The 124,509-nt window shown below is 51.3% G+C and overlaps 1 protein-coding gene across 3 annotated transcripts; it reads right to left on the reverse strand.

Moving 5' to 3' along the window:
• Positions 1-11,050: 11,050 nt before the first annotated feature.
• PHF2 (PHD finger protein 2) lies at positions 11,051-114,640 on the reverse strand. 3 transcript variants are annotated; one of them, XM_034967768.4, is made up of 22 exons: positions 114,352-114,640; positions 59,991-60,076; positions 53,511-53,625; positions 44,254-44,414; positions 40,823-40,964; positions 36,669-36,855; positions 35,459-35,621; positions 34,016-34,103; positions 33,442-33,548; positions 31,810-31,901; positions 30,446-30,535; positions 29,486-29,854; positions 27,046-27,165; positions 26,435-26,553; positions 24,204-24,382; positions 24,008-24,078; positions 22,858-23,018; positions 16,786-17,063; positions 15,625-15,720; positions 14,856-14,965; positions 13,667-14,051; positions 11,051-13,042 (listed from the first exon to the last, which is right to left on the reverse strand). In XM_034967768.4, exons 1-22 carry the CDS (start codon positions 114,447-114,449, stop codon positions 12,954-12,956), a joined length of 3,306 nt encoding a protein of 1,101 aa, XP_034823659.1. In that variant the 5' UTR covers positions 114,450-114,640; the 3' UTR covers positions 11,051-12,953. The 3 variants fall into 3 exon arrangements, with proteins under 3 accessions (XP_034823659.1, XP_034823657.1, XP_063450391.1); XM_034967766.3 differs by having other exon boundaries at positions 22,858-23,021; positions 114,352-114,512; XM_063594321.1 differs by lacking the exon at positions 114,352-114,640 and adding an exon at positions 113,655-113,863 and having other exon boundaries at positions 22,858-23,021.
• Between the last annotated feature and the right edge of the window lie 9,869 nt (positions 114,641-124,509).

Consider the following 124,509-nt stretch of genomic DNA (forward strand, 5'->3'; position numbering starts at 1 on the left):
TTTTTAATAATATAGCTCTGTATAGTATACTTAGTGATTGTTCTAGATATTACCATGTACATACATTATTTATTTGCAATCTAGTGGTGCAGATGTTTTACCAATCTGAGTAATTTCTAGAAATCTTACTTCCACTTAGACTTCATTTATAGTCTCAACTTTCAAAATATAATGTTCCTAATTATTTCCTCTACATATATTGAACACCATATCTGAGGATACTATTACCTTTTTTCAACCACAAAATATGATTAAAGAAACTCTTTTGAAGAATTTACTTCTATTTTTAACTATTTCATTTACTTCTATTTTTGTCTTTTTAATTTTTATCTATTTTGTTGTTGTTCTTTCCTTTCTAAAGGTCCCAGTATTCTTGTTATTATTTTCTTCTTTGCTATTTTTTTAAGAGTGGATGTATTAGCAAAAAGTTATCTTAGTGTTTGATCATCTGAGAGTGTCTTTATTTCCTCTTCATTCATGAAAGATAGTTTCACTAAGTACAGGATTTGGGGTTGACAGCTCTTTTCTTTCACTTGAAAACTGTTGCACCACTTCCTTCTGAACTCCATGGTTTCAGATGAAGAATCTGCTGTTATTTGAATTGGTGCTCCTTTGTAGGTGATGTGCCATTTCTCAGACTTTTTTCAAAAAGACATTGTCTTTGTAACTTTCATAAGTTTAAATGTAATGTGTCTTGGTTGGTGTGGATTTCTTTAGGTTTATCCTATTTGAAATTCATTTAGCTTCTTCTATCTGTAGGTTTATAGCTTTCCCATGGCTTACCTTTTAATTTTTTTATTAGAAACTTACAAAAAAATGTATTTTGAAGTCCAGCTTGTCAATTTTTTTATTTTATGTTTTGTTCTTTTTGTGTTCAGTCTAAGAAGCCTTTGCCTATACAAGTTTATTAAGATTTCTCCTATGTTTTCTTCTAGAAAATGTATTGCTTTAACATTTAAGTTTAGGCCTTGAATCCCTTTGGCCTTAATTTTTGTGTATTGTATGAGTTAAGAGTAAAAGTTCACTTTTTTGCCCTTAGGCAGATATCTAGTTTTCCAGCATCATTTGTTGAACAGACATTCCTTTTCCATATTGAGATGCCCTCATACCTTTGTTAAAACTCAATTAACCATATGCATGTGAATTAATTTCTGAATATTCCATTCATTTGCATTTTTCTTTATCTACTACACTGTTTTATTTACCCAGCTAATAAGAAGTCTTTATAACTTTATATTCACTCTTGACATCAACCAGTGTAGTCCTCCAAGTTTGTTCTTTTGGAAAATTATTTGTTTTGGATGTTCTAGGTCCTTCATATTTCTATGTCAATATCTTTCAATTTCTATCAAAAATATTGCCAAGATTGAAATGCAATAAGTGAATAGATTGGTTTGGGGGTAATAAAATCTTAAAAATAGTGACTCTTCCAATTTGTAAACACACTTTGTCTGTCCGTTTAAAGCCTTCTTCAGTTTCTCTCGACAGTTTTGGTAGTTTTTAGGGTATAGGCTTTGCAAATATTTTTGTTAAATTCATCCCAAAATATTTCATCTTTATTATGCTATTATAAAAAGTATTGCTTTATAATTCCATATTCCATTTGTTCATTGCTAGCCTATAGAAATACAATTGACTTTTTAGTATTGAACTTGTATTCTATAACCTTGATAAACTGGCTTTTGCCAATCTTTCCAGTCTTATTACTTTTTCTCTTTGCCTCCTCCTTTGGCCATTACACACAAAACTGATTCATGCTCCAGGTCTTTGCTCAAAACAGTTCCAGTAGCTCCTTACTAGATTCCTGAGGAATTTCTACAAATATAATAATGCCATCTGTGAGTGCCATCTAAAATGTATTTTATAATTTATTTTTCTTGCCTTATTACATTGGCTAAGTACAAAGCTGAATAGAAGTGCTAAGAGTGGATATTCTTACTTCAATTCTGTTCTTGGGGGAAAGTGTTCAGTCTCCTTACCACAAAGTATGCATCGATGCCCTTTATCAGGCTGAGGACATTCCCTTCTAATTCTACATTTCTGGAAACTTTTGTCTTGAATGGGTATTCAGTTTTATTGAGTGATTTTTAGTCATATGGTTTCCTTCTTTATTCTCTTAGTGTGGTTACACTGATTGATTTGAGATAAACATCACTTCAACATGATGTATTATCCTTTGTATATATTGTTGGATTTAGTTTTCCAGTATTTTGTGGAGAATCTGTGACTGCATACATAAGAAATATAAGTGTATAGTTTTCTTTGTAATTTATTTTTAATGTCTATAATTTTGATACCAGGGTAATGCTGGCCTTGTAAAATGAGAGGTTTTGCCTCGTCCTCTATTTTCTGAAAGAGTTTATATACCATATCTTTATAAAATGTTGGAAGACATTTAATTATGAATTCAATTTTAATATGGCAAGAGCTAATCAGATTTTCTATTTTTGCATCAGTTTTGGTTACTTGTGCTTTTCAAGGAATTTTTCCATCTAATTCATCAAACTTATTTGTATAAGCTTGATCCTAATACTCACTTGTTATTCTTTTAATGCCTGCGGGATCTGTAGTAATGGCCACTCTTCTGTTTGTGATAATAGTAATTTGTGCCTTCTACATTTTTTTCTTAATCTTTCTAGCTAGAGGTTTATCAATGTTGTGGATCTTTTCAAAGAACCCATTTTTTGTTTCATTGATTTTCTCTTTTGCTTTTCTATTTTCTGTTTCTTTGATTTTTCACATGATTAATTTAAAATTAAATAAAATTTAAAATTTTGTTCCACAGATCCACTCAATTTTGAAAAAAGAAAAAAATTAAATTCATAACTTAGTCACACTAGTCACATTTCAAGTGCTTGATGGCACGATATGAACATTTCTGTCATTGCAGAGTGTTCTACTGGATGGTCCCGCTCTGGGGAATGGGAGGTCTGTTCCTCAGTTGGTTTCATTTCTCTTAGCTGGGCATTTTCTCCAAGCTTCCCAGGATTTATAGGAGGACAGGTGGCTCTCAAATCTATGCTGTCCTCTTCACGACTCTGGCCTTGGCCCCAGCTCAAGACTTGTTAACCACCTCCCTTCTTCTTGGTCCCTCAACCCTTACCATCTGTTCCCACTTCTGCTTCTCGAAGGAGCTTCTAACTCAGTAATCCACCCTGAAGCATCCTGCTCAAATCTCAATGCTCTCATTACCTGGACTTCCACAGGGCTTCCTAGTGGGGGAGGATCTGTCTCTCCCACAAGCCTGAAGTATGATTGCTTTTGGATGGGCCATGAGAACACCCATGTCACTTGGTGTCACTTGGCCTCAATTGCCTACTATACTGCCAGGGGATGGGGGCCATAGACAATAGCTGACAGCCTCAGAGCTGTGTTCCTACTTCTCTTTGGTTTGGTCTATGGCCTTGGACCCAGAGCTAAGACTGAGGCCAGAGGGGAAATCTTTTCTCCAGGCCCCATCCCTAAGGCTGGCCCAGGAAGGCAGCTTCCAATTCGCAGTCTAGCTGAGTTTGGGCTGAGCACCCAGGATAGACATAGGCACCCTCAGAGGAGTATGGGATGGAGGGCCAGAGGCCACTTGTCTGGCACGGGCTGTGGTTGGGCAATCCCAAGCCTTGCCCTCTGCCATCTAGACTTCCAGGAGCCCCTGGCCTGCCTGGTTAGGCCAGCCAAGCCCACTGTGGTAGAGGTGGCCAGACCCAGCCCCCTGCTACCTGACCATGCCCCTGACTGCCTGCCTGTGCACCCTCAGGCCATGAATCTCTGGGGTCTCGGAGGAGGCAACAGCGATAACCACAGACCCCAGAAGGGCCACTTGGATACATTGTGTGTCCTAATCCACATCTGCAGGGCCAAGCTCAATGCAGCTCCTTCCTCCATCCCCACCTGCCCCAGGACCCTGTGCAGCCTGGGGCCCAGCCCCTGCCCCATACACGTCGCACTTCTCCAGCAGCCTGGCCAGTCGCCAGACCTGCCCCCTGTCCTTCCCTGCTCTCACTCTGGACCCTACTGTGCACTCATGGGTACCTCTGCCTGGAGCCCCTTCCTCTGACACTCTCTTTCCCCACCTGGAATCACAGTCTCTTCTTGTCAGACTCCATTCTGGCACTTCCTCTTCTAAAATTCCCTGTGTGCCCCTCCTTACCTTGGTCTCCAATCCTTTTCTCCTCCAGGGTCCCTGGCCATTCCTTTCACCTTGCTACCCACTGACCACTGAGGCCCTTACCTGCCCAGGAGCTGGGGCTCCCCAAGGGGAAGACCACAGCTGGCTCACCACTGTGGCCCCAGCGCCAGCTAACATGAGGTCAAATGGAGACCATCCTCAGGGGTGAAATGGGCCTGGGGAGGCCTGATGACTGCGCAAAGGATGTCCTGCTGGGGCTGTGAGAGTTGTAGTACAAAACAATGGAGGACACAGAGTGTCAGGATCCTGTAACAGTGAAGAGCCACAGATGGTGGTTGAGCAGGAAAGTGATCAGAGGAAATACTGTTTCAAAGCTGAATTTGGAGCAATAAAGAAGGGAATCAGGAGACCTAGACAGGGCAGGGCTGGTGTAGGGGGTCCTGGGAGATTGCACACCCCCCCCCCCCACCCCATGACCCACCCCAGAGTGAAGTGGAGAGCTAAGCCCAGAGAATGTCTGCATTGAGCTGGGGGAAAAGGGAGGGTTTGACCAGGAGATCGCACCCCTCCTCCCTGAACAGGGAAAGTGGATGCAGCCTGAGGTCATCAATAGCCTTCAGGTTTGCTTCATGGGTTTGCAGCTCATCAATCCAAGGAGGACAATAAGGATCTGGTAGATTGGGAACATATTCCGGCATTGCACCTGGAAACCCTGGACAAGCAGAGTCCAGACATTGATTAAACTTTTACACCGGGAAAATCCCATCCGCAGGGAAAGTAATTTCTGTGTATTTATGTGCCACAAATACCTGGATACCAACGGGGAATATATCAGGGCGATCCCAGTGCTCTGCAGCAAATTACAATACATCCCAGTGGAGCAGAGCTGCGTGGTTTAAAAAGTAAATAATAAGGAAACAGGACTGTCTTTTTCCCCAGATTTAAAGGTGAAATAAATGGCTTTTTTGAGCAATGATAATAATCCCAGTAAAACATCTGACACTGAGCTAAGGTGGCTTACCTCTGTAATCCTGATGGCACTGGAAGGTAAGATGATTGTCCCCACTGGGGGCCCTGCCAGCCCAGGGAGCAGAGCAGAGATGCCGATGGCCCCCTGGAGGCACAGACATGTAGTTTTCCTAAACTCTAACAGAAAGGAGCCCAAGACGGAAGGAAGGAAATACAAATGTACTCCTGGGCATGTCGCAGACCAAAGCTTCCTCTACCAAATATGTGGGTCACTGCACATTTATGTAAGATTTCCCTTTGACAAGTGGACAAAACCTCACATTGGTGTACACACATGGTACTCCTGATTCTAGACAACACATGGACAAAATCCTTCCTCTTCTGGATAAAAAGATATAGGTAACAACATGGAGGTGGCCTCACACACTTATTAAATCAGCCACAATGAGCAGAAATCACCCAGCACCACAGTGGGCTGCTCCCAGGCAGGGTGTGCTGACAAGAGGGCTCTGTGGAGCTGCCGGCCCCTTTGGCAGCCCACCCTTCCCAACCAGGCAGCCTGAGAGACTTGTCCCCAAGAGCACACCAGGCAGGTGGAATCGTGGCACACCAGGCCCTCGATTCTCATTCTCACAAGACCCTCAGGAAACCAGGGGTATTGCTGTATTTTACAGGCAGGAAGTCAAGGCCCCAGGTCATACAGTGGGCAAAGGCAGCACCAGGACCTCCACCACCCACATCAGCACCAGAAGTGGGGTGCACGCTCTCTTTCTGCTCCTGCCTGCAAAGCCGGCGCGTCCATTGTTTGGTAAATGCAGTTTGCAGGGGACAAGGAGGATTCTGATTTTGGAATAGCACTGGCTGGACAGTGGGGCCCAGGGCCCAGCCTGGCCGGCGGGAGGACGATTAATGACAAGGATCCTACTTGGAGGCCGGGCGAGAGCCCAGCCAGCACCGGGTGTTTACAGCTCGCTCGTCTGTTTGGGGCCTGCAAATCCGTGTCAGATGTTAATGGAACAGCATCATTTTTCTACCGAGGTGGCATCGCTGGGGTTGTTTGGATGAGGCAACGGTGGGACTCGGCCTGGAAGAGGGTTCAAGGGCAATGGGTGGCTCAATGGGGCAGCTGGGGCTTGCCAGGGGGCATCCGTCAGGCATCCACAGCCCAGCTGGGCCCCTGAGGGCACCCCACTTTGCACCCCAGTCACCACAGCCAGTCCCTCTGGCCACAGGGCTCTGCAGACAAAAACTTTAAGTTGCGGCCAAAAAAAAAAAAATTTACTGCAAAATGTGAGAAAGAACCGAAAACTGGAAATCAGTAAGTGTTTAAGCATCAGTACAGGCCTAAGGTCCAGGACGTGGTTTCCCCTGCACCTCCTACTGTGCTTCAGTGCCAGGTCCACCCACGGAAGCTCTCGGGCCAGGCCTGGTCGCCCAAGGCAGCGCTGCAGGCCATCACCACTCTCGATAAGGCCTAGAGGGCAGAAGTCAAGGCCTGGGTGAGGACACCTCTCCCCTGCCTCAGCTCCAGTGGGAACCTCCCCTGCCCCTCTGGGTGGAGGCAGCCTTGCCGTCAGCAAGGCAGAGGGAAAAAAAGAGGCCCAGAGAAGGAAAGTGACCTGCCCAAGGTCACACAGTGAGCAAGACCCTCTGAGCAGGGCTTGCAGAAGGGTAGAAGAGTGCTCCACAAGGGGCTGTTGGGAAGTGGGGGGGCACACAGGGAAGCGTGGGCCCTGGAGCAACTCTATGTGGGTCAGCGCCATCACCCCCACTCTGGAGATGAGGAGGCTGAGGCTGTCCTCCAAGGCCACACAGCCAGGCTGGGCAAGGACCTCCCAAGGGCTTGAGGGGATGAAGCCTCCCTCTAACCCTGGCCCTGCTGGCTCTCAGTGCCCTCTCCTCACCTAACTGCCTCCTGGCTCTTCCCCAGCAAGCTGGCTCCTGCCTGAGGGCCTTGGCACAGGCTGTCCCCTCTGCTCACACTCTTCTCTCAGGCTTTCAAGGCTCTGCTCAAAGGCCCCCCAGGCCAGACTGTCTAAGCCTGCCCAGCCCATGACCCAGCCCTGTTCCCTCCATGGGCCGGGGCTTAGGGAGCATGCTAAGTGGTCAGCCAGCCAGAGGAAAGCTTGTAGTGCCCTGCATAGCACACAGTAGGTGCTCAGGAACTGTGACCGCACTGGCCACAGGGTCACTGGACAAGACCAGCGGTATTGGACCCGGATATCTGAGACCTTCCGTCTGAGTACTTATGTCACCGTCACCACTGGGAATTATTATTAAGGAGACTGTTTTCGCGAAGACTGGAACACAGCTTGGATTTTAAAATCAGAAACATCTCTCTCTCTCTTTTTAACCCTGTACCGTAAGCCCTCTCAACTCTCCCTTCCACACTACCCTCCAGCCTCTTGATACTGTGAACAAGGAGGGCAGAGACCCTTGGCAGCCATATGTCTTTGACAAGACCTGCCTCAGTGTCACCATCCACAAATCAGGCTCCTTGCCCAGGGCTGTGCAGAGTCTGGGATGGGCACAGAGCTCAGGCTAGGCTGGGGCAGGCAGGGGAAAGAGACCTGCCCATCTAGGGGAAAGGGGTGGGCCACTTTGCAGCCCGTAAAGAGAGAGCCGCTGTGGAGACAGCGCTGGTGCCCCTTAGATGAGCTCCGAGCTACACCCTGCTCTTCCACTGGCTCAGGCCCTCGCTGCAGCCATACACCTCAGGGCCTTTGCTCCTGCACCTCCCCTTGCCCCACACCCACAGCCCTCCTTCCGCAGGCCTTGCAAGCTGCCTCCTGGCTGCTGGCTGCAGAATGTCTCTCTGCAGGTCTCACTTATAAGCCCAAAGGCCCTGGAGCTGACCTGCTTGGACGTAAATTCCTGCTCTAGCAGCTGAGAGACTCTGTGCCTCAGTTTCTTCATCAGTAAAATAGAGACGCTCAGGGGATCTCCCTTGGGGGGCGACTGTGAAGCATGAACAAGGTAACAGAGCACATGTGCATCAACGACTAAGCTGAGCTGATTTTTACTGTCGCCTTCCTTCCCAGCACTCACAGCATGCTTGTTTTGTTGTTGTTGTTGTTGTTGTTGTTGTTGTTGTTGTTTTGGCCCATAGTTACCATCACGCCTGCCATTAGCCCTTAAGTCCCAGCACCCGCCCCAGCCCCAGGCACTAAATAACCTCACACAATTGTCCTCCTTGTTCCCGGCCCTGCCCTGCCTCCCGGTGGTTATTCTGGGTATGGCCCCAAAGGTTCGCAAATTGAACCCTGTTTTGCCAACTGCAGGTTCAGGGACCGGCTCTGGGTCCAGCCGGGGCCAAAGGATGTGGGCACATATATAGGCAGGACCCTGCAGAATAGACTGACCTGGCCGAGTTTCTGAGCTCCCCACCAGGCGTGGAGATGATGGGCACATGGCAGGGGCAGGGGAAGAGTCCCTTGCCTCTGGCCAACCAGCAGCAGGCTGTAGTCCTGGAGAGCTCACTCCACCTGCTCCCGAACTGCGGGGCTCCCCAAGGGCCTGACGCATCCCTCCACTGTGAGGGTGGCCCCAGGGCCCTGCTCTGAGCCGCTGCAGACTCTCCTTTCTGTTCAGCCCACAGGGCCCATGTCTGACAACCCCAGGGTCTTGCTGCCTGCCTCTACCTCTGCTCATGTTGCTAGAAACATCACTTTCTATGGTCAGCTCCAGGGGCCCCTGGAGACCTGCCCTTCCCACCTGGAGGCATGTCTCCCCCACACGCTGTCCTGTGGTCCTGTGATCCTGTGGTCCAGGCAGCAGGTGTGGGTCCCGCTCTACCGTGAGCAGCGGGTGCCTCTTCTGAACCTCGGTGGACTCCTGGGCAGAACTGGCTGATGATAACACCTGCCCCAGGTTGTCAGTCATGGTGAAGTCTGGGGCAGGTTCTCCACACAGTCTCGGACACACAGTAGCCACTCAGTAAACAACTGTGGAATCCAGCGAGCTTTGGAGGGCGGGACCGGGGGCAGTTTGCTTGTGTGTGTTCACTGCACTGCGCACTGACCTTGCTCAGGCCAAGCTGGGCAGGCTGCAGGGACAGACAGGCCTGAATCTCAGAGGCGTGACCCACAAAGTCCGCTGCTGGTCGGCAGCTCCCTCCCAGACCTCACCCTCCCAACTTCACTGTCATAGGGCAGTCAGCACCGACACCAAGGTTAGGGGAAGAGCCACAGCTAGGGGCATGCTTGGGGCCACATGGGCCCCTGGCCTCCCGGCTGCAGGCACACACCCAGAGATGCATGTCCAGGTCTGTGTGCCACACACCTGGGCAGGATCCTTGCATGACACTTGGCTCACAGGCTGCCTGGCACTCAGTGGGGGCTGGGCTCGAGACACCGGGCCGGCCCGAGTGCAGCATAGGGCGGAGCCTGGGCTCCAGGAGATGCTGGGCAGCCGCAGAAGCCCCTTCCAGGGCCCAGGGTGCTCAGCTCCTGTGAGTCCTAACAGCAGTGCTTGGTGGGGGTGGACCCAACTAGCACCCAGACAGCTCCACCAAGATTCAGATGCTGGGCCCAGGGGGCCGGCCAGACTGAGGGTGGTTGGAGCTCCAGAGCCCGGGCCTGAAGGGCACTGCACACTTTATCTCAGTGGCTGCGGGGCTGAAGGTGCAGGGACTCCTGGGGGAACCACAGGACAGTCCCTAGCTGGACCTGGCAAGGACAGGCCAGCTTCCCAGGCAGCCTGGGGGTGTGCAGAGGATACCCAGCTCTTGTGGAGTCCAGCGGAGTGGCTCAGGCTGTGGGAGTGCCCACAGCCCAGGGGCATCCAAAATGCCTGGCAGCCTGGGCAGCCCCAGCATGGGTCCCAGGCATCACCTGGGGGCAGCACTGGGACCCCGCCCTATCCTGGGGAGCCCCCAGGTCCTGGAGGGGTTCCTCCTGGGGGCTCGACCACCATGCCTGGTGGGAGCATCCCCCGGAGCACCCAGCAGGGACTGGAGGAAACAAAGCTCAGAGCGAGAAAGGACTTGCCCAAGGGCAGCCTTGGGTTAGTTTCCTGTGCCACATGACAAACTGCATGGAGTGAATGACCACAGGCCTGCGGGTTGACAAAACCCCTAGAATCTTGCAGTGGTGGGTCAGACACCCAGCACGGCAGAGCCCTCTGCTCAGGGTCTACTGGAGATCCTGCTTCCTCAGGGTGTTGGCAGCCACGGCCGACCCTGCTCAGCAACCTGCAAGCTGAGCAACCTTGGGTGACCCAGGCCAAACTTGTCTCCAGCTTATCCCACTCCCAGCTCCCATCCCAGGGCAAGACCCCATGTGTGGGGGCCTGGGCCAGTCCAGCCGTCATCACACCCCTTGATTCTCAGCATCTGCCTGCCCAAATGGCCCGAGGTTATTCGTGTTTCTTCAATAAACGCCAAATGGCCTGTTTATCCGTGGTCCTCAACATTGTCACCAGCACCCCCACGCATGCACCCCCACCAACAGACTGACCCAGGCCTCACCTGTGTCCCAGCAGCCCTGCCTGCCACACATCACGAGCAGCGACCCCACCCCTGCGCTCAGCACCCTCCCTGGGCTTGCACCATTTGAGTGCCTCTGTCAGGTAAGGGCTGTTCCTGGTAGTTAGCTGTAATCACATCAGACTTAGGCTAGAACCGTGCAAGGGACTGAATGCTTCTGGGTGTGCATCCGTGCTGGGGTGCACGTGTGTGCCTACTGGACTCAGCCAAACACCATACCCTTGAGTCCAAAAGAAGGTTCTAGAGGCTTCCCGAGGACATCCTCAGGGCTGGGACTGACAAACGCTGCTGCCACCCCTGCAGCCCCCGAGGGTCTCTTCTGTCCACTCCTGCCAGCCAGCTTGGGGTGCTGTGTGTGATTTGGCTGAGCAACCCGAAGCTTTCCATGAGGAACGCAGGTGGCTGGAGCCTCCCCACCACCCTCACTGCCAGGGTGAACAACTACAGTCGAGGCAGAAATGACACAGACATGGTTCTGTACAAAACCTGAAATATTTTTACTTTTTTAAAACTTTGATCTAAGTTGCCTTAGACCTCATGGACTCGATACAAGAGTAATATGAATTGGGAAATAAAACACTTTAATAGCCACGATAAACTTTGTTAGAAATGTACATGTTGCCAAAATAATAATAATAAAATTAAAAAAAAGAGAGAGAGAGAACAGCTTGATGTCCAGGTTAGATTATATAAATGTTCAACAAGGGCAGGGTAAAGGAAACTTTAAAAACACCAGTTCTGAATAAGCCTGGGGCCCCGCGAGACTCCCCGTCTCCCACCCAGCCTCGGGCCCTAGGGACTGCGTCCCTCCAAACAGGACAAGTGGGAGTGGATAAGGCCTCCACCAAGCTGCCTCTCCCCGTGGACAAAACATCCAGGTAATGGGTATATAAACAAAGCTCATAAGAAATGTACAAATATAAAAAGCTACAAACATTAATAAATTACAGCATCACAAAACACGGAAACACTTCACAAGGTGCTAGTAAAATAACTGTATCCCCCAATCCCCTCATCATACAAGGAAAACAAAGAGCTGGTATTAAAGTTGAAGATTCATCTTCAAAATGTGTCTGAAATAGATCTTTTGTGTACTATTTGCTTCTGTAAAGACAGAGTGTAAGGCTGCACAGACATCACTTGTTTTTCAGGCAATACCTTAGTTCTTAAAAGAAAAAAAAATAATAATAAAAGGAAAGGAGAAGGAAAAAGCATCAGAACCCAACTGTCCATCTGACTCAGCAAAAAACTCGTATAAATGTTAATGAAGAACTCTATAGAAAGAAATTCCTAAAGATACTTTTACTCTTATAAAAAAGAAGTTATTTAAAAAGCTATTTACACGCTACATTCTATGAAAAATATGCTTCAGGAAATACATCTAAAATTAAAATACAGGATTGCCTGAGAAACAAATCCAGCCCCTCCGTGTCGATGGTGGACACACCATCCAGGTACGACCCATGCAGGCGACACCACACGCTGACACGGGAGAACAGAGAAGTGCCGACCGTAAGTCCTCGGGCCGCCTGGCCGCTGTCCCTGCCCCTGCCCTGCCAGTCCCAGGGCAGGGGTGCCTTGGCTGAGAAGTGCTTCTCCAGAGTGTGGCCAGCAGGGCAAGACGGTCCCTGCCACATGGCTTAGCCTGGGCCTCCCAGACCCCAAGATGTGGCTGAGCCCTTGCCCTTTCCTGGGGACCCCACAATGGCTCCCCTGCCCGCTAACACACCAACCCAGCTGCCAGTCTTAGCTGCCCCCAAGAAATGCTCCTGGGCATTCAGGCTGAACACCCACCATCCTGCTGCCACCTGCCAACCAGAAAGCTCGGGGCAGACCCTTCCTCACCCGCCGAGCACTGTCTGGACTTGGCTGAGAATCACTCAGGAAGAGAAGGGGGGACATAAACATCCCACTTGCTCCTCCTCTTTCTGTGTTCTTTGCCTTTTTTTTTAAGCCCCTGGAGGCTGCCAGCCTGTGGCCAGCTCTGACTCTGGGGCTGGTGAGCATTGGCTCACTCTGCCTTCCTTGAAGGACTCATGCTCTCAGCAGAGCTGCAGAGGCCCTGCAATCACACCCACGCTCAGGGGGCCTGAAGGCTGTCCTTAAAGTGGAATAAGCGGTCCTCAAACTTGCAGGGCCGCTTTTCTGGGACAGGTCACTCTTAGCAACTTGAGAAAAGACGTCCATTTTCAAATTGAGGGGCCACGCTGGGCTCGCTCTGCCGGCTGAAGGGACAGACGCTTGTTGGGGAGATGGCAGCCGGGAAGAGGCAAGGCCCTCCCTGGTGAGGCAGCTCGGCACCCTCCTGGGAGGCAGATGTTTTCGCGGGGCTCCGGGGGTCCTGAGCGGAGCAGAAGGATCCTGGCTTTCCAAATCTTAAAGGAGTAGTTTCCCGTTCCGATGAATTTTCAAAATTTTCCCAAGCCTCTGCTTGGCGGTCGCCATGCCCTTTTTCGTACGTTTTCCTAGGGGAGTCGGGGAGGGGACACAAAAAGGGAAGGTAAGCTAGATGGCAAGGGGCGTGGCATGCCGGTGGGGGGGAGGGTCCCGCTGACACTAAGGGGCAGCCTGCAGTCCCCCATCTGTAAAATGGGCCTATGAAGCCCCAGCTCCGAGCTCAGCACCCTTCAGGAGTCCGGGATCACTGGCAAAGCCTCCGCCTCAGAGGCCGTGTCCTCAAGGGGCCCTGGCAGGTAGGATGGACATGGGCTTGGGGATGGCATTATGAGGAGGACATGAGGATGCCTGGGCACCACCCCCAGTAACAAGGCCAGGAGCCACTGCCAGCACCCCGTGCTGCATCACTCAGTCTCCACAGCTGGCCGGCCCCACGGCTGGGGTGCAGGGGTGCAGGCAGATCAGGGGCTGAGCACGCCCACTGAGCAGAAGGATGAAAGCACACGTCCTGTACTGTGGGATACGCTCACACAAAGATGCAACCAACTTGGACCACAGCACCCTGCCACCCAAGGCCCAGGAGCCCTCCCAATGTGCTGCCCTCTACCATGGGCCGAGTCTGCATGTCTGGGGCTGCCCATGGGGGCAGGCAGGGCAGGCGGGCTGCAGGCTCCCTCCAGCAGGCACAGTACCTTTGGCAGCGGTGTTGTTGTTTGGAGACGATGCGGAGGGCCGCCTCTGTGTGAGAAAGACCCCAGGGGCCATGGGCTGGGAGGCGCGGCCAGCCTGGGCCCCGGTGAAGGCGCCAGCGGCTGTGTACTCATGGTCCGCCAGGCTGCTGCTATGCGACTCAGGCGGGGGCTCTGGCGAGCTGCCCTCCTGCGAGGCCTGGCTGCTGGCCGTGCTGGTGGAGGCCGGGGTGGTGGAGGCCGGTGTGGTGGAGGCAGGGGTGGTAGAGGCTGGCGTGGTGGAGGTGGAGGTGGTGCCAGCAGAGATGGAGGTGGAGGTGGAAGGGGAGGTGGTGTTAGGAGTCAGCTTCCTCTTGGCACTCTTTTTTTTCTTGCTTTTCTGCTCCTCCTTTGAACAAAACATGCAGGGCAGCCTCAGACGCACAGCCCACTTGGACCAACAGAGCAGGGAGCTCCCGGCATGGCCTTGCCAGGGGCCCTTGAGCACAGCAGGGCTGGGCAGCAGGGGCCTGAGGCCTGACTCTGGGCCGCCGGGGGCACAGGATGCACAGGGACAGGGCGCCAGCACCCACAGCAGCTGCCTGGCCTCCCTGTCAGTGTGAGTTAACCTAGCAGTTGAGCCTGTAGGATGGCACTCCTACCCCATCACCCCACTCAGTGGCCATATACATCTCCCAGTTCTGGAAGAATATTCACTTTGATCCTAATAACTTCCTTGTGTGCCCAGATGAGGTTGGGCCTGGTTGGGAGGGTATGTGAGGCTCTAGGACCCTCCATTTCTGAGCTGGGAGGAGCTAAAGGTGGGAGATGAGATTTTTAGGAGCATGTAGAGACAGAACACCTCATTTCCCAACTGAGGACAACTCAAAAACACCCGTGTGATGGGGGGAGGGGAAGGGGAGCTCCCTCCAAGCTGCTGTTGTACCAGAGAGTAGCCCAGCCTTGGCACGAATAGGGCTGTCCAGTGTCAGGGCCCCAGTCGTCAATTCCTAGCTCCCCCGGACCCCACACGGGGAATTTAGGGCCTGGAGGAATAGGGCACTCTCTAATCAAATGTCCCCAAGCCTGTGACCACCCCTGGCTCAGTGGGTCTGTGTATGGGGTGGAGAAACAGGTGCCTTGGGGAACCTGAGCCCACCAGGTGGGGGAAGCAGGGACCTGGCTGCCGTGTGTCCTTCTCGCTCCTCCTCACCTGCTGGGACAACTTAGCTGCAGCAGCCGCCAGCCCGGTCTCGATGGAAGCCACCCGTGTACCCTCACGCACAGGCCTGTCCTGTCTTGGCACCGATGGGCCGACCCTTGCTGTGGAAAAGAAGGGCCAGCCCCCTCAAGCTGTGGGCCACAGCCTGTCCACCCCTCCTGGTTTGGGGCTACCCTGCCCCCACCCCAGCCTGTCCCCCTGGCCAGGCAGGCCTAAGCACAGGGATTCCTGGCTGTGAAGCTGCCTCACAATAGGGCAGGGTCAGCTGCCCCACCCAAGGGGGAAGATGCCACAGTGGGGTCTGCATGGGGCAGAGCCCAGGAGGCCCAGCAACATCAGAGAGTCTGGGCAGGCGGGTGAGGGTAATGTGGAAGGTGGACAAGGCCTCACCCCACTGGCTGCCCCAGCAGGTGTCCCTCAGCCACCATCAAGTGGGTGCCTCCGGTACAAAGGTGACCCTCACAGAGCTGCCCATTGAGGAAGAAACCAGAGAGGAGCCGGCCAGAGGAGTGAGGGCTTTTGAGTTGGGGCTGTGTAGAAGCACATCTGGGCTCCCAGGCCCCCAGAAGCAAAGCAGAAGTGAAGCCCACGGCACTCCTGCAAGCAGCTGACCAACCCCAGCGGGACGGGCTGCCCAGCCCTCAGGATAGGACAGGTGCAGAGCTGAGCCCACATTCTCAGGGGCTGGAGGGACCACAGACAAAGTCACAGCTTCCACACTGGGTGTCAGGTGGACCCCCTACCCCTGTCCCAGCACTACCTGTTGGGCTGTAGGGAGCGTCGTCTGAGCCTTTCCTTTTCTTCGACCGGGACTTAAAGATGGGGTTGTCTTCATCTGACTCCAGTGAGGGGTAAACTAGAGGGAGGCAGAGGGAAGGCGTGGCCCGCTGAGTGCAGGGCAGGTCCACGGAGGAGGGCGGGGGGGGTACAGGTGGCTGCAGACCTTCCTCGCCAGCAACCCCAGGGCCTACACTAAGGCCTGCCACGCTGTGTCACTGTCAGCTGTGATGGAAGCTGCCCATGGTGAGGACACCCCAGGCATGGGCACAGGCCCCAGAGATTATCCAGAGGGGCAGAGACTCTCCAGACAAGAAGGCACCTGCATCTACCTGCCCAGCCTCATCTGTGCAGCCTAGCCCCAGTGCCTGCAAGCCCCTGGCCTCTAAGGGCTGCCCTCCGTACATCTGTTCACGGAGCTTGAGATCCCCAGAGGCCCCACCTGGAGGAAGCTACAGCAGAGAGTGGGGGACCAGGGAAGGATGGGACCCCACAATCAAACTAGGGCATCTCAGTTCCTGCAAGAGAAACACTTTGAGGCTCCAGGAAAGGTTCTGTTTGGTGAAAACTCCTCACAACTCCTTCTGTTGCTATGAAAAGGGAAAACGTCTAACGTCCATGGAGGGTGGGCTCTGACAGCCCCGACCCTGCCTGGCGGGTCTAGGTGGAGGGGACATTGTACGGCATGACCTGTGGCTGGTGGGGAGCTGCCCCAACACGGTGAGGCGGTGACCCTGTGACCCTCAAAAGCCAAGTGCCACCCTACACTCACTGCAGGTTGTGGTCCTTCAACCTCCGGGGCCTGTCGAGGAATGCCCAGGACCCAAGGTTCAGGAGGAAGCAAGATGGCGCCCGGTGCCACACACCTCCAGAGCCCAGAAAACAGGAGTTCACTTTGCTGTCATTCTGTTTGTCAAACTAGAGTAGGCCCCACCACGAAGCCCAAGCCTGTCCACCAGATGTGGGCCCCGGCCAGTCTCGCTCACAGGAGGGTCTCCCGGGACAGCAGTCAGAGGCCGAGGGTTTTGCTGAGCTGAGGCCTGCTGTAACTTGGAGAGCTGCATGTTTATGCTACTGTCTCCATTCTCAGCCAGGCCTTCTAGGGCTGAGCATGGGCCCTGCCCCACGCAGGAGTGACACTCACCGTAGTCTGAGTCCTTGAAGCAGGCATCCAGGTGGTCCTGCTCTTCCTCGTAGTCGTCCAGGTCGACACTGTTCTTGGCAGCCCTCTTCAGCAGTCGTTTGCCTGCACTCTTGCCACTGCCACCCCCATTCTTCCGGGCACCATGGGCAGCCAGCGAGCTCCCCTTGGCCTGGCCAGCGCCCCACGTGGTCTGCAGGCAGGAGTCGGAGGCCTGCAGGTTGGCCATGGACAGCATTCCCTGAATGGCTTCCTGTGTGCTGGGGGAGGCCGGGGGCTGGCTAGGGGCACAGAGAGACAGGCACTCAGCCCAGTGCTCTTGGCCTGCAGCCCAGGCACTTAAACAACAGCCTATGGCCTGCACGAACTCCTGCACAAACTCCTGGCCCAGGTGGCAGGCAGAAGGCGTGGAGCAGAGAGGGTGGCAGTGAGCTGATGACTTCTCCCTTGGAAGAGGCCAGCCACTCCCCTCATCCAGCTCTGCTCATCCACCCATACGCCACAGGGAGGGCTGGAGGCCTAGAGACAGAGATGGGCATGGAGAGGAGACGGAAGACAGCAGATGGGAAGGAGGGTCCAGACCCTCATATGGTCACGCACTGGTCTCTCACACCTTAAAGCCAGCAAGCCGACTCAGTGACATTCCTCCTGCACCCCAGCCACTCTGTGTACCCCCTTGGTCCACCCTGTGCCTCTCTCCCAACTACAAAACTAGCCCTGGGCATTCCTTACCCCACTTTGTAGGGAACCTTTCCATGTGTCACCCTGAGATGGGGCAGCGTAGCCCACTCCCTCCCATGGCACACGCTTTCCCCAGTGACCTGCAACTTCTCTCCACACCCACACCTGTACCCACACCTGCATCTGCACCTACACCCATACATGCATCTACACCTGCACCTACTCCTATACCCATACGTGCATCTACACCTGTACCTACCCTCACACCTGCACCTGCATCTACACCTGTACCTCCAACCACACCTGCATCTACACCTGTACCTACCTCCACCCCTGCACTTGCATCTACACCTGTTCCTACACCTACACCCATACATGCATCTACACCTGTACCTACTCCTATACCCATACCTGCATCTACACCTGTACCTACTCCTATACCCATACCTGCATCTACACCTGTACCTACTCTTATACCCATACCTGCATCTACACCTGTACCTACTCCTATACCCATACCTGCATCTACACCTGTACCTCCAACCACACCTGCATCTACACCTGTACCTACCTCCACCCCCGCACCTGCATCTACACCTGTGCCTACACCCATACCCACACCTCCATCTACACTGGTGCCTACACCTACACCCGTACCTGCATCTACACCTATACCTACCCCCACACCTGCACCCACACCCGCATCTGCACCTGTACCTACACCCATACCTGCATGTACACCTGTGCCTACTCCCACACTCACACCTGTGCCTACTCCCACACCCACACCTGCATCTACACCTGTACCTACTCCCACACCCACACCTGCACCTGCACCTGTGCCTACTGCCACACCCACACCTGCACCTACACCTGTGCCTACTCCCACACTCACACCTGCATCTACACCTGACCCTACTCCCACACCCACATCTGCATCTACACCTGTACCTACATCCACACCCACACCTGCATCTACACCTGACCCTACTCCCACACCCACATCTGCATCTACACCTGTACCTACATCCACACCCACACCTGCATCTACACCTGACCCTACTCCCACACCCACATCTGCATCTACACCTGTACCTACATCCACACCCACATCTGCATCTGCACCTGTGCCTACTCCCACACCCGCACCTGCACCTACACCTGTGCCTACTCCCACACCCACACCCACACCTGCATCTACACCTGTGCCTACTGCCACACGCACACCTGCATCTACACCTGTGCCTACTCCCACACTCACATCTGCATCTACACCTGTGCCTACTCCCACACCCACATCTGCATCTACACCTGTGCCTGCTCCCACACACCTGCAACTACACCTGTGCCTACTCCCACACCCACAGCTGCATCTACACCTGTGCCTACTCCCACACCCACACCTGCATCTGCACCTGTGCCTACTCCCACACCCACAGCTGCATCTACACCTGTACCTACTCCCACACCTACATCCACACCTGCATCTGCACCTACACCTACCCCCACACATGTACCCCCACCTGCGTCTACACCTGCACCTACCCCCACCCTGCACCCCCACCTGCATCTACACCTGCACCTACCCCCACACCTGCACCCACCTGAACATAGACCTGCAGCTGCATCTGCACCTGAACAGACACAGCTGCACCTCAGCTCAGTCCAAGTTCACCCACTTCTGGCAGGCTCCACACAGACTCCCAGGCTTTCTCTTTGCCCTGTCCGCACCCCCGCTGCCCTCAGCTTCAGGTGGCCCCTCCCATAGCGCCCAGCCTGTCTCGCATCCGCATCCTCCTCCTCTGCCCCATGCCTATGCACACACCTCCTCCTGTCTACACTGGCTCCCCTCCTTCCAGAAGAATCTTCTGAGACACCCAGTGTGTGATCAGCCTGTCTAGGCTCACAGAGTGGTGAAATGGGGTGACCACTGTCATCCCACAGAACCAGGGGCTTGGTGCTGCTGGACAGCAAGGACCCCCAAGGCCAAGTCCTGGGCTCCTTGGGGACCTCCCTGCCAGGCCCTCCCATGGGTTGCAGCCCTGGCCTCTTCACAGGGCCCTGCCCCACCGCCCACAACCCCCTGCAGCCAGGACCCTCACCTGTCTGTGCACCAGAACTACCTGGGAAGCTTTATAAATGTCAAGGCCCAGGCCCCACCCAGAAACTCTGAGTCAGGGGCCTGCCCTGGGCTCCAGATGCTGTATGTAGCCAGGACAGGTGCCCCAGGCTTCCCCACCACTCACGTTGTCCAGCCCAGCAGGTACACCCTGCAACGTCCCTTTCTAGTCCTCACCCCTGCCCACTTCCCTGTGGCCCAAACCTGGCCCCAGGACAAGGCAGCCCACCCCACCTTACAGGGGAGGCCCAGCCACACCTGTCACTGCATCTAGCCACTCCTGGGCCCATACTTGGGGCACACAGGGTGCCTGCCGTCCTCTCCCTCTGCTCCCTGGACCTGCCCCTTCAGGACTCTTGCATCAGCATCACTGTCTCTCGAGCTGCCCATCCCCTCTCCACCACTTCCCAGAAGCACTGGAGGCACTTTCAGTAAAACCATTCAGATGAGAGGGGCTGGGAAGCCTGTGGCTGTGAGCACATCCAGGCACTGTAATGGGGGCTTGTATACCCAGAACCCCTTGCCAGAGACAGCACACATGTGAGACAAGAAGGAAGAGGCCAATACAGTGGCAGGCGGGCCACCCAGCTCTGCATGCCTGTGCCCACCTCTGTTACCAGACACAGAGACTGAGGCACCCAGGGCAATGGCCCCACCAGGACCAGTCCTGGTTCAGAAGCAAGAGGGCTCCCAAGACTGAGGCTCTGCTACAGCAGGACAGGGAGAGGAAGCTGCCACAGGGAGCCCAGACACAGAGGGAGTCCTAGGGCTGGTGAGGCAACTTGGACAAAAGTTACCCATGCTGGACAGTGCTGAGGCCCGAACCCACTGCTCTCTGAGGGTCCGGCAGACTCAGGAAGATGCCCAGTGCCGGGGCAGGCGCCCTCACTGCAGCCCTCACCAATGCCACCTCCCAGGCCCTGTCTGAGATACACTGGACTGCGTTGCATTTTGGGTTTCACAGGGACTGAACAGGATTGAGGTGTGAAAGCCACAACAATGGGAAATCAAGCACGGTCAGCCTCAAGCACTCCTCAGAAGGCACTGCCGGGAGCTGCCCCCACAGTGCCAGGACCACACTGCCCCTGCCACACAAGCTGCAGCACTGAAGGCCTGCCTAAGTGAGCGCAGTCACTCCTGCCCTCACTGACATCTCCGCAGAAACAGGCTCTCCCAGCCCCAGCTCAGGAGCCAGCCAGAGCACGCAGCTTGCCCTGCATCCTCTGGCAGGCCCTGCCCCGACCCCTCAACTGGCCTGCAAGGCCCAGACAGACTGGAGGGCGGGGGCCTGCACCTAGCCACGGGGGGGTGGGGGGTGGCCAGGGACACCCACTACGAGGGTCCATGCCATGCCGTCTGGGCAACCCAAGAGGGTGAGGACTGCATGCCCAGGTCCCGCAGGGTTGCTGGTGAATCAATGAGCAACGTCTAACTAGTCGGCATGGAAAATAATACTTTTAATCCACCAATTATCATACTCAAATCCTTTCCTTTTCCCCCAGCAATAAACACTGAGCAAACTATCCACAATAAATTAACATATTTTCCTCCATTTTCTTCAGCAGTTTTTTCCAAGCAGCCGATACTTAAAACAGAGCAAATAGACCATCAAAAACTGACCTACGCTCCAAATGGGAGACTTTGGGAGAGGAACTGCCTGCAGCGGGCTGAGGGGGGCCAGCGGCCTCAGTGGCCCCTAGCAGGCACATGTGCACGTGCACACTGCTCCGAGGCACGGGCTAGTTGTGCGGGGCGGGGAAGCTCTGGGTCTTTTGTTATCAGTGTGTCCACAGATGGGCTGCCCCACTCCTGGGCTCAGATTCACAGCAGGGAGCCCAGGACACAGCGCCCCCTCACAGACCTGAGCACAAAACCCTCCCCACCTCTGTCCCCATCTCCACTCCCCCTGCAAGTCCCAGGTGCCCACAATAAAGCACCCGGTGGCCCCCAGGCTTTTGGCCCTGTCTGCCCTCATCTTGGGTGGCCTCAGACACCCCCCACCCCCAGGAACCCCAGGCCTCTCCATGGACCTCGGGAGGGGCCTAGGGTGTTTAGGGGCCTCTCCTGCCCCTGAGGCCAGTCACTGAGGTGTCAGCTAGTGCATACTTCTTCCCAGAAGACAGGCATCCCCCAAAGAGCTGTGTGAAGCACCACAGCCTCCGACAGGGAGGAGGAGCTCACAGCCAGGTTTCATCCCCAGCCACAAGCACATCTCTGCAGCAAGGGGCTTAACATGGACAGGAACCACCTAGTGCCAAGCAGGAAATCTGTCCCCTAAGGCACTATGGAAGCCTCCTGTCATGCTTCACTCCCATTAAAATAAAAGCACCTTACAGCTGGCTTTCTGATCAATATTACATGAACATAATATTGCATGTAAAATAGTAATATATGAAAGAAAGTATGGCCAATTGATTTAGCAAAAGCTCTTTTCAATCAAGCCCTTAATCTACCTTGCCCAAGCCCCCCATCTGTCTAAAAGCAGGCCTCCACCTGCCCACTGAACAAGCTTGGGGCTGTGTGGAGCAGCTAGCAGCATGGCCCTGGGTTGCCCATGGATTCTGGAAACCACAGAGTCTCTGAGGCACATCTTGGGAACTGAGCAGGACCCAAGCACAGGCTCCATCTTCCTCAATCCAAGTCACTGCTGGACAAGGGACCAGCCGCACACACCCAGATATCACTGCCCAGCATCAGTCAACCCCCCAGGACCCCCAAGCTCAGGTTCTGCAATCAGGCAGATGGAAATTCTGGGCCTGCCTCTGCTGCTTCCTAGCAGTGTGGCCACGTGCAAGTATAAGCCCTCAGAGCCTCGGTTTCCCCATCTGTGCAATGGGAATCTGCAGCTGTCAAGAAGACCAGGAGGGCTGTGCTCCCCATGGCAGCTGCAGCCCCCGACATGGGCCCAGGGGCACCATGGAGGGGGCTACACCTCTGCCCCCTGAGTTACCCGTCTGTAGTACATGTGGAAATTCCCAAAAGATTTCCACGTGAAAAAAAAAACAGTCTTGGCACATAAAATTGAAAACCTGTGGTTCTGAATTTACCCGAAAAATTAAAAGAAAAAGAAGCCCTTGATTGAAAGCAAAGCCCCAGTGGGACGAACCAGTCCGGCATCTGTACCCTGAGGTGTGCCCTTCTGCCCAGGCCCAGGGGCGGCTCAGCACTGGCTCCAGCTGTGCGTCTGCCTCGCAGGCTCCCACCATCATGGCTGAGGGCCAGCCCTGGGCCTGCCTGGTCCCCGCTCTTGGGTGCTGCCGGGTGGTGGGGCCCACCTGCTGGGGTTATACTCCAGCGCGCCGACCTCCTCACTGGCCTGCAGCAGGTCCAAGATGCCAGCTGCCGAGCTCCCACTCTCCTTCTTGACTCTGGCATTGCGGCCGGGCTTGGTGTCTGTGTCGATGTGCAGCGAACCCTCGTCCGAGGAGTCATCACTCTGCTGCGCGAGGGACAGGGCTTCGGTCAGGGGAGGGTCTGGCCATCAAAGTGGCCTGGGAGTTGGGAGGAGGATACTTTTTCCCTTCAGGGACTAAACTAGGTTTTTTAACATTTTTATTTATTTTATTTTTATTTTTATTTATTTATTAAGTTTTGAGATGGAGTCTCGCTCTGTCGCCCAGGCTGGAGTGCAGTGGTGCAATCTTGGCTCACTGCAAGCTCCGCCTCCTGGGTTCACACCATTCTCCTGCCTCAGCCTCCCAAGTAGCTGGGACTACAGGCTCACTCGCTCGGCTAATTTTTTGTATTTTTAGTAGAGATGGGGTTTCACCATGTTAGCCAGGATGGTCTCAATCTCCTGACCTTGTGATCCACCCACCTCAGCCACCCAAAGTGCTGGGATTACAGGTGTGAGCTCTGCGCCCAGCCAGTTTTTTAACATTTTTAAAGAGCCGCTGCCCTTCTAATGAACATTGCTGGGGTCAGACAGAGACACGGACACACAGGGCAGACGTGGGTGCCAAAGCTCTCTCAGAACCACAAAGGACCAAACTGTCTTCGCACTGTGCACCATGTTCACAGAGGAACTCTGGTTCAAAGGAACCCTTACACAAGACAGCCCCAGTGTGTAACACATGTAAAGAGACACCGCCATGGTTGGAAGGAGAGGCGGGGGCAGGGCCTGCAGCCCCAGAGGGACCTCAGGCTGGAGGAAAGCAGTTAATACACTAGATCCCAATAACCTCCCCCGGCATGAGGCTCAGTGGGGACACACCCCTCGCACGCCCAGGCAGAGATGACCACTGTGTCTTAGAGTTGGATGTGACCTTAGAACACTCATGAAAGGGTGGGGTGAGGGTAAGGGGCCCCTTCGCCATCTCATGCAGAAACACCCCCAGAGACCGCCCTGGAGTCACTCAAACCATGGCCTTGGGGACTGCCCAGAGATGCCCCCCGAGACTGAGGGGGGCCTGTAAGGCAGCTCACCTTGTACGCTGCCGAGTCCAGCTTTGGCTTCATGACAGGCGTGGGCAGCACAGCCTTCTTATCCAACAAGACTGAAAGCACAGCAGATGGCAGTCCAGCGGGAGGCCTTGCGGGGAGCCAGCCACCCTGGGAAGACCTCTCCGGGGTGGGATGGGCCTCTCCCACACCCCTCCCCCAACACCCCCTCCCAACTCACAGGACAAGTCCCTTTTCGGGGCGTTTTTCTTCCTCCTGATGGGAAACTCGTCGATCTTGAGCTCACCGTCGTCCGACACGTACTCATACTCATCCCGCACGGGCTTGGGCTTGTCCTCCTTGAAGTTCTGCAAGGCCCCGAACACACCAGGGCTCGTCGGGGGCCTGAGAGCCTTGGAGCTAGGGCAGAAGCGAGTGGGTCAGCAGCATCCACATAGCCCCACGGCCAGCGGACAGGTAGGACCTCCCGAGGGGTCCTCTGCCAGGGCCGCGGCAGGATGGCCTCCAGGAGGCAGGTGACGTTGCCACTATTTGAATTTCCATCCGAAGAAGCCTCAGGCCCAGTTGAGATGGGAGGAGGGTAGAGGGCCCAAGCCTCTGCAGACAGGAGGCCAGGCTGGGCCTTCAGTCCCCACTGTGGGAAGCTATCTGCCCACAGGAGGGGACACTCTCCAACCCCATGGCCTCCTACACAATGCTGTGCCTCCCCACACACCACATTCAGGCAGAGAGAGCCCTTCCCCAGGCAGTTTAGATGCTCAAGACAGTGACCCCCAACTGTCCCAGGGCCACTGGACAAGCTTCAGCCCTGCCTCGGGCCTGCCTAGGAATCCTGGCACATGCTGAATTGGTCTTTAACCGGAAAAGGATCCAAGTTTCCTGGTTTTTTTCTCCATAGCTATGTTGGAAAAATAAACTCAGGGCCAGGGCTACAGGATAGATGTAACAGTCTAAGAAACAGTGTGTAATTTGTCTCCCTGCCTGGGTGATGGAGGACTACTTCAGAGCTTGGCCTGCAAGCAGCTCCAGCCTTTGCCTTCCCAGGGGTTTGAGGACAGGTTTCTCTCTATATAGTAGCAGGGACAACAGGCTGAGGCAGAAAAGTCTGGAACTTCAAACAGACACAGCTCCAATTCTGAGCAAATGGAAGTGCAGACACCTGGATACAGTGCCTAGGTGAGGCGGCTTCCAATGCTCTAAGTGAAGGGGTGGTGAGCCCGCTGCCTTACGGGCTGGGCCACAGAACACACATGTCCACAGGCTAGAGTCACACCGCTCTTTCTCATCTCTATCGTCAACTCCCTAGCACCGTCACAGAGTGAATGCCGTTTAATAGCTTCCCAGGAACCTAGAAGCAGAGCTTCAGATAAAGCAAGTGACACGCCCAGGGCCATGAAGCTGGGCAGCCACAGGACCCCGCAGACCTGCCCCTTGGCTGAACGGCCTCGCGTGTTGCCCTGAGCTCCCTGACACTCACAAGACTCTGCCTGGGCACTGCTCCCTTTCTCCACCACCCAGAAAGAGGCCTTCTCCTCTCATCTCTTCAATGAGGAAACTACAACCCGGCCAAGTTAATCAGTGGCTGCTGCAGAAAAGTGGCCGCCCCTCCTGCTGGTACCTGTCTGACTCCGGCCAGGCCTGGGGCCTCAGCAGGTGACATGTCCCACGCACCGGGAGCACACACAGGCCCAAGTGTTGCCGCTGGAACCATGAGGCTCTCGAGGTTGCCACCGGGCTCACAGCCCTCCGCACCCCTTGCCTCACCCCGAGGCTCATCCAGCATGCCCACACCACCCAAACACACCCCCTAATCTCTGCTCAGTGCCATCTCCAGGAGGCCCTCCTGACTCCCAGGTGGGTCACGTTCTCAGCACCCAGGGTCCCATGTTGGGTTCACACCAGGCCCTCCCCACTGGCCACCGGGCTCTGAGAGCCAGGACCCTGTCCCCCATGCATGTCCTCAGCACCAGCTCACAAGAGCCACACATCTAACACTCATGGAGTCCCACGGCCTCCCTCCCTGCCTGGGGGGCCATCCCTCACTGCAGGCTGGCTGTATCTTCCAGCCCAGCCCCACCCAGGCATGTCTGCTTCCTCACACCCACACTACAGGTGGAGCGTGGTGGGAGGCAGGGATGTGGCTCTGCTGGTGTCTAGGCCTGATGAAGACGTGCCAGGAACAGGGCTGCAATCAGTGAGGTCAGCAGCTCAGAGGGAGAGGAGTCCCCAGAGGTGTGTCAGCCAAAGGCTGTGTGTGTATGGGGTATGTGTTGTGCAGTGTGTGTGGTTGTGTGTGATGCAGTGTGTGGGGTGTGTGTGAGATGCAGAGTGCATGCACAGTGTGTGTGTAATGTGTGTGTGGTATAAGGCAGTGGGTGTGATGCAGTATGTATGGTGTGTGTGATGTCGGTTACGCGCGAGGTCACCCCTCCCATCCAGGCACTCACATACCCGAGGAGTTTCTTGTTGGAGAAAGAAAAAGAGAACTTATTGTCTTTGTTTCCAGCTAGAGGCGACTTCTCTAGCTTCTGCTCCTCTTCCATCTTCAGTAAGGAGTCAGGTTTGCTGTTCTGAAAAGCAAGACCAGGGCCGTCCCTGAGCCCCACACAGAAGTGGGGGGTCAGGACCCCAACTAGTGTCAGTGAGAAGAGGCAGCTACTGGGAACATGACTAAGGAAAGTCACCCATAGCTCTGGTGGCCACCCGGGCCACTGCGGGGTGCTCAGGGGCCTGCACCCCATGGACTCAGTGCCTCGATGTTGCCTGACCCCCATGGAGTGGGAATGAAAACCAGTGTGTGGACCGTGAAGGGAAACACTGTCAACATACAGGGTGTACATTCAACCTCTTGCATCCCAACCAACTCAGAGGAAGATGTAGTCCATGGGTGGTCACACACACCTCAGACCCACATAAGCACACCCCACAGCACTACCTACTCAGGACAAGCAGACACATGTCTGCACATTCCTTCACACACACAGGGCCTCACAGATTCACCTCTGCTCACACTCACCAAGCTGACACACACACATGTGTGCATGCATATGTGCACTTCTCACCTTGTACTTCCACTTGGCCTCTGACTTGCTCTTGGTTTGCTCTCGAATTTCCAGCCTCTCCACATCATTCTGCATGTGAACCACATCTTTGTTGGGCACACTCAGGACACTCTTTGTGGCCTAGAAAAAAGGGCTGCTGTGACCCAGAGGCAGACATAGAGGGCTGGTGGGACTCCCTTGAGCCACAGATTCCCTGTCTTCTTCTGGCCCATGTGCTTGCAGCTCAAGCCTCCATCCATCTACCCATCCACGCATCCATTCACCCACCCATCGATGTACCCATTCACCCACCCATCCATCCATCCATTTATTCATTCATTCGTTTATCCATCCATCCGTTCATTCATCTGCCAACCCATTCATCCATTCATTCATCCCGTTCATTCATCCACCAATCCATCCATCCACTCACCCATTTGTTCATTCATCCATCCATGCACCATGCATTTGTACATCCATCCATCCATCCATCCATCCGCCCACCCATCCATCCATTCGTTCATCCCATTCATCCACCCACCCATTCATCCATCCACGCATCCATTTATTTATCCATCTACCCATCCATTTATCCATCCATCCATTTTTTCATCTATCCTTCCATCCATCCATCCACTCATCCATTTATCCATCTCCCCATCCACTCATCCATTCATCCATCCATCCATTTGTTCATTCATTAATTCATCCACCCATCCACTCACTCAATCATCCACCCATTCATCCATCTACCCATCCATTCATTTATCCATCGATCAGTCCATTCACCCACCTATCCACCCATCCATTTGTTCATCTATCCATCCATGTATCTGCTCACCCATTCATTCATCCATCTATTCATTCCTGTCTATCCATCCATCCATCTATTCATTCCTCTATCCATCCATCCATCCATCCATTCATTCATCCATTTATTCATCCACCCACCCATTTGTTCATCCATCCATTCATCCACCCAACCAACCATCCATCCACTCATCCATCCACTCACCATTTGTTGATTCATTCATCATCCACCCATCCATCCATTCATTTATCCACCCATCCATTTGTTTGTTCATCCACCTTTCCATCCATTCATCTATCCATCCATTTATTCATCCATCCATCCATTTTTTCATTCATCTATCCATCTACCCATCCATTCCATCCATCCATCCATTTGCTCATCCATCCATCCATTTATTCATCAATCCATCCATCCACCCACCCAACCATCCAACCATTCTTTCATCTATCCACCCATGCATCCATTCATCTATCCATCTACCCATCCATCTTATGCACTCATCCATCCATCTACCCACTCATCCATCCATCCCTTCATTATTCCATCCATCCATCCATTCATCCATTCATTCATCTACCCATTCATTCATTATTCCATTCATCTACCCACCCATCCATTTATTCGTCCTTCCATCCATCCTTCCATCAATTCGTTCATGTAGCCATCTAGTCATTCATCTATTCATCCATTCGTTAATCCATTCAACCATCCATCTATCCAGCCATTCACTGATTCATTCATTCATCCATCCGTCTGTTCATCCATTCATCCATCCATTCATCCACCTATTCATTCATTCACCCATTCATCCAGCCATTTAGCCATCCATTCATTTGCTCATGCATTCATTCATGCTTGCCCTGAGAAAGAGAACACAAAAGTGTCCCACTACACCCCTGTGATGCCGGCCCTGAAGTTTCCTGGCCCCCAGGAAGCAGGTAACGACCTCCTCCTGGCAGAAACTCACACTCAATGGTGCTTCAGGGGTTCATGGTCCCTGAAGCCCAGACCTAAGATCCTCTAGTCAGAGTGGGTCTTTAGGGCTGGGCCCATCTCTTCACTGTCCACAGGGGCTCAGACTATCAGGGCAACCCTGCTCTTGTCCTCACCCCTGAACCCCCTCCCCTCCAATGGCATTCTCCCTGTTGTTTCTGCACAGACACCTCATCTACCTTCAGGTTTCAACCTCAATGTCTTGGCCCCAGGGAGGACCCAGGGCTTCTTTGTCCCCTGGCAACTGCTCATCTGGCTAGGAAACCTAAACTAGACATCCCCTCCTGGAAAACCACCATGCCTCCTCCACCAGGTGGCCCTCTTGGGTGCCACCTCTGCCACAGCACACACACATTGTGTTGCCTTCCTCAGTGAGGGCCCCTCTTCAGGCCCACTGCTCTGTGGCTTGTTGGGCAAAGCCTGTCCACTCTGGGGGGTCTGGGCCTGGATGCTGCAGGACTGGGTCAGGACCAGGCAAGGAAGTGCATCTTCTGGGCATACAAGCCCACAGCAAGAGCCCAGACCCCCACATCTTCTCAGGGGCCCCTGGGGAACAAGGACAATGGGCCCTAGCTGTCTCCATGGGACTGGCCCACAAGAGATGCTGCAGCACCTCTGGTGATAAGGTGGGGAGTCAGGGTGAGGGGGTCCCACCTTGCCCTTCTTGGGCGGCTCCATCTTGGTCAGTGCCTCCTTGGTGTGGGCTTCGAGCAGGTCCAGGTTGGGGATGGTGGGTGAGGCTGACTCCCGGGACTTCTTCCCTTTCTTCTTGCCTCCATCTTTGAGCTTCAGCGTTTTGGGGGGCCTTGGGGGCTTAGGGGGCTTCGGGGGCTTGGGGATTTTGGACGGCTTGGGCATCTTCACAGTTTTGGGAGTCTTTTTTTTGGACACTTTCTCCAGGAGGGATTGAGGCGGGGTGGCCTCAATGGGAGATGGGGGCTCTTCCTTCTCCCGGTCCCCGTCACACACCTCATCTGACGAGGCGACAGTATTCACTTCCGGTCGGACGGCTTTGGAGGCATTCTGGGATACAGAAAGGAGAGGGTCACATGCTGCTTCTGCCAAACTGTGGCCCAGGACGGTCTACACACCAGGATGCTGGAGACACTCACTGCCAGGCTGGCGGGGAACTATCAGCCCAGAAAGGCTCAGCTACCCCACACCATCATGTGACACACTCACACCCAACCCATGCTATTGTGTGACACACTCACACCTGCGACATGCCATGAGTCACTTGCTCTCCCCAAGGCTCTTCTGTCCTACCCCAGCACAGCGGCTGAGGGCTCATCCAGGAACACATAAGCTGGGACTGCAGGGGCTGAGTCAGGGGCTCCTCCCACAGAGTGCCCTCCCCATGGGAGTTTCAGAGAGGCTGGTGCCATTTCTCAGTCCCTACACACTCACACCAGGACACAGACCCAGCCAGAGACCTAGGACCCTGAGCCCTCACAAAGGCAAGCTTGCCCAGGAAAGGGCAAGGAGGACCATCTGGGGCACTGGCCTTCCCAGACCTGGCAGCTCTGTGTTAGGCTGGCCCCTGGACCCAGAGAAAGACAGGTGGGCCCTCCCCAATCCCCAGGGGTCCAGCCCAGCACCTGGACACGGCCCCACCTCACTGAGCCGGATCTCTTTGGCCAGGTCTTTGATTAGCTGTGAAGGTTTGAAGTGCTCCGGGAGCTCATCCTCATGCTCTGCCAAAGCCTGCAGGACAACCGGACCCAGGGTCAGCACCAGACACCTCCCGTGGCCCTGACTTACCCCTGCATTCTTGCAGGCTGTCGCCTGACTGCCAAGCCACTCAGATGAGCATGAGGCGAGGGGCTTCCAAGCCAAACTCTGCCCTGGCAAGAGGTCTCTGCTGTGAGCCCCGATCAATAGGTGGACAAACCAAGTACCGGAGAGGACAAGCTTGCCTGAGGCCACCACCAGCAGGCTATGGAATGGACATGGGTCCCATCCCTTCTTCCTGGTCAGAGGCCACTCCACCCAGCCATATGGCTAAGGTGAGGTGGCAGGGGCGCCCTGGACTGCCCTGGGCCTTGAGGCCTGACGGAGGTGGTGGCTGCAGGATGGCCCTGGGAGTGCACTGGCTGCCTCTCCTGCCTGGCCCACCCATGAGAAAGGCAGGCTACACATGGTATTCCCTGCAGCCTGTATTCCCTGAAGGCTTCCTGTAAATCTCCACTGGCCTTCTCTGGCCTGGGAGAGGGTCCTCCTCCCTCAAGAGTGGGCATAGTACCTCTGCACAATGAGCCCAGTAGGAAACACTGTCCCAGAGGGTGCTCGAGGCTGGGCCAGACCTTCCCCTCCCTTCTGTAGCCAAAACCAAGGGAAGATGCTAAGCAACACAGTAAGTGGCTTCTGTGGGGGCGCGCACAGGATGGTCATCGGGAAGAGTCACAGGGAGGGGCTGCCCGGGTCACAGAGCAAGGTGGCTGGGGTGCTGCACCTGCAATCAGGCAGCTTAGCTTCTGAGCTGATGCCAGGGCCAGCCAGGAGGAGCCGACAGGGTGTCCCCAGCACTCCCTGTCCTGGGGCCAGCCACTCCCCCAGTCCTTCCCTGCCCCCACCAGGTTCCAGGCCTTTCTGTGCTCACACAGTGTCATCCCACCATAGGCCATCTGTCCCCCACCCACAGACCCACCTTCCTCCCAGGACACACCAGCACCTGCTCACCCTCCTCCCACCAACTTGTGACTAAGCTGTGAGCCCCTGATGGAGGGGGCTCTGCATCTATATCTGTTCTCCCCCAGCCCTCAGGTGGCCCAATCAGTGGACAGCAGGGGACGGACCCATGGGGTGTCTGGGGCAAAGGCACACCCCGGGCCAAGCCAGGCAGGGGAGCACCACCGTCCTTCCCAGGCTGGATCTCACTGAAGCAGGACAAGTCCTGGACATTGCTGCTGGGACTCCGGGGAGGTCCTCCCGCCTGTCACTGCTCTCCTGCCCTAGGGCATTTGTGACATGATTCCTACCTGCTTCTTCGTCCACGATCGGAAAGCACCATTGAGAATTTTAGCTCCTTGGACTAGATGTGGGGGCAGCTGCTTCCCAGATTTGTGAGAGCCTGGGAAGGAGACACTGGGTGAGGTGGGTGGGTGCCCGCTGCCCACAGGTGCCTTCATGCCCAACCACATAGCCAGACTGGGGGATGCCAGGTCCAGCCTTCCAGAGGTCTCCCTCCGCCCATGGCCACCAGCTCAACTGCCAACAGTTCCTCTTGGAACCTGGGGGCGCCCATCCTCCTGGTGGCCTGCCCTGCTTGAGGAAAGATTGGCCCTCCCACCATCCTCCCACTGTCTCACCCTCCAGGCCCCTAACACAGGCTGCCTGGCTCTCCTCACTCTGCCCAATACCCCAGCCCTACCTGAGCAAGGGGACACAGTCATGCCAGGACCCAGGCCACAGGCTGTCCATGGGCCCAACCAGGCATCCCCAAGCATCTCTTCCCACCTCATGGCGCCCCTTAGCACAGTGTAGGGACCAACTACATTTCAGCTGGGAGGTGTGCTCCTGCTGTGGGCCTCCCCTCCCTCTTCCCATTGAAGAGGGCTCCAGGGCTCTGACGCACCAGGACCATGGCAGCTCCCTGGGTCCTCTCAGTCCTGGGGGCCAACTGAACTGTCGTCCACTCAGAGAGGGAGGGCCAGGCAGAGAGGATATGGCCACAGTGGCCTAGCTGGCCAGTAGTCAGGCTGGCCCTGTGGTGTGGCTTCCCAGGTGCTGCCCTGATCCCTGCCTCCCTGGCACCAGTCCCCTGAGGGCAGGGTTAGACTCCCATCTTGGGCACTTCCTTCTGCCAGAGTCAAGCTCAGGGCTCCAAATTTGGGGAACAGTGGGAAAATCTTACCGAAACCTGGCCAGCCATGACTAAGGACCATTTTACCTTCTCAAACTAGGGTCAGAGTACAAAGGGTCTGCATAAAAGAGCTCTTGGCCGCTATTAGAACCAAAAAAGAGCAACTAAGAGCAACCACACTGAGAAAGGAAATCACGCATAAATGCAAACTCTCCTGCAGGCTCCCTCACGCTGCTGGGCAGTCTGGAGGCCTGGACAGGGTGGTGGCTGGCAGGAGCCACCTGCTCTCATCTCTGAGGGTGTGGCCAGGCAGGACCTGGGACAGAAAAGGGCGGCCCGGGGATGCCAAAGTGCATCCACAGAGGGCCACCGAGCCACAAGCCTGCCTCACGGTCCAGTTGCCAGGCCCCTGAGGGAGCCTAAGGGGACCCAGAGCCCACTCGCACCCACTCCTCAGCTGGTGACAGAGCCAGGGCTCCACCTTCCCAATGGAGGCAAGTGTGGAGGGTGGAGCAGGTGTGATTGATACCTGCACTGAGGCCATGCACACTCACCCCTCTCAACCCACAGCCCAGTGTTCGTTCTAAAACAAGGGACAGTCCAATCGGAAAGAGAGGCCCAGCCTGTTCAATCTAGTCCTGCATTATACAGATGGGGAAACTGAGCCCCAGGGGTCTGAGTCCCAAGAGAACTTGCTCAGGCCACAGGAAGGCGGCACTCACACCCAGACAGTCAGCCCTGACCAGGTCTGGCTGCCCCCACAGCCAAGAGCCCCAGGCTTGGACGCCCACCCCGGAGTGACCAGTACCTTTGAATGCCTCCAGCAGGTGCTTCCCCATGTACCAGCACGCAGTTTCAAAGTTGGGAAACTGAGTCAGGCTGCCCAGTTTCAACCTCCTTTCCACTTCATATGCTCTAGAAGCCACCAAAGAGCAGTTCTCAGTGCACTGACCATCAAGCAGGCGACGCTGGGCATCAATCCAGGCCCCAGACACACCAGCTCAGGCCTCCCCACTGGGCCCTGCATAGCTAAGGAGGACCAGGGGAAAACTGCCCTGGTGGCTGCAGACCTCGGGGCCCATGGGAGTTCTGTCAGTGCCCAAGAAGAGAAGGCAGCAGCCTTTTAAGCAACCCCAACCCCACCAAGGGCAACTACAACCGTCCAGCAGCCAGGTCCCTTGAGGAGCCGGCCTGCATGAACCCAGGGCCCACCTCCTCCTTCCCTCCACATCACAAAGAGGCCCACCGAGGCTGACGGTCATGTCCAGGCCACCCACAGGCGGGCTGTGCCAGGACTCAGCCCAAGGCATCCAGCACCGACCCAGCTAGAGGGAGGACGCTGCTCTGCGGAGCCCGAGGGCAGACAGCGCGGCAGGCACTACCTCATCTGCATCTCCACGCTCAGGCTGTGGAGGAAATGTCCCGCGAAGGCCAGGCAGTCCACAGGGGTGAGTGTGGCGTAGATCCAGCCTGGGAGAGAGACAGGAGTGGCTGGTGCCCCACCTTGCTCCCATGAACGGGCTTCTCATGGCTGTAGATCAGGGAGCGGCGGAGACCAGCACAGGCCTTTCCCGGCCCAGCCCAGGCTCCAGCTCCTGCCCGCCTACACCTTGGTGCCCTGTCCGCCTCTGCGGCTTCACCAGCAGCCTGGGGCCTCCCTGGGAGAAGCTCTCTGGCTCTGGCCCAACCCCAGCCTCCATGGAAGGGGGTCGGGGGAGAGGCTGTGTCTGAGACAGCACAGACTAGTCAGTCCAGCCCTGCACAGACAGGGAAACCAAGGCCCAGAGCTGAGGGGACTCACTCAGACCACTTGAGGGGGCAGTACTCAGACAGAGAGAGGAAGCCCCAGTCTGTGTCCAGCTACCTGGCCTCCCAACCACACTCAGGAGCAGGAGACAAGGCTGGGGCAGCTGCATCGCAGCTGGGACTGGTCCCCAGGTTATCCTCGGAGACAGAGCCTGGGCCAGACCCTGGGAAATCCACAACTCTTTCCTAAATAGCTGCGACTATGAGGAAGCCAACGGAGGGAGGAGGGACCCAGAGATTACAGAAGATTCTGAGCCTTATAAATCATTAAAATATGAGGGCCTCAGTTTGATACTTATTTAAAATGAAAAAAAAAAACCAACCCTATAAAACGATTTAAAAATCTGAACACCAATTGGCTATTTGATGATACCAGGGAAATGCTGTTAATTGTTCATTTTTCAAGGTGTGACAACAATATTACAGCTATGTTACTTAGAAGGAAAGGAAGCCCTTCAGAAATAGTGGAATATTTAATGAAACAGAGGAATGTCTGGGATTTGTTCTAACGTCATCTAGGGGCACACAGTGGCTCATGACGGGCCTTCTCCTTCAGCACAGACTCAAAATGTCCCCTACTATTGTCTTAATTAGCAGCTAGCGCCCTCCTCCCTCGCTGGCTCTGATGTCGTGGCTGCTGTCTCCACACAAGGCTCTCTGAGCTGGGTCTCCAGCCATGGGCTCGGTCATAGTGAGCCCAGCCAGGATGAGAAGGCGGGTGACTGGCTGCGCAGCTCCAAGGTGGCCTCGGTGGTGAGGAGTGCCCATGCTGACAAGACAACACAAGCCCCATTGCTGGCCCCTCTGCAGGGACTGGGCTGGGGTGGCGGTAAGCTCCGGACAAGGGAGCTGCCCAGTTTCAACCTCCTTTCCACTTCATATGCTCAGGACAAGGGAGCAGGCATGCCAGGGATGCCGAAGAGACCCCATGGTGGGGACACGGTCCAAGGGACAGGGCAGTAAGCTTGATGAGGGCCGGCAAGCCCTAGTACATGGTCCCCAAAGCTGCCCGCACTCACCTGAGGGGATGAAGAGGGTCTGGCCCTGCTTGACGATGCACTTGTAGCATTTGTCGACCTGGTCAGCAAAGAACATCTCGCTGTGGTTAGAGGCAGACCGCCAGCGCTCATACAGGGAGATGTTGGCCGAGGCCGGCCTGATGAGATAGAAGGTCTTCTCCCCCTGCCAAGAGAGCCTGTTGGCAGAGCCGCCCATACTGGGATGCGGGGGTCGGGGGTGCAAGTGACAGGTCCTAACGTGAAAAGTACCCTGCCCAGGTCCATGACTCCTGCCTGCAACACTGAGGGCACAGGTGCTTTGCAACTCAGAAATGTGCATGTTAGGAAGGTTCTGGGTATCTGGGCCCTCCGCACAGTTAAGAGCTAAAGCCCATAATCCCACATTACATTGTTTCGAGGCACTACAAATGGTGTGGGTGCCCAGGCTGCAAATAAAGCTGCAAATGACTGTCAAAAGCATTCCAGGTAGCTCCACTCTTGAGAGCCACTTGGATCTCAGGCTGGGTCAAATGATGCCACTGTGTCCCAGGCAGTCTTATGGCAGGCCCCAGGAGGGGTTCTGCACCAGGAGCAGTGAGACCCCTGTCTTACTGCAATGGGGCCAAGGCAGGTTCTGAGGATGCCCCAGTGACTTGCTCAAGGCCTCCCAGAGGTGGGATCAGCATGTGCACCTGCCCGCCCCCAGATCCAGGTCCAGCTGGTCTGAAGAAGCTCAGTTAGCAGCTGGGGGAGCCCACAGCTTAGGGTTTCCTTTGTTTCTGTTGCTATTTACGCCTCATTTTTCTTCTGGCTTCCCTCTCTCAGCCTCGATGATGAGGCTCCTAGCCTTCCCTGCCCACTCAGATGCCCCTATCCTGCCCACTGGCTCCTGTGCGGGGCCCTGGCTATGGCTGGCCCCTCTTCCAGGATGTTTTTGCAACATTCCCCTTTTTCCTCTAAGTGCATGGTCACCCGGTGGCCTCACCCAATTGTTAACGAGCCTGAATCCCATCAGAACAAGGAGACACTCATGCAGTTCTCTGGTCCCACATGCACCCCTGCCACTCCACCCAGAGATGTCTCCAGAGGCCTCCTGTCCCAGGGATGGACAGTCCAGGGGCCCTCTGGGGAGTCGCATCCTGGCCAGTCAGGGCTTGTGGGGACTGCAGACAATCCTGCAGATGGGTCATGGCCATGGCAAGGCAGAGGTGCCCCGAGGGGCGTGGCTCACCTTGAGCACGTGGTACCAGGCAGAGGCGCCCCCAGAGTCGATGTGGAAGTCGGTGTAACTGTCCTTCACGCAGATTAGGCAGTACTTGGTCACTTTGGGCTTGGCCAGCAATGCATCATCTGGCCAGTAGTTTTCTACCCATGACAGTTTCTTCACAATGTCAGGTGGCTCCACGAAGCTGGACATTCTAGGGGTGGGAGAGGAAGGTGGTGAGGGAACCTGGGACTCCCTTTTTTATTTCCCCTGCAGTGGGAAACATGTTCTGTGAGGCATGTCCCACGCTCTCTCACCACCTGCGGGCCACGGGTCACAGCTCCCATTTCACAGAGGAGCAAACAGGATCACAGAGGGCGGAATGAGCCCAGGCGCTGGCTGTGGCCCTGGCAGGAGACTGGGTCTGACGCTGGCCTCCACCCCCAGAAGATAATGAGAAGGCCCCAAAACCATCTACCCCTGAGAGGGAACCTCCTTTCCTGGGAACTGGAAAGCGAGTCTTTCCAGACTGGCCATGTGCCATGTGCTGTGGCACACTGGGCTGAAGCATAGATATCATTTCTCACACTCAGCCCGGCACCTCTGGCGTCACCTGGATAACAGCCACTGCTCTCCAGAGCTGACAACAGGGTGCCCACGACCCCTGGCCACGTCAAGTCACTGTCAAATCCAGCCAATTCATATCCAGGGAAGATAGGGAGATGCAGAGGCAGCCTTCGATTCAATGACATGTCACTGTCCTGGATAAAACGTGTTAAATTTCATCAAAAATGTCAAACTAGGCTGGGCACGGTGGCTCACATCTGTAATCTCAGCACTTTGGGAGGCCGAGGTGGGCGGACCACGAACTCAGGTGTTCGAGACCAGCCTGGCCAACATGGTGAAACACTGTCTCTACTAAAAATATAAAAACTAGCTGGGCATGGTGGCATGCCTGTAATCCCAGCTACTTGGGAGACTGAGGCAGGAGAATCACTTGAACCCAGGAGGCAGAGGTTACAGTGAGCCAAAATCACCCCCACTGCCCTCCAGCCTGGGCAACAGAGTGAGACTCCATCTCCAAAAAAAAAAAAAAAAAAAGTCAAGCTCAACAGCACCTGTGCAGTGACATTTCAGCTGCCACTAAGAACCAGATCTGGGGGTTCTTGCTGCCTCCAGGAAGACAGGGTCTGTCATGTCTCTGTCATCCCATCTGCAAGTGCTGTTGTCTCTACTCGAAGGCCACACCAACCTAGACAAGTTGTCTCCGGACAAGACTGTCACAAATCACAAGCAGAGTCCTGCCGCCCTAATCCCACCAGCCTCAGTCACAGACCTCACCTTTAAATCTCCAGCACGTTCCAAACTAGCACCCTTCTCCATCCTCCAGGAGTCCTCATTGCCCCCATTCATACCCACTGCCAACCTCTGAAACCTCAGCAGTCTGGGCACATCACGGCCCACAGGAGAGGGTTCCCTGCCACAAGGGCCCTCATGACCCATCTCCAGCCATGTCCTTCAAACACCACACACCACAGGGGGCCAGGCTGTCCCTGCCTCCCACCACAGCCTCAAACGTCCTTCTTTCCCTTGCTTGGCCTGTTTAGGTGCAAGCCACACCTTTCTCTGAGTTGGCGGGAGGAGGTCCTCAAAGCCCCCATGGACACGCAAGGCCACCATGAGCAAGAGTCCAGATGTGACATGTATCTGAATTACCAGCAGTGGGAACATCACCCTAGACCTGCCACAGAGCAGGCATCTCTCCGGTCTGGGGGAACATTGGTCACTGTGGGCACCCCCGAGGCAGCAGGCCCCAAGAGCTACCCCAGACAGCCCATGGTGTCAGGCCTAACCTTACCTGCTTGGCCAACATCCTTGGGGACAGACTTAATGATGAAGCAGAGCCCACTCCATGGACCCGACCCAAGCCCATGTGAAGGCTCTGGTAGGTAAGTGCCCAACAAAAGTTGCAAACAACCCCCTAATGATCCATGGACTGGGCCAGTGGAAACAGGAGGCAAAGGGGTGGCCCTGAAAGGCCCAACAGAAAACCACAGGCCAAAGTACCATCTCTCCCTAGCTCCATAACCTAGACATCTCTCTGTGAGAACCCCTCAACCCAGGCAGGGCAGTAAATTAAGTTGATGGAGACATGACTCAGTTATGTTGTTTGGTACCAAAGCAATACATACCACTTTCTCTGGTACCATAACCCACTCCATTTCCCTTTTTGTCTTTGCTGTTAGGAAGCTCAACCAAAATGAATGCCCATTACCTTTTTTTTTTTTTTTTAATTTTTAAAATAAAGACAGGATCCTGCTTTGTTGCCCAGGCTGGTTGCAAACTCTTGGCCTCAAGTGATCCTCCTACCTCAGCCTCCCAAAGTCTTGGGATTACAGGCATGAGCCACCATGCACAACCATATTACCTTTTTGTGGCTCTTGGCATAGTTTTGTATTCTCTTTCTTGGTTTTAGATAATTCTTTTGTTTCTCCCTACCTGCCCCTTTGCACGTGTTATGTGCTTTCAGGAAGTAGGCATGACGGAAACGATGAAGACTAAAGCCATCCTTAGCCACCCGTGCCTTACGGTGAGTGAGTGTTCTGGATCTTTCCCAGGGGCCAGCTGGAGGGCAGAGGTGATGTGATGGAGAGGGGGTGAGGGGTGGATCCAGGGCAGGCACTGACCACACCCAAGCTGACAGCCTGCGGGGAGAACAAGGTCAGAGCCACAAAGTGCAGGGCCAGCATCTCTGCCACCAGGAAGCCAGGCTGGTGTAGGTCAGCCCTGACAGAGGATGCCCCACCCAGTGACCGCAGGGCTGACGACAACTAGTGCCAGGAACTCAGGGGGACCGGGCCAACCAAGGTGTATCTGTGTGGGGCCTGCCCTGCCTGGAAAGCAGGGAGGCAGGTCACAGCAGCCGCCCCTGCAGGATCTCATGTGTGTGAGTGTAGGCGTCTACATGGGTGTGTGCAGGTGTTAGTAACTGTGCCAGGGATGCGGGTGTTAGGAGTATGAGTGTGCCAGTGAGTTAGTATCTCAGTGTGTCAGGGATGTGTGTGTGTCATAAGCGTGTCATGAGTCTATTGTTGTGTTTGAGTGTGTCAGTGTCTGTGTATGAGTGTGCCAAGTGTGTCCATGAATACCCGTGGGTGTATCGCATGTCTATGTCATGTGAGTGTGTCGGTGTGTTGTGAACGTGTCACAGGTGTGTTGGCGAGTGTGTCCATGTGTGAGTGTACCCTGTGTTGGTGAGTGCTAAGTGTGTATCCATGTGTCTGCTAGTGTGTCGTGTCTATGAATGTGTCATGAGTACGTCCATGGGCGAGTGTCGGTGTGTTGTGAATGTGTCGTGTGTTGGCGAGTGTGTCCGTGAGTGTGAGTGTACCACGTGTTGGTGAGTACTGAGTGTGTGTCATGTGTGTCCATGTGTCCACTAGTGTGTCATGTCTATGAATGTGTCATGAGTATGTCTATGAGTGTTGGTGTGTTGTGTCACGAGTGTGTTGACAAGTGTGTCCATGAGTGTGACTGCACCACACGTTGGTGTCTGTGAGTAGGTATGTGTGTGTCATGACTGCAGGTGTGTGACATATCTATGGGTGAGCATGTCATGGGTATGTCCATGAGCGAATGTGAGGGTCAGAGTGTCATGAATGTCTCATGCATTGGAGTGTCCATGAGTCAGTGTGAGTGTCATGAGTGTGTCCACGAGTGGGTGTCACGAGTGTTGGTGTGTCCATGAGTGTGAATGTTGTGTGTCCAGAAGTGGGTGTGTCATAGATGTGTCTGAGTGTGTCATGAGTGTGTGCATTCTGGAAAAAACTACACATTGTTACCAATGGTTCTCTCTGAGGAGTGGGATGGGCAGGGCCAAGACCAGAGGAGGCTTTGCCTTTTTGCTCCTTATTTTTGTTTGAATTGTTCTCAATACGTCACCTTCATACTTTAAAAGAGAAACAGTCAGCTGTGGGCCAGTCTTATTAAAAAAAAAAAAAAAAAAAAAAAGGAAAAAAGGAAAAAATTTAAAAGAGAGAAACAGGAAAAATCAGTGTGTGCCATGTGCAGTATTCCAGACTCTGATACCTTCGACCTGTGCTTCTCAGGCGACTACCAAGGACGGCACAGCGCCCCTGCCCCAACCCCAGCCCCCACACCCCCAGGGTGGTAGCGCTCACCGGGTGTCAGAGAACTCGAGGTTGGTGACGTTGAGGACCCGCTTGCGGTTGGTGCTGTAGTAATAGTCCACAAACTCCTTCAGCTTCATCTTGCAGTCCTTCTGCTTGGTGACATCTGTCACATCCACACTCCGCTCCGGCCCTGGGGAGGTGGTGGGAGGAGCTTGAGCACCCTGGGAAGGTGGCACAGCCTCCCTGAGGCCAGGACGTGTGGAGTGGACACACACTCTTAGCTGCCCTCACACACAGCAGGAGCTGCCAGGGGCTGGATGCGGAGGCTCTAGGTGCCAACGTCGAGCTTCACCTGCCTGCTTTTCCCCTGGCTCAACTCTGACCACTCCTCTGACCTGGTGATGCTGTGAGGCGGCCAGGTCACAGGCCTCAGCGACGGTGGCCAGATTAGCAAATAAAAACACAGGATGCCTGGCCTGCCTGAATTTCAGATGAACAGCAAATACATTTTAGTGTTATGTTCCAAGTAATTCATGAGACATACCTACATTTTAAAAATTAAGCTATCAAAACCCCTGCATTTCTAGGGCACCAATTCATTACTCTGAGAATTGGCAGACTGATAAAGGGAAAAGCCTTTTCTGTAGTTGACAAAGAAAAGTTCAGGATAACCAGATGAGCTGAGGAGGAAAATTTCTTTATAAAAGACTCATGACTGATAGAGGGAGGAGGACAGAATTGCCAGTCGCCCTTTGCAATAGTTCTCCATGGCTGCTCTGACCACAAACTGCAAGGCCATGGGGTTTAGTGTGGACAGATGAGGTGGGTGCCGGGGCCACTGGCCTTGTCTGCATCACTGCAAGAGTGTGGCCAGGCACAACAGGCCTTCCCACAGGTGAAAGCACTCCCACCCAGAGGGAGTCCTACCAAAAACTTGAAGGCAAGTCAAGCAAGCCTCTAACCACGAGTTTATAGGAAACACCCGGGACAGAGAGACCTGCTCAGCAACACCACTGGGACGCTGGCAACCAAATCCTGGATGTGGGACATTCTGCAGGACCAACATGGCCTTCTCTCCAACAAACCAACAGGATAGAACGAAATGGGGCTGTCAGAAGAAAAGAGACTTCAGGGATATAAAAACCAAATGCAATGTGGGGGTCTCATTTGGATTCCACAGCCAAATGTAAAAAGGCACTTTTGAGGCAACTGGGAAGAATTAAACTGGGTCTTACGCGCTACCAAGGAATTACTGTTAATATTATCGAGTGCGATGATGGAATTGTGATTATATATTTTTTAAATTGTCTGCTAGAGCTATGTGCTAGAATTTTTATGGGTAAAATGATGTATATAAAAAGAATTTTTTTTTTTTTTTTGAGATGAAATCTCATTCTTTCGCCCAGGCTGGAGTGCAGTGGCACGATCTTGGCTCACTGCAACCTCCACCTCCTGGATTCAGGCGATTCTTCTGCCTCAGCCTCCCGAGGAGCTGGGACTACAGGTGCCACCACCACACCTGGCTAATTTCTGTATTTTTAGTAGAGACGGGGTTTTGCCATGTTGGCCAGGCTGGTCTCGAACTCCTGGCCTCAAGAAATCCACCCACCTCAGCCTCCTAAAGTGCTGGGATTACAGGCGTGAGCTACCATGCCTGATCAGAATTCCTTTTAAAATACTACAAAGAGAACAAAAAAGTGGGGAAACGGAAAACTGGCTGAAAGCCGGTGGCTTTTGTTTCTGGTGCTGAGTGCATGAGGGCTTACTGTTTCTCTAATTTTGTGTGTATTTAAAAAGTTCCATCATAAAAAAAAAATTAAGAGGAAAAAGAAAGACATAGAAGCAATACAAACGACGAACCATCTCCTCCCTGCTTCTGCAGGGACAGCTGTAGAGGGAACACGGCCAGGGGAAAAACCAGGCCCCACCCGCATGATTAGGTGAGCCCAGGGCCTTGGTGGCAGGGCAGGACCCAGCTCTCAGAGCTGTGGAAGGGAGGAAATTAGCTCCTACATGGGAAGAGCTTAGAAAAATGCCTGGCACTAGGCAGGCCCTCACTATATATTAGCTGTTATCCTGTGTGCACCATGCCAGGGTCTGGGAAGGTGAGAAAGAGCACTGGCCTGGCAAGCATGAACATTACAGTTGGGGTACACAAGGCTGCCTGACCAGCATTGTGCAGCAAGACAGAAACAGCCCACCTGATGGCCACGGCCCCCTCTCAGGCAAACCTGCGGTAAATCCAAGCACAGGCGAGACCAGGGGCTGGATCCCGGCTCAGGGCAGGATCAGCCACAGAGCTAGTGCCACAGCTCCAACTATGTCCAGCCTGCCCTCCTCCTCAGTAAGAACCCCACAGAATCAGCCCCTTTGCATGGACACCCAACACCCTCACCCCAGGTCCCGGGACGAGCACTTTCTAGCCCCTCTTCCGAGATGTCTGACAGCTACCAGGGTGCTCGCTCTTCCTCTTCACGACGAGTTTGGGAGCCCAGTCTCGGTAGCCCCAGGGTGGCCATGTGGCTCCCGAGAAAAGCTGTGGCCCCAGCCCCCTGCTGAAATTGAACTTGATGGCCTCCTGGTGGGTGCCCCTATGTGCCCAGAGGCTTGCACAGGTGACCTCATTTCACCTCCAGCACACACCCCACGAGGGGTGCACAGAGGAAGAGAGTGAGCCTCAGAGTGGTGGGGCCAGTCATCTAGGAAGCCCCAGCACTGAGAGGCCAGTGTGCCTGCCTGCCCACCTTCTGTCCTGGGGGTTTGCCCGTTCAGGGTTTTTCCTCCTCGTGCCGGCCACCCAGGCATCCCCCATGAGCACCTTGAAGCCCTGCAACCATGTGGGCCTCCATGCTTGGCCATGTGGCCACTGGCCTGTCAGCGTCACTGCTAGGTGTGCTGGCCTCTCCCTGCCACTGCCTCTTGAACGGCACCCCCACAGGTGCTTCCTCTACCCACAAGTGCCCACCTAACCCCAGTAGCTCTGGAGCTGCAAGGGGACATGAAATGGGTGCTGCTGATGGCAATGGCACTGGCTAGAACCCAGACGGAATCCAGACAAGGAGATTCTGGTGCCGTGGGGGCAGGTCATGGTACAGATGAGGAAGGCCAGGCCCCTAATCAGGCAGCCAGGATGGGAACATGGGCCCGCACCACCAGGGCCTCCCAGGCATGGCAGTGTCATGTAGCACCCACAGTAATGCAATTCATAGCTGCCAGAATCAAAGGGTCTCCCAGACCAGCCCCTACTTTGCAGTCAGAGTATCTGGGAGGGCAAGGGACCTGCCAGGTCATATGTCATCTCAGTGGGACGCAGGGTCTGAACTAAGAGCACCAGGAACAGAGTACGGTGAGCCTTGAGGCTCCACTGCTCACGGCACACATGGACACAGCCAGGGCGTGGGGAAACAGCATGCACAGTGGTGAGTGTCCCAGCACTCCCAGCTCCAGCCCCAGAGCACTGTGAAGGGGATGGCGCTTACCCACGTAGTTCTCGACGTCACTGACATAGAACGTGGGGGCCGGGACAGCCAGACCCAGCCCGTCTTTCTTAGGGACGAGGATGGGCTCGGTGAAGCCGTGCTCCTCCATGTAGCCCAGCGTGAGCTGACTTCCTGGCACACGGGCCACCACGTCTTCAGCACTGCAGGGAAGCACAGGTCAGAGGCCACATTGGGCCCGAGGCCTCCTGCACCGGGACAGGTGTGGACAGGGCCTTGGCGCTGGAGAGGCGAGCCTGGGTCTGGCCACCCACCTCCCACAGCCACAGGAGGAGGCCTGGCCGTGGTGCCACAAATGGGACCATAGAGCAGCCAGGGCAGATGCCGCGCTGACTCCAGAACCCCACTGTTTGGGGGAGCAGGGACATGGGGTCTCACGTGTCACATGGAAATGTCAAGAGGAGACAAGGGCCTGTCCTTCCCAACAAGACAGAGAGGCAGGAGGCGCCTGGGCCTGAGCAAGGTCGCTCCCAACCACTGGCACCCGGGCTGACCCATAGGTGAGGACGGGGGTAGCTCCTCCGCTGCACCTCCCATGCACCCCTTCTCGGCTAGGTGCCTCCCCACGGCAGGGCCACCGAATCACAGCTCAGGAACAAGAGCCACTAAGACGGCTCTGATATTGGGAAGGCCTTGGACAAAGCCATGTGGAGAGGACAGGGGTGAAAACCAGGTCTCCTTCTGTCTCTCTCTCGCCCTGCCTAGCCTGTCCCCACATTCCTGCCCAGAGGAAGCAGCAGAGGGGCAGGGCCAGGAGGAGGCCCCTGGCTGGCAAGATGAACGGCATGTGCGGTGTCAACCAAAGGACCCGGACAAGAGCATCCTGTCCTGGCCTGCTCCCTACTAGACATGGCCACCACCACAGGGCCAGAGGCAGATGAGAGGGGCCCACAGGCAAAGGGGAAAAATGACTTTGGCAGAGCACTGACACACCCTAGGAATCCTCCCAGGGACATGAGGCCCAGGGGAAGTGTGGTCTGCCCAAGGCCATACAGTTGGACCCAGAGCCCTCAGCCCCAGCCCACGCCCCAGGCTGCCTCCTGCTCCTTGAGAGGCCCCTGGGCAGCTGTGGTCCACAGGGCCCGCTAGAACAGCCTCTGTTTGGTGATCCTGGGGACATGCTTCTATGGGATGGGCACAGTTGTGAGCAGCGCTGGGGAGGAGGACAGCAGGGAACAGGGGAAAGAGCACCCTGCAAGACAGGGCCAAGGGGAGGAGTGCACCACCCAAGGCCTCTGACGCGGACAGACAGTGGCAGGTGTGGGAATGACAGGAGCCGCAGCTGGAGGGCTCCCGCTGCACACCAGATGCACTGGGAGCCGCCAGAATTCTTTGCACAACAGCAGCACTGGGAGCTGCTGGAATTTTTTTTTTTTTGAGACGGAGTTTCTCTCTTATTGCCCAGCCTGGAGTGCAATGGCGTGATCTTGGCTCACCGCAACCTCTGCCTCCCAGGTTTTAAGCAATTCTCCTGCCTCAGCCTCCTGAGTAGCTGGGATTACAGGCATGTGCCACCACGCCTGGCTAATTTTGTACTTTTAGTAGAGACGGGGTTTCACCATATTGGTCAGGCTGGTCTCGAACTCCCGACCTCAGGTGATCCACCCACCTCGGCCTTCCAAAGTGCTGGGATTACAGGCGTGAGCCACCGCGCCCAGCCAAGCCTCCGGAATTCTAAGCAGGGCAGTGGTGTAGTCTGCGGGTTGGCCATTGCTGTGCAGACAGTGGCCTGCAGCAGGGCAGAGTGGGGGCACAGAGAGCATCAGGAGGCTCAGGGCACCATGCCTGGACTAGGGGGCAGGGAAAGGGCCAAGGGGGTTCAGGAGATCAGTAAGTCTGGTGATAGCTGAGAAAGTGGGAGGGAACAGGAAGAGGCAAATATGGACGGCCAGGAGACTGTTGTGAGTGGTGGGGGCAGAGGCGGGGCCATTTACAGAGGGCCCACGGTGGAGGGGCAGGAGCTGGGGACAGGTACAGATCTGATCTGGGGACACATGTGGTCTAAGATACCTGTCAGATTCTCCAGGGATGTGCCAGTTGGATAGACAGGCCACAAGCTCAGAAGAGCTAAAGAGGTTGTGGAGCTGAGTCCCCAGAAAAGCCTCAAGGAGAGCAGTTAACAGGACAGGAAGCAGGCAGGTAGGAGGAAATCCATCCCCAACAAAGGACAAGACTTCAAGGATCTAGAGGGCTGCAATGCCTAATTTTGCCAAGAGGGCAGTTAAGATTAGAACTGAAGAATGTCCACGGGCTTTGACCACATGGGAATAGCGTTAAGGATAAACCAGGGGGGACTAGACGGTGAGGAAGAAGAAAGAATGTGTACAGGCAACCATGTGGGAAGCTCGAGGCATACAGACCATGCAAAGGAAGCTCTGAAAGCAACAGGGAAGGCCTCCCATCCACCTGGGCCACAGGCAGAAAATTGTCCTTGATGAATCCCAACGCCAATGTCCTAGCAGTGAGAGTTCCAAACTTGCACTAAACCCATCGGTTGGGAACCCCAAACTGGATCTGGAACTAATCTTGTGAAAACCATAAGACCTTAGCAAAAGGCAAACACAAACCGTCTTGTAGGTGGACAGCAGCCAAGGACATACTAGTCCCAATGGAATGGGACCCCTCTGAAGCACCATGCCCCACAGAAGGAGGTGAACCACCAAGAGGGTCAGTCAATAGACACACCAGTCAAAAGAGATCACCAGAACTGAGGATAATAGAACAACCGAAAAGAGATTTGAAAATAAATATACTCAACACATTCAGAAGGAAATCAAGAGGATGCGGCAAGGCACAGGGATGTATTAAAAAAGAAAAAAGACCAGGCAACACTGAAAAGGAAATTTATAGAAATTTTAGAAATAAAAAATACAATGATCAAAATTTTTTAAACTCAATGGATGCACTAAACAGTAGATGGCTGAAAAAATAGTAAATTTGAAGAAAAATTTTTAAATGATACAGAGAATACAGAAGAAATGCTACTAAAAGAGAAAACAGTATTTTTCAGAATTGACATGTGACTCTCCAAATTAAAGAGGCTTACTGGGTTCTAAGCAGAATAAACAAAAACAAATGTACATCTAGAGGCAATATCGTACACTCATGTACTGAGTACATCAAACAATATAAAGAAACAGCAACTAGACTAACAACAGATATCTCATTAGCAAGAGATGTCAAAAGACAATAAAATACCTTTCAAAGAATTAAAGAAAAACAGCTTTCACTCTAGAACTTTAGATCCATTTTAGAATATTAGAATCATGTAAGAATAAAGACAGTCATTGTCAGACAAGACAGTATATATTTTCATAAGCCTTTGCTGAAATAACTAAAAGATATAATTCTATAAGAAGGAAATCAAACTTAGAAGAAAGGTGTGGGATTCAAGAAACAATGGAAAACTAATCTACAGATTCCACATAATCCCTATCAAAATCCCAGCTGACTTCTTTGCAGAAATTGACAAACTAAACTTGGAATGCTGAATAAAAATGCAAAGCACTCAGATGACCAAAACAGTCTTTTAAAAAAACAATGCTGGAAGACCCTTCCCAACCTCAAAATTCAATACGAAGCTCCTACAGTCAAGATGGTGGTACTGTCATAAGAAAAGATATACAGAGGAATGGAATACACTTAAGTGCCCAGAAATATATCCTTACACCCACAATCAACTGCTTTTCAATGAGAGTGCCAAAACAGTTCAATGGGGAGAGGCCAGTCTTTTCAATAAATGTTGCTAGGAAAAGTTGATATCCATATGCAAAAGAATAAAGTTCTTCCTACCTCAGATAGTATACAAAAATTCAATCAAAATGAGTCAAAGACCTAAATATAAAAGCTTAAACTATGAAACTCACAGAAGAAAACAAAGGCATAAATCTTCAAGATCTTGGATTAGGCAATGATTTATCAGCAGTGATACCAAAAGCACAAGCAATAAAAGGAAAAAAGAGGTAAGTTAGACTTCACTAAAATTAAAAACTTTGGTGCTTCAAATGACGCTGTCAAGAAACTACAAAGACAACACAGAATGGCAGAAAGTGTCTGGTAAGGACAAGTATCTAGAATATGTAAAGAATTCTTACAACTCAAAAATAAAACAACAGATAACTCAATGAATTTAAGGTGGCTAAAATAATGTGGAATTGTTCTTCTGGTTTCAGCTCCAACATGTGAAGAGTTTGGATGTTGTCACTCCCCTCTTCCCCACAAGAAAAAGGCTGAACAAACAGAAAATCAACAACTTTTCTTATATTCATCAGAGAATTGAGCTCATAGGGCAAACAACCAACCACCCAAAATCTGAGGAGACAGAAAATCATAGCTGAGATCGCCTTACCTGAAGCGGAAGCTGCTGGAGGCAGTGACCTGTAGGAACACTTAAGTGATAACTTTTGTCAAACTGCCAAAAGTTAAGTGTAGATCAGTTTAGGAGTTAAAAACTCCTTAATCCGGCAGAAGGATGGAAATAGAATCTATTTTTAAATACATCCAGAGTGTTGTTCTCCATAACAAAAGTCTGCTCCCCTGTATCAGACTCTACTGGACATGGGGAAAGCATTTGGCGACCTCCAGCCCCCACTAACCTTCCTGTCTCAGATAAGGAGAGAAAAATTAAAAAGGCTGAGAAATGCTCCTAATGATCACAGCCCAGAGACTCTACAAAATTGAGATTTAATCCTGAAATTATAGAACACTTCCCCTCCCCAAAACCTACCACCATACATCAGTATAATAATAGCTGACTATAACTGAGAGAGCTGCAGACACAGACTCTGTTTAATATGAAATTCTTAGGAAAACCCAAAGAAACCAGGAGAAAAACAAACAAACAAACTAGAAGAAGCTGACATCTCTGGCACCTAGAGCTATAGCAAATTTAACACAGCCCAGGTCCTACTCAGATTAACATAAAACCTCACACTAAATCCTAATTACCTCAATTCCTATTACACAATACATCGTGTCCAGCTTTCACAAGAAATTTTAAGCCTGCTAAATGGCAAGAAAAACTGTAGTCTGAAGAGACAAAGCAAGCATCCGAAGAAGACTCAGACATAGCACAGATTTCTGAATTATCAGACAGGAAATTTAAAATAACTAGGATTAGTATGTTAGCTACACTAATGGGAAAAGCTGACAACATGTAAGAACATATGGGTAATGTAAACAGAGAAATGGAAATTAAGACAGAGCCAAAAGAAAGGCTACAAATTAAAAAACAATAATAAAAGTAGCAAAAATGAAGGATGCCTTTGATGGGCTCATCAGTAGACTAGACATGGCCAAGAAAAGAACCAGTAAGCTTGAAGTTATATCAATAAAAATTTCCAACCTGAAATCCAAGCAGAACAAAGAAGCATGTGGGTGGGGGTCAAGGGGAGGCACAGAATATCCAAGAAATGTAGAAGAACTACTACAAACAGCCTAATGTGCATATTGAGAATATAAAAAGGAAGAGAAAATGCAGTAGAATAAATATTTATTTGAATTAATAATGGCTGAGAATTTTCTAAAATTAATGGCAGACATGAAACCAAAGATCCAAAAAGCTTAGACCACATAAAGGAGGATAAATGCCAAAAATTCTGCACCTAGGCATATCATATTTGAACTGCAAAAAAAAACCAAAGACCAAGCAACTATCTTGAAAGAAGTCAGATAAGCGAGGTCAACTTCCAGCATGACAATGAAATGCTGAAAATTATTTAAAAAACAATTATTCAGAGCCTCTGGAAATGGTCCCAAGACCAAACAGCAAATGAAGAAACATCTATTTAAGAAAATCTCCAAAAACTCAGTAAGAACAGTCTGTGATATTTGGACCAAGACTGCTCCCTCCATTCACATTCAGAGCTCAGAGGTGGACACTCCACTCCCAAGTGCTGCAGCCAAAAACACAGGCTTCGTCCCCACCGGCTCCCAGCTAGACAGCTTTCTTCTTGGGAGAGCAGGACTTCCACTTCTCATTCTGCCCCAGCTGCCTGTTGCTGAGTTTACGTCTGCAGCAAGTAATGCCAAGAGGTGGGGGCTGCCTTCTTGCATCCAGCTCTGACTAGTGAAACTGAAGCTCTCCCTTGGGTGTGGCATGCTGATAGTGCTGAGGGGGGCCCTGACCACCCTCACCTTGCCACTTCTATTCAAGGTGATATTGGAGGTTCTTGGGAGAGCAATTAGGTAAGAAAAATAAATACAGGTCACCTAGATGGGAAAGGAAGAAGTCATACTATCTCAATTTGCAAATGACATGGTCATATGTATATATAAAGTACTAAGGAACCCTCTAAAAAAAAACTATTAGAACTAATAAACTAGTTCAGCAGGGTTGCAAGATACAAGATCAACATATAAAAATCAATTGTATTTCTACACACTATCAATGAACAATCTGAAAATTAAGAAAACGATTCTATTGACAAGAGCACCAAAAAGAATAAAATACTTCAGAATATATTTAACAGAGGAAATGTAAAACTTATACTCTGAAAACTATAAATAATTCTTGAAAGAAACTTAAAAGATCAAAATAAATGGAAAAGTAACCATGTTCACAGCTTAGAAGTTTTAACATTGTTAAGATGGAAATACCTGCAGAGTGATCTACAGATTGAAAGCAATTACTTTCAAAATCCCAGCTGACTTCCTTGTAAAAATTGACAAGCTGACCTTAAAATTCATATGACATACAAGAAACCTAGAATGATCAAAACAAACTTGAAAAAGAAAAACAAACTTGGCCAGGCACGGTGGCTCACGCTTGTAATCCCAGCACTTTGGGAGGCCGAGGTGGGCATATCACAAGGTCAGGAGTTTGAGACCATCCTGGCCAACATGGTGAAACCCTGTCTCTACTAAAACTACAAAAAATTAGCCAGACGTGGTAGTGCACGCCTGTAGTCCCAGCTACTTAGGAGGCTGAGGCAGAAGAATCACTTGAACCCGGGAGGTGGAGGTTGCAGTAAGCCAAGATCATGCTACTGTACTCCAGCCTGGGTGACAGAGTGAGACTCTGTCTCAAAAAAAAGAAAAGAACAAACTTGGAAGACTTATACTTCCTGATTTCAAAACTTACTATAAATTACTATAGTAATTAAGACTGTGTGGTACTGGCATAAGCAGAGATATAGATTAGTGGAATAGAATTGAATATCAGAAACAAACACATCTATGGCCAATTGAGTTTGATAAGGGTGCCAAGACTGTTTACTAGCAAAAGAATAGTTTTTTCAACCAATGGTACTGGGACAAATGAAGAGCTGCATGCAAAAAAAATGAAGTTCAATCCTTACCTCACACCATATACAAAAATAAGCTCAAAATGTATCAAAGAACAAACTGTATGTGCTAAAACTACAAAACTTTTAGAAGAAAATATATCAATAAATCTTCATGACTTTGGATTTGGCAATGGATTCTCAGATATGCAACAAAAGCACAACAACAAAAAATAGATTAATTGGACTTTATCAAAATTAAAAACTTTTCTACTTCAAATGGCACTATCAAGAAAGTAAAAAGACAACCCACAGAATAGGAGAGAGTATTTTGAAATCATATATCAGGTAATGGGGCTTGTATCTAGAATGTATTATATATGAAACTTTTAAACTCAATAATTTAAAAAAAGCAAAAAAATTAAAAATGGGCAAAGGACCTGAATAGTCATTTCTCCAAGGAAGATATACAAGGATCAACAAGCTCATGAAAAGATGCTCAACATCACTAATCACTAGAGAAATGAAAATCAAAAAATAAGATACCAGTTCATACCCACTTGCATGGCTAGAATCAAGTTAAGTCAGATAATAACAAGTTCTAGTGAGGATGTGAAGAAATGGAGACCCTCATACCCTGCTGGTGGGAAGGTAAAACGGGGAACCTGCTTTGGAAAACAGTCTGACAGTTCTTCAAACAGTTAAACAGAGAGTTACCATATGACCCAGCAATTCCACTCCTAAAACAATAAAAGCATATGTCCACATAAAAACTTGTATAAAAATGTTTATGGCACAATTATTCATAGTAGACAAAAAGTGGAAACAACGCAAATGATCATCACCTGATGAATGGATAGACAGAGTACCTATGTGGAATATCTATATGATGAAATATCATTCAGCCTCAAAAAAGGAGTGAGGTGCTAACACATGCCACAGCACAGACGACCCTTGAACGCACTCTGCTAAATGAAAGAGGCCAGTCTTGTTGTAGAGCTCCATTTATATGAAGCAAATCTACAGAAACAAGAAAGCGGATTAGTAGTTGCTAAAGACAGCTGGGAGGGGGGATGAGAAGACAGGGATGATGTATAAAGGTTATGGGATTTATTCTGGGGGTGATGAAAATGTCCCAAAATCAAGTGATGTGCACATATCTGTGAATACAGTAAAATCCACCGAACTGCACACTTTAAATGGGTGAACTGTATTATTTGTATTTTATCTCAATAAAGGTCAGAAAAGAAAAAATAAAGAAGCCAGGAAAAAAACACCTTACCCAGAGAGGGGTCAGAACAAGAGTTCCATTGGATTTTGCATTAGAAATCACACATGCAAGAAGGGAGTTGGAATTTAAAATGTCAAAAGAAAAAAAACCCGCCAACTTAGGATTCTGTGTCCAGCGGAATTATCCTTCAAAAGTGAGGGAGAAATAAAGGCTGTGTGACAAACAGAAACTGACTCCAGCTCATGAACGGCTGCAGGGCAGCTCAGAGGTGCCTCCCCTAAACAGCTCCTTTCTCACCAGGAGCCGCTCCCGGCTGTGTCCTTCCTGTGGCCAGAATTCTGTCCTCTGCCCTCATGCAGAAAAAGAGTGTGGGCACTGGGGGTCTCTGAGAAGGAGACATGAGGACAATGCCTGCCTGGGCCATGGGAGCATGCTTGTGGGCAGAGGAAGGTCTGGGAGCCAAGGGCTCAGGAGAGTGCCTGGCATGTGCTGGGCATACTCAGGTTGGGAGAGAGGTCCCTTCCACCCAGCGGGAGAAAGGTCACCAATACTTGTCCCCCACCCCCAGGGAAGTGCTGACCAAGGGAAGGAGAGGTCGGCCCATTTGCAGGGAGCTTTGGGTTGCTGGTGCAGGCTATGCTGCCTCCAGGAGACAGGCTTCCTGCTTCCTGCTTTCCAGCAAGGATAGCAAAGGAAGCCCCCAGCAATGGATAGCGGGACAAGGGACGGAGAGAGTGTGCATCCCCTGGCTGCAGGTGGTGGAGCATACAGGAAGGCCAGCCCACCTGGGAAAGGTCCGGCTCCGCAGCTCCTTGATGAAGAGCTGGCTGCCATTCTGCACAGGCTTGACGTCAGGCGCTTGCCCCGGGCCGTGTTTGTGCCAGGTCCGCTTCTTCTTTACTGTGGAGGAGACCGGAAGCAAGGTCGGTCACACAGCGCAGCCCCAGCAGGGCTCCACAACTTCCCCTAAGAACCTTGGCCCACCCAGCCTACTAACAACTCCCAGCATTGCTGGGCTCATGCTCACCTCTCAAGACGGATGACACCCCCACCCTGCCATGCACATAGGGAGGAGTCAACCCCCCACCTCGACCTCGTGTCCTCTCCCATCCCACACCTCACCATGGATGGCACCAGTGTCCTCCATTCCCTGACCCAGAAGCTGGGGTCTCCCAGGACCCCTCCTCATTCAGGCCCTGAGTCTGCAGAGACCACCAGAGAGGCACCTCCTGAAAAGGTCCTCAGCCACGGTTTGGCCTCACCATCCCATGGCTTCCACAGCTGGACTCTGTCACCTCCCTACTGGGACCTCCATCGCCCCAACTGCCACAGCCACAGACAGGGAGGGGCAGGTCAGGTCCCACCATCTTGTTCCGTCTGCTCCCCACCTCCCCAGGTGGTGCACATCCCCACTCCTCTGTGCTGGCCACACTCCAGCCCTCCCCTGACCACCGCCAACCCTGGGCCTGTCTACCCCACCTACTTCCTCACACTGCCCAGGTCACACCTTCTCCTGGGGCACGAGGTACACACACCTTGGACTTTTTACATGTGCATGTGAGCACATGTGCACACATTCCTAGTGGACTATGCGCCCATGCAACAATGCAGGCACACACATATGTACATATACATGCACACACCCCTACTGGACCACAAGCCCTATGCGCACACACACACCTCTACTGGACTTCAAGTCCCTAAGGGGAGGGAAGCAATTTCCTCTCCACCCCGCTAAGTCCCTAGCTCCCAGCCTTGTATTCAACCAGGCAGAGAAGAGCAGCTGGGGTAAGGGAGGCCACTGGGGCATGGAGATGCCCTCCTCGGGGGCTGCTTGGCTGAGTCTGACACAGGCTGACCCTTGAGCAGTGAAGGGACTGAATTCAAGAGCAGAGCCAGGCAGGGCCCGTATTGTGCCCTTCCTTCACAGACAAAGGCAAGGTGGGGGGCGCAGGGGATGGGGGCCTTAGAAGGCCATGTGTCATCCTCCTGAGTCTCGGTGGTTGTGGGGACAAAGGGAGCTAATGACCACCCAGTGACAATGCCTGTCTCTGAGCAGGATCTGCTACCAACACGAAGGAGAAGGGCTGGGTGGGGCTGGGACCTTTTATTTGCAAAGAATCTTCGCATTGTGTTCAATCTCCCTGCCCACAATTCAAGTGGACATTATGGAAACTTGGCAAAATCCGACAGAGTCAAGGCCAGAAGCCAGGACTTCTGAGGGAACCATCGGGCACAGATGAGCAACAAACAGGGTTCAAATCTGTTTTGGCCAATCCTCTTCCAGCTGTGTGACCTTGGGCAAATTACTTGACAGCTCTATGCCTCGTCTTTACTAGAGAAAGGCTCACACGGGCCTTGTGAGGTGGCTGTGGGATGTAGGTTGGCACATGCACAGTGTCTGCTCCAGACTCTGCTGGGCCTTTTCTCAGGGCAAAGCCACCTGGTGCGGTAGGTGCTTGTTCACGGGCAGAACACACTCACAGGCTGGCTTGGTGCTCCTAACAGACCCTGGGCTCATCCCTGTGTGTCCCCTATGCCCAGTACTGGGCCCAGCACACAGTGGGCACAGAGGGAGTGTCTGCAAGCAGATGAAGTCTCCCATCCTTGTCACACTGGCTGCTCAGCTTCAGAGCAACTTGGAAGGAGAGGTGGATGCATCTGCCTTCATAACTATCAACAGAGAAGGCTCAGTTCAGCCCATGCTCCTGCCCTCTTGGTGCCAGCCTGAGCCAGGCAATGCCAGGGCCACAGATAGCTCCAACCTGCCCTCCTGTTGCAGTTTGCAAGCACTCACTGAGTATCTTGGCTCCGTGCAAGGCTGGGGGTGCTGGAGCAGGTGTTACCCAAGCTATAGATGCTTGGGAGCCCCTGCTTCTTAAGAGCTGAGATGGGAAGGGGGCCAAGGCCGGCCCTAGAGGTGTGTGTGCTGAGATGTTCAGCCCAGAGGGTAAAGGAGTTGGAAAAAAGACACCCCCAATGACAGCCCAGACCCTCCTGACCCCCCAACAATCTTAAGCCTCAGTGACTGTGAATACCATCACCCTCCTGCTGGGCCTGCTACTACCTGGGGAGGTGTGGATATCAAGGGAGCAAGGGGCTCCAGAGTTCACAAAGTGCCTTCCCTGCCTTGGAAGGCCTTGTGGAAATGGAGGCAGTTATATCTACTCCATGGGGGAGCCAAGTGGGACCTAGGGAGGAAACTTCCAGAGCTGAGCTTTCTGCACCAAGCAGAGCTCCCTGCCTGCCCTTAGGTCACCACCTGTGAGGAACACCGAGTGTGGGCAGGGCTCCAAGGAGAGGCTGCAATGAAGGTCCAGGACAGCGGCGGCTCAGGCAGGAGCGTGAGGCAGCCCCGTGGTTATGCAGCAGCAGTGACATTGCAGCTGGGAGAGGCCTCAGGGCTGGCTGAGGAGATCAAAGAAAAGGAGGCAGCCCACAGAGACAGGGTGCCACGGAGGGGAGCCAGCAGGGGCCCAGCATGGCTGGCAGGGTGGGGGCGTCCTCCCCGTCACCTGTCTGCATGGTCATTATTTCACCAATTGCACTCCTGTCCAAGGACGCTCACTGAGGCCAGGGGACCCCGGCTACACCTGCGTACCTCCTCTCTCGTGGGGCGGGGCCCTTACTTCACAGATGAAGCAACTGAGGCCAGAGACGTGGGGCCATGCCAAGGTCACCAGCAAAGGTACACAGAGGGGCAAGGAGGTCTACTGCCCCTCCTGCTGCACCAGCATGGGGCGCCCTGTCCCAGAGCCACATGCGGGGCATGATGACAGCGCCCCTGTGACAACACACCCACTGAGACAACTGCTGAGCAGAGTCACCCCAACCCCACAGGGCAGGGCGGGATGAGGAAAGTCAGTTCAATAAGAAAACTGACTGTGTATAAGTCAGGAGCTGCAATTCAGGGCCGCTTCTAACCACTATGTGGCTTCCTCATCAGATGGGGATGCCTTCCCGAGTTCCTGGCCAGGTACCTTGGGACACCCTGTACCAAATCTGTGTCAGTCAGGTAAACCTGTGGGCCTATGGCCCCTGCCCACAGGCCATGGCCAAAATCAGCTCAAGGGACATATTGGAACGGGGAAGGACCCTGCAATCCCCACCACTGTGGCTTTCAAAAAGAGGGGACAAACTGTGAGGACCAGGCCTCAGGCGCAGCTCGCTCTGGGAACCCTGAGCAGCCCCCATCCCCACCCGCAGGCTAGGGTGGCAGGAGCAGGACAGGTGGAGGCAGGTTCAAGGCCTCCAGAGGTTCCCAGCACTGGCTTAGAGCTTCTCCAGGGACACAGAGTGGCCCTCTTATCCCCAGTGTGCCTTGGTGTGCAAGGCGTGCCTGGAGTAAATGCAAAGACCAACTGGGGCATCATAGACAGCCTCTGGGCACAGTGTACACTCACTTCAAATCTGAGCATGCACACTGGTGGAAGGTGCTAGAACTGTGTACCTTTGTCCCTGATGGAGCACACATCCTTCAGTAACAACTGAAAATCTGCTTCACAGAATTTATATAGCACATTCAGCACATAGATGTGTGCATGCACACACATACATACAGCTGTGGACTGAATATCCGTCCCACCAAAATTTATCTGTTGAAATCCTGACCCCTAAGGTGATGAATTTATGAGGTGGGGCCTTTGGGAGGTTATGAGGTCATAAGGGTAAAGCCCTCCTGAATGGGATTAGTGTCCTTATAAAAGAGACCCCAGAAAGCTGCCTCCTTCCTTCCACCATATGAGGACATGGCAAGAGGGCACTGTCTATGAACCAGAAGCAGGCCCTCACCACACACTGAATCAGCCAGCACCTTGATCTTGGACTTCCAGCCTCCAGAACTGTAAGAAATACATTTTCTATTACTTAAGCCCTCCAGTCTGTGGTATTTTGTTACGGCAGCCTGAACAGAGTATGACATACACACAAGCACATGCACACACACATACACATGCACAATATGTAAGCATACATGTACATGCACACGCACATGTGTACAGCCAGGCAGGGGCTGGGGGTCCCACCATCTGCAACCTCAGCACTGTCTGCTAGTCTAGAATGTCTCTCCCTGGGCAGCTGGCCGTAGGAGACAGGAAGGGGAGCCTGCACTGAGGTTTTAGCTGCAATCAAGGGCAGGTTGGGACACCAGGCCTCTGCCCAAACTCCCTGCAGGGACAGGGGCAGGGTCTGGGTGAGGCAGGCACACAGGGCTCCCATGGCAGGTGGGCTGTTTCTGGGGATGTCTGGGGACATTAGAGAAATCAAAACTGTGTGCTCACCAATATGTGAAACCTGCCCGGCCCCAGCACCACACCGTTGCTCTACCCCAGCCCCAACTCATGCAAGAGCCCCCAAGCAAGGACCCCTTGAAATGTATGCTGACTATCAGAAGAGGCCCCTGGCCCAAGGGTTTCTGACACTTTCTTTTCTACCAGTCTGAAAGCCTCTTCTCAAGTGATGCACACGTGTACCTCCCACACAAAAGCAACGCCACCCCAGCATCCTCCCAAGCCCCCCAACTCAGGTAGGACCTGAGAGGGTCCTACCCCCCAGGAAAGCACCTCCTGGGGTATCCTGGCTCCAACCCTACTCTGCTCTGACACCTGCCCCCTAGGCCCCATGGGGCAGCCCCAGGTCCCCACTGGAAGCTCAGCCCTGTTTGTGTCATTCCTGTCGTAAAGACAGCTTGGCCCTGAGCTTTCTGGGTGGGCTCATTGAGATGCCAGAAGCATGAGGATGCCCCGCTGGGCTGATCCTTCCTACCCTTTATCTGTTTTTGAGCAATAACCAGATGATAGGTTAATGAGCTTGCCATAGGCAGATGCATTCTGAGCATAAATGCAGCCAACTACTGGGGACCAGGAGTAAGAAGGCAATTTAGGAATCCCAGAACCTCCCCACAGGCAAACTATCAGCCTGAAAGTTCAGGAAGAGCTGCTAGCTGCTAGCTTCTCCTCATCACCCGCTTGCATATTTGTTGAGGCTGTGCTGGGGATAGGGTCGAGACCTGAAACACATGCAGCCCCCACCGCTGTCCAGCAATAGACAGGAGAAAAGCCTTCAGGCCTTGGGAGAGGCCAAGAAAGAGCAGCCAGGTCCTCAGAGTAGTGAGACCCAGCATCACCAGCTGCCAGGCCAGGCCTCCAAGGCTCCCTCGACCCAGCCTCAGCTCACAGAACAGGGGTGCTGGAGCCCCTTCCACCTATTGCCTGCATCCTCCCTCTGCCCCTACTGATTCCATAGGACTCATCCCACAGGGGTCCGGGGGTCTGGTGCTTCAGCTTGCAACTTGGCACTGGGAGGGGTCTCCCTTTGAAGGGGAGTGACTCAGACTGGCTGTGACCTGGAGCCAGATGCATTTCCTGCCCCACCTTGTCCAGGGCTCAGGTCAGCAAAGATGTGATCAGCTGACCCAGCCAGGGCCCATGTCCAGCCTGCAGATTCTGTGAGCACCCAAGACCCTCTAGTGAAGTGGAAACCAGAGGCCACATTAACACACGCACACCCATATCCATACCATCTGTCCTGTCTACAGGCCACACCCCTCCCGAGTCCTTGCAGACCACCACACAGCTCCCCCTCTGCAACCAGGGCTGAGGCTTGGAGCTCAAGGCTCATATAACCTCCAGCTCACCTGGCTGAACCTGCACAGTGTGAGCCAAGCCTGTACCCCAGGACCCAGCACGCCTGAAAGGGCCAAGAAGAAAACGAAGCCTCAGCCCTTAGGACACACAAACAGCAGGTTGTGTGGGAAAGGCAAGGGCCCTCCAAGATTCTCTGCAGAGGAGGAGGTGGGTGGCATGAGGCGGGGCTGAAAAAGGAGGGGAGGACAGAGCCCACCAACAATGCACGTGCCCAGAAAACAGACAGGCTGGGCCCCCCATGTAGCAGTGGCTGGCTGGGCCGGGCTAGGCTGGGGGCCCCTAGAAAACCCCCGCATCACCATTTATCCAGGTCCCCAAGTCCGTGTCCCCCTAACTCAGGCTGGCCTGGCCTCTCGCTAGGCCTCAGAAGGCCCTTTGAGTCTTTGCACAGCTGCCTCTGCCAGCGGGAGCAGATCAGGAGGGGCTACAGTGGGCCTAGTGAGGCTACGGGGGACAGTAAGCTAGGCTGGCAGGGTCCCCAGGCCTAGACACTACTCAGGGCGTTTTGCCCCCAGCAACCCAGGGCCCAGGCCCAGCAGAGACCTCACCCTCCACGCAGCCCAGGCAGGGTGGATGCTGCTCTCTTCCGCAAGAGATGGCCGCTTGGGCTGCGGTACTTACAGGTGGACTTCCCATGGGTTTTCTCACAGTTTGGGCAGTGGTATATGTCGATGTCGGGCGCCTCCTCCTCTTCCACCCCAACACAGCTGAAACGAGACGAAATAGACCATTACCTAGGCATTCAGCACCCCCTCAAGCACTTTCCATCTGCGAGGCTCTAGGGAGAATCCCTGCTCATTGTCTGGGAACCTGGGCCAGATGGAGCACAGCTGCGCAGGGACAGTATTCTACTAGGAAAGCAGGGTGGAGGGAAAGAGCTGCAGAGATGTCCTCCTGGAAAGGCCTCTGCAGCCTGGACCTAGATACAGCGTCTGGATACGCCCCACCATGAGGACCCAATGAATAGGCCATCTACCAAGCCTGCCTGGGTGAGGGTCACCAATGCCCCGTCACCCAGGGGGCAGGGAAGGAAGAGGGGTTCTCAGAGCCAGGCTGTCCCCATCACTTCACCAGGGGTAACCTGAGGGGGCAGAAAACACCTGAGGCAGCTCAGAGCCCCTCCTGTGGGCCATACCATAGCCACCCATCCAGCTCATCCTCATGGGGGCCAAGAAGAGGCCTACCAGCCTGGCCTTAGGACATGTCCAGGACTCCAGACATCATGACCACTGTTTCCTCATTCCCTCCCTGGAGTTCCTCCAGACCCCTTGCAAACCTGCTTGGAGATTTAGAACAAGAGAGAGCCACCTCCTATGCAGATGGTCGGGCTATAGGCCTTAAGCCATTTGAGGAATGAACACAAAGAGTATCAAAGGACACAACCTAAGACATCAATAAACTTCTACAGAAGCTAACCCAGCAAAATGGAAATGCTTTGTTTTATTCTGATACTTTTTTTAGTTAAAAGTGACATGAGGCCAGGCACGGTGGCTCATGTCTGTAATCCCAGCACTTTGAGAGGCCGAGGTGGGCGGATCACTTGAGGTCAGGAGTTTGAGATCAGCCTGGCCAACATGGTGAAACCCTGTCTGTAATAAAAATACAAAAAAAATTAGCCGGAGCACAGTGGCACACACCTGTAATCCCAGCTATTCGGGAGGCTGAGGTGGGAGTATTGTTTGAGCCTGGAAGGCAGAGGTTGCAGTGAGCCGAGATTGCACCACTGCACTCCAGCCTGGGCAACAGAATGAGACTCCATCTCAAACAAAAAAAAAGTGACGTGAGAATGGGCATCTGTAACATGTAAAGAAGCCCCCAAGACTAAATAAGAACACAGTGGATAATGGGCAGGACACAGGTCCAGACAACTCCCACAAGAAGAATGCAGCAAACAAATTGGAAAATACTTCAACATCTTCCTCTAGTGAGCAAATGCATGTAAATAAAACTGACCAGTAAATTTAAAAATGGACATTCCCCCCAAGTAGCCCCAGAATGTCGCCATAGCAGGGGGTCAGGGCAGCAAGCTACCTGGAATGGAAGCTATAGATGTGCATGAAGCAGACTGTTTTTACTCAGGGCAAACAAAAAAATGAACATAAAGACACTGTTGACCTTAAGGAAATAAAAAAGGATTATAACAGAATACTATGAAAAATTATAGGTCAATAAATTACATAACCTGGATGAAATGGAGAAATGCTCAGAAGCACACAAACTGCCAAAACTGACTCAAAAAGAAACAGAACATTTGAACAGACCTGTAACAAGTAAAAAGATTAAATCAGTAATCAAAAAACCTCCCCCAAAAAGAAAATCCCAGAAACCACCACTAGTGAATTCTATCAAACATTTAAAGAAGAATAACACCAATCCTTCTTAAACTTTTTCAGAAAATAGAAGAGTGGGGAACATTTCCTAAGCATTACCCTGAGCCCAAAGCCAGACAGAGACACTATAAGAAAACTACAGACCAGTATCTCTAATGAATATTGATGTAAAAATCCTCAACAAAACACCAGTAAATAAAGTCTAGGAGCATATTAAGGGGACGGTGCACCATGACCAAGTGGGATTTATCACAGGAATGCAAGGACGGTTCAGTACATGAAAATAAATCAGTGCTTCAACACCTAAAGCATCAAGTCTGACTGCAAGAAGAAAAAGATGCAACCCTGGGGCTCTGTCCTGGAGGATGGGACAGCAGAAGCTGTGCTTCTCTTTCCTTCACCCTGGAGGACAGATCTCACCAAGTGGGTAAAATACAAGAAGGAGCAGGGCTCACCTGGCTCTTTCTCCTGAGCTGGCACAGCCCTCTGCCTCATTCCTATGTTCCCATCTCTCCCAATCCTTCCCCAATTCCCCATCCTCCCCAAGACACATTACACCATATTAACACAATGATGAAAAATCCTACGTGACCATCTCAATTGATACAGAAAAAGCACTCAACAAAATCCTTTCATGATAAAAATACTCTACAAACTAGGAATAGAGGGGAACTTCTTCAACATGATGAAAGCCATGGATGAAAAATCCACAGCAAACATTGTATACAATGGTGAAAGACTGAAAGCTTTTCCCATAAGATGAGGAGCAAAATAGGATGCCTATTGTTGCCACTTCTGTTTAACACAGTACTGGAAGTTCTAGCCAGAGCAATTAGGCAAAAAAAAAAAAAAAAAAAAAAAAAAAAAAAATCCTGAAATAAAAGGAGTCTGAATTAGAAAGGAAGATATAAAATTACCTTTATTTGCATATGACATAATCCTACATATAGAAAACTCTAAAGGAATCCATACACAGAAAAACTTTCTATACCTAACAAATAAATTCAGAAGTTGTAGGTGCAAAAACAACACACAAAAACCAGTTGGATTTCTACACACTAGCAATGAATAATCTGAAAATAAAATCAAGAAAGCAATTACCATTATAATACCATCAAAAATAACAAAATATTAATATGTAGGAATAAATTTAACCTAGGAGATGCAAGACTTGTATACTGCTGAAAGAGGTCTTAAAGGATACAAAGAAATGGAAATATATTCCATGTGGATGAACTGCAAGACTTAATAGTGTTAAGACAGCAATACTACCTAAAGGAATCTACAGATTCAATGCAATCCCTATCAAAATCCCAACAACTTTGTTTACAGAAATGGAAAAGCTAAGAAAACGTACACTTCCTGATTTAAAACTTACTACAAAGCTATGATAAAACAGTGTGGCACTGGCATAAGGATAGACATATAGATCAATGGAATAGAACTAAAACCTCAGAAATAAACCCATACTTCAACAGCCAACTGATTTTTGACAAGGGTTCCTAGACCATGCAATGGAGAAGGAATAATCTCTTCAACAAATGGTGCTAAGGCAAGTGGACATCCACATGCAAAGGAATGAAGTTGGATGTCTACCTCACACCACATACAAAAATTAACTAGAAATGGATTGGCAACCTAAATATGAGCTAAAATTATAAACCTTTTAGAAGAAAACATAGGAGTAAATCTTCATGACATAGGAGTAAATCTTCTGAATTTGACAATAGATTCCTAGATATGACACCAAAAGCATGAACAACAAAAGAAAAAATTGCTAATTTGGATTCCATCAAAATTAAAAACTTTTTTGCCTTAAAGGACACTATCAACAGAGTAAGAAGGCAAGTGAGAAAGTACTTGCAAACCATAAATAAGACAAGGGTATGGCATCCACAACATATAAAGAACTATTACAGTTCAACAATAAAAAGACAAACAATCCGATTAATAAACAGGTAAAGGACTTTGAACAGACATTTCTTCAAAGAAATATGCAAATGGACAACAAGCACATGAAAAGAAGCTCAACATTCTCAGTCATTAAGGAAATTAAAATCAAAACTACAGTAAGATATCACTTCACACCCACTAGGATGGCTACAATTTTTTTTGTTGTTTTTGAGATGGAGTCTTGCTCCCATCGCCCAGGTTGGAATGCAGTGGCATGATCTCAGCTCACTGCAACCTCTGCCTCCCAGATTCAAGCAGTTCCCCTGTCTCAGCCTCCCGAGTAGCTGGGACTACAGGTGCCTGCCATCACGCCTGGCTAATTTTTGTATTTTCAGTAGAGATGGGGTTTCACCTTGTTGGTCAGGCTGGTCTCAAACTCCTTACCTCAGATGATCCACCCACCTTGGCCTCCCAAAGTGCTGGGATTATAGGCATGAGCCACCGCGCCCGGCCAATTTTTTTTTTAAAGTAAGTGTTGGAGAGGATGTGGAGAAATCATAACCCTCTTACATCAATGGTAGAAACGCAAGCACTGTGGAGAAAAATTTGATGTTTCCTCAGAAAATTAAACATAGAATTACAATGTGACCCAGCAATTCCACTGACAGATACATACCCAAAAGAATTAAGAATAGGTACTGTGTATTGTGGCTCATGCCTGTAATCCCAGCACTTTGGGAGGCCAAGGTGGGCAGACCACTTGAAGTCAGGAGTTTGAGACCAGCCTGACCAACATGGCAAAACCCTGGCTCCACCAAAAATACAAAAATTAGCTGGGCATGGTGACACACACCTGTGGCCCTAGCTACTCAGGAGGCTGAGGCATGAGAATCACTTGAACCCAGGAAGCAGAGGTTGCAGTGAGCCGAGACTGTACCACTGCACTCAAGCCTGGCCAATAAAGCAAGACTCTGTCTCCAAAAAAAAAAAAAAAAAAAAAAAAAAAGGTACTCAAACAAATCCTTGTACATAAATGTTCCTAACAGTATTATTCACAATAACCAAAAAGTGGAAATTGCCCAAATGTCCACTGACAGATGAATGGATAAACAAAATGTAGTCTGTATATACAATGGAATATTATTCAGCCTTAAAAAGGAATGAGGTCCTGATACATCCTACAATGTGGATGAATCTTGAAGGCATTATACTAAATGAAAGAAGCATGACACATGAGGACTAATGCTGTATGATTCCACTCACATGAAATGATAATATGTTTACAATAGGTATATCCATGGAGACAGAAAGCTGACTAGTGGTGCCAGAGGGTGGGAGGAGAGAGGAATGAGGAGTTACTGTTTAGTGGGTGTGGAGTTTCCTTTGGAAATTAAAATATTTTGAAGCTAGATAGAGGCAATGGTTGCATAGCATTGTGAATTTACTAAGTACCACTGAATTGTTCATTTTAAAACAATTAATATTATGCTATGTGAATTTTAACTCAATAAAAGAGAAAAAAAGAACCTGGCCCTGTGACAGCGACAACATCATCATCTCCATCACCACCATCACCATCACTAACATTGCCACACCATCATTATCATCATCACCTCAACCACTATCATCACCACCACCATCATCATCATCATCATCATCATCACCATCACCATCACCGCCACACCATCATTATCATCATCACCTCAACCACCATCATCATTATCATTACCATCACTATCACCAACACACCATCATCATCATCATCTCTACCACCATCGCCACCACCACCATCATCATCATCATCACCACCAACACCATCACCAACATTGCCACACCATCATTATCATCATCATCTCAACCACTATCATCATCACAACGACCGTCGTCATCACCAACATCGCCACACCATCATTATCATCATTATCATTTCAACCACTATCATCATCACCACCATCACCGTTGTCATCACCATCACCACCATCACCATCACCATCACCGCCACACCATCATCATCATCATCTCAACCACTATAATCACCACCACCACCATTACCAACATTGCCACACCATCATTATCATCATCACCTCCACCCTCATCACCATCATTTTCATCACCATCACCAACAATGCTACACCATCATTATCATCTCAATCACCATCATCATCCTCACCAAGATTATCATCACCATCACCTTCACCATCACCATCACCATCACCACCATCACAAACTCCATCATCACTAACTCTGGCTGAGCACTCACTCTGAGACAGGCAGCATGCTAAGAACTCTAAGAGCATTATTTTCCAACAACCCTGCAATAATGGGAATTCTTATTATTAGCCTTATTTACCACAATAGGGAAATTGAGGTAGGTATGAGAGGTTAAGTGCCTGCCCAGACACAGAATAGTCTCCCTATTCATTCACTAAGGATAGTACTGCCCTTGCCCTTGGGGCATTTACAGATGCAAAGGAAGCCAGGCAAAGAGATGGGTGGGCCTGGCCCGGAGTGAACACTCGTTAGACAGTGAGCTGTTACTGCTAGTGCCCAGTGTATCAGACTAACCCTGCAAGGCCACCAGGGTCTTGGGCCCTAGACGAGTGTTCTGTTCCACAGCCACCACAGTCCTGAGTTCTGGGAACAGAGCATGAAGCCCAGAAAAAGATCTTGGCAAATTGTTTTTGAAAATATAAAGTTCACTCTATCTTAGAATACAAGCTAAAGTCAAGTCCACACACTCCAAAGAGTCAAGTGTAAAAGAAAAGCCATCAAAAGCACAACATGAGGGAATATTTTTCTGCTCTCAGGGTGCAAAGTGAGAGCATCTTTATAATGAAACAAAGAAAAATTGGAAAGGAAACTCAGAAAGAACATTGATGAATGAAAATTATGCTCCAAAATACCAAAACAAACTTTAAAATGCACAGTGTTAATATTCTTCCTTCATGAAGTTTATAAGGGTGTCTGCCCAATAGAAGCAAAGGCCCAAAGCCAGGAACAGGACCAGGGCATAGCACTATGGCATGTGAAGAAGAGCTCAGCACAGAGGAGGGCAGGACAGGGCTAGAAAACGTCACGTGCACTCACTACAGTGCCACATATACCTCAGGTTCTCATCAGTGACACCAAGTATCAGCCACATGCAAAGACTTGTGGGACCAGATGAGCTGGGAGCTGAAGACAGTCCCTTCAGCACCATCATTACTCACTTCAAGCATACATGTTATAATACATTGCCCTGGAGCTGGTTGAGCTCTTGCAGCCCAGAAATTAGACCCAGAATCCACATTGCACATCAGACCCTACATCCATGTGAGACCCCAAATCCACATCCACAGCCACAACCACACTCCATGTCCATGCCCACATACACAGTCACACCCATGCCCCATGTCCACACCCTCACCTGGCCCCTGGCTGCTCCAGGCTGTGCCCTCACTGCAGCATCTGGAGCAGATGAAGGCACAGGACAGGCTACACCAACCTGACCTGATTCTGCCACCATCCCAGCAGGGCCCTTGCACACACATGGCCCATCACACACACCTGCCTGTCAGGCCTTTATGGGTTGGTGCTGACCCTCAGGCAGAAGGTCAGAGGTCAGACCACCAAACTCAGAGTAGAACAGACAGACAGACTCGGGGCTCAGTTAGCAGGGCCAGCACTCCCTGGAACATGCCTGTTCTGGGGACAAGACTTGGGGTGAGGGGCTAGAGACACCAGGATCCTCACAGGGCCTTTGGACAGGAGCCCCCTGAAGGATTCACTCTCCAGGCTGGAGGTCAGAAGTCCAAATGGGTCTCACCGGGCTAAAATCAAGGCGTGGGCAAGGGCAGCTCCCTCTGGAAGCTCTAGGGAGAATTTGTTCCCACCTCCTCCAGTTCCTAGAGGCCATCTGCACTCCCTGGCTCCTGGCCCCTTCCATGTTCAAAGCCAGTGATGGCCAGCCGAGCTCTCACAGACGTTGCCCTGACTCAACCCTCCTCCCCTCCTAAGGACCACTGTGATGACGCTGCAGCTGCTGGGTCATCCAGGACAGTCTCCCCATCCACAGCTGGCTGAACAGCCCCAACTCCATCCACAGCTTCCCTTCCTCCCCTCTTGCAATGCTACTTAAAGTTGCAGGATTAGGACATGGGTGACAGCGGGGGCTGTTATTCTGCCGACCGAGCTAAGAAACACACCTCAGGGTGACCTCAGGCTCGGTGTATGGACAGGCTGGCTGGGCCTTGACCAGACCCCAAGCCCAAACTGAAGCCCACATGAGGCCCCAGCAGTGCCTGTGAATGTAAGGAAGTCCTAGTCTCCTCAAACTCCATCCCTCTGGCCACCCAGGCCTCACCCCTCCCTGTGATATAGCAGGGACAAGGTGACAACAGCCATGGTGAGCCAGTGACTCAGCACAGGAAGGACAAGCCATGGCTAGGAGCTGCACCCACAGCTTGGACCACCTTGGTGCATGGAAAGGACCCCAAATGCCCCAGGTGGTTGGGCACGTCCCCAATGAACAACATCCTTTTAATAGTCCAGGGGTCGGTGCACCACAAGAGCTGAAGGGCTCTCCAGACCTCGGCTCTAAGGGTGCAGAGGGAACTGCCCTGTCCAAAGGCCACATGGGAGTTAGAGCTGCAGTCAGTCAACAAGGATGGAAATCAACATGTCCTTAAAATACACCTCCCCACCAAGAATCAGGCTCCTCAGCTCTGGATGTTGGCACGGGGTCCTGGATCCTGAGGGCAGACAGCACAAGCCTACTTTACAGGGGGGAAGGCCGAGGCTCAGGGGTCACAAGAACGTGCACGGCCAGCACAAGGACTCAGAGGCACAAAGGTCAGGTGGGGATCCGGTCCTCACACCTGGCCCCGCCCTCCATAACGTGCCCACCTGTGTGGCTCCAGGCTCTGGGCCAGTGTCCACTTTAGGACGCTCTGCCCTGGCACAGCCAATCCACTTGCACAAGGAGGGGCCCCTTGTGGGCTTCCTCCTTCCAGCACCACCCACCCCTGGGCCATCTGCTGGGAGGATGAACTGGGTGGCACAGGTGAAAGGCCTCACCTTGGCCAGGACAGCTGCCTTGGTCAGTCATTTACTGCTTTGTGCAGGAGACCCCAAGAGACTGAGAGAAAAGAGAGGTGGTCATGGTGGGAGGGTCCTTCTGCTGCCCAAAAGAAGCTCAGAGAACCAAAGGTCTCAGCACCCCCTCACCACCTAGGTGCCTGGGCCAGAGGCAGGGGCTGCATCCAGGGCCCGCCCACCAGGGTTGTGGGGGGTGACCACTGGGCTGCCCCTCCTCCCCCAAGGCTGAAGGAAGTAGACCCTCCACAGGGATCCAGGCCAGATCCCCTGCTAGCACCGACCCTACATCTGCATCGCTGCTCCAACCCCTACCGCCTATGCCACCAACCCCGACAGTGGCCACTTGGCAGGTGAAACTAAGTCTCAGGGCATTCAGCCTGGCTCTGCCACTAGCTGAGGCTATATGCCAAGGAGACAGCACCTAACAAGGATCCAGGGCTTCGATTGTGCAAGCTTCAGCACAGTGAGCTCCATCAGGGGCCATCCTGTCCTCACAGAAGAGACTGCCGACACTGGGCATTTATTTTATTGTACCAGAATTAGGGCTTTCTAAATGCCCCCTAAGAAATTATTCAGAAAATTGGCAAAACGAAAAATAAGAGGAGAATAATAACTACAGAAAAATGGAAAATATTTTCCTCACACTAAAGCCAGAAGCATAAGATACTGAGAATCTGAAGAAGACTAGGTAACACCAAAACAGTTACAGCATCCCAAGGCCATGTCAGCAGATGGCTTCATTATTTCAGAGACAAAAACAAGCACACGCTTCTCATTAACAAAAAACCAACCTCAACCCTCACTAATGCAGAGTGGGCAATTCCCAGATATCCACGTGCTTGTGGCCTGTGTCCACTCTGCCCTCTGCAGGAAGCCCATCGTGGGCCACCTGAGAGGCAAGCAGCCACATCTTGCTGACTTCAAAGGTTGTCGCCCATGGGGACAGTGCTGGCTCACAGGAGCTGAGCTCACAAAGGATCCCCCAGCCAGGCCCACTCGTCCACCTATGTCCTGCAGACAGGCCCTTGTGCCTCACCTGCTGCCCCTGCCCCAGCGTGGGGATGCATCCCAGGACACAGACAGAGGCTCCATGAGGACCCAGATGTGGGGAAGTGGGTGAGGACGGTCCTCACAGAACCAGGGCCCCAGACTCAGACCTTTCAGAAGACAGAAGGTGGGCCTCTCCCTCCTGGGAACAGGAGCTGGAGCCCTCTGCAGGCCGCTGGCCACCCAGCCTTGTACACTCCCAGGCTGGGCCCTGCAGGTCTGTCCCGGGAGCCCACCCACATCTGCAGAAAGAGCAGATCACAGGCTGCTTGTGGTCAGGTGAGCCAGGACTGCAGAATCCGAGGGAGAGCAGGGCATTTGGCTGAGCTGAAGCCCAGGGACGCCTTCTAAGGCTGTGCTAAGCAGGGCTTCTGCTTCTCCAAAAACTCACGGCAGACCAGACCAGGAGAAAACCCAGGAGCTGAGAGAGGCGGTGCCTGGCCACACACAGACCTCAGAGGCCACCAGGGGCACAAATGTCACCCCAGGACCTTAGTATTAAACAGAACATCAACAAAAAGGCAAAGTTGGCCAGCCCCTTTCCCTTTTTAACCCTGGCTAAGAGCAGCACCTCCTGAGTTTCTTCCTGCGACAACAGAAGCTTGTTGGCCGAAGTGCAAACTTCAGGGGCCGCAACAGGCCCACCAGGGCTGGGTAGCAGGCATAGAGCACGGGCCACGGGGTGCCACCAGCAGGTATGGAGCACGGGCCACCAGGAACCACCAGCAGGCGTGGAGCACAGGCCACCGGGGGCTACCAGCAGGCGTGGAGCACAGGCCACTGGGGGCCATCTGAGCACCAGCCTGGTGAAGGCCCGCATCCACCACCCCACGAATCGCCTTCTTGGCCTCCACACTCCACCCTGAGGACACTTGGAATGCTCAGCCTCGTACAGGCAAGGTCAGCGGAGCAAAGTGCCAGCCCAGGACGCCAGCCCAGGACGCCGAATCAGGCCCTCTGAGCAAGTCCTCCTCGGCCAGTGAGGATCAAGTCGCCTGGTCCCTAAGAGATGGGCTCCAACGAGAGCAGTGTTTCCACCCACTCACAGGCCCAAGGGTCTGTGTCTCAGCTTGTGACCTCCCAGGAGCCAGGAGATGGCTGGGCAGGGGTCTCGTAAAGGCACACTGAGGGAAAGGGTAGGGCAAGGACCAAGGACAGACCCAGGCCTCAGAGCTACAAAAGAGAAGCGGAGAACATCCGCCTGAGCCAGTGAGGCCTGGGGGTGATCCACCTCTGCACAGGCAAGCGAGGTCTGCAGACCCCCAGTGTACCACATGGTGGGCAAGGACAGGCAGCTGCCTGTGAGCAGCTGGAAGAGGACTCAGACCCACAGGGAAGTGAACAAGCACTAGAGTGAGGCCTGGGACCTGGCTTAGCACACATACAAACTCACACACCACACATGCAGACACACATACACAAACACACCACACACATGCAGACACACCACACACACACAACACACACACACAACACACATGCGGACACATGCCACACACAAACACACAATACACACACAGACACAACACACATGCAGAGATACATACACACACTACACACAGACACAAACATGCACACACACCACACATGCAGACACACATACACATCACACAGACACACATACATACCCCAAACACGCAAACACACCACACATATGCAGACACAAATACACACGCAGACACATACACCCCACAGACACACACACATCACACACAGACACAAACACGCCACACATGCACACAGAAATATAAAACATACATACAGACACACACCACACACATGCAGACACAGACACATCCACCACACATGCAAACACACAACACACACACACCACACACACGCAGACACACAAACACCACACACGCAGCCACACACATTACACACACAGGCACACAGGTACACATACACACACCACACCTCCAGGCACACACACATACCACACATCCAGACACACACACAAAACACACATGCAAACACAAAACAGACACATGCACACACACATCACACATACCACATATGCAAACACACACGGAAACACACACAAACATATGCAAACACAGAGACACACGAACACCACACACAGGCACACACACACACCACACACATCACACATGCAGACACCACTCATACACAGAAATACACAGATACAAACACAAACACATGCAGACACACAAACACAGGCATACACACACACATACACACAGGTGTGCAAGCGCAGAGTGCTGTGTGACCAGGATGCTATTAATATTACAATTTTTAAAAATAAAGTAGATCTTTACATACTGACATGGTAAGATACCAAAAATATATTGTTAAGTGAAGAACATCATGTTTTAGAAGAATGCGTATGGTACAATTCCTTTTGGTGGAAAACCCAAAACAAAATATGTGTGCGTATGTGCATGTGTTTCTATGTCCATATCTATGCACATGCATGTGTGTGCACCCATGTGTATATGTGTGCACTGTGTGTGTGTGCTTGTATGCCCGTTTGTGTGTGCACGTGTATGCAGGCAGACGTACATTGCCATGTGTATGCGTGCGTATGTGTGTCCATGTCTGTGTGCATCTGTCTATGCATCTGCCCACGAGTGTGTCATGTGTGCGTGGTTCAGTCCACCACACTCACCTTGCCCCTGGGGGGCCCCAGTGGTGAGAATGGGGTGGAGGGCTGTGTGTTCAAGTGGCACAGGTGCAACAGCTGCATTAGCTCACTTGCCAACCAGATGAGGCCATGCTGGCTATTGGATTCATGTGAGCCAACTGTGACCCCAGCTTCCCCAAACTGAGTCAACTCCAAAGAAGTTTAAAGCTAATTTAGTGCCCAAAGCCCAATAACTAGAAAGATAATAGAAATTTCAAACACAGAGGTGAGTGGGTGTGGCAGTGATGAGACACTGCAGTGACTGACTGTCAACTTGATTGGATTGAAGGATGCAAAGTATTGATCCTGGATGTGTCTGTGAGGATGTTGCCAAAGGAGATTAACATTTGAGTCAGTGGGCTGGGAAAGGCAGACCCACCCTTAATCTGTGTGGGCACCATCTAATCAGCTGCCAGTGTGTGGCTGGAATATAAAGCAGGGAGACAAACCTTTAAGACTAGACTTGGCCTAGCCTCCCAGCCTACATCTTTCTCCCGTGCTGGATCCTTCCTGCCCTCGAACACTGGACTCCACATTCTTCAGTTTTAGGACTCGGATGGCTTTCCTTGCTCCTCAGCTTGCAGATGGCCTATTGTGGGACCTTGTGATCGTGTGAGTTAACACTTAATAAACATATACATATCTATTAGTTCTGTCCCTCTAGAGAACCCTAACTAATAAAGACACCACAGGAAACGGCCAAGAAAAAGAAAGCTGAAAGGCTTCGGGGGCGGGGAGTGTAGAATTCAGATGCTTCCAGAGGCCCCACAATTGCCTCTTGGGATCTCTAAAGAAGCCTGTCTACTCTCTAAGAAAGTAGCCTGCTCCCCGCAAAACCTGAGTTCTCTCCCAGGTGCTTCTCTGGCTGCCTAAGATCCTCAGGCAAGGGCAGCCCCAGAGGGGAAGCGACTCTTCTGAGCTCTTCCCATAGGAATCCTTGTTCTGCAGACAGGACACAGTGGCTTTCTCACGGGTGACATGGAATTCTGACCCCAAGCATGCCAGTGCTTGCTAGCCCTGCTCATGGAGCTGCGGCCCTGCTGCAGGCTACAGGGTGCAGCCTCCCATGAGGACTTGAGTGGGCTAGGGGTTGCCTTCAGGGGAGCTGGAGGGTCCAGCACAGAAGCCCGGCCAGGAATGACCGACACCTGGCCCTGGCCCCTGGCTCAGACACCCTCCGACCATGCCACCCTCCAGACCATGCCAAGCCTGGAATGATCTCCCGAACAGCACAACCGGATTGCATTCCTGGTTTCTTCTGTTGTAGTTAAGAACATTCATTTAATGTAAACCATAATTTTTGAACCTAATTTTGACATTTAAAAAAAAATTGGCTGGGTGCAGTGGCTCATACCTGTAATCCCAGTACTTTGGGAGGCCGAGGTGGGTGGATCACCTGAGGTCAGGAGTTCAAGACTAGCCTGGCCAACATGGAGAAACCCCGTCTCTACTAAAAACGCAAAATCAGCCAGGTGTAGTGGCACACGCCTATAATCCCAACTACTTGGGATGCTGCAGCAGGAGAAATCACTTGAACCCAGGAGGCGGAGGTTGCGGTGAGCCGAGATTGAGCCATTGCACTCCAGCTCCAGCATGGGCAACAGAGCGAAACTCTGTTTCAGAAAAAAAAAAAAAAATTATAGGAGAAACATCAAATAAAAAAAAGAAGTGGCCTCTTTCACTCCCAGAGGTGAGGCAGACAGGCAGAGCCTTCACCTTACTTTGCCGCCCTCTGCAGCATCTGGCACAGGGTTCAAGGCACACTGTCAGAGCTCAGTTGGTGTCAGGCACACATTCAAGCTAGAAATGTCCCTCTGGCAAGGCTTATCTTTTGATAATACAAATCCACAATGCAGGTGGGGCTGCAGGGCAGGCACTCTTACCCTTCTAATCAGGGGACTAACTTGGGAAGGAGTTTCCTGAACCCCAGCTGTATGTATCAAAAGCTTTAAAAAGATTTGCACCCTTCAGGCCAGAATTCCACATCGACAAATCTATTTTAAGGCAAAATGTACATATGCACACAAAGATTCATGTTAATGTGGTTTCTCCCACGGTTATTTAAAATAGCAAAAATTAGGAACAACACACATCTCCAGCCAGTAAGGGTCAGGTAACCAGGGCATGATGTGCTCCTGTGATGGGAGTATTACACAGCCATTAAACAATGGGTTGTACAAGTGTTTTAGTTTAGAAGTTTAGAGTCTAGGCAGACACTAAAAACTACAGCCCTTTTCCCTGGTGCTAGGCAATGGCCATGTCTTTCTTCCCTTATACTTTCCTGTGGTTTCCTAAATCACAGAAAATGAGCATGTATTCCTTTTATAACAAGCAACAAAAGTCCTGCTTTATTTTTAAAACCAGAACGGCCCCCGACAGCTCCCTTCCCAGCTCATCTCTTCCTGGCTTTCCTGTGTCCTGGTCCCCTGCAGAGAAGGCCTCCTGAACCATCCACCCTGGAAGGAGGCTGAGGACCCCTGTCTCCAAACCAGTGGGCAGATGGATTACTGCTGTTTGGAGTCCCCCAGGTGTCTCACAAGGAACCTGTGGGGAGGAGGGAAGAGGTCAAGTGTCAAGGAGCTAACAGGATGACAAGGGCAGGGCTCCCAGCACAGCACATGAGGCATCACCTGCAGCCTGTGACACCCAGTGCACGCAGAAACCCTGGGCAATGATTGCCACCAACAATTGTGGGACCACAAGAGGTACTCAACGTCAGTGAGTCTCAGACTCCTTCTCTGCAGAGTGGATCATCATATCTAGTAGAAGGTCAATGACAGAAATACTGGAGGGATTGTATGTACCATGCCTACCACAGTGCCTGGCACATAGCTGGTGGCTGTAAAGATAGTTTACTGCTTGCCATAGTTATTATCACCATCATCATCGTCATCATCATCACTGTCACCATCATTACTATCACCATCATCACCATCACCATCATTGCTATCATCACCATCACCATCATCACTATCACTATCACACATCATCACCATCACCATCATTACTATCATCACCATCACCAATCATCACCATCATCACCATCATCACCATCACCATTACTATCACCATCACCATCACTATCACCATCATCATCACCATCGCCATCACCATCTTTATTACCATCACCATCACTACCATCACCACCATCACTGTCACCATCATCGCCATCATCATCACTATCACCATCATCACCATCACCATCACTATCACCATCATCACCATCACCATCATTACTATCATCACCATCATCATCATCACCATTACCATCATCACTATCATCACTACCACCATCATCATCACCATTGCCATCATCACCATCGCCATTACTATCACCATCACCACCATCACCATCATTACCATCACCATCACTACCATCACCATTACTGTCACCATCATCACCATCATCATTACTATCACCATCACCACCATCGTCATTACCACCACCATCACTATCATTACCATCATCATCCTCGCCACCACCATCATCACTTTTTTTTTGCTGGGCTGATGGACCATGACCCTAGCTTTCATTTCTGGCAGGGAGTAGCTGAGAAAGTGCAACACTCCATGGACAGAAAAAACAGAATCTCCATGGAAAGAATGTTGACATTTCATTTCTCTTCCCAAGTGTGCTATGTCCACTCCTCCAGGACTGCGAGCTGAAGAGACCCCAGCTCAGCCCCTTCCTGTCTTTAAACAAAGGATGGAGGGGCTGGGCAGCCTCTGTCCAGCTGGGCAGTGCCCCCACTTCACCCAAAGTTTCTTCCTCCCAAGCCATGATGCCTTCATTTGCACTTCTCTGTGCTTCTCTTCAGCAGGAGGGGCAGCCAGAGGGAACAGAAGCTAGCTGGGAACAGAAGCCACAGGGGAAACAGAAGTCACTGGGGTATAGAAGCCAAGAGGGAAATGAAGCTGGGCCAGTAGGCAGGAGGGGAGCCTCACCACCCTCTATGTCTGCCCCGGGGACACTGCTCCAGGAATCTGGAAAATGCCCTGCTGCTGGGTGAGGAAGTGAGGTCCACCCTGTGCTGCTTAAAGAGCCTGTGCTGCTTTAACTTCTCAATTTGTCACAATCCACAAAACAAGTGGGTGACCACCCTGTAAGCCAAAGTCACTCACTCTAGAGGGAGGTGGCCATGGTCTGAGGTAGAGGGCAAGTCCTGACACCTTGTGCCTCTCCTGTTGGCAGCCTCAGGGCAGGTAACTCAGTGCCTTCCTTCATCCAGAGAGGGGACAATGCACCACCTACTCCACAGGCACTTGAGAGGATTAAACAGCAAGAAAGGGATGTGTAGAGGCAGCAGCACCAGGTCCACCCGGCAGCCAGGAGGAGAGGGGCCAGCCCAGGAGCTGACAACCCATAGAGACTTCTGGTCTGACAATGTGGGCCAGGTGTGGTGGCTCATGCCTGTAATCTCAGTGCTCTGGGATGCTGAGGTGGTATCCTTGATACTTGAGCCTAGGAGTTTGAAACCAGTCTTGGCAACACAATAAGACCCTCTCTACAAAAAATATAAAAATTAGCCAGCCATGGTAGCACATGCCTGTAAATCCCAGCTACAGGCTGCTGAAGCAGGAGGATCAAGGTGTTCCTTGCTTGAGCCCAGGAGTTTGAGGCTGCAGTGAGTTATGATTGCTCTACTGCACTCCAGTCTGGGATACAGGGTGAGACTCTGTCTCAAAAAAAAAAAAAAGAAAAAGAAAAAGAAAAAGAAAATCAGAACCCCAATCCCCATCGGGACCTACTGAGTCAGAACCTGTTCCTAAAGACAAGCCAGGCCTGGGCACCACTGCAGCAGAGCCTGTTTTAGGGCCCTTGGCCAACCCTAAGTGTCCCATCACTAATTACCCAGGGTTCCCCATGACCCATCAGGGCTATAACTTCTGTTACAGGGACCACAGAATCCCATCTAGAGGAGCAGCCCAAATGTGTGGCTAAAGTCCCAGAGCTGCCTTCCTGCAGGCATCTTTGTATGCGGCCACAGAGTCTATGCTGAGGTGCTGCCTTGGACCCGCTTCTCAGGGAATTCACTTCTCAACTACATTTCTAGAATATATTTGCTCAAAGAAAACCCCAAACACGACCGATGGGAATCACATACAGAGCAGAGCCACCTGAACTGTGGAGGTAAGTCACTTACCCTGGACAAGCCCTGGTTACTCAGCTCTCAGACAAAGTGCTTTGCCAGGCACATCTCAATAGCCCCAGACAGCTAAAGCTCTGTGACCAGGAAGCCTAGGGGCCTGGCACCAGCTGTGCTCGCTTATAGAGGAAGTGGGGAAGCCCTGAAGTTCCCATCAGCACCATCGCTCCACGTGAAGGGTGCAATTAGAGAGAAGTCCCCCATCTGTGAGCAAACAAGAGCATGTCAGGGCTGGCTATGGCATGGGCCTCAGAGGAGAACCGGCCCTTCTCACAACCCCACAGAGACACTGGTGGGTGGGGGACACCCCTCCCGGGGCCCTGCAAGAGTCTGCTGCAGCCAACCTTGTGGATACAAAAATCAAAACAATTCAGGACAATACCATAGATTCCTATTATTCTGAAAAACATCAAGACTCAAAATAAATGCTTGCTTGCAAATGAGTCCTATGTACCCAAAGGAAACCTCCATCTACTTCTGAAATGCATGTGAAGGATGTAGTATACAATACAAAAATTCATTTTCCAAATCACAAAATGAAAACGTATCTGCCTGACTAGTGATTTTGTGACTTTAAGTAAACAGTTTATATAAAAGGCCACACAAACTGCTTTTTACCATATGAGAAGCTGTGCAATGTCACTTGTAGTAAGAAATGGAACTTGCAACTGCAATAAGATTTCTCACCTATCAGGCTAGCAAAGGTCAAAGGTGGGTGACCTTTAGGGTGTGCCTCACATGTTCCTGCTGCCACAGACCAACAAGCATTCTCCCATATTCTTGGCAAAAACACACATTAGTAAGAACTTCTTGGGTAGGAGCTGTTGGTATTTTAGACACAGACACCTGTTACACGTCCTCTCCCCATAGATACGTGGATCATGTGTATTCACTGCAGCAGCAAGATTAGAGCCAAGCTAAGTGTCCATTCTTGGGAGACTGAGAGGAATATTCTGAAGTGCCAAGAAGTACAAATCCTGTATTTGCTGATCTGGAACAATTTCCAGGATGTATATTGTTCAGCAAAGAGCACAAGTTGCAGAAGAGTATAGAGACACACCTTTTTTGTGTGTGGAAGATTGAAGGAAATCCATAAATATGCCCCTCTGTAATCAGAATGTTCAGGAAAGACACACAGGCCCTTGATTGCAGTGGCCATGTCTGGAGAGGCCACACTTTGGTGGCTGTGCTCAGCAGGGAGAGAGGGCAAGCTTCTCACTGGAGACAAATTTTTTATTATTGAATATTTTCCTATGTATATATATTGCTACCCATCAAGGACTTTAAAGAATATTTTTAATCCTGGTGAGGCACAGTGGCTCATGCCTATAATCCCAGCACTTCAGGAAGCCGAGGCTGGAAGATGGCTTGAGTCCAGGAGTTCAGGACCAGCATGGGCAATATTGCAAGACCCCATCTCTACAAAAAATAAAAATAAAAAAGAGCCAGGCATAGTAGCATACACCTGTAGTCCTAGCTACTCTGGAGGCTGAGGTGGGAGGGTTGCTTGAGCCCAGGAGTTCGAAGCTACAGTGAGCTATGACCACAACACTGCACTCCATCCTGGGTGACAGAGCAAGACCCTGTATTAAAAAATAAAAGGAATATTTTTAATCCAAACAAACTGCTTTGATTCAAATCAGAGCTATTTTAATTTAAAATTTTATAACTGACTTTAAAAACAATACTCTTTTTTTTTTTTTTTTTGAGACAGAGTTTTGCTCTTGTTGCCCAGGCTGGAGTGCAATGGCATGATCTCGGCTCACTGCAATGTCCACCTCCTGGGTTCAAGCGATTCTTCTGCCTCAGGCTCCTGAGTAGCTGGGATTACAGGCACACACCACCACGCCTGTCTAGTTTTGTATTTTTAGTAGAGATGGGGTTTCACCATGTCGGTCAGGCTGGTTGTGAACTCCTGACCTCAGGTGATCCACCCACCTCAGCCTCCCAAAGTGCTGGGATTACAGGCGTTGAGCCACCGCACCCAGCCAAGAATACTCTTCTGACTCTCAAAAATAAATCTGTATAGAATGCAAGTCAAAAAAAGGGATGACACGTACAGAACTTCCAGAGAAAGTTGCTAGAAGCAGGCAAGAACTTGAGGCTATCACATTATCCGAAAGAAGACTGAACAGAAGCCCATCCTGCCCAATCTTCTGATCTGTGAAACAAGGACATGAAAGCCAGGAGTGGAGACTGAGTTTGCCACAGCACTTTCAGTCCTTCAACAATCACTGCCTGGCACTGCTGCAGGAGGCCCAATGCACAGGGAGAAGTCTTCTCTAAGACCATCCTAGGGAAATGTACAGACCAAAACAAAAGAGGCCCCAGAAGTCACATTTCTCCAAATAGGAAGCAGGGGGGCAAGCATATACAGATACTCCAGGTGACCTCCTCTGGATGGTAGTGTATAAGGGAACAGTCTTTTTGTTTTCCAATTTTTTTTACTACAAAACATTATAAAGTACAATAAAAGCAAAATAAAACAAAACAAAACAAAAAACAACCTACACAGTCTGAAAAGAGAAAGCAAACATGAGAACTAGACCCAGAGATGGCACTGATGTTGCAATGATCCGATCACAAATTTATTATTAATATGCTAAAGTCTGTAATAAAGCCTGCAAGGATAGGTGATGTAAGCTGAGAGATTGAGACACTAAGAAAGAATCAAAAGGAAATGCTAGAAATAAAAAACACTGTAATAGAACTGAAGAATGCCTCTGAAGGGCTCATCAATAGACTGGACCCAGCCAAGGAAAGAATCAGAGAGCCTGAAGATATGCCAATAGAAACTTCCCAAACTGAGGCATAAAGACAAAAAGGAACAAAAATGACAAAACAATATTCAAGAACTATGGGTTAATTACAAAAGGTGTAACAACATGTAATAGGAATACCAGAAGGAGAAGAAAAAGAGAAAGGAATAGAGGATATATCTGAAATAATAACAGCTGAGGATTTTCCAAAATTAATAACAGCAAGCAAACCACAGATCCAGGAAGCTCAAAAGATACCAAGCAGGATATAAGCCTCCCCCCAAAAAAAATCTACACCTAGGCATATCACATTGAAACTGCAAAAAGAAAATCAAACACAAAAAGAATATCTTGAAAAAAGTCAGGGAGGTCAGGCGCGGTGGCTCACACCTGTAATTCTAGCACTTTGGGAGGCCAAGGCAGGCAGATCACAAGGTCAAGAGTTCAAGACCAACCTCGCCAACATGGTGAAACCCCATCTCTACTAAAAATGCAAAAATTAGTTGGCTGTGGTGGCACATGCCTGTAATCCCAGCTACTTGGGAGGCTGAGGCAGGAGAATTGCCTCAACCCAGGAGGTTGCAGTGAGCTAAGATTGTACCCCTGCACTCTAGACTGGGTGACAGAGCAAGACTCCATCTCGAAAAAAAATAAGAAAATAAAAAAGAAAAATGTCAGGGAATGGGCTAAAAACACCTTACCTACAGAGAAGCAAGGACAGAATTGCGCTTGGACTTCTCCTCAGAAGTCATGCAAGCAAGAAGAGTGGGGAGTAAAACATTCAAAGTGTTGAAAGAAAAAAAAAAAAAACCAACCTAGAATTCTGTATCCAGCAAAATTATCCTTCAAAAGTGAAGGAGAAATAAAGTCTATCAGACAAACAACAGTTCAGAAAATTTGTCACCAGTAAATCTGCCTTGCAAGAAATGTTAAAAGAACTTCAGAGAGAAGGAAAATGATATAGATCAGAAATTAGAATCTGTAGAAAGAAAGGGAGAGTATTAGGGAAGTAACAAGTGAGGATAAAATAAAAACTTTTTTCTTATTCTTGATCTAGCAGACAAGTTTGTTCACCAATAATAATAGCAACAATGTACTTCATGACTACTTCATGACTACAGTTTATGAGTAAGTGAATAACAATAATATTTCAAGGTATGGGAGGGAACAATTAGGAATACTATTTCTTGCTCTACCCATAGAGTGCTAAGTATTTGAAAGAGGACTTGGATTAGTCATAACGTATATCGCACATTTTAAAACAACCACTAAAAAAAAGTTTTTTAAAAAAGCGTTATTGATATGCTGAGAGGAGAAAAAAATGGGATCACATCGAATGCTCAATTAAAGCCAGAGAAGGCATAAAAAAGATTAGACAAAAAGAAAAAAACAAAACAAATAACAGGAGCAATAAACAGGAAACAGTAACAAATACGGTATATATTAATCCAACTACACAAATAACCACTTTAAATATCAATGGTCCTAAATATAACAACTAAAAAGCAGACACTGTTAGAGTGGATTAAAAAACAAATAAATAAAATTTAAAAAAACAAGGACCAACTATGTTGTCTAACAGAAACCAACTTAAAATATAAAGACACAGATTAAAAGTAAAAGGATGAAACAACACTATGCCCACAAATTCAATAGCCTAGACAAAACAGACCAATTCCTCAAAAGATATACTCTGTCAAAACTCACACAAGAAGAAACAGAAATCTGACTAGGTCTATAACTATTAAAGAAATTGAATAATTAATAACCTTCCAAAACATAAAGCACCAGGCTCAGACAGAACCCACTGGTGAATTCCACCAACATTAAAGGAATAAATTATATCAACTTTCTACAGTCTCTTTCAGATGATAGAAGCAGAGGGAATAATACTAAAACCAAACACATCACAAGAAAAAAAAAAAACTACCAATCAATATTTCTCATGCAAAAATTCTCCCAAAAACCAACGATGTACAAAAATAATAATTATTATTATTATTATGAGACAGTGTCTCAATCTATTGCCCAGGCTAGAGTACAGTGGTGCAATCACAGCCCACTGCAGACTCAAACTCCTAGGCTCAAGCAATCCCCTCACCTTAGCCTCCCGAGTAGCTAGGATTACAGGATTACTTGAAGCTTTCCCACTGAGATCAGGAAAAAGGCAAGGATGTCCCTCTCACCAGTTTTCCAACACTGTCCTGGAAGTTCTAGCTAATACAATAAGGTAAGACAAGACCAAAAAAGAACTCCTGGATTAATAATCCATCTTTCCTCCTTCCTTTCCTTTCCTTTCTTTCCTTCCTCCTTTCCTTTTCTTTCTCTCTCTCATCTCCCTCCGTCTCTCTCTCATCTCTTTCCCTCTCTCTCTCTCTCTCATCTCTTTCCCTCTCTCTCTCTCTCTCATCTCTTTCCCTCTCTCTCTCTCATCTCTTTCCCTCTCTCTCTCTCCATTACATGCTGCTATGGTCTGATTAATAAGCAATTATATAGCAAGGATGCAGGAATACAAGATTGATATACAAGTCAATTGCTTTCTTATTTACCAGAAATGAACACTTGGAATTTGAAATTAAAAACATGGTATCATTTACATTCAAAATAAAATAATTAGATATAAATATAACAAAATATGTAGATCAAAGAATTAAATAAATGGAGAGATATTCCATGTTCATGGATAGGCAGAGTAAGTATTGACAAGATGCCAGTTCTTCCCAATTTGATCTACACATTTAGCACAATCCTAATCAATATCCCAGGCCAGGCACAGTGGCTCACACCTGTAATCCCAACATTTTGAGAGGCCGAGGTGGGCAGATCACTTGAGTCCAGGAGTTTGAGACCAGCCTGGGCAACATGGTGAAACCCTCTCCCTACCAAAAAAAAAAAAAAAAAAAAATTAGCCAGGCATGTTGGTGCATGGCCTGTAGTCCCAGCTACTCGGGAGGCTGAGGTGGGAGGATCGCTTGAACCCAGGAGGTAGAGGTTGCAGTGAGCCGAGATCACACCACTGCACTCCAGCCTGGGTGACAGAGTGAGATCCTGTCTCAAAACAAACAAAAAACAACAACAACAACAACAACAAAAAACCCAGCAAGTTATTTTGTGGATATTGACAAATTGATTCTGAAGTTCACATGGAGAAGTAAAGGACCCATAATAGCCAACACAATAGTGATGGAGAAAAACAAAGTCAGAGGACTGACACTCCATGACTTTGAGGCCTCCTATGAAGCTACAGTAATCAAGACAGTGTGGTGTTCGTGAAAGAATGTACTTTAATGGGACAGATTAATGGGACAGAATACAGAGCCAGAAAGAGGCCCACACAAATACAGTCAACCAATCTTAGAAAAAGGAACAAAAGCAATACAATGGAGACAAAACAGTCTGATCAACAAATGGTGCTCTAACAGACATCCAAATGCAAAAAAAGAAAAAGAAAGTGAATCAACACAGATCTTACTCATTTCACAAAAAACAACTTTAAATCACAGACCTAAATGTAAAATGCAAAATCATGAATCTCCTAGAAGGTAACAGGAGAAAATCTAGATGGCCTTCAGTTTGGTAATAAACTTTTAGATGCAACACCAAGCACATGATCCATGAAGAAAAAATTGTTAAGTTGGACTTCATTAAAATTAAAAACTTCTGCTGTGCAAAAGACACTGTTAAGAAAGTAAAAAAGACAAGCCACAGACTGGGAGAAAATATTTTCAAAATATGTTCTGTTAAAGGATTGTTATCCAAAGTATGCAAAGAACTCAACAATAAGAAAACAACCCAATTACAAATTGGGCCAAATAACTAAACAAACACTTCACTAAAGAAGATATACGGATAGCAAATAAGTACATGAAAAGATGTTCCACATTATATTTCATCAGGGAAATGCAAATTAAAACAACAATGAGCTCCTATTATGTAAGGCCAAAATCCAGAACACAGACAACACCAAATGCTGACAAGGATGTAGAGCAACAGGAACTCTCATTCATTGCTGGTGGGGATGCAAAATGGTACAGCCACTATGGAAGACGGTTTGGTGGTTTCTTATAAAACCACACAGGCTGGGCATGGTGGCGCCCAGCCTGTAATCCTAGCACTTTGGGAAGCTGAGGCAGGTGGATTGCTTGAGCTCAGGAGTTCAAGACCAGCCTGGGCAACGTGGCAAAACCCCATCTCTACAAAAAATACAAAAATTAGCTGAGCACGGTGGCAGAGTCTCAGCTACTTACTTAGGAGGCTGGGGTGGGACGCTGGCTTGACCCCAGGAGGTGGAGGTTGCAGTGAGCTGAGATCACGCCACTGCACTCCAGCCCGGGCAACAGAGCCAGACCCTGTTGAAAAAAAAGAAAAAAAACCCAAAACTAAACACACTCTTACCAAATGATCCAGCAATCATTATACTCCTTGGTATCTACCCAAAGGAGCTGAAAACATGTCTACACAGAAAAACTTGCACATGGATGTTTATAGCAGCTTTATTCATAATTGCCAAAATTTGGAAGCAACCAAGATGCCCTTCAGTAGGTGAATGGATAAATAAACTGTGGTACATCCAGACAATGAAATATTACTCAGTGCTAAAAAGAACTATCAGGTCATGAAAAAAACATGAAGAGTCTTAAATGTATATTACTAAGTAAAAGAAGCCCATGTGAAAAGCCAACATACTACGTGATTTCTACTATATGACATTCTGCAAAAGGCAAAGATATGGAGACAGTAAAAAGATCAGTGGTTATCAGAGGTTTGGGGGTACTGGGAGGGATGGATAGGCAGAGCACAGAGGACTTTGGATGAAACTCTTCTGTATTACATTGCAATGGTGGATACATTTTAATGGTGTATATTACATTGTAATGGTTTGACTTTACAGTCAAAACGCATAGAAGGCCAGTCACAGTGGCTCAGGCCTGTAATCCCAGCACTTTGGGAGACTGAGGTGGGAGGACTGCTTGAGTCCAGCCATTAGAGGTTACAGTGAGCTCTAATCACACCACTGCACTCCAGCCAGGGCAACAGAGCAAGACCCTGTTTCAAAAAAATGTATAAAATAAAAACGTACAACACAAAAAGTAAATACTAGTGTAAACTACAGACTTTGTTAATGAGTATGTATCAATACTGGCTCATCAATCATAATAAATATACTACATTAATGCAAGACGCTATGAATGGGGAAATCGGGGAGGAGTTATGTGGGAACTCTCGATCTTTTCACTCTGTCTTACTGTAAATCTAAAATTGTTCTAAAAACTTAAGTCTATTAAAAATAAATCACGTAGAAGAAGTTCTGTGTGCATGTCTACATGCTTCCTAAAGGAAAGATTCTGGGGAAATGTGGGGTCATCAGTGGTCATGGGTGGGAATGCTAAGACATAAAGGGAAGAACTACCCAGATGGGAAAATCTCATGAAGGAAATGCTAAAAAAAAGGCTCAGAATTCAAGGATTCTATCTCAGGTATTACTTAAAATAACAATGGGCATGCAAATGGATGAGCACTAGAATATAAGAAATTCTGGGCCAGGCACGGTGGCCCAGCACTTTGGGAGGCCAAGGCAGGCGGATCACAAGGTCAGGAGATCGAGGCCATCCTGGCTAACACAGTGAAACCCTGTCTCTACTAAAAATACAAAAAATTAGCCAGGCGTGGTGGTGGGCGCCTGTAGTCCCAATTACTCGGGAGACTGAGGCAGGAGAATGGCGTGAACCCGGGAGGCGGAGCTTGCAGTGAGCCGAGATCGCGCCACTGCACTCCAGCCTGGGCGACAGAGCGAGACTCCGTCTCAAAAAAAAAAAAAAAAGAAAGAAAATAAAGAAATTCTGTTTCTTGAATTCAGGAGATCATGAACCATGCTGCTATGGAATCTCAGAATCCTCTAAATCCTCTACGAATATAAAGAAGTCTCACTCTCCGTCTCAAAAAAAAAAAAAGAAGTCTCGCTAAATTTAACAGCAAGGCCTCCTGCCCCTGCCAGAGCCCATTCCTCCTCCAGGGCTCCTCCCACACCCAGGAGTCGAGAGCCAACTCACTCACTCAGTCCCCGGCACCTGCACTATGCCACCCTTGTCCAGACCTCAGCCCTGCAGGCCTCTTCCCTACCACACATCAACCTGTTTTTCCCATCTCAGAGGGGCGTCCCCATCTCGGAATCCCCTCTGTGCCTCCCTGCGCTCCCCCATCTGTTTCCAGAGTTAGAAGCTGGGACTCTGCCCAACTCAGCAGAGATGCTCACTTTGACAGTCCAGGAGAGGCCAATGGGCACACACTCCCGTCTCCTGACTCCAGCAATAGGCTGCTGGGGCCAGAACCAGGCTTCAGGCTGGGGGATCTGGAGGTGGCCAAGCAGAGCCAGCCCCAAGGCCTCAGACTGAAGGTGAGCATTTAAGGAGAATGCACTGTATCAGGGCACACAGAACCCTATGGGGATGCCATGGGAGAGAGGAATGCCTCTGGGAGGAGGCGATGCTGGGGCTGGTCCTGACAGCTGAATGAGGCTTCCCCAGGTAGGTAGGTGTGCAGATGAGGGGCGCTACCAGGCAAAGAAAGGTGAATGTGCACCTTGAGGTGGCTCTGGCAGTGATGTAGGGTAGCACCCAGCATGTCCTGACAGCAGATTGAGGTCAGATCCCCCTTGAATCTGCAGATGACGGGTGTCCCAGGCCCCATAAGGTCTGCATCGTGGGTGAATGTTCCACAACTGGACTTAAGCAGGGAGAGGCTAGAGACAGAGATCAGCAGCTGTAGGTCCCAAGGTGAGGGCTGGCCCAGAGGGGAACAGTGACCCCAGCAGTGTGTCCTACAGGAGTCCAGAGCCAGCATTACTTTGGGAAGACCATGAGCTTCTCAAAAATAACCACAACAACATAGACCGTGTCCACTGCTTGTCAATGCCCTAAACTCTGTCGCCGGAAATGCCAGCCTTCCCTGCCGTAGACACCCACAGCTAAGTCGGGGTCGGGAGGGCAGCGTGCAGTCACTGGCCTCTCCTGGGCCATCCAAGTGCCTCTGACCCTGGGGTCTTTTCTCAGACCGGGATCACAGAAAGCAAGTGTCTAGGTTGGCCTTTGATCCTCCTGTCCACATAGCCTACTGAGGCAGAGCCCAGCCCTCGGCACCAACACGGAATCCACAAGATTCATGGCATGAACGTGATCATCCAGCCCAGCAACCGCTGAAGCCCCAGGGCCCTGAGAGGAAAGGGCAGACCTGGTCACCCACTACATTTCTCGGCCCCCACCTCCGCGCCCCCCTCCCAGTCCAAGCAACTCAGCGGTTCCCTTGCTTCACAGCATTCACCTCTGCCCTGCTGTATCCTGAGACCCCTTGGTAGGGCTCCCAGCCTCGGGCTCTGGGAGAGCCAGAAGGTTCCATTCTTCATGCAGGCCTCACCAGTCTGCCCTGAGGCTAGGCCACACCTAAGTGACCCTTTGAGGGGCAACATCACAACAAATGAGCTATAACACTCGACTACAATCCTTTGACCAAATAACCTTACTCCTGGCAATCTGCCCCCAAGAATGAGTCCAGAGAATCTAAAAAGATGCTTCTGGCATTTCCCATGCACCCGAGGTCCCAGGTGGCAGAGATGTCCACACAGCTAGGACCCAGGCATAACCATGAGCTTGCTGGGAAAAAAAAAATTCAAAACAGGGAACTGCACATTCACACACACTAGAAAAAAATGATCAAAGTTAATAAACAAGAACCTCTAGGAGGCCAGGTGTGGTGGCTCACACCTGTAATCCCAGCACTTTGGGAGGCCGAGGTGGGTGGATTGCCAGAGCTCAGGAGTTCGAGACCAGCCTGGGCAACACGGTAAAATCCAATCTCTACTAAATTACAAAAAATTAGCCAGGCGTGGCGGTGTGTGCCTGTAATCCCAGCTACTCAGGAGGCTGAGACAGGAGAATCACTCGAACCCGGGAGGCAGAGGTTGCAGTGAGCCGAGATCGTGCCATTGCACTCCAGCCTGGGTGACAGAGCAAGATTCCATCTCAAAAAAAAAAAAAAAAAAAAAAAAAGAATCTCTAGGAATGCAAAATGACTTTAAAATGCAAAACTCAACGAACAATTTACATACTCAACGAACAATTTACATACTTTTGTTCGATAGTTCCACCACCTTCAGAGAACTCGTGAACTGGAAGAGAGATCTGAAGAAACAACCCAGGCTGGGACACAGAGAAGCAGGTAGAGGATGAGAAAGCCCAGTTAGGAGCCACTGGGATGGAAGAAGAAGGACAGGTGAAAAAGAGCTCCAGAGAGGAGGACAGATGGCCGTGTGATGGTGTGGAATTGACAAAAGGCTGGCCACCCCCACCCCACCCTACCACCCCCGCACTCCCATCCTTGGGCGTGAGATCCCCATGAGAAAACCTGCACACTCACAGGGCTCCCTTCCATTTCCACAAGCCACAAGCCTCCTCCCATTGCTTGTCACCCTCATCAGGGACCCTGGCTGCTCTGCCCGTGGAGCTCCAGGAAATTAATGAGCCACTGATTCCTCCAGGGACAGGGGTGCCTAAACACAGCCCTCAGCACCAGCAAGCAATCCACGAGATTCATAGGGGCTCTGCACACACCTTCCCAAGACCTTGCTGAGGCCCTCCCTGCACACTGAGCCATCCCCTGGTCTTCCCTGGGACCACGGAGACACCCTCGCAGCAGTGGGTCAGCCTGGGGGTGCCAACCATCCTGCCAACCACACAGAGCCCTCCCAAAATGCCAATCTAAAACGTTTGCTTAAGTCCACCACTGGCTAATTCCTCCTCTTTTATTTATCAAATAAAGACACTGAAGGGAAAAAAAGACTAGGCCCTCTTAGGTGTGTTTTCCACCTGCCACAGCCTATTTGCAAACTTAGCACTACTGTAGTGTCTGACATTCCTTCCCTCTCAAGTCCGAACCAACCTTAACTATTTTATAAAGTTATGCTACTTACAATGTCCCTTTCTGACACAGTTGCCACTGGGGGCCCTCAAGAGGCTCCCACCGTGGGCTGGAGTCCCTGGCTGTATATGTGCAGACAGCCAAACCTGGGCGGGCCCCGGCCAATCTGCACGGTTTCAGTAGATGGGAATGCAAAGCTCTGTACACTCTTGAACACAAATAGCAGGGGAAGTAAGGATAATATGCCTTTTTTTCTCCTAGGGGATGTAAGTACTCACGGGACAAAGTCATTTGTGCTAATTAATAAAAACTACAGAAGGAAACCCTTACACCACCATAGCACAACGGAAGGCTATTCAGTTATTGCAAGAGAATTCTATCATTCTCTGAAGTCACTCTTAACATTTATAAATCCAGAAATACAAACTTAAAGTTAATTGTTCCTTGAATGTGGTGGACAAGCACCTGCATTAGGAGGCTCAGATCATCTATGGCAACCCCACACTGAACACACCAGATCTGGTCCAGTCCGGAAGCTAAGCAGGATCAGGCCTGGTTAGACTTTGAATGAGAGGCTGGCCTCCCCATAGCGCAGCAGAGCAGCAGTCCCCTTCAGGGCAGGGTCTGGGTGTGGCTGCTTGGGCCGAGCTCCCCTCCCCCAGTGCCAGCTGCTTCCTGCCACAGCATGGAGCTTGTGTTACCATTTACCCAGCCCTACCACATGCCAGGGCCACCATCCCACAACCTGCAAGATGGCTGTGTCATCTGCATTTTACAGGTGAGCAGGAAGAGGCTGAGAGAGGTGAAGAGCTCACTCTGGTCACACCTGAGGTGGCTGAGCAGATCTGAATTGCAAAGCTGTCCCAAGCTACAAGAGCTTGCAAAGCTGTCCCACACTGCAATACTGTCCCATGTTGGGCCTTTCCCCCTCAAAGCAGTGTGGCTAAGGTAATGTGGGTCCCCACAGATAAGGACAGGCATCGGACTGGGAGATCACAAAGACGCAGCTCTGGACACTGAGTGCCCTGCCCTCCAGGAGCTGCCTCTTCCCCTTGGAAGAAATGTGAGGTGCCTAACACTTAGGACCAGGGCCTCCAGCAGACTGTCAGGGTGACACACACACACACAGACACACATCCACACACACCCCCATGCACCACACCACATACCACACACACATGCACATATGCTACAGACACACACTACACAAACTGCACACACCACACACATTCACACACGTTACACACATACCACACACATACTACACACATACAGACCACACAGACACAAACATCATACACATGCCACACACCACCCACAAGCACAGCAGGGACCTCCTCTCACCTGGCCACGCAGGCTGCATGGAGCTGGGGGCCAGGGGAATCTCCGGGTTTGTTCCTGGGCAGCATGAGGGCCGTGGATGTCCTATCTTTCTTGGCCTCAACGTCTTCATTGATAAAGACAAAGGGCTGGTCTCCACCTGGGTGGCCAGACTCAGCAAACAAAACCACAGGACACCCAGTCAGACGAGTTTCAGATCAATGGAACTGGGAGCGCGGCTGGGCATCATGTATACACCTGGCCCCACCGGCGCCTCTAAATCCCTTTCGTGCTCTGAATCCCCCTTGCAGCAAGCAGCTCACATGTGAAATCAGCCCTCGTGGTGGCATGTTATGGTTTAGTGAAGTCCAGGAAAGGTGAAACTCACAGGTAACCACCGAATATCTTGGCTGAGAGGCCAGTCCCCCATGAGCTGCTTCACCGGCATTTGTTCCTGGTTTTGAAACACTGGAATTCAGGCAGTGAGTGTGGCATGCTCTTTGGCTTGTTTTCTAAAATCACTGTTTCCAACCTCCACGCACTCCATCTCCTCGCACCACCTCTGCCACTGTCATTTGGAATTTGTCAGGAACCCCCTGCCTGGATCCCAATGGGGTCCCACTTCTTGGGCTTGCTGGAGCAACAGGAGCTGGCCTGTGGTAATTGAGAGGGGAGAGCAGCCCACAACGTGGTGGCAGGGCAACCTCCCAGTGGGCACAGCCACTCTCCAGCCAGGCCAGTGCCACCTAATCCCTGCCTATCATTGCTCCTTGAAGATGAAGACGATGACGGTAAAAACAAACACAGCAGCAGCCCGAGGTCCAGCAGGCCTTCCTCGGAACCCACCCTGGAGAGCCCCTGCAGGTGCATGCAATAGGCCACCTGGTATTTCCCCATCTCCCTGCAGAGGGTCCCTGGGATACCATGAAAGCCACACCCATGGAGATGGACACGGGGCTAGCTCGCTGAGACCTGTGTTGGACACAAGAAACAGGCTGCTGAGCAACAGTGCAATAAATGACATCATGTCTGAGAGGCACGCACAGTACAAAACAATGCTGCTTCCAAGGGCGCACATGGACATACCAGCCACGTCAAAAGGTGGGGCTCAGTGGGAAGCCCATAACGGTGTGGAGGCCAACAGGAAGGGAGGGGCTTAGGGGAGGGGCTTACAGGATGTGGTGATGGGCTTCTTAGGGAAATGCATTCCTGTATGAGCTGGAGGTGATTAAAATGAAAATTTTAAAGAAACAAGGGCCTCCATGTGAGCCCTGCCCTGCCTGCCTTGTGTCAGCAGCCTGGGATGCAGACTGAGGAAAAATGGTCAAAGTACGGCCTCATCCCAGCCCCAGGCCCCGTGGATGCCTCTCCTCAGTGGGGCCTGCCAGGGTGAACCCCCGCCCTGATACTCACGAACAACCTCTTGGGAGGGTGGGGGGCTGACAGAATGCCTGCACCATGCCTGCTATTAGCAGGTGATGGGACAAGGGTGGCTCAGAGGCCAGGACTATCATGGACACAACCCACTTCTGACGGGGGTTGGCAGCTTTGTTTTCTCAAAACTGCCACTTATGGAAGGGTACATCCAGCCCCCCGGGGCCCCGTGGACTGACGGCCCAACAAACACCCAATGTCCCTCTGGACTGCCATCCTCTGGTAGGATGGGAGCCAAGGTCCTGATGATGAGCGCAGTGGCAGGGTTCCCGCAGCACGGCCCTCTTCACTGGCTGGGAGTGAATCGTGATTAAATGCTAAGTCTGATGCTCACTTGTCAAAATAACCCGTCCACAGTGTGCTGCATGCCTGGCGTGAGTTGGGCTTTTCCTGTCTCCCCTTAGAGGCATCTGGACTTCTCAAGCCCCATCCCTGGGGTGTCACCAGGCAGATGGCAGGCCTCCCCCCAAGGGGCCTGAGGAGCTGCAGGGGCAGGCCTGCCAGCCTCCACCCCAGCTGGGGACCATTCAGCCAGAACAAAACGCACTCGGCCGGCCCATAAAGCCCACTGATGGCCAGCTGAGCTGGCAGAGGTGCCCCCAATGTGCCATGTTGACCTGAGGACCCCTGCCCATCAGAGTGACCCCAGAGTGCCCAGAGGAGTAGAGGTGTCAGGCCAAGATGCTCTCCTGGGGAGGAGGAGGGATTTGGAAATTAAAGGAAGATCTGAGAGGAAGAGGGGAGAGTTCTTTAAAAATCCCCCAATCTTGGCTATAAGATACTTCCCAACACTGTTCTCAAAAGGGAGGCTGGAAGAACCCACAAATGTAAGGGGCACATGAAAAGGTGCTCAGCAGCAAGGTGACTGCAGTGCCACATAGGCCTAAGGGTAGGTTCCAGCCTCATGGGGATGAGCCTCCCTCACCTCAGGACTACACCAGGCTCCTCCCTGGCAGTAAAACACTCAACCACACCTGTACCCTGAAACTCAAGCCGAGCAGCCAAGCCATAGCCATGCTGTGGACCAATGTCCCACTGCCTGCCCCCAATGCCACCCCCAACCCCGCTTCCTGCCCCACAGCCTGCCTGATTCCAGGGCCCTACACTCTCAACCAGGTCAGCCCACCATGCTCTCCTTTCCTGACAGAGAGCAGGTGGGAGGCTACCTGCACAGTCTCCCTCCAAGCCCAGTGGCCCAAGGGTCTGCATGGTCTCTGCAGCTCAGCCTCCCACTTCTCAGAGCTAAAGGGTGTGGAGTCCCAGAAGCAAAGAGAAGCTAAGACCAAAGACCCTGAATGCCTGACCCTCCTGCAGCCTAGCCAGATTCCATGGCCAGGCACTCTTTTTAAGATTTTTTAAAACTTGGCAGAGGCGCGATGGCTCACACCTGTAATCCCAGCACTTTGGGAGGCTGAGGCAGGCGGACCATGAGGTCAAGAGATCGAGACCATCCTGGCTAACACGGTGAAACCCCGTCTCTACTAAAAATATAAAAATTAGCTGGGTGTGGTGGCGGGCACCTGTAGTCCCAGCTACTCGGGAGGCTGAGGCTGGAGAATGGCACGAACTGGGGAGACAGAGCTGGCAGTGAGCTGAGATCGCGCCACTGCACTCCGGCCCGGGAGACAGCGAGACTCTGTCTCAAAAAAAAAAAAAAAAATTAGCTGGGCGTGGTGGCGCGTGCCTGCAGTCCCAGCTACTCAGGAGACTGAGGCAGGAGAATCGCTCGAACCCAGGAGACAGAGGTTGCAGTGAGCCAAGATTGCACCATTGCACTCCAGCCCGGGCAACAGAGCAAGACTGTCTCAAAACAAAAAACAGAAAACAAAAAAAAAAAACGGCAGAAACACTGAGGCATGAAGGTGCAATTTGCCTGACTCTGCCCAGAGACACATGCTCAGCTGCATGCATCAACACCTTCCTGGGAAGCAAGCTCCCTAGGCACACAGGAGGCCAGTGATGATGAAGCCCTCCAGCACCACACAGCCTCTCTTCCTGCTACAAAAAGGAGTAGCACTCGAGCCCTGCCCCTCCCGACTCCCAGTCCTCTGAAGGTTCTGGGTGCTGGCTCTCCCACTAGGATAAACCTGGCCCACCAAGAAGCACACCATATTCAAGAAGGGCAGGTTTTTAGGGCTGAGACACCACAGTACACACCAGCTGGCCAGTGCGCACGCATTTCTTCATTCATTCAAGCACTCCTTCATTCCTTCAAGCATCCATGGAGCCTTGATCCCTGGTGCTGAATTTGGGCTAAATGAAAAATGCAGAGGCCCCAATGAAGCTTCAGTCAGTTCCACTCCTCCAGCTGCCATCCAGGTGATATGCAGCTTGCCCTCCACTGGTGGGCACAGGGGGTCCCAATAGAAACAGGGAAACCTCCTCCTAACTCACAGCTGTGCAGAGTATCATACTGGACTGAGGTCAGCTTCCCAGGACAGCCCCCACTCCATGCGGCCTGCCTCATATGCCCCTAGACCCAGCACACAGGAGAGGAGGAGCCAGCTTAACCAGAGAGGCCAAGAGCAGTGGAGCCGGGAGGGCAGTTCGCCCATGAGGACAGACCGTGGGTAAGCCAGCAACTGGGAAATGCCCCATCCTGCTGGTGGCCACAGACGTAAGAATTCAAAGACTAGTTATCAAACCTGAAAGAGTACAGTATCACCAGTGCCTGTGAGACAGAAGTAAAACTAACATTAACACAACCCTTATAAATTTGCCCGCTCAGGGATTATAGAGAAAATGGATTAACATCAGGATGTTGACTTTTTGTTTCATGAAATCCACCTCAGGAAATCCAGGTCTAGCATCCTCAGGGAAGTTCCATCAAGAGGAAGGCATCTCTGGTTACGCACATATTTACCTGCAAACCAGCTATGTATACACGCATATGCCCAGTGGGCGCATGCACAGCCGCACTCATCCTTGTTCACAGAAGATGCGAATCTCGGTCTGTGTATAAAGTGTGTCTGCACATGCAGAGAGGAGCCATGCACAACGCTCAGACATATGTGCAGGCATTCCAGACACAGCTTTGGGCCAATGAGTGGTCACACAATGAAGACAACTAGGAAATATCTTCTGTGACTCCAAATCCTAAATTTCTTCAGGTTTACATTATATTTTCAGAAATTCCTTACCGTCATTCCTAAAGTAGATTCAACTGAAAGCGGCTCCTCATATTGTAGCGTCAGGCTTCCCTACTCTCTACCTCCAGGTGAAGAGTATCTGTAAGTATCTGAGCATCCACAGATAATCACACAGCATCCCTAAGTATCTAAGTACATATAAGTAATCATTTAGTGTCTATAATTACCCAAGTATCTGTTAGTAATAATTTGGCATCAGTAGGTACCCAAGTATGTGTAAGTAATTATTTAGTATCTATAAATACCTGAATAGTTATGACTAATCATTTCTCATCTGTATTTGGGTACCTGCAAGTAATCATTTAGCATCTGTAAGTACCCCTTTATAGATAAGCACCCAAATGCCTGTTAGTAATTATTTAGCATTTATAAGTACCCAAGTATCTGTAAGTATTCCTTTAGTATTTGTAAGTACCTGAGTACCTGCTGGTGATTGTTTGGCATCTGTAAGTGCCTAAGTAACTATAAGTATTCCTTTAAAGCCTGTGCAGGAAGAATCTCCATTCTTCAAATGAAGATACATAATTCCTTCAGAATGATATTAGGCTGGTGCAAAAGTAATTGCCATTAAAACCAATAGCAAAAACCGCAATTACTTTTGTACCAACCTAATAACATCTTCAGACTGGAACTTAGGCTGGTCTGTGTCCTCAGCCTGTGTGGACTAAGGCTGGTGTCCACTGGGCTCTCCTCAGCGGTCCTACCTTCTGTCAAACCCCCATGTACCTTGCAATCCACATGTTTTAGGCACAAGGTCCCAATGTGCTCTCCCACTGATGCTGTCACTGGGAGCAGTGACTGGGAGCTTAGCTGCCAATCAGCAGGAGGGCAGTGCCAGAGGAAGCTCAGTTCACACAGCCTGTGGGGTCCTCTGCAGGTGTCCACAAGCTGGGATCCCCACTTGCAGTAGACACTTGGGGTGAGGAAGTACACCCGATGACAGCTGTGACATGCCCTGCTGCTCTGGGAAGTGGTGGCTGCTCCTGGTGCCATGGGAGGCCCATCCCTGACCCAAGAGTCAGGAACCTATCAGCCTGAAGAGGCTGGGAACAGGAGCTGCCCCGACCTGGAATGTTCCCAAAGCAGGGGAGGGGCTGACTGGGCGGGGCCCTTTTCAACTGAAAACTCTTACCTGCAGGCTCAAGGTCAATGGCCTGTCCACCTACAGGGGCCCTCGGGTAGCTCTGGCCAACACAGGCAGATAGGCTGCAGACCAAGCTAATGTGCATTGTGCATTAATGGAGGGGGGGGGTCACATGAGAAGAGGGGGTGTGCTGGAAGGGCAGATATCTCCGGAAGGGTGAGGTGTCCTCACCCACCACAGCTCCTTCAGGGAGGCCTGGGGCCAATTGCTGTGCAGCAGAGAGAGCTACCCAAGCCCCACTGTCTATAAAACCCACAGTCCATAAAATCCGTAAAACAGGAGGCCAGGCAATATGACCTCTAAACCCTGATGGTCTTACTCCCTTGCTTACTTTATATCTGATTATAAAAGTATTACGCTCTTGGAAAACAAATTGGAATGTATAGAAAAGTACAAAAGTGGTAGGAAAAACGTAATCTTAACCTTTAACATGTTGGCGTATTCCCTCCTAGACCGTCTTCCATTTTAATTGGTTGACACCAGCCATCACATTATGTGTGTAGTGTTTCATTTAATATCATCATAAAGATATCCCCATAGCATTAAAGCCTTGCTGTAAACATCACTGTTGACGACTGCATAATTTCCGATTTACGTGAGGACATTGTCATTTGCCTAGTCATCCCAACTTCATCATTCAACAGTGTAGAATTCTTGATAAATTAAATAAATATCTAAAATATTCATTCTTTATATACTTTTAAATTTGTTACGGTGGATTTTTAACAGATATTACAGATAAAGGGCATGGTCTCTTTAAAAAATCCAAAGCAGGTTTTGGAGCATACTCCAGTGGTTTCTAAGGAAACCAATTGTATGCAGATGTAGAGCAAATATCTCCTTTGGGAGTTCTGGGAATTACAGCCTTCAATCTGGATAAAAGCCTCAGAGACACAAGACAAATTTGACCAGAGAGCAAATGTAGTCCGAGGTCATATTAACAGAAATAGGAACTCTAGACTAAGGGAGGTGAGGGTCCTGTCCTCAGCCCCCACCATACCCTGGAGGGTAATTAATGACCTGGCAGGTGCCTTGGGTCCAGGGGGTGCAGCCCTCAGGGGTCAGCTTTGGAATAGAAAATGGAAATAAAGGCGGCTCTCCCAACAACTCCAGGGAAGGGGGTGCTGCCATGTCCCATCCTGCTGGAACAGTTTAGCATCTGTTCTTAGTCCTTTTTTTTTCTTTTTTCCTTTTTTTTTTTTTTGGCATAAAGGACAAGAAAAGCAAAGATTAGGATGTGGAAACCTGGATGGGCAAAAGCAGCTTGAGGCCCTCCCTCCAAGGACCTCTGGATGTGCCCTGCCCTAGACTTCTTGAGGGTACAGCTGCAGGTCCTGGGGCCTGGATTAGGACAGAGCTGTGGTCCTCCAGTTGGAGAGGGAGTCTGGGGCTATGAGGCTGGGATGGTACCAGCTAGGGCCTCTCTAGCAATACTTCTAACAACAGCCAGGTGGACTGTGAGCCAAGGTGCAAGGCCACGTGCTGGTGCTTGGCCCCCTCTGTCTGCAGCTCCTGAGCCACTCAGAACATCAGTGTTCACATCTATAAAACGAGGACACAACCTGGCTCACCGGATGAACTGTAGGTGGCAGACATCAGCTCAGATACCCCAGTTACACCTCAGGTCACTGGCACCAAGAGAAGAAAGGACGGACAACAGCACGCTTTGGCTCGGGAAAGAGCCTCTGAACACTGAGCGACAGAGACTCACCAAGCAACCACAAGCATTAAGTCTTGTCCCTAAGCTCCACCCAGCAGGCGGGATATTCCAGGAACTGCCATGAAACACTCTCTTACCAAGCAATTGGTAAAACTTACAGGTTGCCAAGTGTTGCTAGGGGAACTTCACCAAGAACCTATTGCTTAAATCACTAGGCAAAGGATGCAGATAATTTTAAACAGGTCAGTGATGGGGGCAATGCTGCTGCTCTCCCCAAATGAGAAAAGAATGGGCCCGCCCTGAGTGTTGTGTCTGCCTGGGATCACCCCGCTGCTCCCACAGTGGGGACCAGCAGCCCCTGCAGAGGTAACTATCTTCCCAGGGATCCCCCAGGAGTTTGAGAAAAAGACCCTGAGATCCCAGCAGGCCAGGAACAGAAGTGTGGCCCCAGTGAAAAAGGGCTCCTGGGAGGTGCACACTGAGAGCCCCTGGCCCTGCCACCTATCACAAGGTGGCAGGACTGGGGACCTCCAAGAATGGGGACCAAGGTGTCCCTGGTTAAGGCAGAATTACAATGACCCCTGGGTAAAGAGTGAAATGCACAAACACCAGAGCAGGCAGGAAGCAGAGTGGGCGCTGAGCAGCTGGGGAAGGAGCTGGCTCTCCCAGCAATGCCCTCGGGCAGGTATGTATTCACAGCCCAGAGCCTCAAGGCCTCTGCAGGTGAGCAGCCACACTAGGAGCAGGCCACACAGCTAGGTCCCTGAACAATGGCCAAGCATCTGGGGGTGAGGTCCCTGTGGGGCACTGGGCTCTTGACGGATGCTCTCTCGGGCTTCTTCCTCTGACTCCCTTGCTAGGGAAGCTGTGACGTAGATTATCACTCATCAAGGCCACAGGCAGAGGGGATCCCTGCACTCAGACATGTAGGCCAGGACACCCCACCCACACGGACCCTGCCCAGGGTCTGGGGTCTTCCTAGGATCGAAGCTGAATTCTGTTACAGTGATTTCATTCAGAGAAAAAAATTCAGTGTAAGGGAAAGAATAGGTCAAGGGAGGAAGCAGGGACTCTGGTCCCCACCCTGCCCCTAATTCACTGTGCAGCTTCAGTTTCTCACTTGTGAAAAGAGAGGCTTGCTCCCTGAGACGCCCCCAGTCCACATGTCCTACTCACATGGTGTGCAGAGGCAGGTGCCCGTGCAGCAAGGCCACGGTACAGCCTGCTCCTGAACGGGTGCCTAGCCCAATCCCAAACTGTTCTACTAGACTTGGCTTTTAACAGAGACGAGTTCAGAAGACTAATTTCATTACGTCTTCCTTTCCAAAGAGTAGTTTAAAATCTAATAAAATAATACACATTTGGCATCTAGAAGAAACTATGATCAGGAAAAAGCATCTGTGGCCATAAATGGTTATCACAGACACGGTCAGGGCCAGACAAATGTCGGTGGGGAGAGGGGTGCTGGGACCCTGAGTCCCAGCAGACTGTGAGTGAGCATGGGTCACAGGAGGCACGGCTGCTGGCCCCCATGACAGGGCCTCACCCACCACATGTCTGCTGAGTGATGTTGGATCCCTCGGAGGGTCACAGCAGTCTGCCACCTAACCAGGCCAAGTATGGCCCCGGAGCTGTTGGGATGTCCACACTCAAGTTGGGGAGCCACCCAGAGGTGTGTGAAGGCATCTGGGGAGAAGCAGCCCCTCAAAGGAACACAAATCATAAAGGGATATTCAAATCTCAGCAGTGCTGCTCAGGTGTGCCAGGGCCATAGGACAAAGGGGAGTCAGAAAACGCCACCGCAACCAGAGGGGCTGAGGAGACGTGAGGACCAGCCCATGGCCTCCGGGGTGGTCCCTTCAGGGGAAGGATGCTGCAGGGAGGACTGTGGCCCCAACAAGCCTGCAGCCTCCTTGGTGGGAATGGACACTGGCTCCTGCCACGGAGATGTAAGATGTGCACATTCAGGAACACTGGCCGGGGTATGTGGAGATGCTTGGTACCATGTTTACAACTTTTCTGTAAATCTAAAACAATTCTAAAATTAAAAGTTTATGGGGAAAATAAAGCAAATGAGGCTTGGCCTCACAACAAGAGTCAAACAAAGAGGGGTATTTAGGAAACAGATGAGCTTTCCACCTCTGTGGACTGAGCATCCAGGAAGCACCTGCCCTGGAGTTCTGTGGGGCTCCACCAGCTATGGGGCAGGAGTGGGAGAGAGTGGAAGGGCCTGCTCCCAGCCTATCAAAGTGGGGTGCCCTTCTCATATCTGACTTCTCAGGGAAAACCTGCTTTTCTATCTTCATTAGAAAGTACCAGGGCTACTGACACAACTCTACAACTCTAGGGAGGAAAGGATTTAAAAGTGAGTGAACTCAATAATTAGATAACTGCACATTAAACCATAGTGAGGTATTCTTTTTCACCTTTCTGGTTGAATTGACAAAGATCAAAGGCTCAGAAAATGTGTTGCCCAGTGTGTAGAGAAATCAGTACAACCAATCTGACGATTTTAAAATCCGAAATGCTATATCCTTCAGCCCAGCAACTTTACTTATTTGAATATATCCAGCAGATACACATGCATACATGCACAAAAACATACAGACCAGGATAGCCAGGGAGCAACACCGCAGTGGCCTCGGATGAGAAATGAGCTACATGCCAACCAGGGGAAGCAGAAGTGCAGGAGGAGCATGTTTGCTGGAGCCCCAGCAGTCGAGAGTGAGGACCCAGGGTCACTGCAGAATCACATTCACAGCGCGCTGCTGTTTGTGTGGAGAGAGGGAAAGGGGGTGGCTGTGGAAACATGAGACATCACTGGAGCTGGGAGTCTGCTCCAGAGAGAAGAACGGGGAGACAGGGGAGAGGCACGCATTCCACTGCATTTCTTTCGAATTCTCACTCTTTTTAAAATTTTTCTTACCATGTGCTAATGTTCTGTTTGCAAAATAAATTCAACCAAACAATTTCAAATGAATAAATGTAGCTGATGCCTTATCAAAATAAATAAATATAAGAAAAGACAGGTGGGTCACTGAGTTTAATTTCCAAGTGATAAAGACACAATACATTCAACAGGTTAGTCATTTCTTGCCCTCAACTGGGTATAACTGTGTCCCCAGGAGACAGTTGGCAATTTCTGGAGACACTCTGGCTTGTCAAATGTGGGCGTGGGGCAAGCGGCAAGGTGCTCCTGGCACCTGCTGGGTGGAGACCAGGACTCAACATCTACAGCGCACAGAAAGCCCCTACACAAAGAATTCTCTAGCCCAGACGTCAGCCGTGCAGAGGCTGAGAAATCCCGCCCACCACACACACAGTTTCCCTACACAGTGTCTGCTGTGGGGCCAGTTTCAATTATTAGAAAGGTTTCCCTCAAACTGAACCCAAATCTGCCTGCTTATAAAGCTTCCTGCTCCAAACTTTCAGTGAGCACTTGGTTCCTTCCCAGGACTGTTATTGGGACAGCTGCTTCGTAGAAGGAACTAGAGAAAGAGACATATCAGGACATGACTAAGCCTCAGAATCCCTGGACCTTGAGGGTCCCGGGAAAGCGGCTTCACCTTCCTGCTGCCTCCAAGGTCCCTCTCTTCTTCACTTGATGGAGTAAAGGATGGCCCTTCAAGTGGCCAGAGGGACTTCCCTAAACATAAATACCATCAGGTCACTCCTGGCATTGCCTTCAGGGCCACGAACAGAGACTTCATAGGGTGTTTTTTGTTTGTTTGTTTTTGAGACAGAGTCTCACTCTGTTGCCCAGGTTGGAGTGCAGTGGCGCAGTTTCGGCTCACTGCAACTTCTGCCTTCCAGGTTCAAGTGATTCTCCTGCCTCAGCCTCCCGAGTAGCTAGGATTACAGGCACCCACGACCACGCTCAGCTAATTTTTTGTATGTTTAGTACAGACAGGGTTTCACCAGGTTGGCTAGGCTGTTCTCGAACTCCTGACCTTGTGATCCGCCTGCCTCAGCCTCCCAAAGTGCTGGGATTACAGGTGTGAGCCACCGTGCCCAGCCCATAAAGTGTTTTTCTGGGGGGCAGGGAGTGCATGGCAGGGGAGTGGGGAGGGCAGCTTCAGTAAGGCTGGGCTCATCCTCTGAGTCCCACAGACTCGCGCCTCTCAGGTACAGGCTCCCTCCAGGTCTATGCCCTCTGACCTCCAAAGAGAGTTATTCTCATTGCTGGCTTAACTTTAAGAAGGGCTGTGTCTGGCCTGAGGAATCATTTCTCACAGCCCCCAGGCTAGAACGGACCTCTCACCCTAGCTGACTCCAGAGCTCACCTGGAGCTGCTCCCCTCTATCCCGCAGTCCCATGGTCCCCAACACAATGCCACCAGGCACAAAGACAGAACCATCTTTATCCAGATGTACACCTGCGACAGGAAAGTGACCTGCCTGCCTAGGGCCACACAGTGCAGGACACAGGCCCTGCCCCCAGAGCATCTGGTCAAGCACTGAGATAAACAGGTCCGCAGAGCTGTGGTTCTGCCCCCAGCTGCTGCTCAGAGACAGGGAGAGATGTGCAGTGGCCGCCCAGACCCACAGACACACGACAGTCCAGGCACCCAGCCCACTGTCATGGGGGCCTCCAGGGAGGTGACCCTGTGCTGCTTCTTTACCTGCCCACCCCGCCACACAGCCACCTCCTTCACCAGGATCCAAGTCACATGCCTTCACAGTGGGCAGGTGGCACAGACGGCCAATGGCAGGGCCAAGGGCTACCCAGCAGACAGGGGGCCCATGCTGCTGGAGAACGGACGGTCAGTGAGGCCAATGGGCAGCTCCAGGGACAGTTGGGCACTAGGTGGACCAGAGGGCTGGCTACACAGACACAGGCTGGGATCATGAGAGTCACATAACAACACTGTCCCATGAGAACCTCCAGACCAAATAGCAGCTAGTGCTTCCACCCTCCAACTGGCACTGGGGGAGCTCAGGCAGAAGCAGTGCCTGGCAGGCAGGGTGGTAGGGTTAGACACCCTCCGGTCCAGCCCTCCCACCCCTCAGAGCTCCTCCATCCCTCACCTGGGGCTCCTCCATCATCTCTCACCCAGGACTCCTCCATCATCCCTCACCCGGGGCTCCTCCATCATCCCTCACCTGGGGCTCCTCCATCCACTATCTGGGACTCCTCCATCATCCCTCACCCGGGGCTTCTCCATCCACCATCTGGGACTCCTCCATCATCCCTCACCTGGGGCTCCTCCATCATCCCTCACCTGGAGCTCCTCCATCATCCCTCACCCGGGGCTCCTCCATCCACCATCTGGGACTCCCCCATCATCCCTCACCTGGGGCTCCTCCATCATCCCTCACCCGGGGCTCCTCCATCATCCCTCACCCGGGGCTCCTCCATCCACCATCTGGGACTCCTCCATCATCCCTCACCCGGGGCTCCTCCATCATCCCTCACCCGGGGATCCTCCGTCATCCCTCACCCGGGGCTCCTCCATCATCCCTCACCCGGGGCTCCTCCATCCACCATCTGGGACTCCTCCATCATCCCTCACCCGGGGCTCCTCCATCATCCCTCACCCGGGGCTCCTCCATCATCCCTCACCCGGGGCTCCTCCATCATCCCTCACCCGGGGCTCCTCCATCCCTCACCCTGGGCTCCTCCATCATCCCTCACCCGGGGCTCCTCCATCATCCCTCACCCAGGGCTCCTCCATCATCCCTCACCTGGGGCTCCTCCATCATCCCTCACCCGAGGCTCCTCCATCCCTCACCCGGGGCTCCTCCGTCATCCCTCACCCGGGGCTCCTCCGTCGTCCCTTACCAGGGCTCCTCCGTCATCCCTCACCTGGGACTCCTCCATCGTCCCTCACCTGGGGCTCCTCCATCCCTCACCCGGGGCTCCTCCATCCCTCATCCAGGGCTCCTCCGTCATCCCTCTCCTGGGATTTCTCCATCCCTCACCTGGGGCTCCTCCATCCCTCACCTGAGGCTCCTCCGTCCCTCACCCAGGGCTCTTCCATCATCCCTCACCCAGGGCTCTTCCATCATCCCTCAACCAGGGCTCCTCCGTCATCCCTCAACCAGGGCTCCTCCGTCATCCCTCACCCAGGGCTCTTCCATCATCCCTCACCCAGGGCTCCTCTGTCATCCCTCACCCGGGGCTCCTCTGTCCCTCACCCGAGGCTCCTCCATCCCTCACCCAGGGCTCTGCCAGCCCCTAACTAGTCTCTGGCCTCTCTCCATCTTGCCCTATACTCCATGCCTCCCACAGAACTCTGAAAGAACTTCATAGACTGCAAACTAAAGAATGTTGTGCCTTGTCCTCATCTTCCTGCACTGGGGCCAAAATGTAACTCCCACCCATGGCCAACAGGCCAAGGTGCCTCCCTAACCATATCTCCCCTCATTCGGGGGGCCAGCCACATGCTGCCCCTCACCCCACACAGTGCAGTCTGTTGTCACCCCAATCTGCTCTGGCACAGACTCGCAGGCGGCTGGTGATGAGGGCCATGCCACCCCAACCCTGTCCCCCAGCACTAGCTTCAGGGGCCGTGCAGTCTTCCTCACTGCTGCCCGTGCCTAGAACAGAGCCTGGTCTCCCCTGGTGTTCAGGAAACGTCACCAGCTAGATGGACAGACTGAGGGACGTGCTCGCTCATGAACAAGGAACCAAGCCCAGTCGTGGCAAACCTCTTGACTCCTAGTACAGCTCATGCTGGATTCCCAGGCCCTTTTGAGACTCAGGATTCCTCATGTGTGACATGCAGAGCTGCCAAGCACAGCCAGGAGTGGCACAAAAACCTCACAGACTGTTCCCATCCGGCCTGTATGTTGGCTGGCATGGGAGGAGTGGGTGCTGCTGGCCGGCTGCTGGCCCTCCCCCAGCTGGCTTCTCCTGAGTAGCCCCTCCATCCAAAGCCCACCAGGGAGCTGCTGCAAGGAACAGGGTGGCATCCAGAAGTGCCCAGTGCTGGGTGCAAACAGTGGAGAAAACCTCTCCCTGCCTGGCTGCTTCTGCACACCTCTGCTATGTGCTGCTGGGCAGTGGTCGCCACAGTGCCTCCCACTTCCAAGGAGAGATTCCACAAGCACCAAGGGCAACTAATCTTCATGTTTGGCTGACTCCAGCCAAGGAAGGTTTAGTGAGACTCCCCACTGCTTCCCACTTGAGCCTGTGTGTGCTGCTTCATGCGGGGCCATGGGGTCCCTCTCCCCGGGTTCAGTGAGCCCTCCCAAAGCCCCACTTCACCCCTTCTCCAGGCAATGTGCAGAAGACTAGCTAAGGCTGCAGTTTCTATACTGTTCCAGGATACCAAGTGTCTCAGGACTCCAGGCCTCAGTCTCTCCTTCAGGGAAATGGGCCTGAACCCCTAAATCAGTCTGCACCATTGCTCCAGCAAAAGCAGGTCAGCCCAGACCTGCTGGTGAGGTGGAACCTGGCAGGGAAGGGCCTTAAGCTCCACTTGACGCTGCCTTCCCACCAGGCCCCATGTTCTTGGTTAGTGCTTCCCAACTACTCTTTCCAATGGCCCAAGCTTTCCCGGAGATTCATACACAGAATACGCCTTGATGGGGTTTTATAAGGGGAAGGGTAAAATAAGGGACAAAATCACAAAGCTACAATAAGATCTTAGTGATCTGGAATTGTGGGGTGAAGGTGCTGGGGTCAGGGTTCAATGCCTGAGTCTGGCAGCCCCAGGGGTGGGTGTATCAGTCCCCAGGTCAGATCCTGGTCCCAGAGCACTCTCCAAGGCCAATCAGATCCTCATGTTTGTCCAATACTATGGCCTTGCGCCCTACCCATGGCATGTCAGGAACAAGAATGAACAAGGGCTTTACACATGCTCTCCACCTAAGCAGAACCATCCACTTAATGCATGGAGATCAATGAGGCCACGTGCTGCCCACACAGAGCGGCTGGCACTGCTCCATAACTGTGCTTGCTGTCCCTACTCTAGGAATCCAGAACCCTGGCCTTGCTCCACAAAAGGATCCTCAGCAGTGAAGCATGTAGCCAAAAAGATAGCCCCTGGGGAGGATGGCGGTCAGGGAAAGGAGATGGAGACCCACACAAGAGGACCCCATACACAATATGAGAGAAGTCTTACACATGTATGGAAAACGCCTAGTTCGACATCTGATGCAAAAATACTTATGGTTAAAAAAGAAGACAGCAACCCTCCTTCGCAAGCATGCAGGCATGCACTGGGCACACAGCAGCACATGCATGAACACAGAGAGCATGCCAGGGGTGGGCAGCACCCTGCACATGTACAGTTCTGTAAATTCAGTCACCACACATTAAAAGGTGATTACAAAAAAAGATAAAAGTGCCATCAATGAACAATCTGAAAAAGAAGTTAAGAAAATAATACCACTTACCATAGCGTCCAAAAGAATAAAACATCTAGGAATAAATGTAACTGAGTCGGTGAAAGACTTGTAAACCAACAACTATAAAACACTGCTGAAAGAAACTAAAGAAGACACAAATAAGTGAAAAGGTATCCCACGTTCATGGATCAAAAGACTTAATACTATTAAGATGACAAAGCAATCTACAGGCTGAACACAATCCCTATCAAAATTCCAAGAGCGGTTTTTTTTGCAGAAATGGAAAAGCCAATCCTCAAATTCATATGGAATGCAAGGAGCCCAAAATAGCCAAAACAACAGTGAAAAAGAATATAAAATCAGAGGACTCATACTTTCTGCTTTCAAAACTTACTACAACTTTGCAGTAATCAAAGCAGTGTGGTACTGGCATAAGGAGACATATATAGACCAATGGAATAGAACTGAGAGTCCAGAAATAAACCCCTGTGTATATGGTCAAAAGATTTTTGGCCAGGGTGCCAAGATCATTCAACGGAGAAAGAATAGTCATCAACAAATGATGCTGAGACAACTGGATATCCAGCTTCAAAAGAATAAAGCTGGACTCCTACCTTCCATCATTACAAAAATAAACAGAAGATGGATCAAAAACCTAAGATAAGAGCTAAAACTATAAAACTCTTAAAGGAAATCGCAGAAGTAAACCTGTAATTATAATCTTGGATTGTACAGGCAATGAAATCTTAGAAATGGCACGAAAAGCACAAGCAACAAAACAGAGATAAACCAGACTTTATTAAAGTTAAAAACTTTTGTGCATCAGTAGTCATTATCAAGAAAGTGAAATGACAACCCACAAAATGGAAAAATGTATTTGCAACTCATGTATCTGATAAGGATACAGCACTTAGGCTGGGCGCAGTAGCTCATGCCTGTAATCCCAGCACTTTGGGAGGCCAAGGCAGGCAGATCACCTGAGGTCGAGAGTTCAAGACCAGCCTGACCAACATGGAGAAACTCCATCTCTACTAAAAATGCAAAATTAGGCAGGTGTGGTGGTGCATGCCTGTAATCCCAGTTACTCAGGAGGCTGAGACAGGAGAATCACTTGAACCGGGGAGGCAGAGGTTGCGGTGAGCTGAGATCACGCCATTGTACTGCAGCCTGGGCAACAAGGGCAAAACTCCGTCTCAAAAAAAAAAAGAAAAAAGAAAAAAAAGGATACAGTATCTAGACTATATAAAGAACTCTTACACTCCAGCAATAAAACGACAAGCAATCCAATGTAAAAGTGGGCAAAGGCCTTGAGTAGACATTTGTCCAAAGAAGATATACCAATGGCCAACAAGCATGTGAAGGCTGTTCAACATCATTGGTCAGTAGAGAAATGCCAGCCAAAAACATAAGGAAATCCCACTTTATACCCACTAGAATGGCTTTAATTTAAAAAAAAAAATTAGGAAAACAAGTGTTGGTGAGGATGTGTGGAGAAATTGGAACGTTGCTGAGGAGAATTTAAAATAATGCAGCCCCTGTGGAAAACAGTTTGCCAGTTACTCAAAAAGTTAAACATAGAGTTACCATATGATCCGGCAATTCCATTCCCAAGTATATATCCAAAATAACTGAAAACAGGTGTTCAAACAAATATTTATACACAAATGTTTATAGCAGCACCATATACAACAGCCATAGGTGGAAAGAACCCAGATGCCCATACACTGATGAATGGATAAACTGTGGTCTATCCACACAATGAAATATTATTCAGCCATAAAAATCAATGAAACACAGACACATGATACAATGTGGATGAACCTCAAAAATATTGTGCTAAGTGAAAGAAGTTAGACACAAAAAGTTACATATTGTATGATTCTATTCATATGAAATAGTAAATATCCAGAATAGACACACCTATAGAGACAGAAAGCAGACTGCTAGTTGTCAGGGGCTAGTGGGAGGAAGAAAGGGCAGTGACTACTTATTGGATACCGGGTTTACTTTAGGAGTGAGGAAGATGTTTGGGAACTAGATAAAGGTGGTGGTTGCTCAACACTATGAAGACACTAAATGCCACTCAACTTCACACTTTCAAATGGTTAATTTTATATGAATTTCACCTCAATTTTTAAAAAAGGTAAAAGGCTCGTTTCCCCATGTGCACATTTCTAGCTAAATATTTTCAATAAAAGCAAACATTCTGGCAATTAAGATGAGGCTCACACCAAATTGCTTCCTTCAAGACACGCCTCCTTCGGAAAGCTTTGATAGACAGGGACAGATACCACAAAGATTTTTCAGTTCCTATGCTTTGAGATCCAAACCACTGGCTAGAATTCTAAATATGTTCATATGTTCTTCTGTGAGTGACCCAGCACTATGGTGGCGGGGGGGTCCAGGAGAAAAGTAAACAGGTCCTGTACCCTAAAGCATAGAAGCCAAGTCCCATTCTGGACCTCACAGCTAGGGCCACCTACCTGCCACAGAGCCAAAAAGCTGAGAATCAAGGTTGGCAGAAGTTAGGGGACAGAGAAGGAGAGATGCAGAGAGGGAGGCACTACAGCGAGAGACCCTGAGAGACACTGGGCATATTCAGACCCAGGAGGGAGCTGCTGCAGTCAGCTGCTTGGACAGGGAAGCACCTCCCATCCCCTAGCTCAGTATGTGGCCTTCCTCTGTGACTACATTTCCGTCCGTGTTACACTGCTGAAACCATGGACACGAGCAGTTATCAGCCCCGGTATTTGCTCAGGCCCTTGAGCCAGAATAACCTAAGCCAGGTGCCACCTCCTCACCTGCACCCTCTGGGAGGTGAGTGTGTCCACCTGCTGCAGCTCAGAGTGCACCTGATGAAGCCAGAGACCTGTGTGTGACAGAGGCTCTGGCTGCTTCTGTGTCCATGCTGGGAATGAAGGTGACAGGGTGACCCACACTATCTGCCCCTCGCAGTCAACGTGGGAACCAAACATGATGAATGAAAAACCCCTATGGCATTAAACCCCGACTGAATGTTAGCTTCCGCAGCACAATCAGGCCCATCTGTTATTTAAAAAAACCAAGAGATGGACTTTGTTTTACCCACACCCTGAATTTCAAAAGTGAGATTCTCCCAGAGAACTGTGTCATGGAACACTATTTTCTGGCCCACACTTGCTCCCACCAGAAAAACTCACTCTTTTAGAAGGACCTGGCACATGTCGAGGCACTACAGGGACAGCCATAAAAGAGGATGCCTGGGGGTGGCAGCGTCCACCCAAATCTCTGCCCAGATTTTAGGGTATCTGTGGCCACACTGCACCCAAGCAGCCCCAAACAAACGTGGGCTGCAGTCCAGAAGTTCAGATCAAGCACACTTCCAGTCAAATATTAAGTATATTCAATAATAGCAAACATTCTGACAATTAAGATGAAGCTCCTTGCTTCCTTCAAGACACACCTCCTTTGGAAAGCATCGACAGAGAGGGATGTCTACTTTACCCTCTAGAAGCTGGCCTGACATTCTTCCCACCTCCTCCAGAACTCTCAAAACTCACACAGGGGGAGAATTCCTTGTTTTAAAATGATTTATTCCTAAACACATCACAACAACATCTCCATGAGGAGAGCCCCTTCCCCCAGTACTCCCCGGCATTTGAGGTTCTAGGATTTAACTGTCAGTTCTGATCACCCAGATTTGACCCACGGCAGGACCTCCTTCCCTCTCGCACACACACTCCACTGGCCAACAACAGAGCTGGCCTGCAGGGCGAGGCCACAGCCCCGCGTGGTGTTCCCAGGTAGCCCCTGAACATGGCTCTGCCTCAAGAAGCTTAAGACTGGGTGGGCACAATGAGAGCCCAGAAAGGCCAACTCCGTCCCTAGGGAGATGGACACAGAGACAGGGCCCTGAGGAGGAGGGCAGGCTGAGCCCAGACAGACAGACGGACACGGAGGAATTGGAGGGAGCCATGCCAGGCAAGTCTTGTCCACTCTACCTTCTGAGCACTTCCAGAATGTGACCCTTCTACCGACCCCAGTCCTCACTCCCCACCCCCTGGGTACACATGCAGGGTGACAGTCACCTCCTCACTGGCTCCCTGCTCCTAACCTTCTGCCAACCTCTCCCCACAGCAACATGCAACACGGGGGACAGTCAAAACCTCAGTCCACTCCCGCCCCTCCTCTGCTGAGACACTCCCCCTCCAGGGTGGCTGCCACCAATCTGAGAAGCTGCCTGGCTAACCCCTGGGCCCTCACAGCCAGCTCTGAACTCCGTACAGAATACAAGCCCAACAAATATTTACTGAGGTACGAATGAAATGTCTGTCACTTAAGTGACCTGAACAGCTTTCAATTTCTTTCAAGTCAGTTTTACTGATTACACCTCCAAAAACCCTTCCAGTCCAATAGAACAAGCAGCTGAAAGAGGGCCAGAAAGCTACAGGTTAAGGATGTTTAAAACTTTAACAGAAGCATTCCTGCTTCCCAGAGATTTAAATTATTCAAAGTAAGTTGGTGACAAAGTGAGATGCCAGCTCACTTTGCAGGCAGGGGTGGAGGGCATGGGGCCTGGTCTCCACCCTCCAGTTGGAAGGCACAGGCACAAGGGAACACAGTGTACGGCCCAAGTGGCTTTATGTAAGAGTGGGATCCCTAAAAGGAGAGGACAGGTCCTCCTCAGTGCCGGTGCAGAGCCACACATCCCCACCAAATGAGGCAGACAAGACACCTCCGAAGGCAACCGGCCTCCAGCGGCCTCCTGCCAGGTCCTGCCACAAAAATCCATCCCTCCCAGGTCAAAGCCCACATTCTGGGACAGCACTCCAGTCGGTGCCGTGAAGAAGGGCTGGGCTGACGAGGATCCCCACCCCAGGAGTGATGAGCCACGGTCAAGATGGGGCCGGAGGAGGAATCTTGGGAGAACTTGGTGAAGGGACAGCTCAAGTATGGCACACACATCCCAAGGACAGAGGGGGGCTTAAAAGGAGGGCCTGTTTCCCCGACCTCTGCTCCACACTTCCCTCCAGTGAATGCAGGATGCACGACCCCAAGGATAGAACACAACGATTCTCCCTCCCCATGGCGAACATTCTCCCCAACCCAGGCCAGCGGGGCAGCCCCACCCACCAGGGCAAGAACACTGGGAGGGATGCTCAGAGTCCCTGAGTAGGGAAACACCCTAGAAGCAAGTTCTGGCCCCAAATGGCCAAAGCTCTATCCCAAACAAGTTCTCGGCTGCCGCCAAAGCTGCCAAGAGCAAAGACGCAGCCACTGCGAGTGTAGCTGATGACTTAGAGACCCTCTCTCCAATTCTCCCCAAAACGGGGCTGGCTGGAGGAATGTGATGTGGCCACAGGTGGGACAGACAGGCGTTTTACTCTAACAGTTGTGTGTTTATTTTTATAGTTACTGTGTATGGTAAGTTACAGTAATGTTCTATTTCAGGGAATGATACGAAGTTTCCTTTTAAAAGCAATATTTTCGAGAGTAAGGAGACATGAGGATTAAATGCAAGGTGGGATCCGAGAACAGAAAAACGACATTAAGTGGGGAACACTGGTTAAATACATTTGAATAAAGCCTGTAGTTTAGTCAGCAGCCCGGCACCAGCATTAACTCCTTCATTCTGGTACTGGTCCCATGGCTGGGTAAGATGTTCACTGCAGGGAAAGGGAGAGAAGGATACAGGGAAACTGTACCATTTTTGGAACTCTTTTGTAAGTCTAAAGTCCCCTCAAAATAAAAAGTTTAAAAGTATTCAAACTTTTAAAAAGAGAGTTGAAATGTTAAATAGGAATAAATCACAGTACAGGCGGTACGAAGATCAGGAAAGAACCACCGAGGCCATACGAGACTATCTGGAGGTCGAGAAACCCCGGGGTCTGGTCACACACATTCATTTTACTGATGAGAAAAGAAAAGTGATGCTGAGAGACCAAAGGATTTGCCCAGGGCTGTGAGAGCTGTACCAACCCCACCAAGCCCTGACGCCTGTCCTCCCCATCACACACCTGCCCAGAACCATTGGGGAGCAGGCACACCCAGAGGCTTTCTCCCCGTAGGGTTCACTTTGGCAGATGACCCTTGGTTAGATGCAGGAGAAAATGACTTTCATGGCCAAGGGAAAGCACAGCTCCTTTCAGACCCCACGGCCACCCCAAATAGGTGAGAATAAATCTGTGCTGATCAACTGCCTGTACTGGATTCAATCAGAGACCTCAAATAAGAAAAAAAGGAGCTAGAGCCTCCCCAGACATCCCCCTTTTGGGGATTTTTTGCATGGGCCAATACAGCAAATGACACCAACCAGCTCTCAGGCCAGCTCTCAGCCCCTGTCGCCTGCCTGCCCCTCATTCCTGGAGTTTTTCCCTTGGCCTCGAAGTCTAGTTCAGAACTAGCCTTCCCTTCCCAGAGGGTCCCCTAAGCAGCGAGACAAAGGTCTTCTCGCGTTCTCTCACTCTCCCTACTCTGGGCCCCGAGTGTGGGCAGCAGCCAGGAGCTGACACAGGTGCCCAGAAGGTTCTGTAGCGGAGTGACTGCGCTCGCCAGGTCAGGGCTCCGGTGGAGATGGGGGAGAAGGCAGAGGCCCCACCACTTTCAGGGCTTTTCAGGGCCAGCTGCTCAGCATCCCTGGATATGAGGAACCTTAGAGGCTCTCACTCACTTTGGCCCGGCCATGAACTTCTCAATGGCTGCCAGTTGAGGGTGTGCATGTCAGCCCTGTTCTGGGCAGAGCCCGGTGTTCACACTCAGTCTCCCTTGCTCTAAGAGGCTTCCACAGCCCTGGGCATACCCAGGAAGGCAGCCCAGATTTCCGTGGGCATCCCCACCCCACAGAGTCCCAGGCCCTTCTAACAGCAGGGAGGTAGGACTCAGGACTGGGGCTGACAGACATAGCAGGCCCTGTCACATCCCAGCCACCCAGGTCCCCACATGTAAACTGGCAGGACTGGACTCGGGGCCACAGCCCACTCTTAAGCGCCACTGACCAGTCTTGAAGACCCAGGCTTAGAACCTGCAGGAGGATCTCCTCTCTGGAAGGAGAATCCCGGACCACCCACCACCACACACCCCTCTCTTTCCCCCGGCTGCTTGCTGCCGGTGGTTTGGGACTGGAGCCCCAGAGGGCATACAGCCCTGGCCAGCCCCGGGTCCAAACACATCCCACAGGCAAAGTCAGATGCAAGAGAACCTGTTGGAGCAGTTTGGGCAACACTATCACCTCCTCTTCCTCCTCCTCCATTTACTTCTTGGTGGGAAGGGACCTGCCCTAGGCATGGGGCCAGGTCATGGCCATCGGCAAGGGCCAAGAGGGCGGGGGTTTTCAGTGTCTCCAAGCGTTACCTCCTTCCCCCCTCCCCATCTTCCTTAGGGAGCATAAAATCATGTCAAAACCGGCGTTCCTGCCGGGAACGGAGAGGAGAGAAACGGGGAAAGCTGAAGGCCAGGGAGGAGGTGGCAAAGCCATAACAAACCCCCCTTACCCAACTCACAGACACTATTCTGTCACCGCACTCCTGCCTGCGGACCTTCAGGCCTGCCGGGTCTAGTTGCTCCGCGGGGGTCCGGGAGGGGTCCTGCCCTCGGGGACAAGGTCCGAGGGAGCTCGCCGTCCACGGCGGAGGGTGGGCGCGCCGGCTGCCACCTCGCCGGAGCCCCCACGGTCTCCCCAGCCCTGCCGGAGTCGGAGCCCGCCACTCGCACCTCTCCCGGGACCCGCGCCGGGCTGTGCGCCCGCTTCTCCCGGCCCGGCCAGCCCCGAGCCCGCGCGGGGAAAGTTCCTGCAACTTCGCAGGGGGGAGGCGGCGGGGGCTCCGGGCCTCGGCCTCCCTCCGGATGCACGGCCTCTGCGGCCGCCGCGACCCAGCTGACAGGCGGCCCGGCCCGGGCCTGGAGCCCCAACTTCCCCGCGCCCCGAGCCCCGAGCCCACCTCCCGGCCCGCGGGCCTCGCTTTGTGCGCGGCGGCCAGGGGCGCCCAGCGCGGGCCCCGTGCTTGGCGCCCCCGCCCTGGGCACAAAAGGGCGCGCGGCCCGGCACGGCCCAGCCCCGACCCAGGCGCCCGGAATGCGGCGGCGGCGGCGGCCCGTCCCCGAGCCGGGCCTGCGGGCGCGCAGCCGGGGGCGCGGGGCTCGGTCGGGCAAGGTGGCCGGGCCGGGCCGGGCCGAGCCGAGCAGCCGCCGCGCGCTCACCTGCCGTGGAACCAGTCCTTGCAGGCGTCGCACTCGATCATGAAGCGGGTAACGTCGTAGGGGAGCCGGCAGACGCAGTACACGGGCACCGTCGCCATGTTGCCGCGCCGCGCCGCCGCTCGGCCCCGCCGCTGCGCTGCCCGGGTCGGTCCGGGCCGGGCCGGGGGCCGGGCCGCGCGGGGGCGGCGGGGGCGGCGGGGCGCAGGCGGCGCCGCGGCCGGGAGGGGACGGGGACGGGGGCGCACGACAGCCCCCGCGCGCGCTCCCGGCCAGGCGCGTCCACACAATGCCGGGCGCGCTGGCTGGAGGGGCCGCGCCGGGAGCCGCCCGCCGGCCCGCGGGGCTCAGGGCGCTAGTGTGCGCGGGGGACGGGCCGCGCGCGGGACACAAAAGGGAATGGACGCGCGGGGGCGGCGGGCGGGGAGCCGCGGCCCCACCGAAGGGACCCCCGGCCGCCGAGCGGCCTCTACGTCAGCGCCCCGGGTGGCGCCGCCTCCGCCCGCCGGCCTGGGCCGCCGCTCCCGCCGCCGGGAAGGCGGGCTGGGGAACCCTGCGGGGGAGAAGGTGGGTTGGGGGACCCTGCCGGGGGAGAAGACGGCCGGGGGGACCCTGCCGGGGGAGAAGGCGGGTGGGGGGATCTCGAAGGTGGAAGATAGGCCGAGAAGGGCCCCCAAGGCTGAAGGTAGACCCAGGGGTCCGCGGGCGCGAAGGTGAGCTGGGGGAGCCTTGAGACTGAAAGTGGGGTGGCACCCCGGGGAGAAGGTGGGCGGGGCCCCGGGGATAAGATGAGCTGGGGGAACCCGGGCAAGGCAGAAGGAGAGACGCGGGGTGCGGGAGTGGAGCCCGCAGGAGAGCCTTCCTAGTCTAGAAGGCCGACAAGCAAATACTTGGCCCTAACTTTCTTCTGACCCCCACCACGGTGGGGGTGTTCCTCCTCCTCGGCCGCGCTGCCTCCCTCCGTTCCCCACTGAGTTTCTGGTTGGGACACCACTTCCCCTTTCCCCTCATTCTCGGCTGGGGACTGCCGCCTCCCTCGCAGGATCCCGCGGACTTCCCTGATGCTCAGCCCCAGAGGAAGGGGACAGAAGCCCGGGCCGGGAGTGCGCTGGCACGGGCTGGTCAGCTCTGTCAAGAGAGAGCTCCCTGGCATTTGAGCCCCCCAGGCCCGTGACCTAAGGGGCCGGGCTGATCAGCTCTGTCAAGAGAGAGCTCCCTGGCATTTGAGCCCCCCAGGCCCGTGACCTAAGGGGCGAGGAGTATGGGAACCCTGGCCCCCGTGTCCAGGGAACTGAGCCCCCACGGTGGGGAGGAGAAGCGGAGGTGCGCTCTGAGGGGTCACTTGCACGCGTTCTAGAGGAGGACTTCCCTGCCCCGCCAGCGCTGCATCCTTGGGGCATCCGCGCTGGGCAGGGGCCACATCCCTGCCCGCCCTTCCTCCCTCACCCTCTTTCTCTCCCCATCCTCCCTCAGCAAAATCCGCATCGTGCTGGGAAATGCGGGCCACCCCTGCTCGGAATTCCAGAATCTCCGGACAGGAAACCTGGCCCAGTCTCCTAGCAGCATCCATGACAAGGCTCCTTAGCCCCTCGGCCCCTCACCATCACCGCCCACCTGCAGCTGCCAAGGGGCCGTTTGCTCCACGGCAGGCGGCTCAATTAAGGTCCTTCCTCCTACTGAGCCAAAATCTACCCTCAGAGTCAGCCACCCACCCCCAACAAGTGACCCCGTGGATACAGACTCAGGGCAGTGCCCAAAGCACTGGGCACTGGGGAAGGGGGCAGGGGGAGAAGTAGCTGGCCATAGAGGGAGAGGAAAGAGCAGGAGACCCCCAGCTCCCACACCTCTGGGCTGGCCAGGATGGCCTGCAATAGGCCTTCCTACCTGAATTCCGGTTGTCACTGGTTCCCTTCCTCCTGGGTGAAAGCCTGGAATTTTTTTTTCTTTTTTTACATACTGAAGTTCTGGGAAAGAAGTAACTCTTAAGCCGTTGTCTACTATTATATAGATAGAATGCTCAGCCTGAAGGTTGAGAGCCCAAAAGGAGGGTTTCAGGTGAGTTGTGCCCACTTCCTTGATAGATACACTCTCCCTCACCCTTACAGCAGTACTAAAGTAGCCAGGTGAGCAGTGCCCAAATGAAGCTGGAAACTTCTAGAGGCTGCTGTGGTGCAGGGGAAGCTGCCCTGATGTGGGCATCCCCCCATCCCTTAACACTCCTATTAGCCTGTTTACAAACAGTGACAGTAGTTAGCCAACATTTAGCAAATGCTTTTACCAGGACAGTGCCCTGGGCTCAGTTCTTCACGAGGTTTTACCAGTACCTAACCAGATGTTTGTAAGCGCTTAGCAAATTCCTGGGTCATGATGGCTATTACTGCATACTCAGGACTCTCCTTTGGTGCCTTTAGGTATTGGTATTAGTGCCATTTCACAGAAGTGAAAACTGAGGCGCTAAGCAATTAAACATCCAGCCAGACAGAGGATGTCAGCTCCCTGGTGAGAGGGCAGAGGTTGGGAGCCAGTGAGGAGCCCTCGGCTGGTCTCCAAGTCTTGGGCCTGTGCTCCCTGCCCCACAGCCACCGCACAGAATGTGTCTGGAGAAGCTCGGCCTCCCTGCTAGTCGTTCAGGGGTGTCCACCCCACCCACCTCCCAGCCCTGCCCTTCAGATGGTCTCCTGTGCCCACCTGTACCTCCTGTGCCCACCAGATACATTCCTTTTGTTCAAAGCCCTTCCATGGCTGCCTGCCATCTATGGGATAAAACAAGTGTCATCAGAAGCCCACAAGCTCCCTCTGTTTGGCTTCTCCCTATGGCTTCCCCTTTCTTTTTGTTTTTTCTTTTTCTTTTTTTTTTTTTGAAATGGAGTTTCACTCTTGTTGCCCAGGCTGGAGTGCAGTGGCACGATCTCGGCTCACTGCAACCTCCGCCTCCCGGGTTCAAGTGATTCTCCTGCCTCAGCCTCCCGAGTAGCTGGGATTACAGGCATGTGCCACCACACCTGCCTAATTTTGTATTTTTAGTAGAGAAGGGGTTTCTCCATGTTGGTCAGGCTGGTCTCAAACTCCTGACCTCAGGTGATCCACCCACCTCCACCTCACAAAGTGCTGGGATTTCAGGCGTGAGCCACCGCGCCCAGCTGACTTCCCCTTTCTTTTCTTCATCTCCTTCAGGACACGCACCTCCCCACTCCTCCCTCCTTCCCTCCTTCTCTCTCACTCCTCTACTGAGGTATTTATTGAGCATCTACTGTGTCCTGAGCAGTGTTGTAGACACTGGGGACTCAGCAGAGTCTCAGCTCTGTTGGAGTTCACATTGGAATAAAGGGAGACAGTCAATACATACATCAATGCATACAAGATGATTGGGGAGAAAGAAGGGCACTGGCTAGAGGGACACCCCCCTGAGAAGGTGAGCTGGGGGCAAAGGCCAGGATAGGACTGCTCACAGAGGGTAAGGACCATAGCGAACTCACTCTTGCTTGGTGGTAAGGAGGGAAAGGCCCCAGAGAGGAGGACGGTGGCCTTGGAAATTCAGGTAGCATCTTACTGCCTCCCGCACCTCATTGCCTTTGGCCCCAAACTCAATGGCCTCCTCTGCTTAGTAGTTAGCCAACTACTAACTGCCTCAACTACTAACTGCCCGGTGTCTCAATGCCTGCCCACCACACCCTCCATGTTGCCCAGGGCTCAGCTGCACTTCAGCACTTAGGAGGCTATGCCAGTGTCAAGATGTCCCTACCCATAACCTCAGTCAGACTGGCATTGTGCAGGTGCAGCGTGAGTGGGTTCACAAGCTCCAGGGCCTCCATGCACCTGCACCCTGGTGCTGCAATGACAGTGCCGCTGCAGCATGGATGTGTTTTATTCCCCTTCCTACCCAGCCATCAGCATAGCCTGCTCCAGGGCCTGTGGTTCACACATTCACTAAACGTGTTGAGTGCAAGTGCAGGTTTTTTGGCAAAATTGGGGTTACATATACATGATATAAACCTTACCATTTTAACCATTTTTAATGCACAGTTTGGTGGTATTAAGTACATTCACACTATTGTGCAACCACCACCACCATCCATCTCCAGAAAATTTGCCACGGTCCCCAGTGGAAACTCTGTCCCTTATAACACCACGCCCCTCCTCCTCCAGCCCCTGGCGGCCACCATTTGCTTTTTGTCTCTATGAATTGGACTCCTCTAGGTATCTTATATACGTGGAATCACACACTATTTGTCCTTTTGTGACCAGTTTATTTCACTTAACATAATGTCCTCAAGTTTCATGCCTACTGTAGCATGGGTCAGAACTTGCTTCCTTTTTAAGACTGAATAATATTCCCATTGTATGTATGTACCACACTTTGTTTCTCCATTCATCTGCCAGTGGATACTTGGGTGGCATCCATCCTTTGGCTGTTGTGAATAATGCTGCTATGAACGTTAGCATGCAAATAACTGTTGGAGTCCCTGCTTTCACTTCTTTTGGGTATATATCCAGAAGTAGAACTGCTGGATCACATGGTGATTCAATTTTTGTATTTTCTGAGGAACTGCCATACCATTTTCCACAGTGGCTATACTATTTTACATTCCCACCAGGAATGAAAAAGAGTTCCAGTTACTCCACATCTACATCAACACTTATTATTTTCTGTTTTGTTTTTTTAAAGACTATTTTGGCTACTTGGGGTCTCTTGAGATTCCATGTTTTCTAGAATGGATTTTTCCTTTAGAAAATTTATTTCTGCAAGGAAACAATGTTGGGATTTTCATAAGGATTGCAGTAAATCTGTAGATTGCTTTTAAGAGATTGACCTTTTAACAATAAGTCTTATAATCCACAGACACAGGCTGTCTTTTCATTTATTTGTCTCTTTTTAAATTGCTTTGAGCAAAGTTTGGTAGTTTTCCATTTTCAGTGTACAAGTTTTTTGTCTCCTTGACTAAGTTTATTCCTGAGTATTTTATTCTTTTTGATGCTATTATAAATGGATTTTTTTTCATAATTTCCTTTTTAGATTTTTTTTTTTTTTTTTTTGGAGGCAGAGTCTTGCTCTGTCACCCAGGCTGGAGTGCAGTGGCATGATCTCGGCTCACTGCAGCCTCCACCTGTGAGACTCAGGTGATTCTCCTGCCTCAGCTTCCCAAGTAGCTGGGATAACAGGCATGTGCCACCACACCTGACTAATTTTTGTATTTTTAGTAGACACAGGGTTTCACCATGTTGGCCAGACTGGCCTCGAACTCTTGACCTCAGGCCATCCGCCTCCCTCCGCCTTCCAAAGTGCTGGGATTACAGGTGTGAGCCACTGCACCTGGCTGTTTTAAGATTGTTCATTGTTAGTGTGTGGAAACAAAACTAATTTTCATATGTTGATTTTGTATCTTGCTCTTTGCCAAATTCATAGGTTTTGGAGTGGTTTTATGTCTGTGGACTCTTTAGGGTTCCTATATCTTGATGATCTTACATGATGATATAAGATCATGTCATCTGTGAACAGATAATTTTACTTCTTTTCCAATTTGGATGCCTTTTTTTTTTTCTTTTCCTTTTTCTTGTGTAATTGCTCTGGCTAGGACTTCCAGTACTATGTTGAATAGAAGTAGGGAGAGTGGGCATCCTTGCCTTCTTCCTCATCTTACAGAAAATACTTTCAGCTTTTCACCATTGAGTAGGATTTTAGCTGTCAGCTTTTCACATATGGCCTTTACTATGTTGAGGAACTTTCCTTCTATTCCTAGTGTATTTAATTTTTTAATCAAGAAAGGGTGTTGAATTTTGTTAAATGCTTTTTCTACATTAATTGAGATGACCATGTAGGTTCTTATTGCTCATTCTGTTAACATGTGTATTACATTGATTGATTTTTGGATGCTGAACCATCCTTGCATTCTGGGAATAAATCCCACTTGTTCATGGCGTATGATCCTTTTAATACGCTACGAATTCAGTTTGCAAGTATTTTGTTGAGGATTTTGGCATCAATATTCATAAGGAATATTGGTCTGTAGTGTTCTTCTAGTATCTTTGTCTGGCTTTGGTATCATGGTAATCATGGCCTTATCAAAAGAGCTTGAAAGTATTCCCTCCTCTTCAATTTTCTGTAAGAGTTTGAAAAGGACTGGTGTTAATTTTTCTTTAAATGTTTTGTACAATTCACCAGTGTAGCCATCTGTTCCTGGACTTTTCTTTGTTGTGAGGTTTTTGATTAGTGATCCAATCTCCTTACTAGTTGTAGGTCTGTTGAGATTTTTTGTTTCTTCATCATTCAGTCTTGGTAAATTTTGTATGTCTAGAAATTTGTCCATTTCATCTAGGTTATTTTGTTGGCACACAACCAATGCAGGTTTCATAGACGGAATGAGGCAGAAACATTCCTACTTCCATAGATACCATAGGCCAGAGCAAGAGACAGGTAACTAATAATTGATGGGGGTGGAAAATGTTAGAAAGGAAATACTAGCTTGAGGTTGGGTGTGTATTTGTGAAAGATCAGTCGATTTGGTCAGTGCATGGAAACTTCAAATACTGGGCCCCTTCTTGGAGTACCTGGGGAAATTTTTTAAGCCATCTGGGCTTTTCTGACAGGTATGAAAGTGACCCTCCTTCTTGACCATCTCTAGGATGGTCCTGTGATGTTTGGATGCAGTGAGCTTGTGGACAAGTCTCTGAGCCAGGTGACTACATTATTTACTACTATCCAAAAGGGTGCTGTTAATAAAGCACCAAAACAGGGGCAAACTGAGGCTATCCTGGGCAAACTGAGACTGATGTGACCCTCTCTATAGCCCATACTGGCATCAGTTGAGTTTGTAGAGATGGACATTCACAAATGCCAGGAGTAGGCATGGTTTCATGAGGTCAGGATGGGTCTGCACAGGTGCCTCCAGCTGTTTGCTTCCTGAACTGATGGAACTTGCTGGGCACAGCATGGGAAAAGGCCATCCTGGGTGGCCATCCTGGTCCACCCAAGGTGCCTGGAATCTCCTTGGGTAGCTCCCACCTGCCCTCTAGGTCATTCTTCAGAGAGGCTTCCCTGACACCTTCCTCCTACCCCCACCCATGTAAGTTCCTCATTTCCTCTGCATTTGTCCTTCATAGAACTTATTACCACTGCTGTTGCCTTTTTTTTTTTCCTGAGTGCGTTTTCACATGGCTGTCCTTTACAAACTCTGGTGAAGTCCCACAGCCAGTTCAGCACAGGGCAAAGCACATTAATGAAAAGCTTATTTTGTCCCATGTGCAGGTCTTTGGTCAACTTAGCCTGAGCTGTGTTAGAGCCAAGACTGGAAGCTTCCCTGGGGTACAGGGAGGAGTAACCAGACAGCTTGGGGACCAAGGTGGGGTGGATGAGGGCAGGGCTGGCAGGCTGGCCAGCAGCAGGCTCCTGGCAAAAAGGCCTCTGCACCATCTACTCCACAACGTGGGGAGCCAAGTAGCATAGGACTTTTGTCCAAGATATAGTGAGTAAGGGTAGGGAGTTGAGGCTAACAAGAAAGTATTGCATTCTTAGAAGAACTGAAAGTAGAATAAAACTGAGGGAGGGATGAGAGTCACCCCTAAGGTTACTGTTCATCATAAAACACCTGTATTCTGCTGTCTGCCCCATGCAGTGCAGAGGTAGGCTCCCTCTGAGCAGGGAGAAGGAATGCAGGGCAAGGAGGGGTGTCCTGGAAAGCAGAGCAGCCTAACACTACCTTGGTCCTTGTAGTTGATGGTATAGAGAAAGATATAGACAGTGAATTATTTCTTAAAATTCTTACCTTTGGCCTGATTGTTTGGGAGATCATAAAACAGCCAGGAGAGACATTAGAAGTTCCCTGTCAATTGAAAAATGAAGAAATTATGGGCAAATTAAATGTAAGAGGGGAAATGTTCACCCTCACTAGAAATCAAAGTCATGCAAATAAAAACCCATTTTTTAACCTGTCAAATTGGCAAACACCAGTGCCTTGACTGTGCCCAGCAGCCAGGCTAGTGCAGACAAAGAGCTCCTGGACCCTGGATACCAAGCAGCGTTCCGGAGCTAAATCAGCAGGAGCACCAAAAGACTCCCTTCCCTCACCCTTCCCTCACCCTTCCCCCATCCTTCCCCACTGGGAGATTCTTCTGATGAAATGCTAACCAGGAATAATGACACTGGTCCTCACAAGACTCACCTACAGGGTAGCATGGATACCTGGAGCCCACTGGGCATCCAAGCACAACCCGTCCTGCCTCAAAGCCTTCAACAGACCACAGCACTGGAGGATACAGCAAGCCCTGTCCTCGGGGTGGCCATGGGCTTCTCCGCTCTCCATGGATTCCCCTTGGCTGGGTGCTCCATCCGCTGCTCCTGGCCCAGACCTGTATTCCCAGATAGCCTCCACTCATGGCTGCATCACTTGCCCATGCCACCCATCTCCCCATCTTTTCTCATTTTCTTGCTTGAAATATTCTTATTTGTACGCATGTATGTTGTCCCCCTACTCAAATGTAAATGCCAGAAAGGCAGGGGCCTTGACATCTTCTGTCCCATGGGGCCTAGGGCTGGGCCTGACACGGACTCTCCGCAAGTGCTTGCAGAACAAGGTAATGCCCAACCATGCTGGTGGGGAAAGACTGAATACGTTACGGTGCAGCCCCACCGTGGAGTCTGTGGAACTATGGCAGAATATGGAATGGTAGGGAAAGGCAATCATCAAATGATGCTAAGTTGGGAAAATGTTGTGAAATATTAACATGATTTTTTTTGTATAAGAAAAAAATCTATATATTGTATAGAAGGAGAGAGACCAAATGTTAAAAACAGGTGTCTCAGGATGGAGGAATTACCGAGGACTTCTTTTCCTTTTTGTGTATCTAGCCAGTATTTCTTAAACTTACCACAATAAACACATATTGCTTTTGAAACAAGAAAAAAAAATCAGTAAAACCTATTTTTTTGAAAAGGAAGAGGATAAATGGCCAGGCAGCAGAACATACGACTTGCCCCAGGATATCATGCTGCCAGGAAGGAGAAACACCAGCATCACCATTCAGTCCAGCCCGCACCAGTGCCACCCACAGCCACTGACCCCTGGGCCCATGACAGCATCGCCCTTGGGCCCTCCTCTGCAATTCTGGTGGTGTGGAAGGAGTGGCCAGCATGGCTCCAGCAAGGAGGGATGTCCTTGGCCTCCTTGTTCCAGCCACAGGGTCGCCGGAGCCCCAGCACCCTCTCCCTTCCTCTCTCCTTAATGCCCACGCCTGCACCTACTGGAGCTTCAGGAGCGGGTGGACAGACCCAACTTGGAGCTAAGGGTTGGGTTCCAGCCCAGTCCCTGCTGAGAGTGACCTAGAGCAAGCTGTGCTGCTCTCTCACCTACAGCAATTGCAACTAAGAGATGAGAACCACCGGAAGGAAGGAGCACCTGCTTGTCAGGGAGCAGAGAGGGACCCTTGACATGCGCGCGCTCCTGCTGCTGAGACTGTACTGTTCAGAAACCTGTCCCTCTCCCCTCTTAAAGCCAGAGGGCTCTCCCTGTCAGCTTGCTATTCTCAAGTGGCGTGGGCCTGCCCCTTGAAAGAGGGAAGAAAAGCGCGTGGTTGTCACGGTGGGAGAGGTACTGCCTAGCAATGGATGGTGGAAGCTGGTGGGACTGGAAAGTGTTCCTCCACAACGCTGTCCCTCTGCCAGGCACGTGCGATCCAGAGTGGGTTAGACTGGTTCCCGTCACAGGCAGGGTCCTCAGTGGAATGGTGTTTTTGAAAGATGGAGCGTCCGGGCGCCCCCATCTTCTCACAGCACAGAGAAGGGCTGGCTGGCCCGCCACCGGGAGGCTGGCGCAGAGGGACTCAGCTGTGGCCCCGGAACAGCGGGCCACCGTCAGGAACCGGCGAGTCAGGGTGGGAAGAGGCCCTGGAGTGAGCGAGGCTAGCTTCACTTCCTTCAAACTCTGAAGGCCCACCCCATAAAAAGAAGGGGTAAATTCGTCTGGGGTCTGAACAGCCAGGACCAAGAGCGCTCTCAGGCTGTTAGTTGGAGAAACTGGCTCGGCTCGGGCCTTGCTGGGACTCGGGCTCCCAGGGTCTGCTCGGTCTCTCTCGGGGCACACGGGTCTTGCTGGGCCCGGCGCCGGCCCCGCACAGAGAACCGGCTTCAACGGCGCAGTCTGAGCCTCCGGGAGGAAAAAGCTGGGAGTA

This window comes from Pan paniscus, chromosome 11 (genome assembly GCF_029289425.2).
Source record: "Pan paniscus chromosome 11, NHGRI_mPanPan1-v2.0_pri, whole genome shotgun sequence".
NCBI lineage: Eukaryota > Metazoa > Chordata > Mammalia > Primates > Hominidae > Pan > Pan paniscus.

Coding starts and splice junctions, on each gene's coding strand:
- PHF2 (XM_034967766.3), bottom strand. CDS start 114,449: ATGGCGACGGTGCCCGTGTACTGCGTCTGCCGGCTCCCCTACGACGTT. Junction 14,966..15,624: donor CGCTCCCTACAGCCCAACAG/GTAGTGCTGGGA, acceptor TCTTTTCCACAG/CAAGGGTCGGCCCATCGGTG. Junction 13,043..13,666: donor CAACAACACCGCTGCCAAAG/GTACTGTGCCTG, acceptor CGACTCCCCTAG/GAAAACGTACGAAAAAGGGC.